Source organism: Carettochelys insculpta, chromosome 28 (genome assembly GCF_033958435.1).
Source record: "Carettochelys insculpta isolate YL-2023 chromosome 28, ASM3395843v1, whole genome shotgun sequence".
NCBI lineage: Eukaryota > Metazoa > Chordata > Testudines > Carettochelyidae > Carettochelys > Carettochelys insculpta.
Genome location: NC_134164.1, coordinates 824,919 through 944,171, shown reverse-complemented (window position 1 = coordinate 944,171; position 119,253 = coordinate 824,919). Strand labels below are relative to the sequence as shown.

Here is a 119,253-nt window from a genome sequence, read left to right as displayed (position 1 = left end):
TTGGCGACCCCCCCCCCCTAGTTCTTATGTTATGGGAACAAGTAAATAACTTTGCCTTATTCACTTTTTCTATGATTTTTCTAGACCTCTGTCACAGCCTCCCTTACTCTCCTCTTTTCTGAATGGAAAGGCCCAGTGTTTTAATCTCTCCTCACATAGAAGGTGGTCCTAATCCTGCATCAGCTGACAACATAGATGATCTAGTGGCTGGCTTGGCAAAATATCGAGAGACCTGTAGCTAAGTCCCGATTCAGCCACCGACTCCCTGTGTGACCTTGAGCAAGTCACTTAATTTACTCTGTGCCTACTACTTCCAGACCTCATAGTCATAGGGCGATTGGGAGAATTAAATAAACTCCATTACTAATGTGGTTGCACAGACGATATGGTGATGAGGCTATCTAAGCACTTACAGAGTCAGATAGAAATGTGGGCACAGGGTGGATAAAGCAGGACCCTAATCTGGACAAGTCCCACGCACTTTGGTTCTGTGAAACATTCAGCCCCAAACGTTCAAAAAAATCATGGGTGAGACCCCAAAATATCATGAGAGCCCATTAAAACTTGAGACAGTTTTACAAAAGGACACCGGTCGAAGGGTTTCTTTTTTTGCTTTTGCCTTCTGGTATCCTGTGCCTTTAAGATGCATTGGGTCCCCGCTTTCTTCCTCCAGGGGGTCTAGAAACTGCCTCTTTTCAGAGAAAGAAGACAGCAGAGATTGTCTGCAATGTAGCAGGATTCCAGGTGCTGGAGCTTTATGAGTGGCACGCCCTGTGACGAGGTGTATGAGCAAATGGTGGGAGCTGGCAAGGCAGCTGAGGGACAGCGTTTTGCAAAGGCCAGTGCACCCACACTTCCATTCCTGTCCCTGGCTCGCGCCCCAGTGCCTGTGTCAGGCCCTCCCGGCACTTCAGCTCTGACTTGTGCCCATTCAGAGGGAAGAGACAGCAGCCCTGAGGTTCTCTGCAAAGCCGTTGTCCCACCTGCGATTCACCCCTCCCCAGTGCCCAAAATGCCCCTGGCACTGCTCAGCTCCTGACGCGCAGCTGCCAGGAGGAAGTGATTTGTAATCAAAGACGAAAGGGCCTCTGTGTTGCTTCTCCCTATTGCGGCTGTTAGCCAGCTTTGCCAGAGGGAAAGGGGGCTCTGGGGTCAGAGGCTGGAGCAGAGCGGCCTGGCCTCCCTGCCGTGCCCCCGGGCACAATGTGTCTGCCAGATGTAGGGGAGAGCGGCATTCCCCGGTAATGCAAAGCCGGGCGCGCACAGTCAGCCACAGCGGCATGGCGGCAGCATGCCAAAGTCCCGTCACACTCTATCCCCAAAGGCCGGCTCAGTGGCGCAGACCCAGGGGGTGGCGGTGCGGAGGCCGACAGGGTTGATGTGGTCAAATAGCAGCACAGAGCGCGGTGGATTTCCTCCCCCGCTTGGCCTTTAACTTGTCTACATCCATCTCCGGTGCCGTTCCCACCGGGCCACTGGGTCTAGTCCAGAGACGCAGAGCGAAGTCGGGAAAGGCTGCAGCACTTGCTGTGCAGAGCTGGCACAGCCGGCCCAGGCCGAGATGTAAGTCCTTACACTTTGGGTTACAGTAGCACCCAGTCGCCCTTGTTCTAGGCACACAGTGAACACAGAGGCCTGGCGACCCTGCACTCAGAGGGCGGGACCAGTGTTCCCTGTGGGCTGAGTACTTGCGTGGCCGCCCAGGAGAGATGCTGGTTCCACCCAGCTGATTAGCAGTGTGCTCACAGCCGGCAGCCTGTGTGTCTATGGGTGGTGCACATCCACACATGCTTCAGTGCATGTAACAAAAATTACTCTGCACATGAATGGGGGAAAAAAATTAGCAGGACCCTGGGCATGACTGCAGCTCATGTACATGGCCCTGAGCTCCAGGCTGAGCAGGGCTGTGCTAACCCACAGGGCAAACCCTTTGCCTGTCCAAGGGGCTCCACCAGCAGCGCCACCAGATTGTAAATGAGCATCTCCAGATTGTGAGGAAGCCATTTCACAGCTAGGGAAACTGAGGCATGGTGCAGGGAAAAAAGCTCATCCAAAGGCCTGGAGGGAACCCAACATGCCAGAGTCCTACCCAACAGCACCCTGATCTTAACCCCTGGTAGCCCGAGGCCAGGCTAATAACCAGCCACACCAATTTCTTTGTGCTGGCGTGAAAGGCAGGAAGCAGTGGTGGGTGTGGGGCTTAGTGGCATCTCTGTCCCCTAAGTAACAGCTTCTGGGACCCAAGTCTCCCGGCCAGTGCGGCGGTCGGCGAGGTTAACCCACGAGGGAAAAGCTCCGCCATTAGGCCTGATAGGAGGGGAGACGGGGGCTAAATAGCCCCCATTGCACATCTTCCTGCGAAGTGCGGCAGCTCCCAGAATGCACTTTGCAGCTCTGTGACATACCACAGGGCTGAGTGACACTGGGACAGGCTTGGCTGCAGCTGTCTCCCTCCTCAGCGGTTCATGGTTTCCTTTCCTTTGGTGTGGAGAGGAAGGGATTATTTATGAATCCAGCAGAAAGTGGTTTCCCTCCAAGCTGTGCCAGCGCCTGTGTCCCTTGCAGCAGGCGGGACAGGAAATACTCCAGCTCAGTCCCCCTGTTCAGAGCAGGGCCGGGGGGGGCGGGTTTCCTCCCAGCAAAATTAACATATGGCTCAGAAAGGTGAACTTGCAACCAATTGCTGATCCCACCGTGAACCTCCACTTAGGTGGGATATTGTGCCTCTGTAGAGGGACATGTCCAGGCCCCCACCAGCCTTTCAGAAAGAGCCACACAGTCACAATGAGGGCCAGGTTCTCAAAAGTGCTCCAGTTCTGACGAGTCTTCCTTCCTAAGGCCAGAAATGCACCTTTAGGGGCCCTCTGCTCTGACCAGCATAATAGGCCAGAGAATTTCCCTGCAGTAATTCCTGTTTGAACAAGAGTCTACTGCAACAGCACGGAAGATGCCATACAACCCCGGGCCCATGGTGCAAAGGTTAGTCACCCTCCCTGGTCGAAATTTGCACCTTCTTTTCAGTCTTTGATATTCACCAATGTGGAACCAGAGGGTAATTAACCAAGGGAAACTCTCTCAGGGTCCTGGCAGGGTTTCTGGTCACTGATAATTTTTTTAATCAAAATCCGATGGGTTTTTGTCCCCTAAAAGCACTGCTCTTGGGATCCCCTTGGGGAGTTTTATGGCCCCATCTAAGCAGCTGGCTCTTCTGGCCCTCAGCGTCAGCACTGGAGCTGTTGGGCATTTTGGAGAACTTGGCCTTTACACTGGTGGCTGAATGGGAGCTGAGGTCTTTGGGAAATCCAGCCCCATGTGGTGGGAGAGGGACTCTTGACAATTGCACTTGATTCTCTCTTCTCCTCAGGTGCAACAATGGTAGAAGTGAGAGGACAGTCAGAGCTGTAGGGTGAGACACTCACTGGGTGGTGCTGCTGGGGCCTGGAACAGCAAAGAACGTAAGAATGGCCATACTGGCTGGGTCAGACCAAAGGTCCATCCAGCCCAGCATCCTGTCTTCCAACAATGGCCAAAGCCAGGTGCCCCAGAGGGAATGAACGGAACGGGAAATCATCAAGTGATCCCTCCCCTGTTGCCCATTCCCAGCTCCTGGCAAACAGTGGCTAAGGGACACCCTCCCTGCCCATCCTGGCTACTAGCCGTTGGTGGACCCAACCTCCAGGAACTGAGCTAGCTCTTTTTCAAACCTTGTTACAGTCTTGGACTTCACAACAACTAATTCCATTGGACACGTTTGGAAACATCACCCTTGGAGCCCAGAGCCAAATATGGGTTGGTGCATAACCTTGGGCTTGTCTTTGTGACTCAGTTTCCCCACCCACAAAATAAAGCTGTTCTTCCTACAGACCAGAGTGTATCCTATTCTCCCCCCCCCCCCCCCCCGCCCCACTGCACAGGGCTGGCTTCAAGTTCAATATGTCAGTGTCTGTTAGCTCCTAGACTAATTAATGTTGGTGTGGTGCTTCCAGGGCCCCAACTCTACCTGGTATGTACAGGTGCTTAATATTGCTATAATTTGCAGTAAGCACAGATGGTGGTAACCCACCAATGGAACGGAAAAGCATGGCATGACTGAGGTACTGAACACTCAAGAAAAAGCCACTACCGCAGGTGAACAGCAGCAGTCCGTGAGGCTGGGGAGGAAAAGCTCCGACATTGTCCGTTATCTTTAAAAAGTCATGGAGATTGGGAGAGAGCCCGGATGATTGGAAAAAGGCAAATGTAGGGCCCATCTTTAAACAAGGGAAGAAGGATGATCCAAGGATGATCAGTCTTACATCAGTCCCTGAAAAGTCATGGAGGGGCTCCTCAAGGAAGTCATTTTGAGGCCCTTGGAGGAGGGGAGAGTGATCAGGAATAGTCAGCATGGATTCATGAAAGGGAAGTCATGCCTGACCAATCTGATTAGTTTCTACAATGAGATAACTGGCTCTGTGGATGGGGGAAAATCAATGGATGTGATTTGTCTGGACTTTAGCAAAGCTTTTGATACGGTCTCCCACAATATTCTTGTCAGCAAGTTAAAGGAATGTGGATTGAATAAATGGACAGTAAGATGGCTAGAAAGCTGGCTAGAAGGTCAGGCCCAGAGCGTAGTGATCAACGGCTCAATGTCGGGATGGCGGTCGGTTTCTAGTGGAGTGCCCCAAGGTTCGGTTCTGGGTCCTGTTCTGTTCAACATATTTATCAATGGCCTGGATGAGGAGTTGGATTGCACCCTCAGCAAGTTTGAGGATGACACCAAGCTGGAGGAGAGGTAGATACGCTGTAGGGTAGGGACAGGGACCAGAGTGACAGACAACTTGGTAGACTGGGCTGCAAGAAATCTGATAAGGTTCAATAAGGACAAGCGCAGAGTCCTGCACTTGGGCTGGAAGAATCCCAAGCATTGTTACAGGCTGGGGTCCGACTGGCTCGGTAGTAGTTCTGCACAAAAGGATCTGGGACTTGTAGTGGACGAGAAGCTGGACATGAGTCAACAGTGTGCCGTTGTAGCCAAGAAGGCTAATGGCATACTAGGTTGCATCAAGAGGAGCGTTGCCAATAGATCCAGAGAAGTGATTATTCTTCTTTATTCGGCTTTGGTGAGGCCGCATCTGGAGGACTGTGTCCAGTTCTGGGCCCCCAGTTATAGGAAGGATGTGGATACACTGGAAAGGGTCCAGCAGAGGATGACCAAAATAATTAGGGGGCTGGAGCATATGACCTATGAAGAAAGGTTGAGGGAATTGTGACTGTTTAGTCTGCAGAAGAGAAGACTGAGGGGGAACTTGATAACAGCCTTCAGCTTACTGAAGGGAGGTTGCAAAGAGGCTGGAGAGAGGCTGTTCACAGTGGTCACGGATGGCAGAACACGGAACAATGGCCTGAAGTTGCAGTTGGGAAGGTCCAGGTTGAACATTAGGAAAAACTTTTTCACTAGGAGGGTGGTGAAGCATTGGAATGGTCTATCCAGGGAAGCAGTGGAGTTTCCATCCCTGGAGGTGTTTAAGTCTCCCCTCAACAAAGCCCTGGCTGGGCTGATCTGATGGGTGTGGTTCTGCCTTGGGCAGGGGGCTGGACTTGATGGCTTTTTTAGGTCTCTTCCGACTCTATTGTTCTATGATTCTATGACGCAGCTTTCCTGTGCTGGGTTGCACTTTGCCAGAAGGGAACACAGCCTTTGAGCCAGTGCTTGCAGGTTCATGCAGGTGAGGTCCAGTGGAAGGCAGCACGTTTTGTTTGCATGAAGAGTGCAAAAGTTGGCCATAGTAATGTAACAAGTTTCTGAGTGTGACTTTGTTTTGGAAGAAAAAGACACTGGGCTATTTTCATAGTGAAGGGTCAACCAAGCCATGCAAAATCCATCCCGCTGAAGTCAATGGACACGCACACAGTGCCCTGGGTCCTGTGTCTCTGGGTGATGTGGTCCCATAGCCAGCGTATCACTTGAGTGGGCAGGACAGTGCAAAGCTCCAATTTTACACCCCACAGATCAGCGAAACAGCTTTCCAAACCCTTTCCAAACCCAGCTCCTATGCCACAGCCCCACCCACAGCGCTACCTATGCCCATAACCACCCCTGGGGGGCTAAATCCAAACCCTAAAACTGCTGAGAAGTGGCGTGGGTAGCTAAGGTTTAGTCCCTGTGCCCAAAAGGAACGGAACTGTGCACAGTCCCCAGAGGCACAGGCCAGCGCATGGAAACACAAGCATGCTTCCCACACACGTGCGTTTGTTTTACTTGAGCAGCTTTACTGCTGGGGGTCTTTGTTCCATAGCTAATCATGCTGAACCTGCCTTTCCTAGGGCGTAATCAGCACAGGTTTGGCAGCACAGGCCTGGAAAAGCCCCAGAGCAAAACTACAAGGTCTAAACCAGCCATTGACTCACACAGAGACACACACACACACCTGTAAACACCCCCGAGCCCAACACATGACCCCAAGCTAGAATTAACAGGAGCCTCAGAAGCCAGCTCTTGGCCAGTCCTTGGGAAACCCCAGCTCCCTCGATACAAATTCACCGGGGACACACCTCTGCACCTCTGCAGGTGCCTAAAAGTTTTGCATCGTCATAGAAACTCCCAGCCAGAGGTGCCTGGCGAGGGATTCTAAGAGCGGCACTGGCCATGTGTCCTGCCCCCTTCCTACCCATGGCCCTACACCCTCCCACCACTGATTCGCCCATGTGCTGCCCATGACCCTGTTGGCGCTGCTCCACCCACCCACCTCTTCCCACTGTAGCACTGTGTTACTCCTGGTGCATGCCGGGTAGTCCCACCCCGGTGCCCTGGAGTGGGGCAGCCTGGGAGTAGCACAAGCTAGGAAACTTGCTCTGCTTTCAGGACGTGCCACTGCAGAGGGCATGGAGGGGAGGCTCCCCCTGCACCAGGGTTTCCTGTAACCCGAGCACTTGGGCAGCCATCCAGGAGAGATTCAGGTACTGCCCAGCTGATTCGCAGAGAGCCCACAGCCGGCAGCTTGTGTTTCTATGGGTGGGGCGCATCCGCACAGGCCTCTGTGCACAGACCAACATTTATTCTGGCCATGGGTGGGTAAAAATGAGCGGGAATGCTGCCCCAAATGCATCGGGAGCAGCGCGGTGCTGGGGGAGGTGGGGGATTCTGGGGTGCATGTGGCCGCCTCTGCACCCGCACGTCGCCTGTGCTCCCGGGGTGGCTCCTGTGAGACTCCAAAGCCGGAGGTAGCAATGGCACGAGCAGCTCGTCTGACCGTCTGCTTCGCCCTGGGACAGACGTGCCCCCCACCCTCAGCATGCCCCCAAGCAGGGAACTCTGAGCCCTGCTGTACAGAGGGGCTAAGAGATCAAGAGGAAGCGACTGGCCCAAAGCCCGCAGCAAAGCTGGCATCCAACCTAGCCCTCTGCTGTCCCGCTGGCTAGTGCCTGAACCACAAGCCCATCCTGTGGTCGCCCACACAGGGCCAAGCCCCTGTTGGAGCAGCCTTCAATCTGCAGGGAGCTCCCACGCCTGGCAGAATCATCTATTTCATCATCCCAAGGAGCTGCACTTCATTTCGCAACCCCGTGCTCCAGGGCCCAAAACCTCCGAGTGCCAGAAGCTGGCAGTGGACAACGCGGGGAGGGACTTTGTTTCGCTCATTCTCACGGAAACATCTGGCTCTGGCACTGTGGGAAGACAGGGCCCTGGGGTAGGTGGGCCATTGGTCTGACCCAGTGGAGTCATTTTTATGCCCCCATGAGCTGGCAAAGGGCACGTGACAAGTGAGGCTTGGAACGTGTGTGTCTCTTGGGGGGGGGGGGGGCGCTCTCTCAGCAGGGTGGTGGGATGATGGTGGAAAACACAGAGACAAGTGAGCACGAGAGCCAGCCATGTTCTCACTATGCTGGTTTGAGTGCTCTGTGGGATGGGTTTTCCAAGCCCTGGCACGTGCCAGACCCCACCCCTTCCTAGCTAGGCTGTTGACACCCCTGACTCCAGCGTGTCCTGCCCAGCCCAGCTCTGACATACCACCGATGGGAAAGGGAACCGTTCCACAGCCCCTGCTACTCTTTCTTAATCGTGCTTGTTAATTGCCTTCAGAGGAGGAAGGTGGGAAAGACCTGAAAAGAGCAGCCAGGCATTTGGGGCTTCTTTGGTGTCATTGAACCTGGATCATGGGAGCAATAAATGTACCTGGTACCGGTAGATTTTAGGGTTGTCAACCCTGCAGGATGTCCTGGAGCTCACCAATAATCTTGGTCTAAGGGTGAAACCTCCAGGAGTACATCCAACCATAATCGGCAACCCAGAGTGTCACCGTTACCAAGGGCTACTAAAGGACAAATGGACATGCTAAGCAACACGGAGCAGAGACCAGTGTCCATACAAACAGGGCTCTCTGTAATTTTTTCCGTTCGTGGGTGGAATTAATTTTGTCCTGTGCACCATGGCATGTGCAGAGGTGCAGAAACACACACTGCTGGCTGTGGGCACTCTGCTAACCAGCTGTGGGTATTTGAATCTCTCCTGGGTGGCTGCTCAAACACTCAGCTTACAGGGAATGCTGCCTGCAAGCTGATACTCTTCTTCGTCGGGAAGTGACTCAGGGCTTCGATCTGCCACTGGACACACACCTGGACAGGAGAGAGAACCCTGCCCCCAAGAGCTTACGAAGACAGTCAGCCAGCTGCCGCTGCTGTGCTAGGCTGCCTGCCAGCCCAGTCAGTGCAAGGTGCCTGAAACGAGCCTGATCCCTCGAATGAGCAATTACCATCGTGTGTCTCAAGCCATAAGCAGAGGGAGATGAAACTCAGGATCCTGCTGGCGGGAAGGACAGAGGTTCCCAGTGGGATCTGGGAAAAGACCTGGAGACATGACTCCTGAGAGAGGCATGGGTGGAAGCGCTGGGGTGGGCTGGGTTGCTGGGTGGGGCAGGGCGAGGTGAGAGACTGGCTTAGGAACCCCCAAGGGGAAAGAAGCTTTGGGTACGCAATGGGTCCGGGCCAGATCCAGGGGCACATTAAGAAGAGGTGGGGCCCTGGGGTGACACAGTCACAACCCCCCCAATATGTTACAATATTAATGTCACATGATTATTCACACTTTAGTATCTATTCACGCCTATTATTACTCTTGCTGCATAAGAAACGTCCACTGAAATGAATTTTAAAAGGACAAGACACATTTCTTTTGTTCCATTGAAGTGAATTGTTTAAACACAATGGGGTGCTGCAGTCTTGGGGTCCCTAGGACAATGACCCCTATGTTAATCTGCCCCTGGTGACAGAGGCAGGACTAGGTGCTGACCCTCCCAGTGCCTTCGCTGCAGGCCTTGGCTTCTCTTTGGCTGCAGCCAGCTGGCGTTACACTGCCGGATCTGCAGTGAAGGGTGAAGCATATTTGTCCAAAGGCAACACTGCAGGGGGCTGGCCCAAAGCCTCCCCTGCCCCGCAAGCCAGGGGCCAGCCTGCTCCCCCTCCATTGCTGCCTGATGTGCCTCAGTTCCCCTCTACCTTCGTGGCACAGGACCCCGCCTGCAGGCCCGGCCCAAGCTGCTCCCCAGGCCCTCCTTTCTGCACAGGGCTGGCGTTGCTGATCCCTGCACCCCGGGTCTTTGGCAGAACTGGGTACTTGCCCTGCTTGCTCCTGGGCCAGGGCAGGGCTTAAAAAAGAGACCGTCCCTGGCAAAAGGGGGCTTACAGTCACCTGTGGCAGTGCATCGCTGCTGGGCATGGCCTGTGTTTTTTTGGCTGTGGGAGCACACGCATACACTCACCTGGGACAGGCTGCTTGTCTCCTGGGGTTCAGGCCCATTACCCATGGGGGAGAACAGAGCTCGGAGGTGGCAGCAGCCTACTTCCCCCCCGCCCCGCGCCCTTGTGGGGTCATTGGCTCCGCAGCTTGGCTTTTACCGCTCTGGCAGCCGCAGCTGCGGGACATGGGCACAAAGGGTTCCCAGGCCTCAGCCAGTGCTGAAAGAGAAGGGGAGCTTGATGGATGACCTGACAGGAGAGGGAACTGCGGAGCAGAGCAGGGGAAAAGGGGGGTGGCGGTTGCAGGAAGCCTGGGGGTGAAATGAACACGCACACAGAAGGGCAGATTGCACTCTGTACGCTCCCTGACTGAGCGACGCCTTACATTACCGCCTCCACGTTAACCCTTGGGCAGGGCTAGGCCTGGTGCGGACACAACACCAAACACAATTAATCCCTGCCCCAGAGAACCAAACCTTGTCCGCAGCAGCAGCAGCAAATGCCTCCAGTGATCCCATCCCCAGAGATCATGCTCACAGCCTATGTAACATTAGAAGCTGAGACCCTCTGGCCTGGAGCAGAGGGTAAAACTTAACCCAGTACACCACTGCCCATTGGTCAGTTTCAGGTTACTTCCTAGAAGAGATGTGTCAATAACTGCTTTTTGGGGGAAGGGGGTCACAGGCAGTTCAGAAAAAAAGAAAAGAATAAAAATTAGCTTCTAGATGATCCTAAATAAATGAAGATTTTCCATTCTCAGCAAATCAGGTACCTTGAAAAAGAACCGGAGCCGGGCGAACACAAGCCTTCCGCCTCCATTGCAAACTGCTCTTTTCTAAAACACTAAATCAAACCGGAGGAAAGGCCAAAACAAAATGCCAAATGGTTTCAAAGGGTGTTTTTGCTTTTGGTGTTGTTTGTTTTACCCATTCTGCAACACTGGCATGTGGCTGCTCTCTGAACCGGCGTTTTCTGAAATAGTCCCCCCAGCTCCAGGCATGAAGCCGCTTTCGCCTGGGGCAGACGGGCCAGTCAGCGAAGAGTGTCCTCTGCTCCCTTCCTCTGCGCCTCTCACACAGAACACATGGCCGCACAGTGGAGTTAGTGCAGCAGTGCTGCACTGCCAGAGGGCAGGCCCACAGAGCAGTTGCCATTTGTGAGCCTGTATTACACTTTTACCTCATCGGGGGACCTGTTCTTAGAACTGGATTTAACTGCCACAGCTGATTGAACTTGTCAGCGATGTCTGTGCACCCCGCCAGGGCTTCATCCTGCCTTCTCAAGTGTGCTGAGCACACACAACTGCAGCAGGAGTCAGCTGCTTAGCACCACTGACAAACAGAAATGACTCTGCAGCCCTTTTCCTTGCCACATCACCAGCAATGTCCTGTCTGGCCCTGGAGGAGGATTTAAAACAGGGAACTGGCAATCAGGACTGCCTATCCTCACACATCCAGCAGCATACAGCCAGCAGCAGACTGCTAGCAGCAAAAAGCCCAGCACACAGCCCACAGCACACCGCCCAGCATACATCTAGCAGCAAAAAGCCCAGCACACAACCCACAGCACACCGCGCAGCACACAGTCCAGCACACAGCCAGCAGCACACAACCAGCAGTGCACAGACCAGCACACGGCCAGTAGCACACAATCAGCACAGGATACTGCCTCTCAGAGGCCAGTTCCACACACTGGAGCTCAGGCTATTGCACTCAGAAATCGCTGCAAGGGTACATCGGTTCAGACTGGTGCTCAGGCTTTGAAGCCTGGGCTGGGGAGGAAGGGAGGGGTCTGAATGTCTACACACCTATTTGTACATGGTTGTGTCCTTGTGTGGCTGTGGAAAGTCACAGTCTTGCAGAGGGCAAAGGCGGGTGTAAAGGAGCTAGGAATCGGCCGAGGGTGAAGGTTGGCTTGCAAACAGCCCTCTGGCTTTGGCAGTGACCAACCCTACCCCAAAGAGTGGGGAGGCTGGGAGATGTACTCATTATGCTTAAAGCCCTGGGAGTCTTAAAATTGTCAGCCCACAGTCCATAGAGCAAACCTTTCCATGGACCACCAGCCAACCACCCACAACGACAAAGTGGCTTTGCTTCTCTCTAAATGCCTTTAAACCCAAAATTATTCCTGTTACTGGACCACAACAACATAACTCTACTGTAAAGGGGCTTCTATTGAGAGCTTACGTATTGGAAGGGTAGCCGTGTTAGTCTGGATCTGTAACAGCAACGAAGGGTCCTGTGGCACCTTATAGACTAACAGAAAAGTTTTGAGCATGTGCTCAAAACTTTTCTGTTAGTCTACAAGGTGCCACAGGACCCTTTGTTGCTATTGGGAGCTTATTGCATCAATCCTATTAATTTACCAAACTTCATTTTAAATAAAGTAAAAGATGAACTTCTGTCCAAAACTAAAGGTTTCAACATTGTGCTTATTTATGGCGGGGGGCAGGAGTGGACGTTTTTGGGATGGGGGGCGTCACTGACCCACAAAGAAATCAGTTAAGGGCAACACACAGGTGAGAAGCAAAACAACTAACCCACCAGCCAAATCCAAACCAATCCCACTGCTGTGGGCCCTGCCAGAGACATCTTGCCCCTCTGGCACTTTGCTCTGTGTGTGTGTGTGTGTGTTGGAGGGGGAGCCCTGAGCCCACGGCCCGTTGCAAGGCGGTGGTGGGCTGTCTGTGGTCCGTAGACCCCCAGCTGGAGAACAGCTGTGCTAGGGCATTGCAAGGGATAGGTCAGCAGAAGGGGGAAGAACAGTACAGGTTGAACCTCTCTGTCAAGAACGCTCTCATCCAGCAAAATCCGTAATCCAGCATGATTTGAGTTAGCTGGACAGCCAAGTCTCAGGGGCGTGGCCAAGATTCCCATGGTCCCATAAGGTTTGTTTCCAGCCACCAGTCCTGGCTTTCAGTGTTCTGTGCTGTTATTTAGCTGTAATTTACCCCTAAACGCCTCCTCAGAGCCCAGTAACCAGCGGGAGTGTTGGTAACGTGCTAGGCAGGATTGACCTCCTGTGGGCTGGCACATTCTCTTGCCCAGCACCGGTCAGGTCCTGAGGGTGCCGGATTAGAGAGGTTCAACCTGTATCTGCATTAGCATCTCTCTACTGCTTTTACAGACAGACTCACTGGCTTCACTGCAGCTGCTTAACCCTGCCCCTGGATCTAATAGCCACCGGGGTATTTGGTGTTTAAATGTGCCGTCACCCTCTGATGCCATTCCCAGTCCAGGAGAAGCACTCAAAGGACTGACTGCCCTCCTCTCCCATCCTCCAGCGCATATGGGATGGTGCCCCTCCTCCAGTCAGTTCCCAGAGAGCCATGGACCCTTGCCAGTATAATCAAAATGCAGGAACTTGCTTGTGGAACAAAGTCTCGGCTCCCTTTGATCAGCCAGGCACCTGGCCTCCACGAGGCAGAGAGGGACCAAGCCAGTCTCTGTAGGCCCATCAGAACATTCCTGAAAGTAATGGGGATCAGCCTTTGCCTGTGAATGGCCTGCACTGAAACCCCTCTTCAGGCACTCCCGCTGCATGGCAGCATCTGGGCAACTCCCATTGCCAGTGTGCTAATCCTGTAGAGGACAGGCGGGTGGCGGGGGGGCCAGGACAAGAAGGCTCAGTGCTTTGGGTGTTGCCCTGGCTTTAGGAGACATCAGATCCAGTCTGTGCCTTGCCTACAAGATCTGTGAGAACTTAGCCAGGTTGCTTAGATGCTCCGTGCCTCAGTTTCCCATCTGCATCATTCTCACCAGGGTTGTGATGGGAATGATGTGGATAGGAAACTGAGGCACAGAGAGACCAAGGCCCTGGTGGGTTGTGAGGCTAAAGCTATTAAAGAGGTGAGGCACTCAGCTGCTCTGAGGGGCGTGGTACAGGCACCTCAGACAAATATGAACTCTGTATTTACAGATGGGGGTGGGTCCCCCAAGGCCAGTGTTTGCTGTAACCTGAGAGTTTGGGCAGCTGCCCAGGAGAGAGCGAAATGCCACCCAGTTGATTAGCAGGACGCCAACAGCTCCCACAGCTGACTACATGGGGTTCAGCCAGTGGCGCACATCCATATGTGCCTCAGTGCACATAAAAAAATATTCTGCCCATGGATGGAAGAAATTAGCAGGACCCCTGCCCAAGACGCCTGGGGCATTTGAACCTTGGTTCGACAAACCCAGCGATGTTCATCCTGCATCAACTTGCCATGCTCTCTCTTCTTATTGGGCACTGAGCGGGGTGACGGGCGACCACAGCGCCAGGCTCATGGGTGGCAGACATTACATGGGGCGTGCATGCATTTGGACAAGGCCAAACAAACTAGAACCCACCCAACAGCCTCATTTACACTCCAGATGCAAAGGCTGGGGCATTTAGCATTGAGCCAAGGCCGGAGTCCCTGGGAAATGCATTTCCAACCAGATGGATTTCCTTCGCGTCTTTAGCAACAAAACAAAACAACCCCCCTCTAATGGGCCAGGGAAAGCGGCTCACTGTCGGGATTCTGGTTTCAATTATCTTCAGGATTAACATTCTCCGTTTACAGACCGTTCCTGCCACCCTTCCCCCCCCAGCCCCAACACTCTGTACTGACAGACACAAGGCAGGTCAATGCAGATGGTTTGGAGCTGGTCCTGTCTAGGGAAGTGAGAGCTGGGGCTTGCGTTAGGAAGGGAAGAGGTGAGGTCACTTGAGCAAAGGCTCTGTTCTTGTACGCCTACCCTCGAGCCAGGCCCTGGTGGGCAGGGGCCCACGGGCAAGGCTGGGGAGAGAAGGAGCCAGACACTTAGGGGTGAGACAGGAGACGGAGCGAAGATGGGGAGGACAATGTGGAACGAGAAAGACTCAGCAGTGGCTGAGGCACCCACGCCGTTGTGCCTGGCACCGCACCGAGCCACAGCCCCACAGGGCTCGTGGGCAGTGGAGCCAGGAGGGGACGTGACTCGCCCGAGCTTGGCAGGCCACGAACCAAGGGGGGTCCGACTCCCGTCCCCAAGCCCAGGCCACCACCTCCTCGAGGGGTCCAGGGACGAAGGCTCAGGGCCCTAGGGAGGAGTGGAGATGAGTGGACACGTGTGCAAGATGCTGAAGGAGGGATGGAAACGAAGAGCAGGGCAGTCACAGGTGGTTTGGTTTTATTTAATTGCCCTCATTTAGTCCCGACTTGATGCCGCTATCCAGAGCGCCCCCCCCCCAGCCCCTCCTTCCCAGCAGCTTGGGTCTGGGTTTCATTAGCGACCTCCCCGCAGGCCTCAGCCCTTCCTACCCCATCACACACCATGCCTGCAAAGCTGCAGCCGCAGCCGCAACCCCTTCAAAAGCCTCCGAGTGCCTTGTGTGCCCAGGAACCACCATCCGTGTGGCGGCACGTGGTCCCCTGGGGCTGCATGAGCCCAGCACTCCCTCCCACTGCCAGCGCAGCTTGTGGGGAGCTGGTGGCTCCTACCTCCCAGGGTGTCAGCTCGCGCCTGTGTCTGCTGGGCCAGCACTGAGCTGCCCCTCTCTGGTACACCTCCTGGGCCCTCGTGCTGTCCGCTTGTCCCGGCCACCCTATGCCCAGCCCCCTCTTCTCCTCCCCCCCCCTCCAGCCGTCCCCAGAAATCCTCTCCAAATTCCCCTCAGCCGGACAAACCTGGGGCTTCCCAGCCACATCAGGCCCTCTCTGCCCAGCTGGGCCTTAAGCAATAGCTAGCCAGCACGCCATGCCTTCCGGGGGGGCCCCGTTCTCAGCCCCAAGACCTGGAGGCAGATCCTGGGCACTGTCCCAAAGGAAGTCCCTCCTGTCCTCCCAGTAAGGTTCTGGGCTGCTGCAGCCACCCTCGTCAGCTGGGCCCGGCCAGCACCCCATGATTTTGGGCTCCCGTCTCTGCAGAGCCCAGTTCCTGCAGCGCCTACAACCACTTGTGCCAGGCCAGGCCTGCTGGGACCAGCTGGGCAGAAGGAGCCAGTGGCAGCTGACAGCAGAGGTACGATCTGCCACTCTGGGGTGGTTACAGCCGCAGGGGAGCCCACAACAACGTCTGCTCTCGGACCCCGGTGGCCCAGCGCTGCAGTGGAGGGGAAGGGGGGGCCCCAGCCGGGGCTGCCCCGCTGCAGGGGAGATGGCTCGGCCTGGGGAGCAGAGTCTGTCCCCCGAGGAGGACTTGCTGCGAAAGTGGCCCAGCTGCTCCCCCGCTGCCTTATCCCCGTGACAGCTGCGAGCGGATCCTGCTGCCCGGGGCAGGGGCCGAGCACGCGGGGCTGTCCCAGTGCAGCCCCCGGAGAGGTAGCCGGGTCACGGGCCCCTGCACACGAGCGGGCAGCAATCACCGCGGCTCCCGGGAAGGGGAAGGGGAAGGAGCTTGCGTTACCCAATTACCCCCCCGCCGGCTCCGCCCGGGCCACGCCGCTGGCTCGGGTTTCGCCTCCGACAATGGAGCCCGGCTCAGGTTCCCTGGGACCTGTCAGCACCGGCTGCTCCGGGGCTGGCGAGGGGAGATAAGATCAGGGGCACTGGCGGCCGGAGGGGCTCCGGGGGGGTGTCTCCTCCCCCCCCCCCGCTGCCTGGCCCGGGCTGCGCTCGTGCGGCCAGTGCCAGGGCGGCGCAGCTCCGGCTGCCTCCCCTCTGCCCTCCCCAGGGGCCGCCGCAAGGCCAGTCCTGGGAGGGACGCCCCGCGCCCGGGCCCTGCAAGCGTCCCCACCCCCCGCGCGCCGCCAGCGGGACTGGCGCAGCCCGAGCCCCCTGCGCCGAGCAGCACCGCGCGGCCGGGCCGCGCCACCAGCAGCCGAGAGCCGCCTCCGGGGGTGCGACAGGCGCAGGTCCCGGCCCAGAGCGACTCCCCGGCGCCCTGCAGGGCGCATGAGAGGCGGGCGGACCCCGGCGCCAGCGACGCTCCTGCTGGGGCCCGAGCGGCACCGGGCCCTGCTCGGACAGGGCGGCAGCGTGGCCCGGGGGCAGGGCGCGGGCGTAGCTCGCTGGAGCGCGGGGGGCTGTTTCCGGCTCAGGCCTTCGAGCCCAAGAACCGGCAGCGGAGCATCGCGCTCGTGTCAGTCCGAGCAGGCCCTGCGTGTGCGGCGGGCTGAGCGCAGGTCAGGGCCCGGCTCCGCTCCAGCGGCCGGAGAAGGTCCGTCCCCGGACCCGCCGTGCGGATCTGCGGGGTTAGTGCCCGGCCTCGTGGCCAAAGGCCGGCGAATTGCACACGGCGCTGCGCGAGCCTGGGACGGACTCGCTGGTGACTCCCGCCGGGGTCGAGGGAGGGCAACTCTCCCTGCTGCCTGATTCCCACGCGTGTGCCGCGCCCCCGACCACGGGAGGCGGTGCCATCGCCGGGCTGCGCCCAGCCGCCCCCCGCTCGGAAAGGAGGCCCCGGGGGCAGGGCGCTGGGCAGGCCCCTCTCCGGCCGCAGTCGCTACCGATCCGCCCCGGGACGCGCGCGGCGGCGCTGCCCCCGGGGGGCTCCCACCCGCGGCCCGCACGAAGCGCCATCCCGAGCCCCGCCCCGCCCCGCCCCAGGGGGGGCTGCGCGGCCCCGCGGATGTGCTGAGCGCGGGAGGAAGGCGACCCCCCCCCCCAGCCTCGGGAGCGTAGGGCCGGGCCGGGCCCCCTCCCCGCGCTGCCCCCGGGCCCCCCCAGCCTTTGCGGGCTGTGCAGCCCGAACCGTAGCGGCGCCGCGATTGGCTGCAGAGAGAGGGCGGGGCGCGCACTACTGCCCTTGTGTCCAATCAGCGCGCGCCTGGCGTTAGCACGTGGGATAGGAAAAGGCGCGCGGGCCCCGCCCGCGGAGAGCGGTGGCCACGTGTCTCGGAGCGCGCGGGGCGGCGCCGCGTCACGGCCCGAGTCTGGCACGTGGCGGAAGTGGGGCGCGTGGGGCGGGGCCCGGCGCGCCGCGGCGTGTCCCCGCTTCTCCCGGGCGGGGCGAGCCCCGCGGGGGCGGCGATGGCGGCCGCCCTGGCTTGGGCCCGGCGGCGGCGGCTGCACCCGCACCCCAGCCCCGGGGTTACAGCCGCTGCGCCGGGCGCTCAGCGACGCCCTTGTTCGTGGCCCCGGGACGAAGCCGCTGGGCCGCCTCACTGCTGAACCGGTCAGGCCCCGGCCCGCAGGTCCCAGCGGCTTCCCCTTCCCGCGGCCCAGGCAGGACAGCGGTTCAGAGGCGCTATTCCCCGGGCGCCCCCGCGGCTGAGGGATCCCTTCTCCCCGCCGCGCCTGCTCTGCTCTGCGGGCCGGGGAGGCTGCGGCTGCAGCGCAGGGGCTGGTGCCGGTTCTCCTCGGCCTGATTGTCCGCAAGCCAAGAGCCAGCTCCCCGGCTGCGCCCCACGGGGCGCTCTGCTCCCACAGATACCAGCGCACTGACCGGAGATCTCACGGAGGGACCTTTCCAAGAGCACAGGCCTGTTTTGATCCCCCTGTGCTTACACCAGCGCCCCGGTCTCTTAGCGCCGTTTGCATCTGTGTCTGCAGCTGTGGTCGCTCTGTCAGACCTCTGACTTAGGGGGGAAAGAGGCAGCTCTTTCTACTGCCTGCACACACACGGTCTCCAGTCCTTCCTCGTTCTCCCAGCCACGAGGGTCCCACCTCATGTTCCACTCAATATCATGCCATGGGAACGTGGAAAATGTAACAGCAGTTACCCCCATAAGCACTTGTGTTGGAATTAATTGCCTAGTCTGTCACCTCTGCCCTCTGCTGACCAGAATCAGAACTGCTCAATCGTGTGTCACAGGCCCCATACTGCCCATCACTAGTGGAGAGTCACTTCTAAGTGCACTTGTAGAGAGTGTTTTGTAGCACAGGAGGATGTGGGTCCTAGCTACCTTGCCATTAGGCTGTTCGCACCGTAAAGTCTAGTGACGGAGGCGATGGATTTGTTAGAAAATGATCCCTAGCATTTGTGGGATGTGCTTTGTTTAGTTTTTCAAGCATTGTACAAACATTAACAGAGTAAGTAGGGAAGTAGCTCAGTGGTGAGAGAATTGGCCTTGTAAACTCAGAGTCGTGAGATCAACCATTGAGGGGCCTTTTCAAAGTTGTGGGACAGGTTAGATTCAAAAAGGTCTGTGAGGGATGGTGATAGGGCCTGCTGTCAGTGCAGGGAGTGATCTGTCCAGGTCCCTTTCATCTGCATGACATGTATAGCTCCAAGTTTCAAATTTACCCTTTTCCAGAAAGGGAAACTGAGGCACACAGCCACAACATGACTGGGCCATGGAAGTCATGGCAGAGCTGGGATTCCATCCTAGGAACTACTGATGTCTATCACTGGGGTCATTCCACTCAGGATTGGACAGATCTTTCCCAGTTGATGCCTTATTAGTGAGAGACTCGAAGAACTCACTTGATTTAGCTGGAGAAAAAAGGATGACCAGTGCAGTCAGTGACCACTGACAAACAGCTGATCATGGCCTCCTCATTCCAGCTGGCCAAGCTCTGACAGGCTCCAGCAGCTACAAAGTGAAGGCAGACACACTCCGATTAGAAATAAAGTGGAAATGTGGAACAGTGAGGGTGAGAAATTACCCACCTGAACAATAGACCCGGGGCTGGGCAGAGTCTGCATCACTAGCAGGTTTTAAATTGAGTGTGGACATTTCTCGGCTTCTGTTCCAATGGGGAGGGGTCTGAGGCACTTTGCTGGCCTGTCTCGCATGGAAGACGAGACTGGGTGATCACAGGGTCGCTGCTGGCCTGGGAGTTGGCGAGTGGGAAGAACCCAGCCAGGCAGGGGGTTCCAGATGTTTGATCAGGGACTGAACAATCCCACTGAGGGAAATCCAACTTGGGCTCGTTTGGTGCGCAAGGAGGCAACCTCACCGTTCAGCCTCTTACATGCAAGGCCTGGTCTGCCTACCCTGAAGCTTCCCATTCCCAGCCAAGCCTTGCTCCAGGGGGGCTGGTAAAGTGGCATGTTAAACCGATTACCTGTGTAAATTCTGCTTTGTGGGGCTTTGCCACGCTTGACTGGAACTTGGGTCTCTTCCCCAGGAAGTCACTGGAGCCTTCACAAAGAAATTGCAGAGAATATTTCCCAGTCGGCAAAGCTCCAGGAAAAGCCCTTTTCACCCCTCAGCCTCCCCCAGCTCCGTCCTCTGCAACTTAATTTAAAACAAATTAAGCCAGAGCAACACCTGGTGTTCTCCAGTGCTGGAAGCCAAGGGATGCAATGAGCTCCAGTGGGGTGGGGAGCCCTGAGTGTCCCACAGCAGATGCAGGAGATAGATGAGAGCAGGGAGCGAACACGAACACAGCATTGCTGCAAGTTCTTACTTATAGGTAGCGTAGCCCAGAAATGGAGCAGGGCCCCACTGTGCTTGCACGGAACACTCAGAACCCAAAGGGCCTCTGCCCTGAGTCATGCCCTGGCGCTCTCTAACTTCTTCCTTCCCTGGGCAGAATAAAGTTTGTTCTGTGCACCACAAGGAGAAACACACTCTACTAACCAGCTGCGGGGGGAGGGGGGGGCGGCACATGAATCTCTCCTGGGCAACCATCCCAGCACGCAGCTTCCGGGAACACTGGACAGGCTGTTTGTGGGGATACTTACATGGCTTCCCTGACCATCGTGCCTGAGAGTCTTGTGAGACAGGGCACTTCTGTGCTCCCCCTCAACTTCTGAGGGGTCCATGGTGGAGGGAGGATGGGGTTTAGAGTTATTATGAACTGCAGCAACTTTTGGGAAAGGGGGTGGCTATCCAGGAAGCATGGGCTCCACCTAAACCAGAGTGGAACCAGACTGCTGGCTCTTAACAGTAAAAAGGGTCATGGACCAGTTTTTAACCTGAGGACGGGGGGAAAGATGACAAGTGTACAGGAGTGCATAGACTGGGCAGAGATATCCCCTATGTCCTAGTCAAGAGGAGAGGATGGAAGATGATAAAATATGGGTAAGATCTGATGAGAAACAGTCAAATGAAATAGAATCCCATTCTGCCACACCATGTAAAGGCAGATTGCTAAACAATGAAAAGGTTTTCAGGTGCTTATGTACAAACACTAGTTGTCCAGATAATACGATGGGTGAACTAGAGGGCCTCATATTAAAGGAGGATATTGAAATAATAGACATCACAAAAATAATCAACAGGATACAGGCATACCAGGGTGCAAAATATAACAGGTTATACTCAACCAAGCTGTATCATAGAATCTGTATGGATAGTAATTGCCTGCTGTAATAGCATGAATATAGCAGTATGGACCCACTGCCAACTGCCTGACTGGGATGGTGACTGTGAAACCTTAAGGGAGGTTGGAGAGTCTATAAAAATGAAAACCTCAGTAATAATGGGAGATTTCAACTATCCCCATAGGGACTGGGCACAAAGATCAAGTTTCTTGACAGTAAATGATGCTCCCTGGATTGGCTGGTTCTGGAAGCCATCAAAGGAGAAACAATAGGTCATCTGCTCCTAAGCGGAGCACAGGACCTGGTCAAGGCGGTGACTAAGGCTGGACCCCTTGGATATAGTGACATTAATATAATTAAAGTTAACATCCCTGTGGTAGGTAAAGCACCGCAGCAGCCCAACACTGGCATTTAATGTCAGGGGAAATACACAAAAATGAGGTTAGTTAAACAGAAAATAGATGGTACAGTGCCAAAAATTAGATCCCTTCAGGCTCATGGAAACTTTTCAAAGACACCATAACAGAGGCCCAGTTTAAATGTATACCCCCCACATTAAAAGCCATCGTATGAGACTCAAAAAGTGCCACCATGGATCAACAACCAAGCAAAAGAAGCAACGAGAAACAAAAAGACATTGTTTAAAAAGTGGAAGTTAAATCCTAGGAAAATAGAAAGGAGCATAAACTCTGGCAAATTAAGTGTAAAAATATAATTAGGAAAGCCAAAAAAGAATTTGAAGAACAGTTTGCCAAAAACTCAGAAAGTAATAGCAAAAAGAAAAAAAAGTACATCAGAAGCAAAAAGCCGGCTAAACAGCCAGTGGGGACACGAGGCGATGGTGATGCTAATGGAGCATTCCCTAACACAAGAACTAGGGGTCACCCAGTGAAATTCATACATAGCAGGTTTAAAACAAACAAAAGGAAGTATTTCATCACACAACACGCAGTCAGCCTTGCCAGAGGATGTTGTGAAGGCCATGACTTTTAACACAGTTCAAAAAAAAGTTAGATACATTCTCAGAGGATAGGTCCATCAATGGCTATTAGCCAGGAGGGACAGGGTTCTTTGTAAGCTGAGCACTTGGCTAGTCACCCAGGAGAGAACAAGGTGCTGGCCAGCTGATAAGATGAGTGCCCACAGCCACCCACAACAGGCAGCGTGTTTCTATTCATGGTGCACATCCACATACCTTAGGGCACTTAACAAAGCTTATTCTGCCCATGGAAAAACTAGAGCGAACGTGGTGGTGTCCCTTGCCTCAGTCAGAAGCTAGGAACGGGTGACAGGGGATGGGTCACCTCATGATTACTTGTTCTGTTCATCCCTCTGGGGCACCTGGCACTGACCACTGTTGGAAGGCAGGATGCTGGGTAAGGTAGGTAAGGTAAGGTAAGGTAAGGAAGGCATGTAACCCAATGTGGCCCTTCTTGTGTCCCATTGCAAGCTTCCAACAAGAGTGTTTGAGATTTTAACTGTTTTTTGGGGGGTTTGCTCTGTGAACAGAACCCAAAGGAGGGGGTGAGAAGCCGTCCAGAAGCCGCCACTCCTGCATCCTATTCTCACCAGGGAAGCTGATAGGGATGCTGCTCACCTGGGAGCGCTTGTTTTCAGAACAGCCTTTGTTGGGATCTACTGGGTCCATAGGCAGCATGTTGGGAGGTGAAAGGTGACTACATTAGAATACACGTTGGCAACACAATCGCTGAAGCCAGCGAGCAAACGAAAGCCAGAAATCATTGCAGAATTGCCCAGGATGGTGTGCAGCAGGAGAAAGCTGCGAAGGGGAACCTAGAAAGCCTCCAGCCCAGAGTCTGTAGTGGGGGGAGGGAGCCCGAGCCTGTCTGGGGGGATGGAAGTGGGCCACATACAGCACCATGGGAGGAAGATACTGCACCGGCTGTGCACAGGTATGCATGGTACCAGGGTGCTGTACCGACAGGGCCACGTGAGGGTGGTTGCTACCTGGTTGGGTGTAAAAGCTATCGTGTTTCTCTGGCTGTGGTCCCCTTTCGGCGAGGCACAGCCCTTACACAGCAACACTAGGCAAAGTCACTGGGAGCCAATCACACCAACAGCCCCTTGCCAGGCCTGTCCTCCCTTCCAGAAAGCTCTAGAAGGCCACAGTCTGGAGCCACTGCCTTCTCCCACCTTCCCCAGCAGGGGACCTGGGGGTCTGCTGCCCCTCTCAGCCAGCCAGCTCCCAGCTGAGCTGAACTCGCCTCCTTTCGCCCCCTTCACACCCCCTCCATCCAAAACTGATACTGCAGCTGGTCTTTACCCATTCCTAGCCAGTGTGGGGTGTGTATGCCCCACTGCATTCAGGGTACATTACTGGGTCCACCCTCAGGGCCCCATGCTGGTAGGCATTGCAGAGAGACACACACCCAGCGACACGCCCTGCTTCCCAAGAGCGTGCGGCCTACTGAGATACCGTACGTATATCCCTTGCTTACAGCTGACAACACAAGGCACTGGGAGATGAAATGACTTGACCAAGGTTACAAAAGAATTCTGTGGCATAGCCAGGAATTAAACCTGGGTCCCAACCCAGTGCCTGAAGCCTTTGTCCTCCCCAGTAAACAGGGTGTCCCTGCCCATGGGTGGGTGTCTGTCTATGGACACTAGGAGGGGATTGTAAAGGGAAAAGTACCTAGAATCTAAAAGAAAAGTACTGCACAAAGGAGGCTCTGTAGAGCATATTAAATATTATTTGTATTACAATAGCACCCTTAAGCCTCTGTGCTGTTCAGGGCCCCACTCTGCCAGGTACTGCACAAAGACACAGCTAGAGACCAACCTTACCACAAAAGGGCCCATAAAACCCAAAAGAGGGGAAACCAAATCAGACATGTTGAAAGTGACTTGCCCAGGGTCACAAAGCAGGTCAGTGGCAGAGCTGGAGATAGCACCCATTTCTCCTGGTTCCCAGTCTGGTGTCATAGCCTAGCCCTCACGGCCTCTTCCATTGCATGGGTTGTGTGGGGAAAGGCACCTTCCATTCCTTATTACAGGGACCCTGGCTGGACAGCGTTGTGTGGCCTTACAGTTTTGGCATTTCCCTTCCAGAATGGACAGTTGCCTGGATTTTTCTCCACGTCCTGTTGGAAATGCGTCAGATTTCCTAGGAGGGTTGACTGGCAGATTGTCACATGACCCTAGCCTCCCCTTACCCTGTCCTCCTGTCACCATTGAAAGGGATGCCCCCCAGCCCAGAGCATCACCCAGAGTACGCTGTGTCCCCAAGCCCCACAAGCTCTGAGAGTGCACCCTGCAATGCTCCAGCGCTGATCTGAGAGGCCCAGGGCTCCAGCCACTGCCACTGCTGTGGTAGAAGTGGCGGCGGGAGCCACAAGCCCCCAGGCCCTTTTGAATGGCCAGCCCCTTTGCACCCCCCCTCCCATTGATGGGCCTGGTACTTAACATCACTAGGCCTCACTCGGCCAGTCTAGGAGGTTCCTAACTTGACCTGGTTCTGGGAAAGGCTGATTATACAGAGGTGAGAGGCACATATTGCAGCAGAACCTCAGAGGATGAGCACCGACCAGCCAGCTACAAACCACGTTTGGAACCAGCAGTACACGACAGGCAGTAGCTGTGACAAGGCAAAGCGGGGAAAAGCTAACACACAATGCAGCGCTGTGTTACGTGTAAACTCAGTGGGGATAGCAACAAATTCCTTATTGGTCTGCACAGCCCCTTACAGCCAGAGACTAACAAAATGATTCATTCGGTGATGAGCTTTCATTGGGGAAGTGGGTCTGTCCCACGAACGCTCATCATCGAATAAATCATTTTGTTAGTCTTTAAAGTGCTGCATTTGTGCTGCTTCCCTTACAGCCAGGGCTTTTTCTGTTTTGTTTTTTTGTTTGTTTTTTTAAAAAGAGGAGCCAGTACTCAACCAGCTCCTCCACCTCCCACCCCAAGACAATGCCGCAGCTGGGGTGGCCAAGGTGCCAGGACTCAGTAAAAAAGCACTGCTTACAAACCAAGACTTCTGCACTCATGGGTGTGAACCAGCACACCTGAGCCAGTAAGGACCAGTGGTGTACAGTGCCAGTATAGGGAGTGCAACAGTGCTGGGAACCCTCTGCAGGTGATTTCATTACAGCCCTGGAGCATTCTGCCATGTTGACATAGCCTCAAAGCTACTGCAATTCATTTCTTACTGCTATGCCATGCCAGCCCAGGCCAGTTTATTCTCACCTCTGTGTTAACTACTAAAATAAAATAAAAAGTTTAGAAAAAGATTTGACCAGGTAAGGAAACAGCTTCTGTACTTGTTTCATTTACATTCTGAAGGCTACAAGCAGCATACATTTTTCTTCTGCTTAGTCAAGTTTCAAAGCTGCACTAAGTCAATGTTCGTGGGGGTAAAATTTCAAAAGAACCACCATAATGTTTTGCTTAGAGTTATGCACAATCTCCATTCCTGAGCTGCACACCGCTCTGAGGTTCTACTGTATATTAATTATTATTCATTATTTAGCGCTGGACAGAAAATCTCAGTGAAAACAATCCAAAAAATGAAGGATGGGTTGTTGCATTTAAAACATCACAATTCTGCATTTTTGACCAAATAGTTTTAAAGGAAAAGTATTTTTATTTTTGTGTTTTTTGTTTTCCTTTGAGGGGGAGGACATAGGTGGAAATCCTATTCTTCTTCTTAGATAGTTTTCCCTTTTTTGCAGTGTGGAAAAAAAAAGATTTTAAAAGCTAGTAAGCAAAAAGTGAGATTTTCCTCACAATTTGAAAATAAAAAAAAAAATCAGGTTTTATTTTTGCAGGGGGGAATGTTTTAATTTGAATTTTCATTGAAAAAAATTAAAAGTATCAATAAAAACAACATTTTTCTGTGAAAAATTTTGTTGAAATCAAAATGTTGCTTTGACACCTTCTCTCCATACCAGATTGTAGCCACTCTTACTCTTATTTTTAAAGCTGGAGGATATGCCCCAAATCACAGAGCACCTGAGCAGCCGAGTTTGGAAGTGAACGCAGGACTCCAGATGCCCTGCTAGAGGCCACACTGCCTTGAAGAAAGCAGCGAGCAGCACCAGCATGGGAAGAGAGGGACAATGCAGCAGAGAAGGGAGGCAAAGTTCTCGGGAAAGCAGTGGCATTCCACTGAGAAAGCTTTAGTTAAATCAATTCGTCTTCCATATCATGTTTTCTCTTGTCCTCTCCCCCTCCTGTTTGGGACAGCTGGACCTTTGATCCTTGTATAGAGTTATTAGCTGAGTTTTCCCCATATACACACACACAGGTTGTGTGGCATCACAATTAGTTGCAGTGGAAATGGCTATGATGTCAGAAAGTGAGGATTATTACTTCAAGCAACAAACAAGCATCTGGAAGAAATGACTCCCCAAAGCAGCAGAGCTGCAAATAACCTTGTTAATTAAAACACAGGGAAATAGAGTGTCAGAGACAGGGTCACTGGCACAGGACTTTTCCCAGACTGGAAGAACTCTGCATAAGCTTAAACGCTTGTTTCTCTCCTCAGAAGAAGTCGGTTCAATAAAAAGTGTTACCTCCCCAGCCTTGTTTCTTTAACACACAGGGAGGGTCTGGACAGTAAAGCCCACCCCACCCTCGGCACAATAGGCTCTGCCCCCTGCAGAAAACAGACCTGCTCTTCTGCCAGCCCTGAACACAGGCCTGCTGCAAATCAGCGTGAGTCATTTGTGCCTTTAAACAGCTCCCCCACAGGAACTAGCCACTGGAGTGTGAGCTTCCAGGTTATTACCTGTCTAAGGCTTCCTGCACCCAGAAGTGCTGCTGTACCCCTCGGCCAGACACCCAGCTCCATCTCAAACCAGGTGTTCACTCCCACAGCACAGTGCTGAGTGTTACATCTGCAGCAGCAGCATCACAGGACCAACCCAATATCCCAGCAGGTCCCTCTACACACCATGAGATGCTGGTACTGACACCCAGCACCAAAGTCCTGGAGCCTGGCAATGTGGAGGCAATTCTGCAAAGAGAAGCAGTGTGGGACTCCTAGTTTCAACCGGCAGTTGTTGCTGAATTCGAGATGGGCAGAGGGGATGTGGGGTGGATGAGATCCAGGCCCTGCCTCCGACAGTGGCCAGCAGCAGAGGAGGGCTCAGAGCAAGGTGTAAGAACCCTGTGTGGATAATCTGCCCCTATGAAGGCCTCATCCTAACCTTTGATTAGGACTGAGAGACTGAGTTAGTCAAGACCATCATTCCCTATCAACTGGGCACTTGGGCAGCTGCTCAGGGGAGATTCCAATGCTGCCCAGCTGGTTAGCAGAGCGCCCACCGCAAGGTTTTGTTTTGGTTCTGCTGGTAGTGCACATTCGCACGTCTCAGTGAACATAACATTTTTATTCCACACTTGGATGGAAAAGAAAGGAGGGAACATTGTTATACAACCCAAAGTTTGAAGTCTTGGTTGCTTCTAACGTCTTTTTGATTGTGTTAACAGTTCTAACTCTGACTCTCCTTGTTATCTGTGTAAACAGCCAACCCCTCTTTCTTTGGCAGCTCATGATACAATCTCTGCAATGCATTCTGACTTCACATTCAATTCCCTTTATGCAGCATCACTTTTCAGTGTGGCACAAACACTCACCATTGACCATCTGCCTTAGGCCCAAAAGCACAGTCCCTTAGCTGGTTACAGAGGGTGGGGTAGCCCAGCAGCTAAGGCTGCTAACTTAGAACGAGAGAGAGTCAAAGTTGATTCCATGCTCTGCCACCGACTTTGTGGTTGCCCTTGTGCAGGTCACTTAGTGCCTCTGTTCCTGGGTTTCCCCTTCTGTAAATGGGGTTAGCTGAGCTGCCTCATAGAAGCTGTGGAAGAACAAATGCATTATCGCTTGTGAAGTGCTCAGATAAGGACTGTATTGGCACCTAAGATAGATATCTCAAATTAACACTGCCTGTGCATCCTTCTCCCCAGAGACTTCCTGTCTCTTTCCCACATCTGCTGCTCCCTCCAGACGCCTTGCCTGTGTCCTACGCCAGGACTTCACAGTAACTATAAGCCTCCCACGGCCCCTTATCTGTCCTGAGACTCAGGGTTCTGCAGACAAGAGCCGAGCCACCAGCAGGGATGTGTATTATTCTTGGCACTGCCTGCGACGTCTGCAGTGGTCGCACCAGTGAGTTTCCTGCCAGCATGGATTGAGCCCCTTGCAGGCACCAGGACTGCGTTTGGGAAACAAAGCAGCTGGAATCGGGCCATCTGGGGGCTCTCACAGGCAGCCAGAGCTTTCCACAGCTCTGCTGCAGAGTGACTGACAGCAGCCCAGCTGCAGAGGACAGGCTGGTGTCAGGAGGCTTTACCAGCTGGCTCAGTGCAGTGGCTGCTCGAGGGACATGCACCATGCCAGCGTCCACTTATGGACTGGGGACGGGGTGCCAGGGCTGAGCTAAGCCCTGAGTCTGGCTCTGCAGTGCCTCACCCTGCTGCTGCTCTTCCCTTCCATCTCCACTGCTCTCTCCTCCCTGCTAAACCTGTCTCAGCTGCTCCATCCCCAGCTCAGGTCTGCCACACCCCAGTCCACCCTGGCCTAGCACCTCTGTGCTGCAGCAGGCCTCCAGCTCCCCCACCAAGGCAGCAGCCACAGCATGGAGAGCAAACAAAGCCCTGAGGCCCGAGCCTTTCTGAATGAGCTGGGAAAGACTGGTGGTACCCTGGAGCAATTGAGCTGGGCATTAGTGGGGAAGAAGCTGGTTTCTTATTAACAATGCCCATTGTCACACTTGCAGCATCAGAACAATAGCAGGGGCCAGATCACACCCGTTCACCATTTCCTGGGCAAAAACCCAATTCCCTCAGCCCTCCTGCAGTGAGAGCCCCTCCTTTGGGAGCTTCGCTACAGCAACAGAGCTGCCACTTTCATTATCCTGCCATTAGAGGATGCTTGGCCACACTTGGAACATAAGGACAACACGCGTGATAATGAGCTGGCACTTAACAGCGTGTCTTTCATCCAGAGAGTCCCCCGAAAGCCTTCCCATGGCTGGGAACCTCAGAAGGGCACCGGTGACATGCAGCACCTCTGGGGAGAAGCCCAGCAACTGATGAGCAGCTGTGTGTGCGCAGAAAGCTGGCCAGGGGAGCCGTATGGCTTTGATGGCAATAGGCCCTTTGAAAGATTTCTCAGGGATGTCTCTTTGCTCTGCTTCCTCCGAATTTCATTCCTCATTCTCCTTCACCTGGATTAGCGGCTTTGGCCCTGGGGTCTGGATATGATTTGATCAGAGCTGGTCCTGAGCATCTCTGGTACTATGGCCCCAAAGGTAAGTCTGCCCAGGGGCTGGACCTGTAATTTCCAGCCCAGAAAGACAAACCCCCACCAGTCTTCTCTCCAAGAGCTTTGCATGGGTGGATCATGAATCAGGCTGACGGTAAGGCCTGGGAGCCCAGCTGGACAAGAGCTGGAAGACCAGCTCCAGACAGACATATTCATGCCAGCTGTGACTGCACAAGGATGCGAAAAAGAGCAACACAGTGCAAGGGCAGGAGGGTTGAGTCGCACTCAGTACAGCCCTGCCCAAGATGCTTGGCTGGGGCAGCAGCTATTTTAGCTCCCTGGCTCAAACAGGCCTAGCACGGGTCAGTCTACCTGTGCTGCCGCTGACACTTTCTAGTGCCACGGCTGACATACCTGCAGGCCTGGCTTACCACAAGGTTTAAGCTACACCAAGGCAGAGTCCTAGTGCAGAGTTTACAGCAGTGCGGGTGAATTTTCATTAGTGCAAACTGAGTCTACACTGGGGGATTGCTACATTGAGGCTTCTCTGTCCACTAAAAGGCCAGCGTAGACAAGCCCTCAGAAATCAGCACAGACCGTGGCTCACCTCCAGCGCCCGTCCACCGCTGAGCTCCCAGCTGGAGGAGGTCAGGTGGCAAATTCTGCAAATCCCAGATTATAATCTCCAAATACACTCAGGCCCCAAGTCCCAATGGGTTTTGGGAAGAAAGGGTGAAAACTCCATTTCTTCTCCTCGTTCCCAGGGTGTCTCTGTAGGATGGGGAGGAAGCAACTGCATTAGACCAGTTGTAAGAGGAGCCAAACTCCAACATTTTTGGCTCATAAAAGAGATCACAGCTGGTGACCTGTTTTCCATATTTCAGCCAACACAGACAGAGAGGCAGGGGTTCAGCCAGAGACACACAGTTTGGGGCAGTCAGAGGCGTGAGGAGAAAAGGGGCTGAACAGAAAACCAGCGCTTCCAAGGAGGCCTGTGCATGCAGGGCCACCCCCCTCCCCCCCCCCACAGAGCGGATGGAAGACAAACAAATGCAGGGGAACAGCAGCTAAGAGGTTGGGGTGGTGACAGGTTGCTGGCCAGTGGTCAAGTTTGGTGACAGAGAAAGTGCTGTGAACCTCAGAGATAACTGGATGACATTGCCTGGCATCTGGATTCAGTTTTGGCTAAGGATCTCCAGATTGTGCCGAGACAAAGAATAAAGCCATTTGCTCAAGCGAAAGCTAACTCAGTCACCCTGCTCTGCCCATCAAAGGGGGACACTAGGCCATTAATTGGCAATCCACAAGAGCTTTATTTCCCATGTATCATCATCACCATCCAGTATCGGGGGGGTGGGGGTACCTGGATCTGTAACAGCAACGAAGGGTCCTGTTAGTCTATAAGGTGCCACAGGACCCTTTGTTGCCATCACCATCCAGTTATTTCTCTCACCGTGTGGTCACCCAGCTCAGCCCAGGTCCTTGTGGGAATGACCGAGAGCCCTGGGCTACTCAGAGACTTGGAGACAGCATGCAGCCAGCAGGGCTGGTGGAGTTTGGAAGGGGGACCAGTTGTATCAGTGCAGGCTACTGAGCCTGAGCGAGTGTCCTGGAGCTTCAGTACATTGAATACAGGGAGGAGACTCATGGCTCCCCATTTTGGGTATTCCTAAAGGTGGTATATGGGAAAACTGTTTAACAGTGACACATGAGGAACTGCCGGGTCCTGCTTGCAGGTATCTGACAAAAGCCACATGAGCTGGGTCAGATGAGTCAGTTCAGAAAGGATGGGTTTAAAGCAAGGTGGCCTGAGGTGTGTCTTACGGAGCAGCCTGTTTTTTCTCTCTCTCTGTTATTGATTTCTTGCGTGTTATTCTGAATTCTAAGACAGCGTACATATGTTTTCACCTATATTTAATCATGCTGTGAACTTAACATAGCCTCATATAACAGAACTATGGCAAATTGGAAAAACAAAGGAAAGGACATCAGCTCAAACTACTGCTTCCCAGCAAATGCACACATGGAGCCTGACAAGTCAAGGATGTCAAAAAGATGGAACCAAGCCTAGATAATGATTCTAGAGCAAGCAACCCAGTGGCTGGGCCAACCTGAACCCCCAGGAAAGAACTTGGCAGTGATGGTTCAGACATCATGGGTGCCACAGCATGTCTAGAGAAGATGGATGTCCAATCAGAAGGCCAGTTCTGGAGAGCTGGACTGGTGCAGCCATCTGATGACCATCCTAAAGCCAGAGGCTCAGGTAAGGGAGAGTCGTGGTCCTGGTATGTGCCAATGGCTCTGAATCGCTGTGGAAACAGCAGGGAGAGGGCGTTTCTGGATTTCATGCTGTGCTTCACTTTCCTCTGGCACTGGCATCTAGAGGTAGACCAGGCTGCGGAGCCTCAGGAGACAATTCCCACAGCTCACAATACATACAGGTGCATGAGCAGCTGCTTATTCTTAAAAGCCTCCCACTCCCAACCCCGACTTAGTATCTCAATAGCACATCCTCAGATAGCAACTTGGTGTAGAAGAGGTGAGTAATATTCCCCAGTACACAGCTGGGGCAATGAAGGCACAGAGAAGTGAAGGAATTTGCCTGGGGTCACTCAGTGTGTCAGTGGCAAGGCTAGGACCAGTTTTCCTTGGAAGCTGCCTGCTTGGGCAGCCACTCAGGAGAGATTCAAATGTCACCCAGCTGATTAGCAGAGCGCCCACCGCTGGGTCTTTGGTGTCTACTGGTGAGGCACATTCCTCAGTGCACATAAAAAATTGTTCTGTGAATGGATGGACGAGATTCGAAGGACCATTGGCTGGGACCCAAGTATCCCAACTCCCAGCCCAGTGCTCAGCCCAGTGTAACAGCACAGCTGGAGCCGCAGGGATAAGAATGACAGCTCATCCCCCTGCTGCTCACAGCCTTGCCCTCTTTCCTTGGCAGGGGTTTTGCTCTTATAAAATTGTGAATATATGGAGATACACACCTCACAGAGCTGGAAGGGGCTTTGGGAAGTCATTGAGGCCAGTCCCCTGCCCTCTTGGCAAGACTAAACACCACCCTTTTTTCCCCCCCTCCCTTTTAAATCTATTTGCCCCAGATCCCTAACTAGCCCCCTCAAGGGCTGAGCTCACAAGCCTGGGTGTAGCAGGCCAGTGCTCCAACCACTGAGCTCTCCCTCCCTCCCCTTCTCCCTCCCTCAGAGCACACAAGGATTCCCACCTTGGGACAATGCCTGTAGCTATACTGAGATTGTAAGGCCTTGGGACAGGCACTGGTTGTGTTTGTCCAGCACCTAGCACAACAGGGGCCTAGTCCATGACTGGGACTACTAGGTATTACATTCATACAGCTAAATAATACTAATGAGTGAACACTGGAGCTAGCTACAACTCTCCCGTGCCAGGGGTTAACCTAGGAACCAGGGAGGGTGCCAGCTGCCCTTGGATGTCCATAGGGAACACCTGGCATTAACCTATCACCCTGTCCACACGCCCCTCCCCCCCAGCAGCAGTGAGCTTGTCTGAGGAACTTGGACCTGAACTTTCCTGGCAGTGTCGGCATGCCAAACCCGTCTCTCTCTGCACCACTGCCTGCGCCTCCCCACGGCTGGGGATTTATCCCTTGGCAGGACCCTGCAAGCCCAGCAGTCCTGGCCTGGTCTTTATTTTATTGATTCTTGGATGGAGTCCTAAATATTTCCAGTCTCCCTGGAGGGTTGCAGTCTGGCACCAGCCGTTCTCCTTTTGGCGGTGAATGGAAGCCCAGGGAGTCGAATTGCAGCCATCACACATTTGCAGGTCCTTGGAACACAACCTTTCCCACCAAGGAGGAGGGCTGGGACTGTAGATCTGCCAGGCCAACTTCCCCTAACCAGAAACACATGGGGGAGCATCAGCTCGCCAGGCAGGGGGAAAGAATCAACCTGTGGGAAGGCCTGGATCAGGGACCACTTAGCCAGGGCCAGAGCAGAGGAGCTAACCTGAAACATGAGTGATTGGGTGGCTCTTGGAAGGGGAAGAAAGAGTTTCAGAGCACAAAAAGAGAAAGAAGAGGAAATTAGAAACCTTTGTAGGAAGCACTCGCTGCTGTGAACTCGGCCAAACAAAGGGGGACAAATTTCCGGATCCCTGGAGCTGACTTAGGAGGAGCGGCCTGTGTTCAAAATTCAGTGCAGTCAATTCTGAACCCACCACTTCCACCCTTCTACACAGATCCCACAGCAGAGAGGAGACAGAAAGAGCATCCTATGATCAGAGAGAACTCAGCAGAGCACCGAGATGGCATCATGAACGCTACACTGGCAGCTTCACTCCACATCCCCTCTAAGCTGAGTGCTCGGGTGGCCACCCAGGAGAGATTGAAATGCCACCCCACTGGTTAGCAAAATGCTCACAGCCAGTAGTGTGTTTCTATGGGTGGTGCACATCGACACGCCTGGGTGCACATAACATTTATTCCACACATGGATGGGAAAAAATTAGAAAGAACCCTGCCCACAAGTCCAGGTGGCGTAGAGGCTACACTGAGGCAGGAAGGGAAGTCACTATAATCCTGACTGCTAAGGTGGTTCTGGTCTGCATTGCCTCCTGGAAAAGGCTGCCATAAGTTAGAGCAGCTGGGGGCGGCTCTAAGTTATGCCATGGACTATTTTGGCCACAGCAACATCCTGGTATGAAGCCTGGGCATAAAGCAACCTTGTACGGTCTGTGCATTCCCCTTCGCTCTGTGGACACAGCACAGAAGCTGGCCCACAGGAGAAAATGCAGAAAAGACATTCAAGAAACAGTAGCTTCTGTTCACGACCCTTTTAGCTAAATCCCAAGTTCTAGGGCAATATCCCAGAGAAGCACTTAGAATATTTATATTAACAACCCAATGAGTCCATCAGGGTTACAGGCATTGCAGTAAATTCCAGCAGAATTAATAACCATTAGGCCATCATGTTAAAATGCTCCTGAGCTGGTGTGCATGGGCCTCATTGTGAATCAGCAGCAGCCAATCCTCTTTCCACAGACAGAGCTGTCCATTTCTCAGCCACGTGTCACTGTGCAAATTAAAATGCCCATGTAACGTGGCACACCAGCCTGGCCAAAGCTCAGCAGGCAGTGAGAGCTCCTGCGTGGAAAAGCAGACAGTGTCCTGCTCTTCATCATCTCATAACACGCCACCGACGGGATAGCAGCCTGTGGCGGGAGAGCTGATGCACCACCCCTTGCCTCTGATGTTTCCGAAGTTCTGGGTTGAGGCCAGTACCCAGCGTCATGCGCAGATAAAGCAGCCTTGCACAAGACTATCACCCCTGGAGGAAGAAGACTGGGGTGCTGTGGTTGATTGACATGAAAACTGTTAGTGTACAAATGGATCACACATGCCTAGTGACTGGGAATGCCCCAAACTCCAAACCTAGGTCTGTCTCCTGAGTGGTTCTGCAGCCATAAGCCCATGCCAAAACCAGCCAGTGAGCCCCCTGTATTTGCATGTGTTACCCATCTCATCTTTAACCTTGACCACAAAGGTAGGGGTTCTGTGGTGTTTGCACAGGGGGTGCACGTCCTGAAAATCACTATGGGATATTCTTGAGATGCCTGGAGAGTGAGGAAGGATGACTTTGTGGTTAAGGCGTAGTCAGGAGCAGTGTTTCCTCTAATGTTCTCCATCCATGTGCAGAACAAATTTTGTTCTGTGCATCAAGGCATATCTGGATGTGCACCACAAGTAAGAAACACGCTGCTGGCTATGGATGCTCTGCGAACCAGCTGGGCTGCGTTTTTATCTCTTCTGGTTGGCTGCCCAACTTCGCAGCTTACAGGGAACATTAGTCAGGAAACCTGTGTTCAAGGCAGAGATTTGCTGCATGACCCCAGGGTAAATTCTCTCTCTCTCTCTCTCTCTCTCACACACACACACACACACACACACACACACACACACACACACACACACACACACACACACACACACACACACACACACACCAGTTTTCCCCAAGTTGCAGCAGTGCATGATGCTTAATTCATATCTGCAAAGGGCTGGAAGCTCCTTGGAAGGAGGAAAGGGTAGATGCACAGTCTACACATTGTATTGCCATCATGGGCACAGAAAATGGGAGTGAGGGATTTGCAGAAGTGAAAGATAACGTAGAGTCAGGTAGGAGACTTAATATTTCATGGGAAACTATGTGGCCCTTTCTCCTGACTGGTTTGACAATCTCAAATCCTTTGGTATTTTATCAAGTTTAGAGGAACTAGAGATGCTAATCACATAGGTTAATCATATGCAACTATTAGTTATTGTTAGCCATTCCCCATCCATTGCTGGATTGTTCCCTACCCTTGCAGTCTATTCTCCAGGGCTGTCTCACATCTCATTTAAAAGACAAGCAATGGGATCTCCCAGCCAATTCCTTCAGAGACTCACCTGCAGACATGATCAGGTGATGGGCACTTGCTTTCCTCAGCTGTTGGTGGATGGCTTTGTATTTCCTCCTCCTTTGCAAGGTGGTTACTTAGGGCGAGAGTGGCAATGGGCAGCTCCCATTCCTCGCCCACATGAAACCCATTGGGGTAAAATTTGGCAGCCATTGAAGTCAACTGGAGCTTTATTATGGTCTTCAGTGGGACCAGGTATCTGGCACCCAAGGAGAAATTCAGGGCTCAAATTCAATCTTAAGCCAAGTGCACCCAGAAATTATCCCATCAGCTCCCAGACCCCCTGTTTCAACAGCAGTTCCCCAGTGGCAGGTCAGTCCCTCACTTAGGCCTTGTCTACACTAGGTGGTGGATCAGTGCTCCAGCAATCGATCCACCGGCCATTGATTTGTCATATCTGCTTAGACGCAATAAATCAATCTCTGAGCATGCGCCTGTAAACGCCAGTACCCTCCCAAGGTCGTCTTCTCTATGCAGAAGATCGATCTCCTGTGCTTCGATTTCACACACCTAGTGGGGACATGGGAAATTGAGCTATCTGGGGGTCAAGAGCCAATCTGTGCACTCCTCAATCTCACGAGCAGTCAGGGAGGGCAACTGGAGAGTTTCACCCATCCTCTGTGAGGATGGCCAGATAAGTTCATTGTAGACACATAATTGTGGCTATGGCTAGATCGTGTTATCGACAATTGACTTTAATGTCTGGTGTAGACCTATTGCAAGGTGAGAAGAGTAGCTGGTGTCAATGGAAGAACAGCCCCTGGAGACCTGACACAGGGTGCAGGTCGGCTTCAGGTAGGCCATTTCCATAGCTGAAATAGATCGAGGGCACCACGTAGTGCGGACGAGGCTTTGCTCTAACCCTGTACCTGATGGGGATTAATCCAGCTGAAAATGGAAAACAAACCTGGATCTCCTGGGAGCTGCCAGTAATCAAGAAGCATAATTTCTTGGAGGAGCTTGTAAGCAAAGGCAGGTTCCCTGCTGGACAGATGTTCCCTATAAATAGCAAAATAAGAAGCATGAAAGCTGCAGAAACAAGGAGAGCAAATCCAATTAAGTTCAAAAACATTTGCTGGGTTGGAAACGGCCTTTTGTGAAGCAACCATCAGAGTGGTTAAACTGGTGTGGGATGCACATTTGGGTTCCTGGTCCTTGAGAGCTGCGCTTAGTGCAGGGAGACAGCTGTTTGTCTGCATCCCCTGTCACTTGGAAGAAGAAATGTTACCATCTGAGCCCAAAGGGGATTTGCAGAATGAAAACAATAGAGGTTTAGCCTGGTTTTTCTCCCATTGCTCTCTCTGATTTTGGCTGGGGAGCTCAGTTTCCTCAGGGGGCTGTGGCAAAGAGCAGGTTTCACAGAAACAAACAATTTGTTGGTTTAATTTTCTAAAACCTCAGAAGCCGCAATGTGGATCCATTGTACAAACTGTTTCTTTTCTGGCTCGGGTCAAAGGTGTTGACTGACAGAAGCCAGCGTTAGGCCATCCAAGGAGCTCAGAGTGATAAACTAGGAGAGGGAGGACTCAGAAAATAGTGGCCTACGCTTTCCAAAGCAACTTGTGATTGTTGTGGGAGGAGGGGGCAGGCCTGCTGGGGCTTGTTTTCCCAGGGTCCCACCCCCAGCCACCTGGTCTGTAGCAGGAAGGTTTAAAAGCCAATATGGGAACCAAAGAAAGAGAAGATTGAGGGGTGATTTGATAGCAGCCTTCAACTTCCTGAAGGAGGGGATGGCGGGGGGTGGGGTGGGGGCAAAGAGGATGCAGAGAGGCTGTTTTTCCTAGTGATGGATGGCAGAAGAAGGTCTGAAGTCACAGGAGGAGAGGAGTAGGTTGGATATTAAGAAAAACTGTTTCACAGGAGGGTGGTGAAGCACTGGAATGTGTTACCTGGACAGGTGGTGGAATCTCCAGCCCTAGAGGTTTTTAAGTCCCAGCTTGACAAAGTCCTGGCTGGGATGATTTAGTTGGGGTTGATCCTGCTTCAGGCAGGAGGCTGGACTAGGTGACCTCCTGAGGTCCCTTCCAGTCCTAGGATTCTATGATTCCTGGGAAGCCCCTGAACAAACTGTTCAGAAGCTGTGCCAGCTGTTGCCCACACAGCACCTCTCCCGCGGCTGGGTGAGGCTCACTCATCAATCAGAGCTGTCCTAGAGCCACATCCACCCACAGGCAGCAGATCTGGGCTGGGGTGAAAGGAGGGAAATAAGCTTTCAAGCCACCCGTCTCAACCATTCTGTGGCCTGGCTCTGGCCGGACCTCACAGCGAAAGACAGAACAAGGCATCAGGGGGAGGCATTACTGATCCTTGGGGTACTCCGCTTGAAACTGACCTCCAATCAGCCATTGATCACTACCCCGTGGGCTCGACCAGCTTTCTATTCATCTCACAGTCCATGTATCCAAGCCACACTTCTTTAACTTGGGGCAAGAATATTGTGGGAGACTGTGACAAAACCTTTGCTAAAGTCAAGGTACATCACATCCACTGACTTCCCCATGTCCACAAGCCAGTTACCTCACCACAGAAGCTAACCAGATTGGTCAGGCTGGACTTGCCCTTGGTGAATCCATGTTGGCTACTTTTGACCACTTTCCCCTCTTCCAAGTGCTTCAAAATGGATCCCTTGAGGAGCCCCTCCATGATTTTTCTGGGTACTGAGGTGAGGCTGACCAGTCTATAGTTCCCTGGATTGTCCTTCTTCCTTTTCTAAAGAGGGGCACTACATTTGCCTTTTTCCAGTCATCCGGGACCCCTCCTGATCTCCATGAGTTTTCAGAGGTAATGGCAAAAGGCTCTGTAATGACATTTGCCAATTCCCTCAGAACCCTTGGGTGCATTAAATCCAGACCCATGGATCTGTGTGCATCTAGCTTTTCTAAATAGCCTTTAACCTGTTTTTTCCTCACCGAGGGCTCCCCACCTCCTTTCCTTACTTCAGTGCTTAGTGCTGTAGTCAGGGAGCTGACCTTGTCCGTGAAGACTGAGGCAAAAAAAAGCATTGAGTACTTCAGCTTTTCCCACATCATCTGCCACCAGGTTACCTCCCTCACCCAGTAACGGCCCCATGCCCTCCCTGATCACTCTCTTATTGTTAGCATGACTGTAAAGAGCCTTCTCGTTACCCTTCACATTCGTTGCCAGCTGCAGTTCCAGTTGTGCTTTTGGCTTCCTGATTACACTGCAGCATTCTCCAGCCATATATTTATACTCCTCCTCAGTCATCTGTCCAAGTTTCCACTTCTTATACACACCCTTTTGTTGACAGGGGATTAATTTCTCAGCTCATGCGTCATTAAACAGCCTTGCTGGCTGCTTTGTGCTCTTTCTTGGTCCTGCCCTGTTATTTGCATAGCTGTAACACCTATGAGCCTTAATCCAGCTGGGTGGGGTGGCCACAGCCAGGTGCTGTACAAACATGAAGCAGGAGGCACTCCCACAGACAGGCGAGAGCCAAACAGCGGGAGGGGGAATGAGTGACGCAGTGTAGAAGTGACTTGCCAGAGGTCACCCAGCAGGCCAGTGTCAGAGTTGGGAACAGCTCCCAGGTTGTTCCATGGCCTGTGCACTAATGCCGGGTGTATGTATGTGAAATGTGCCTAAGTCCCACCTTCTGAAGTGACCTAGCTATTTAGGAGCCTAAATCTCTCCACGGACAGGGCAGCCAGGACACTGAGCAGCCCTGTCTGCTGTGTTTCCAGGTGCCTGTTTTGTCGAGAGAGCAGCTGGGCAGTCTGGACTCTGTGCACAGAGCAGAGCTCTCTCCCGACGGGCTTTGGTGTGCAGCCACACTCTGTCAACGGAAGTTTTGTCAGGAAATCTCTTCCAACAGTGACTTTGTCAACAGGTCGCTGTAAGGAACCGTAGCCCACCCAGATGATCCTTGAGCAAATGAAGTGTAAAATGCCCCAGCCACACCCCCACAGAAAGCCAAGAGGGTAAAAATCCCCAGGCCCTTCCCAGTCAATGGGGGAGGGAAGCACTTCCACTGGGAAGCCAGAGCCTGGAGCGTGCAATGCAATCCTCACCCTCCGGGTGAAAGGGCAGAGGGGCACATGCGCTGCCCTTAGCAGCCTTCTCTCCAAACCAGCTACTTGCAGGAAAGCCCCTGTGGCACTGATTGGTTTTTCACATAATTATTTTTTCTCAGTCTAGTTGCTTTCTGTGTTATTTTTATGGAATGATCCTCAGCCACAGAGGAAGGGAGGTGAAATTAGAGACATTATTCCTGCAGTATGTGGGGATGACATGTAAAGCCCTTCAGATCAGAGCTGGGATAACACCATGAATGGGCAAGAGAGAGGCAAAGGTTTTCCTGGTGCAGGAGAACTCAACTCCACAGCCAGTTTGGGGCAGAAGCAAAACCTCTTCTCTCAAGACTTTGCATGGATTTTCAAACAAGCCGGTTTGGGGAGGCACCCAAAAGGGAGAAATAATTGAAATATTTGCCAGGATAGCACATCATTCTCTTCACTAGATTAATGTCTGACATTTAGCTCCACCCCAACACACTTCATACATTATGGATCTACCAGAACCACAATGCAGCTGTCTCTGGAGTGGAACATAGGAACTGTGTAGCCGTGCATAACCACGCTACATCCAATCAGAGAAGAGTGGCTGCATGTGTGTTGGTACCTAGCCCAAACGGGGTAACAAAATTCTGCCTACCCTGATATACCCCTGCAGCATGTCAGCTGGATGCCACAAATCAGCACTGTTGCTGCAGGGGAAAGTTGAAGGAAGAGAGTGTAGTTTCCTACGTGAGACATTGGCTGTGAAACCAACATCAACGCTCTTTCTGGAGCGGTAATTGCAACAGCCACGTGACACCATGTTTTTGAAACTACCCTGCCGGGCCCAGTGCATTTTCAGGGATCCACCATAAAACTCACCAAGCTGGGTCTGCAACTAGAGCCAGGGGAAAAAGCAGGCAGTCCGCTCCAGCCTCCAGCACCACCCTGCTGCCCTCTGGAGTCCCAAATCGGGAGGGCCCATCACCTGCTGGAAGCCATGGGATCATTTCTGATGCTACTGAGCCTCTGTAAGCCACAAGTTACTCCACTGGAGCGCCAGGCGAGCCCTAGGTCAGCCTTGGCACCAACAGGAATAACACTCCAGTCACAAGTGGCACATGGGGCAATCAATCCCTACCTCTTGGAAAAGCACTTGGAAGGTGGTAAGGTAATACGAAACAGCCAGCATGGATTTGTAAAGAACAAATCTTGTCAGGCTAATCTGATAGCTTTCTTTGATAGGATAACGAGCCTTGTGAATAGGGGAGAAGCGGTAGATGTGGTATACCTAGACTTTAGTAAAGCATTTGATACAGTCTCTCATGATATTCTTATAAAAAAACTAGGCAAATACAATTTAGATGAGGCTACTATAAGGTGGGTGCATAACTGGCTGGATAACCGTACCCAGAGAGTAGTTCTCAATGGTTCTCAATCCTGCTGGAAAAGTATAACAAGTGGGGTTCCGCAGGGGTCTGTGTTAGGACCGGTTCTGTTCAATGTTTTCATCAATGATTTAGATATTGGCATAGGAAGTACGCTTATTAAGTTTGCAGATGATACCAAGCTGGGAGGGGTTGCAACTGCTTTGGAAGACAGGGTCATAATTCAAAATGATCTGGATAAATTGGAGAAATGGTCTGAGGTAAACAGGATGAAGTTTAATAAGGACAAATGCAAAGTGCTCCACTTGGGAAGGAACAATCAGTTTCACACACACAGAATGGGGAGATACTGTCTAGGAATGACTACAGCAGAAAGGGATCTAGGGGTTATAGTGGACCACAAGCTAAATATGAGTCAACAGTGTGATGCTGTTGCAAAAAAAGCAAACATGATTCTGGGACGCATTAACAGGTGTGTTGTGAACAAAACATGAGAAGTCATTCTCCAGCTCTACTCTGTGCTGGTTAGGCCTCAGCTGGAGTATTGTGTCCAGTTCTGGGCACTGCAGTTCAAAAAAGATGTGGAGAAACTAGAGAGGGTCCAGCAAAGAGCGACAAAAATGATTAAAGGTCTAGAGAATGTGACCTATGAAGAAAGGTTGAAAGAATTGGGCTTGTTTAGTTTGGAAAAGAGAAGATTGAGGGGAGACATGATAGCAGTTTTCAGGTATCTAAAAGAGAGTCACAAGGAGGAAGGAGAAAACTTGTTCTTCTTGGCCTCTGAGGATGGAACAAGAGGCAATGGGCTTAAACTGCAGCAAGGGAGGTTTAGGTTGGACGTTAGGAAAAAGTTCCTAACTGTCAGGGTGGTCAAACAGTGGAATAAATTGCCTAGGGAGGTTGTGGAATCTCCATTGCTGGAGATATGTAAGAACAGGTTAGGTAGGTGTCTATCAGGGATGGTTTAGACAGTACTTGGTCCTGCCATTGGGGCAGGGGGCTGGACTCGATGGCCTCTCGCGGTCCCTTCCAGTCCTAGTGTTCTATGATTCTATGATTCTTGTTGCATGGCCTATGGGACAGCATCTGTATATTTTGGCCCCAGAATTACAAGAGGCCTTTGCGATAGGTCACCCGTATTTTAACCAGGGACTCCCAAGTTGTGCCTGGGGCCTGCGTGTGCGCCCTGCAAACCCAAGGAAGGATGCAGCACAGAGGAATGGGTTAATTGGTTTTGTCACTTAAAATCCAAACACACTGTCAGTTTTAGCCCAGGGGGAGGCCTAACCACATGGCAAAGATATGTCTGCTAGGTGCTGTGGGCTAGAGAAGCTTAAATGTCATTCCTATCAGGTACACTCCTTGGTACGGCTGGAGAAGAGAGCCCACCGCTCTGGCTGGATAGTAGGAAATAGAGGGTGAAGACCTTGCAGAGGGATGCTGGGATGAACTTCCCAAGGACACTGGATTTTTCTGTCTCTCTGGCACCAGGGCAGACCAAGGCAACAAAACTGCTTTTCAGAGGGTTTTAGGTTTTGTTGGTGGTTGTGTTGTTTTAACGATCCACATGGATACAAACCGTACCCTGCTGGGGTGCCCAGAGAGAGCTCAATGCTGTCAGCGCCAGAGTGGGAAACCCCACATTTCTCTTCAGTCTGATGGTAGAGTTTAGACCAGGGTTTCCAGAACACTCCCTCTGGTTAGACCAGGAACTCCAAGGCCCACAGCAAGCTGAAGACCACTGGCTTGATTCTGACCCCCGGGGGGAAATCCCCAGCAGTGTGTGATTGTACACGGGAGTTAATCTGGGGACTAAAGAGACATCGGGAACAGCAATGTACAGAAACCTGTGGGGGAACACTTCAATCTCCATGGACGCTCAGTAGCAGATGTAAGGGTAAGGGTGACAGTCCTGAAACAAAGAAATTTCAAAAATCAAATGCAGAGAGAAATCTCTGAGCTGCAATTAATTTGCAAATTTGACTCCATCAACCAAGGATTAAACAGAGACTGGGAGTGGCTGGCCCCTTACAAAAGCAGCTTCTCTGCCCTGGGTTTGAATATCTCCCCCTTAGACTCTGACAATGGGCCAACATCCCCCTGTCTGATCTGACTTGGTTTTTCCTCTTTTGATACATACCACTGATACTGGGCCATTTCCACCTTGCTGAATAGACCTTGTCAGCTCTGGCCCTTCCTCTTACTGGGACCCCCCACCACCACTCATGCATCTGATGAAGCAGGTCTTTGCCCACGACAGCTCATGCTCCAAAATATCCGCTAGTCTATAAAGTGCCACAGGACTTCTTGTTGTTGCTGGCGATGTGACGCACCTCTCTACGACAGGCAGCGCAAAGCAGCACTGACCTTCTCCACTGCGCAGTGCACAGGCACTGGGGAGTTCTCCTTCAAACAGCCCCTTACATGGCCTCCCAGCCTTCCCCTGCCAGAGCCACCAGAAGCTCGCAGAGCAGTAGCACGTAGGCCACGCAGACCCGTTTGCTGCATACCAGCGTGCGGAGCCCCGCTGCGTGCACGTGGTTTCCTCACAGGAATGTGCTGAGAGAAAATGGACAATCGCTCCCAGCCTGTTTATTGCTAAGCTGCATCTAATTTGCTCTCCACAGCTGCCCGAGGAGCATCAGCACTGCTGTTTTCCAAGCCCTTCGCCCATTGCAGGCTCCCATCTCACTGGCATCTCCCACAACCAAACCAAAGTGGACGCTAATGCAAAGAGATCCACTGGAGGGCAGCATGGACCCAGAAAAGGCCACCCAGGAATGGACCATTTTGCACTGATCAATAGGGGAAAAAACAAATCCCTCACAACTGGCATCCTTCGGTCAGCCTGCCGGCACAGTCTTCCGGGCCACAGCTCTTCCTTCACCCCCACCTTGTCCTTGCCCAGAACCTGCACTGCTCCTTTGAGCCCTCACCCAAGACCCCTTCCCACTGCACTGCACACGTGTAGGTCCCAGCTGCAGACCTATTTTGAGCACAGGGTGGGAAACGCTGGAGTTTCTCAACGAGCCCCTCCGTAGCCAACTGGCTGCTCTCCTGTGGGCCAGGTGTCGGGGAGCGGTGGCCTACGCACCCGCTGAATGTCGCACTGGACAGATCCCACTGTTTGGCCATGTAAAACCAGACTGCACAAAAGGCCATCCCTGTGGTGTGCGGCGCAGCCCTGCACTGGTCCCCGGGATGTGGCCTGGAAGGTTATGATTTGCATGACAGGCACAGCTTTTACTCTGTGCTTCTACAGTGCTAGGTGGTATAGGCACACAGGAGGAGATGGGCCCTACATCAAAGCTCAAACATTTGAAAGAGACAAGACAGAGGGGGAAAGCAGTGGCACAGAGTGGGGAGGCAACGCCCCCGTGGCCACAGAGATCAGCCATAGAGTTGCAGATGAAACAGGGCTCTAAAGTCCCAGGCCAGCACCCCACCCCCTGGACAGGCCACCTCCACTTCTATAAGTGTGTCCAGGGCTGCAAGGTCTGTGTGTGTGTGTGTGTGTGTGTGTGTGTGTGTGTGTGCACGTGCATGCGTGCGCGCGCGTGCATGCGAGAGAAAGAGAGAGAGAGAGACAGCTCCTTGGTATTCACTGGATGCAGCCAGAAAAAGGAAAAAGTACCTTCCTCTGGGTGACGCAAAACTGTCCACATTAGGGGATCCCAGCAGGGCTCACTCCAGGAAGCCTCTTGCCCCCAAAACCAGATGATGCTACCAACCTGGATTGGTAAAACTGGTGTGTGGCTCCACACCACCAGCACAAACGAAAACCTAACTATGGATATTGGAACCAGTCGATGAGCGTGGAAGACAATCTATTCAAATAAGGAAAAATTGACCAGGAGCAATGCTTATGATGCTCATTTCATATGAAAGCAAATAAAAAGAAAATGAACACTGCTGTAAGAGTACCTGTATCATCATCCTTTTTGACAGCTCAAGCTCGTGCACACACCAAAATACGTATTATCCACACGGCTCAGCTTGGAGATGCTCAGCAAATCCACCAGGCAATTAGAAACACTCCACCCGTTAGGAGATGGAATGTGGGAAGCTGGGGATGTGGGGATGCAGAAGAGCTCAAGGCAGGGAGCTGCAATGTGTCAGGGTACAGAAGTTTGGAGAGGGTGCTGGGGATGTTGGGGGTTCAGGAGCAAGGGCCAGGGCCTGTGTGGGGCATAAGTGGGGCCCAGAGCAAGGCATTAAAATTTACGAGAGGCTCAGGACAGGGTGTTGCGGGAGGGCCTGCTGGAAGCAGTGCAGGGGGCTGAGAATGCGGCATAGTGCACAGTGAGGAGGGGAGCAACCCCAGGACTAAGTTATCTTACTTGGCCGCCGGAGCCCAAGACTGCTGGGCCTGGGCCCAGATTGAAGCTGGGCGCCTGCCACAGTAGGACGGTGGCCAGAACCACAGCTTCAGCAGCAGGGCCACCTCCGGTTTGGCCCCCACCCGACCCACCCAAACAGCCCATCCCCTCTTGGCCTGAACACCTCACCCCTGCTTGGCCTAAGGATCCCCCACCCCACTTGACCTGAGCCCTTTATCCCCCCACAAGGCCCCAACATTCGCCCCAGCCCAAACACACACCCCGCCCGGCCCAACGAGTTTTGCACCCCATCCCTGCTCAGCCACAGGAGCCATGGTGGTTAGGGACACGCAGCCCATGAGGACAGCCAAGCCACCCAGCTGGGACGAGGCCAGGCTCGTCCACCAGTGCTGTGTCCTGCAGGTTTTAGCAGTCACATGGCCCTTTTCCGGGCTTTGCTACAGAACTGCTGTCCAGGATCCAGCCTTCCTTGGGCCCCAGTGCGCCAGGCTCCTCCAACATGATTCCTCTCTCCCCTGGGCTCAGGGGCACAGTCAGCCATCACTGGGTGTGACCCCCACAGCTCCAGGACCGCAACGCCGGGTGTTAACAGCAATCCTCAGTGTGACCCTCTCAGCATTGACATGGCCTGGATTGGCCTGTCTTCACTGGCGGTTTAGACACCCACACGGTGATCTACCCCCAGCCCACCCTCGCAGCAGCAAAGAGAGCACCACAAAGTGCACCTGCTGCAGTGTCCGGTCACAGCTGTGCCAGTTCCTTGTCCTCAATGGGTCCCTGGCCCCCAAGGTCTGAGCCCTACCTGGACAGAGCGACTGTTTCTGCTTGTGTCCCACTGCCAGGAGGTGCCTGAACAGGGGCCCCATTGACACAGGGAGAGGCAGAGCTCTCCAGGACCCACCCTGTTCGGTGTTCACTTCCTGGACCCATAGCGTGCGACCCTCCAGGGTGTGCTGCCAGGCTCAGCTTTGCTGCCCAGCTCACGAGACACAGAGTGACCAGTGAGGACGAGAAAACTCGGGGTGGGGGGATTTGTGTGGGAGACAGTGAAGCACAGGAGTTAGTGCACTGGACTGCGACTGAGGAGATCCCAGTTCTATCCCTGGCTTGGCCGCTTACCCTGAACCTACACACGGTACCCGGCTGGGACCCTGAGCACGTCATTTCTCCCGCTGTGCCTGTTTCCTTATCGGTGACACGAGCGTAACAAGCTCCACCGAGATCTCCTGGTGAAAAACACTGCTGTGTTTTCCCCTGCAGCTGGGCCGGGCCGGGCCGGGGGTCTCTCTCCTGAGGAGTTCTGTTCATACCGCCTGTCACAGCCTAGGGGGGCAGATTGAATTTTGGGAGACTGCAAATAAAGAGGCTTTGGGGGAATTAAGTTGTTTCCTCAGTTCTTTGCCAGCTGTGAACTTCACCCAGGGCATAGGCGAAACCGGAGCTCCTATGAGCAGGCCTGGGCCATGCCCATGGCCATGTCACAGAGGAGGGCCCGGGGCGCGGGGAAGAGGTGTCTGGGGCGCGAGTCACGCACGTGGCTGGTTTCATGGGGAGTTTTTCAAGCTCGCCAGTGACCAGCGGATGTTGTCGCCAATACTAACAATAACAGCCTGCGGGCGTGGCAGGTTTCTCCCGGGGTGCGGTCAACTGCACAAACGCACCACAAAGTTAAGGCCCCTTCTGCCACCTGTGATGGAGTGGGGGGAGTGCATGTGTGAGTCAGGCTGGATGTCTGAGGCAAGCAGCAGCTCCCAGTGGCTAAGGATGACCCTGGGGCTACAACTGGCAGGTAACACCTCTGCCTGAACAAAGAGCAGGGAGGAGCTGAGAGGGGTTTTGAATCGGGGGTGGCAGTTAGAGGCTAGGAAAAGGGAGAGCTGGAAGGCAGCCAGCCTGAGGAGGGGGAAAGCTACACCCCAGCGGGGCACCCCTCGGGGTCTTCCCCCCAGGACAGGTTGGAAGGACTGTCTCTGGCTGCTGTGCTGTCGCTTCTGTGAGAAACTGGACATCTGTTGCCTAATAAACCTTCTGTTGTACCTGCTAAGTGAGAGTCACTCCTGCCAGCGGACGGGGTGCAGTGCAGGGGGACCCCTGAACCCCATCACACACCTTTGCACCGCTGCGAGCCGGGCTAAGCTCCGCTCGACGCGCGGGTAAGCTGCAGCGCCGGGTACCTCCGGGAGCGCGGAGCAGCCGCAGGAGGGGGTGAAGCGGTGCTTTGAACCCGATCCCGCAGACCCCCGCGAAGCTCTCGCTGAGTGCGCGAGTCCCAGAGCGGGGCGTCCCCGGGCAGTACCGCGCACTCCCGGGGCGCTGCTCCACCGGGCCCGAACTCCGGGTCTGGCTGCGCTCGGTGCGGGGCGCGCACAGGAGACACCCAAGGGGGGGGGAAACCCCTCAAAGTCACCCGAGTCTGCAGCCCGGCTGGGGCTGGGGATCCCGCTCCCCAGGCGGGGCCAAGGCGTGGGACTCCCAAGGCCACTCGCGGACGGGCCACCTGTGGGTCCTACCCCGGAGTTTATTCCAGGCTCATCTCTTCCGATCTCCGATCTCCGCCCTCCGCCGCTTCGGGCAGGACGCAGCAGCTTCGGACCGCTGCCTGGCCCGCGGGCACCTCCGGCGGTCGCTCACCGTCTCCGGCCTGGGGGGCTGTAAAACTGCCCAGCGCGCAGGACGCCCGTGGCTCAGCTGTCCAGGAACGGGGCAAGCGACTGCACAAGCTGCGGGCCCGGGGAGTCCGCGGGCAGGTTGCGTTCTTATTGCCTAAACCAGCGCGGCCCCTCGCTGGGCGGCCTGAAAGCAGCTCCCGGGCCGCACCCACTGGCTCCTAGATCGTGTCTCAGCCCCCTCCCCCCCCGGAGTGTTTTCCTGCCCGGCAGAGCGCCGACATTCCCCCTCCCCCCAGCGGGACAGAAAATCCAAAGGAAATCTCAGGAAACCCCTCCCCCCATCCCGAACCGCGGAGGCTCCGATCCCGAACCGCGGAGGCTCCGATCCCGAACCGCAGACGCCGCTTTTACCGCAATCGGCCTAAACTTCCAAACTAACAAAGTCGTTATGAAAATTTCAAACCTTGTGACGCCCCCCCGACCCCCCGCGTGGGTCCGCTGCCCGCCCAGCTGGCGCAATGCCGCGGAGCCCTGGGACCCCCTTGCCGGGAGGCGGCCCTGGGGCTGGGCTGGGAGCAGGGACGCGCTCCTGGCTGGAGGGAAATCTGCTGTCCCGGCTCCGCTGCCGCTGCGGTTTTCCCGCTGCCCGCCCGCGGAGCCGGCTGCCCTCCGGGTGCCCGGGCCGCGCAGCGCAGCGCAGCGCAGGGCTGGCCGGGGCGTGGCGCGGCGCGGCGCGGCGCGGCGGGGGGAGCGCTCCGGCGGCGGCAGGTGCGGGAGGAGCCGGCTCCCGCCTCTGCCCGGCAGCGGGGAGTTGCCCGACGCGTCCTGGGCAGGCGGGAGCCGCGAGCCCGGCTTATAAGAGGAGCGAGCCCGCCCCGCGCCCGGCAGCGAAGGCAGCGGCTGAGGATGCGGCTGTGGCGCGGCTGCCTGCTGCTGCTGCTGGTTCAGGGGAGCAGCGCCCTGCTGCTGGTGAGCCGGGCCGGGGAGAGACGCGTGTGGCTGCGCAGCCGGGCGAGCGGGGCGCGGGGGCTGCGGGGACTCTGGGACCCATCCAGGCCGGGATGGAGGCTTTCCCCGGCTGCCCTGCGCGGGGCCGGGGGAGCCAGCAGGTCTCCCCCCGGAGACACTGAGCTGCGGCTCAGATCACAGCGGCAGCCGGATCCTCCCGGAACAGGTGAGCCGCCCACCTGCCTCCGGCCGGAGCTTCCCCGCCCAAGACGGCGGCCTGGAGCCAGCGCCGGCCCCCGGCTGCACAAGGCGCCCTATGGACGACCGGCAGCGCTGCTTGGCTCCGGCTCTGCTGCCGCGTACAACAGCGGCTGGGGACAGACGGGGCGAGCAGCAGGGCTCCCCTCTGTCCCTCCCGCCCCCTAAGCAGGGAGGTGGGGGACGGGGAGGCTGGCGCTGGGATCGGACAAAGCGCGGGTGAAAACCCAGTCTCACCTTGGAGAAAGCGGTAGAGAGGGGGGATTCAGCGCCAGGAGCCGCTCCCGGGAAAGAATCAGTTTCACTCTACAACCGGGGGAGTAACTGTCCAGGAAGGAGCAATGAAAAAGGGAGACGCGGAGGTGGGGGGCGGTGAGCAAACATGATTCTGTAATGCATTAACAGGAGCGTTGTCAGCAGGAGAGGAAAAGTCCTTCTTCCACGCAGCGCTGATTAGGGGGCAGCTGCCGTATTGGGTCCTGGTCTGGGCACCACCGCTTAGGAAAAGACGTCAAAAAATTAGGAGAAGGAACAGAGAAGATCAATAAAAATGATGAAAGACCTACAAAACCTGACCTCGGAGAGATTAAAAGGACGGCAGTGGTTTAGAAGGAGAAAGCTGAGGTGGGGACATGAGAGCAGCTTTCAAGTAGCTAGAAGTTGTTCAAGGGGGAGAGGGAAAAACAAAACATTCTCCTTAGCCTCTGAGGATAGGACAAGCAACAGTGGACTTAAATAACAGCAAGGGAGGTTTAGATTGGGTATTAGGAAAAATTTCCTGTAGGGGGGTTAAGCACCTCATAAATTGCCTAGGTCAACTGTGGAATCTCGCCCCTTGGCGATATTTAAGAGTAGATTAAACACCAACATGCAAGCATAGAAACGATTGCAACACTAGACAACACTGCCTCAATAACTGGACTGAGTATTAACAAGGGAAGGACCTAAGAGCGTGAGGCTCAACCGTCCAACAACAAACACCCTCACAGTGGAAGGGCATGATGAAAAGCGTGGAGCAATTCACCTACTTAGGGAGTATTATGGGCAGAAACAGAGGAACAGACAAGGATATCAATGCCAAGACAGGGAAAGCAACAGCTGCGTTCAAGACTTTGTCCCATGCGGCGTTCACAAACAGTATCTGAAGACAAAACTGTGAATCTGCAACACGAATGTGAAGAGTGCTCTTGTATGGATGCAAGACTTCATGTCCTAAAAAGTCTTCAGCTCACAAGCTACAGACATTCATAAACAGACGCCTGAGGTGCATCCTTCGCCTCACATGGCAAGACTTTGTCGCAGCTGAGAAGCTTTGTAACAGAGCAGGACAAGAACCGCTTGACGTTCAAATCAAAAGAAAGTGGGGATGGCCAGGCCATGCTCAGAAAACCATCATCCAGCACAGTCCATCACGATCACATGGAATCTGCAAGGAAAATGCAAAAGAGGAAGACCTCAGACAATGAGGAGGAGATTTACTGAGACTGAAGGACAACTGGAGTATTCCTGGCATCAGCTAGAAATTTTGTCCCAAGACAGAGTGGAATGGAGGAGACCTGTAGAGGACCTATGGTCCACTCTGAGTACAAGGGTTTAAAGTCAAGTAAGTCAAGTAAACCCCTGTCAGGGATGATTTAGTTGGTGCTTGGTCCTGCCCTGACTACAGGGGACTAGACTTAATGACCTCTCAAGGTCCCTTCCAATTCTATGGTAGTAGAAAGGAGAGGGGGAAAACAATGAGAAATGGGACAAGATGTGTGATTTTTCTGGGTAGAATGGAAGAAGACAGAAGGAGAAGATACCTTTCTCTTATTCTCTCATTTTTTCTATCAGGTGATCTGTGGACAAGAACATGGGGAGGATGCAGATCAAAGTGAAAGTGAGGTTCAAGATAGATCTCCACTACGAAAGAAGAGGGAGTTCCTCTCCTCCAAGTCCCTACTAATGCAGACCCTACTGCAGAATTTGACTATCGAGGAGTTGGTCTCTAGTTCACAAGAGTTCTGGGGAGTCCTAAACAGCTTGCCCGAACTGGACCAGAACCCAAGCTCGAGAGCACGTAGGGATCCTTCAGTAAACACAGGCAAGTTTAAGAAGATTTTTGGCTGGGGTGATTTTTATTCCAACATCAAGACAGTAACTCTGAACCTCTTGGTCACTGGGAAGGTTGTTGATCATGGGAATGGCACTGTCAATGTTTTTTTCCGGCACAACTCCACCGGCCAGGGTTCCATCTCCGTCAGCCTCGTCCCTCCCACCAAGACAGTGGAATTTGACCTGGAGCAGCAGATCTTCATTGAGGCCAAAGAATCCAAGATCTTCAACTGCCGGGTGGATTATGAGAAAGTGGATCATGCCAAGAAAACCACACTGTGTACGTATGACCCCTCCAAAACCTGCTCCTATGAACACACCCAGAGTCATGTCTCTTGGGTCTGCTCCAAACCCTTCAAAGTCATTTGCATCTACATCACCTTCTACAGCATAGACTACAGGCTAGTGCAGAAGGTGTGTCCCGACTATAACTACCACAGTGACGTACCTTATTACCCCTCGGGATGATAGACATCTGCCCTCTCAGGGATAGCCCAGAGACTGGTGCCCTGGGGAAATGGCTTTGCAAGCTGAAGCAGAGCATCGGGGTCTCTAGAAACCAGAGTTCTGATGCAGGACAGAAAAGGAAGGAGTACTGATTTTCCTGGAAAGCCTAAGCATTGACGAAAGGAATTCTAGACTCAGGGTACCAGCATTTCTAAACCTGACCCAGATCTGTGGTCTGTAGAGACAGGGATATGAAGAAGGTGCCTGGACATGAAGTACAGAAATCAGCACCAGGATCTGGGTATCTCAGCCCAAGGGTATGTGTCTGGACCTAGGTCACATGGCCAAGAAATCCAGACTTGGCTATTGGGTCAAAGAGTCTACAGAGACGTGCTTTAAAAAACAATTGTGGCCTAGCTCTAGAGTTAGAGGTCAAATTGGAAATAAGGATATTAAAGGGCATCCAGTACAGGGACTCTCACTAGTGCAGTGGTTTTCAACCAGTGTGCCGTGACACACCAGTGTGTGTGCCATGAGAACTGTCCAAGTGTGCCATGAAATTTTGTCAATTTCCCCTCACCATTGCTATTTGCAGATCCATTGCGAACAGAAATGCTGACACCACAGGAGCCAGGTGAAATGCTGCTTCCTGGCCCCAATGGGCTGGCAGGGAGTCCACCCCCCTCCCTGCCTTGGCAATGAGCGGGAGGGTGGGAGCCTTTCGGAGCTGGGACATGGTTTAAATGTTCATACTTCTCCACCCCCACAATCTCCTGTGAGTAAAAAGTGGTTGTGCTGTGGAATTGTGTCTCAGACGTATGCTGTGTTACTGAAAAAGATGGGGATCACTGCACTAGTGTACCGAAGATGGCTGTTTGATATTTGTGAATAACCATGTACCTAGAGCTCTACCAAAGTAGAGTATGAGCCAGAGCTGACTATTAGGGTCTTATGTGTACAATCTGTATTTGGAAGTGCAGGGTCTCCAGAGACAGAGCTGAAAGTTCAGAAGTAGAAATATTTGAGGGGTCCTCTGTCACAACAGAGATGGCAAATAAGATTACTCGCTGACGTCCAGTTTCAAGACAAAATGTCAGGTCTCCTCTCTGTGGGGCTGTCAGACCCTGTTAGCCACTCCTGACAGCTGAAGATTTTACAGAATCTCATCGGCCCTCTGGATTTACAGAGGGAGAAATCCTGGTCAACACTGTCAAAAATGCTCACACAGTATATATGATTCATGAGTTTCCCTTCATCAAATCTGTGACTCACCTCACTTATGTGCCCTGTCATGTCAGTACCACTCGTTCTTCCTGCCTCCCTCATTTGTCTGCCTCCAGCAGGTCTCTTCCTCACATGACTCAGCTCCCCTGGCTCTCAGACCTCAACACTAGTACAGTCATTTATGATGTGTGGGTTTTTTTTGAGGGTCGGGGTGGGGGAAGAGATGTATGTGAGTGATGTCAAGTGTTGGCTGTACCATTTATTAAAAAAACAAAAACAAAAACAAAAAACAAAACCGCCTTGTACTGAAAAAGGAGAATAAAGTTTTCCCAGTGCTAAGAGAGAGGGTCAGTGATTTCATTGAGAACCATCTGGTCTTTAAAAGAGACTCTTCCCTGGCTACCCCCGCATCCCAAAAAATGATCTTCAGTTATGAATGAGACATACAAAATGCATGAGCCAATCTTTAACTTGCTCTCTCCCAAACCACTGCCAATCTACACTATTCTGCTCCACTTACCTGTTGTGTGCTCACTTGCCTATCTGAGCACTGCATACATTTTTATTAGCCTGCCCGGACTTGAACTTGTGCCCTTTAGCATTTTCGATTCAGCACTGCACATGGTTGATGTTCTGCAGTGGATATGTGACTTCTGAGTTACTAAATGGGGAGTTGTAGACCCAAACCTCTTTGCCTTTCCCGACACATTAGAGCCTCACAAACTTCACTTTCACACACTGTACACACAGCCTGGCATTCTCACAAAAGATCCAGTGAGCCTCTTTTCTGTCACTTCCCACTCCCATGCTATGCCAAGGTCTCACATTATTATGACTTTATCATATCAGCAAAATCCAATCCACATACATTTACTATGGGTTATGCACTGAAACGGAATGAGAGTTCAAGTAGGTTTTATAATCCCGGGTGGCGCTGTTTTACTTTTAAAATCATGTTTCTTTACTGATTGCTAATTCACAATGAATCTTCTGGTTATTGGTGCAAGTCAGTGAGGCTGTTATATGTATTTGAATGCTTACACACAGAGTTACACAGAGAAACCAGCCAGACTACACCACTCAAAAGGCTTTAGTTGAATAAAGAGAATTTTTACTCCTCACAAAGCAGAGCACAAAATAACTTGAAAGCTCAGTTGTAACAAAAAATACCCCAGTTGTAGTATTTGCTATTTTGAAAGGACTGCTTTTATCTCATGCAGAACAAACTAAGATACATCCCCAGAAGGTTTCATGCTTCCTTTGAAATGAAAGCAAGAAAAATCTGTTAAGCCCCTTCCCCCACCGCCAGAGGAAAAAATACACAAAAGTTGATCAATGAATTGTGAATTTTCGGAGCATCAAAAACAGAAAGCTGGGCTATACAGGATGTAGCATTTTTCCAAGCAATAGGGCTGTTGGTGGTTACTAGGAGACCAGCACCGTCCATTATTCTAAGTTAGAATCATCTCCTTCCAACTAACCAAGCAACAGAAGGTGATCAAAAGAGAATGTTTCTAAACAGCAAACAAAAGAAGGTAAAAACACAAACTAGACTAATGGTTCCAACACTGTTGGCCCCACCTCTATTCTAGTGGAGTGCAAGCAAGACCTTCTGTGCCATTTATCCAAATTTCACCTTATGCTCATGGAAGTGCCCAAGAATACACAGAGATTTCCTTAAATTTATTGAGTTCTAATCTATTTAGTAGTTCATTGGGTTTGCTCTTCCAGCTGTGCCATGGAGTGGAGATTGGCTACACGATATTGTTCCTGTGCCCAGACTAGGTGAGTCTAAGACTCATGATGGAATCCCTATCACAAATGCATACACAAAGCAAGTTTCAGTTATTTTCCCCATGTGTGTACACTTAAAATACATTACTACTACTACAGATGGCAACAAAAAAGCCAATTCCATGAACAAAGCAAACCAAAAGTCATGCATCGATGACAGGAGAGTTCATGAAAAATTCATAGGAATATTTATGGAATATTTTTGCAGTTACTCATCCACCTCTGTGTATAAACACAGATTTCCACCACACAGAGTAACTCAATGGGATTGAAAACTGATGTCTATGGCTACATCTACACAACAGCTCAGATCCTGAGACCAATTCAACAGCAGTTGATTTAATGGGTCTAAAAGGTCTACTAAATCAACTGCAGATTGCTCTCCCAATGGCCCAGTTACTGTACACCTCAGACAAAAAGAGTAAGGGAACTTGACAGAGAATTTCTTCAACCAACCTCTGCAGTGTAGACCTTCCTGTAGATCTGGTTAGGTCCTGTAATGTATCTACACCAGCAACACCATTACAGGACCTAACCAGATCAGCCACACCATCGTGGGTTCATTCAGCTGCACATCTACCAATATAATTTATGCCATCATGTGCCAGCAATGCCCCTCCGCTATATACATCGGACAAACTGGACAGTCTCTACGTAAAAGAATAAACGCACACAAATCAGATAGCAGAAATGGCAATATACAAAAACCTGTAGGAGAGCACTTCAATCTCCCAGGCCACACAGTAACAAACTTAAAAGTAGCTATCCTACAGCAAAGAAATTTCAGGACCAGACTCCAAAGAGAAATTTCTGAGCTACAATTCATCTGCAAATTTGATGCCCTCAGCTCTGGCTTAAACAAAGACTGCGAATGGCTGGCTAAATACAAAAGCAGCTTCCCCTCCCTTGGTGTTCACACCTCCACATCAACTGCTGGTAGTAAGCCTCACCCTTGCTGACTGAGCTAACCTTGTTATCCCCACCCTTGCTCTGGCTTATTTATACCTGGCCCTGCAGATTTCCAAGACCAGCATCTGATGAAGTGAGTCTGTGCTCACGAAAGCTCACGCTCAAAACTTTTCTGTTAGTCTATAAGGTGCCACAGGACCCTTCGTTGCTGTTACAGATCCAGACTAACATGGCTACCCCTCCGATACTTGTCCATATACAGAAGCTCCTTGCCTCAAAGAGCTTACTGACAAAATAAACACAGGATAGCAGGGAAAACAAAGGAGGTGCCCAAAGTCACACAGAAGGTTGGTGGCAGGACTGAGAATAAAATCCATGTCACCTGATACCTGGCCCAGGGCCCCAGCCACTAAACCACTCTCATTTTACCCTGTTCTGATACAAAACTCCCTACTTTTGGTGAAATGACAAAATGGTGCAAGTTTCTTTCAGGTAATTTAGGAGTTCTCTGATACTCACTGCCATCCTTATTTTCTTCTGCACTCTCTCTCAGGCTAGGGCTACACTGTAGCCCTCGCTCAAAATAACTTATGCAATTTGTAGTGCACAAATTGTGTAAGTTACTTCAAGGCATCTTTTTTCGAACCCCCTGCCAACTACACTCCACCGAGGTTTCGCATAAGTGCTTATTTCAAACTTCCCACTATCCCTGGTTCAAGCATGGTATTTGACCACAATGCAAATGCATCCCGAAATAGAAACCATAGTGTGGCTTTAGCTGGTATGTCTACACAGCAGTCTTCTGAAATAAGCTATTCTGAAACAGCTTATTTTGAAATAACGCTGCTACACACAAAAATGCATTTTGAAACTGCACTTAGCTATTTCAAAACATCATCTAAATATAGGGCCTATTTCAAAATAAAGTCATTGGAAACACTCTAGCTTTTTTCAAAATAGACAGGCAACAGAGCCTACACAGTCCCTATTTCGAAACAGGCACTATTCCCTGTAGAATGAGGTTTATCTATTTTGAAATAAGCTGGTCATTATTTTAAAATTATTTCCAAGAGAGCAGTTGCGTTGGGTAGGCATTACCAAAGTTATTTCAAAATAACTTTGCTTTATAGACATACCCTATGAAGGCAATATACTTCCTTTTCATATAAGGCATCTGATGCTCTAGCTAGGCATAACTAGGACAGCATTTTATTATGTCAATGCTATCTATAAATTCAAGAAGCGCAACTCCTAAACCCTATTCTCCGCTATGCTACAGGCTTGCTAGGCAACCACAGGACCAAGTCATTTTGTTTGTGTTTGCTGCCATCTCTATGAAGTTACCATTCAGCTGCTTTCCAGGGAGATGGTGAGTGTTAGAGTTTGTAAAGGAGAGAGAGGGGGAGAAGCAAGGACAAATTATTACTATTAATAAAACTCCAAGCTCTGTGGCTTGCTATTCCATGTGTCAGACCCACAACATATGTGCATTTTGAAATACAGCATCTGATCCAAAACAACAACCTGGGGTTCGTTTGTCAATTATACTGAGCCACAGTCCCCAAGCATGACTGCTGCCATCACAGAGCTTAGCACCAGCTGCTGTCTCAGGCACACAGAAGCTTTCCCTCATCTTCCCATGCTTTAAACAAAGTCCAGCAGCAGCAGCTGGCCTTGGATTGTTTTCTCTCCAATTAACGGCTGAGCACACGGCTCGCGGAGAGAGAAAACGTAACACATGACTAAAACAACTGTCCCATCCCTGGACTTCCCCCTGTGCAAAAAACATATGAATGTTGGGTAGGATCTGGGTGAAAGAACATTCCCCCTACTCCCCATGTCACTCAAAACCACCACACTCTGACCTGGGAGATGGAACCTTGCAAATCAAATCCATTTTGGTGACAAAGGAGGAAACAGCCTGTTTGCTGTTTAACGGACTGGTGGTATGATGATACTCAGCCAAGTGCTGGAAGGATGGGGCTTTCTAATCCCATGGGAAGTGTGATGTGTACATGCTGTTCTGCAAAATGAGGCTTGGAACCTCCTGCTGGGAGAAAGAAATCACTTTGTGTGATGGATTCCCACATCTCAGAGCAGCCCATCTGGTACCAGTGTCTCCTCTTCCTGAGGAGTTGTGCCCAAAGCAGTTGAGGGGAGGAGAGGCTCAGAAATGTGCCCCTGGTTCTTCCTGTAGTTCCCCAGCTGCACTACAGTTAAACAATACTAGAAACAACCACTTGAGTGCAGGTGTTATGGAGCAGGATTGCAGCCTGGGTTCCCCTTGTTTTCTTACAATGGTATTTATAGAAGTACGTTGCAAACTGAAGGTGGAAGTGGGCAATAAATCATCTCTACTGTGATTTTCAAACCAGACACATCCCTGTGTAAGCACTTTCCGAGGTGCCAGACAGCTCTTAAATTGTAACACTGTCTAAGAAAGCTTGGGTCCAATGTGGGCTAGGTAGCTCAAGGCAAAAAAAGAGCTAAAACGTGTCCATGGGACTGGAAAAGAGCTGACTCCAGTAGACTGTCAAGGCTCACAAGCAAGGCGTAAGACCATATTACCTTCAGTATTCCAGGTATTTACACACACCCTGAAACTTCCCACCAGCACTCAGGACATTTCTTCCAAGCCATTTCGTCTTTCAGAGGCTATCCTCCTTCACAGAACAGCTGATCTCTCTCTTTTTCCTAATCCTTCTTAAGGGAGGGGAGGGAAGACCACTGCTTCTTCAGCCAAGCTTTTTGACATCTGTTTCCAGGGGAACTAGCATCGAGGGTACAGCATTGTCTGAACTGCACTGTGTCTGAATTAAAGCACAATGTCCCCTGGGACAAGAACCACATCTTCTAATGTTTGTACAAAACATCAAGGATGCTGTTGTAACCCACAAGCCTACTAAGTGTGGCTCTTTGGCCCATGTACTGGCACCTAGACCATTTAGAGAGAGGCAGAACGAGTCTCCTTTACAGCCTGAGCTGAGAGCCAGCTGGCTTTTAGCTCCAACTGTAGAAGCTCACGTGCAAAGCTCCAGAGACCCCAGGTTTGAGTCTGTCCGTGGGTTCGCTGCCAGTGCTCAATAGATCACTACAATGGCTTCAGCAGGTGAAGTATCAGAAGTAAATACAAGGAGAGAGACACATTGGGGAGCACACCAGGGGAGAAGCTAGGGAAGGAGAATGCAAAAGAAAAGGTTATCAAGTACGAGTCAAGAGGGCAGCAACGGAAAACCTGTCCTGTTCTTCAAACCTCACAATGGACTAGCCTCTCCACAGAAGATTCCAACCCCCGCACTGTTTCATAGCCTGCACCTGCGCACACTAATCCCCCCACCACTTTCTAAATAATTCAGTTTTACTTGTGGGCACTTGAGCTCTGTGCTTTCCCAGCTCCCGACGCATTTGGATGCTTGTACAGTATTTTGATGAAATGAGAAGGGCTAAATGATTAACATTTTTCACTGGGGTGATGGAGGGAGGGAGAGTCAATGCATCTGGTCAATAAAATGATCAGTGCCAGCAGACTGGTTTGTTGTTACTGCTGTTGTCTGCCAAGCTATGCAACATCCACAGCAGTGTGGCAATTGCCACACATGGGGAATAGAGATGAACCATGCGTACGATAAAGGCGGACAGGGTAGGAGAACAGGTGGTTTTTCTCCACTTGCCAGGCTTCTATGATCCAAGGCAGATAGCACTCTACTTTCAACTGCCTCAGGAATCACCTACTTTTATCTATTTTCCTTGATGGGAAATATTCTCATAAATAAATAAAAAATTTCTTCAAGTTGTGTCTACTCTATGGGGAACACAGCAGTTTAGCTACACCAGCATAACCCTGTTGCTGTAGGATGCAGCTAGACTACAGAAGGGGTGTCCCCCCACAATCATCCTGGGGGCACCACATCCCTAAGCAACAGTATTACATTGCCTGAAGCATTCTGCTGTCAGCCTAGTTGTGCCTACAATAGGGATTACATCTGCATCACTATAGCACTAATGACTGTCGACTTTTCTACGCTCCCAAGTGTCATGTCAATCTAAAAGTGTAGAGCAAGTCTTAGCCTACTCAGCATCTCTTGCCTCCAAGATGTGCCTGGTACTTCTGCGTGTTCCTGTCTTATGTTAGCCTAATGGTCCTCCATTTTTTCCCTTCCTGTTGCCAATTGTTCTGGAAGAGAAAGACCCTCTCCATCCCACCACCCTTTGGAAAAGTCTACACTGGCAGCGGCACAGAACACAGCAGTAAAACTGCTGCTGCACATTCATGCTATCAGCTGCCAATGCTGGTTCCTGAAAAACACATCATTCTGCTGGCCACCTGGAAATCCTTGGGGTGATCTCAGATAATCTATATTCGTTCCTTTTTAAGACTATGTGCCAATTCAATGGTGCCAAGGGTCCCCAATGGAGCAACAACTCTCTCTACCAAGGCTGACTCCCCTCCAAAACAGATAGCATGATTGAGATATGTGCTCCACCACAGGCATGAACACGAGATCAGAAGGGCAAAGCACCTCTACCATAGCACATTGAGAACTGCATAGGGTTAAATCGCTATGAAATGTGTGTACCATGTCTATGTGAGACGCTCTTAACCAGCGCAAATACTGACATACTCTGCTGGTAAAGTATTGGTCCTACTGTGGACCAATGTTCCCACTAATTTTTCCACCCATATGCAGAATAAATGTTGTTATGTGCTCTCAGGAATGTGCAGACGCACACCAGGAGTAGGAACACACGCTGCTGGCTGTGGGCACTGTGGATGATCTGCTAATCAGCTGGGTGGCATTTGAATCTCTTCTATGTAGCCACACAAACACTCCCCTTCCCCATATGAGCAAAACAAATTATAGCATAAAAGCAGTTTTGGCATTACAACAGTATACACTAGCAGCTTCTGCAGGCATAGCAACGTTGTTCAGGGATCGTGTATCTTTACACCTCTGGCCAACACAACTATAACACAACTCCAGAATCTGGGTATGCTCATACTTAGCTACCAAATCAGAATCCTGATTAAGTCAGAAATGCAGCTTCCCTTCCCCCATGCTGTAAAAACAACTCAGAGGCTCCCTTGCATTCAGGAGCACTCTCTTTTAGGTGGATGTGTCTATCATATCTCTTGTTTATAAAGATTCTCTCCCTGAAGGGGAAAAAAAAATGAGGAGTAGGTCACCATTGTCCACACAAAATGGAGATTTCAAAGAGATCATTAAGCATAGCTGCGGTTGCAGTTTTGAGTGACCCACCAAGGACAGAGACCTAGAAATTATTTCAGGTAAGCCACCAACAACCAAGAGGAGCTAAGGTACAGAAACACTCTCAAATACCATTAATATACAACTATATAATCGTACTCCTACTATTTGCCAATTCCCTGAGCTATCCCACTCACCTACTGTTTTCTGATCTATTTCCCCACTGTCTCTTAATTTTTTTACACAACGTGCGCATGCGCACAGCCACAGATCATATAGCACATATCTCTGATGCTTGTTCGCTCACAGGATAAGGCTTCTTTTAGCTCTAAAACGTGGTGACATACCTTCTTTCTTCTGTTTGCAATGAGCTGCGATGGCTACACTGAATAGCAGTTGCCATGCCCAACACTACTGTAAACCCTCGAGTTACATGGGGGTTACGTTCCTGCAACCCCTGTGTAACTCAAATTTTTGCACAAGTTGGGAGACAGGAACCAGGCTGCAGCCAGATTCTGGGCTCCCCTAGGCTTGCCTGGTTCCCATCTCCTTGCCTTTTGTGGGACCCAGGAAATTGACCAGCCACATGCTGGTCAGTTTCTTGGTCCTTCAAGCAGCAGAGAGACAGGAACCAAGCAACAGACTGGTTCCCAGTTCCCTACTGCTAGCTGGACCCAGGAAACTGACCAGCACATGGCTGGTCAGTTTCTCGCTTCCTGCCAGGCGAGCACTTGCATGAGCTGGTCAGTTTCCCAGGTCCTGCAAGTGGCAGGAAGCTGGGAACCAGGCTGCTGGCTCCTGGAGCTTCCTGGCTCCCCTCTTCTTGCAGACCTGGGGAACTGACCAGGGCAGCAGCCTCGCTTAGTTTCCTGTCTCTAGCCAGTGGAGGGGAGCCAGGAAGCAGGGGGAAGACAGTGAGAAGGGGTTCTTAGCCTCCCACATTAGCAAGATGACAACCGCAGAATAGCTTCAAGCTGTGCGTAACTCATGTTAAAGTGAGTTACATGCAACTTGAAGCTGCACATTTCAAGAGTTTACTGTACAGGAAAAAAAAATAAAAGACATGTGCTAGCCAAAACAGCAGCAGTTTTTTAATTCACGGAACACTTCCATCTCCTTGACGTTACCAATGCCAACTCGTGGTCTGATGACGCTCTAGAATACATCATTTGACCTCAGCAGAATGGCCGTTCCAGCCTCCATGGAGAACAGACCTGGGTCTGGCTAAGCAGCATTCATTATATAGCAAAGTTTTGCAAAACTAACTTTAACCACAAAAGATCTATGGCATTTTTCAAAAGAACCATCAATAAAATAAAAATGCCACTTACCTTCACTCCAAACAGCCTGGCTCCATGCCACAGCATGGCACCAGTGATAATTAGGACATCAGCAAATAATGCATTCTAGAGAGTTATTACAAACCTGGAGTTGGATGGAATGATTTCTGAGGGTGCTGCAATGAATAAAAAGGTTGGTTTAGAAACTCACTGAATGGTATATACCCCCTTTTATCTTTATTGTTTGAGGCTTCAGCACCTAGGAATACATTTAGCTCATTAAAAGAAAATTTTGCCATTCAACTTTGTTTATAGGCCTCAGATAAGAGACTGCTGTTGCCTACTTTAGATTTTACCATCTGCCATTCCACATTAGAGATCAGATCTGCAATTAAAAAAAAAAATCAGCAGGGTACATGTAGTGAGTGGCATTACCTGAGTCAGAACAATGTAGGAGATGCAGAAAAGCCATGAAGAAAAATAAACTTCAGGATCATTAGGAATGGAAACGACTACAATCAGCTTCAGAGAGGCAGCCGGGTTAGTCTCTCTCAGGAAAAAAAGGACAAGCCCTGTGTCACCTTACAGGCTAACAAATTTATGGAGCATAAACTTTCATGGGCTGGAACTCACTTTGCCAGATACATGAAGTTTTTAGAGAATCATGGGGTTGGAAGAGACCTTGTGAGATCGAGAACAGGACCAATTCTAATTAAATCATCCCAGCCAGGGCTTCGTCAAGCCAGGACTTAAAGATGACAGAGGCAAAAATCATTGAATACTTCAGCTTTTCCCACATCATCTGTCACTAGATAACCATCCAGTAAGGGTACCACAGCCTCCCTGATCACCCTCTTATTGCTAACATGCCTTTAGAAACCTCTCTTATCCCCTTTCACAGCCCTTGCTAGCTGCAACTTCTATTGCACTTTTGCCTTCCTGATTACACCCCTGCATGCTCGAGCAATATATTTATACACTTCCTTAGTCACCTGTCCAAGTTTCTACTTCTTGTATGCTTCCTTTTTGCATCTGATGAAGTGGGTTCCAGCCCAAGAAAGCTTATGTCCAAATAAATTTGGTAGTGTTTAAGGGGCCACAATTGTTGTTATAAATCACCAATACTTAACAAAACTTTTCATCAACAGGCCTCTCAGGGCTTTAGAGAGTATTAGTCCCATTTTTTATAAAGATAGGAAGCACGTTGACTTACTTGAAATAAACGCTTGTACTCTGAGTGGAGCATAGGTCACCTATAAATCTCCTCCATGTCACTCTGTCTCAGGACAAAACTTCTAGCTGACTCCAGGAATACCCCAAATTGTTGTCCTTCAATCTCAGCAGATCTTCTCCACATTATCTAAGGTCTTGCATTTTCCTTGCGGGTTCCATTTGAGAGCTTGATGGACTATGCTTCATGATGGTTTTCTGAGAGTATGGCCTAGCCATCTCCACTTTCTTGCTTTGAACGTCAAGCAGTTCTTGTCCTGCTGTTTCAGAGCTCCTCATTTGTGACAAAGTCTTGCCATTTGATGCAAAAGATGTATCTCAGGCACCTGTTTATGAATGTCTGTAGCTTGTGATTTGAAGACTTTTTACTACACCAGGTCTTGCATCCATACAAAAGCGCACACTTCATATTTGTGTTGAAAATCTGCGGTGTCATCTTTGTACATATTATTTGTGAACCCCATATAGGGCGAAGAGTCCTGAATGCAGCTGTGTCCTTCCCTGTCCTGGCACTGATATCCTTGTCTGTTCCTCCATCTCTGTCCATGATATTCCCCCAGTAGGTGAACTGCTCCACATTTTCCAGGTCATCCCTTCCCAGTGTGATGGTGGTCATGTTGGGACTCATTGTTCCTCATTGTCTTGGTCTCTCCCTTGTTAATGCTCAGTCCAGTTATTGAGGCAGTTTTGTTTAGTGTTGCAACCTTTTCTTCCATGTTGGAGGGTGACAGTCAGCAAAATTAACGTCCTCTAGCTGTTTGAAAAGTGTCCACTGAATGCCTTGTTGACAGCAACCTGACGTCCTGCTCGTAAGTTGGTCCATTTTGATCAAGAACAGGAGGAGTGATGATAGGCATCCTTGTTGCACTCCTGAGAGTATACTGAAGGATTCTGTCCACATACTGTTGTGAACAGCTTGGTACTTAGAGGGTTTGGACACGGAACAGATCAAGTTAATAATTTTGGGTGGGATGCCCCGGTGTTGCAGCACTTTCCACAAAGTGTCTTTATCAATGCTGTTGAAGCCTTTTTCAATGTCTATGAAGGTTATGTACAGGGGTAGTCAAGTGACTGTTCTGTGATCACTCAGTTGCTATCAAAACGAAAAGCAGTCAAGTAGCACTTTAAAAGACTAGCAAAATAGTTTATTAGGTGAGCTTTCATGGGACAGACCCACTTCTTCAGACCATAGCCAGACCAGACTCAATATTTAAGACACAGAGAACCAAAAACAATAAGCAAGGAGGACAAATCAGAAAAAGATAATCAAGGTGAGCAAATCAGAGAGTGGAGGGGTGGGGGGGAAGATCAAGAATTAGATTGAGTCAAGTATGCAGACGAGCCCCCATAGTGACGCAGAAAGTTCCCATCACTATTTAAACCATGTGTTAATGTTCCGAATTTGAATATAAATGTCAGTTCATCCACTTCTCTTTCTAAAACGGAGAGATAATTTCTCTTCAGTAACACACATACCTTGAGGTCATGGACAGAATGCCCCATTCCATTAAAATGTTGACTAACTGGTTTGTGGATCTGGAGTGTTTTGATGTCTGTTTTGTGCCTGTTGACCCTTTGTCTAAGGGAGTTAGAAGTCTGTCCAATATACAAAGCATCTGGGCATTGTTGGCACATGATGGCATATATGATGTTAGTAGAGGAGCATGAGAAAGTGCTCGTGATTCTGTGAGTAACCTGGTTAGGTCCAGTGATGGTATTTCCAGAGAAGATATGTGGACAAAGCTGGCAGCAGGCTTTGTTGCAGGGAAAGGTTCCAGGACTGGTGTTCCTGGGGTATAGACTGCGGCTGTTAGTAAGGATCCTCATGAGATTGGGAGGTTGTCTGTAGGAGAGAACAGGCATGTCACTCAGGGCCTTCTGGAGCGTAGCATCCTGATTAAGAATAGGTTGTAGGTCTTTAATAATTTGTTGCAGTGGTCTGAGTTGGGGGCTGTAGGTGATGACCAGTGGTGTTCTGTTCTTGACTTTTTTGGGCCGATCTTGGAGTAGCTGGTTTCTGGGTATGCGTCTGGTCCTGTCGATTTGTTTTTTTTACTTCTCCTGGTGGGTAATTCAGGTTTATGAATATTTGGTAAAGTTCGTGTAGTTTTTGGTCTCCGTCAGTTGGATCAGAGCAAATGCGATTATACCTAAGAGCTTGACTGTAAACAGTGGATCTAGTCACGTGTGCAGGATGGAAACTAGAAGGGTATAGATAAGTGTAGCGATCAGTAGGTTTTCGGTACAGTGTGGTACTGATCAGGCCATCCTTGATTAGTACTGTAGTGTCCAGGAAATCTCTCTTGCATGTTGTAATCGAGGCATAAGTTGATGGTGGGGTGTAGATTGTTAAAGTCTCTGTGGAATTCTTCTAGAGCCTCTGTACCATGGGTCCAAATCATAAAGATGTCACCAATGTATCTTAAGTAGAGGAGTGGTAATAGGGGACGAGAGCTGAGGAATCGTTGTTCCAGGTCAGCCATAAATATATTAGCATATTGTGGGGCCATGCGGGTGCCCATAGCAGTTCCACTAATTTGGAGGTATAAATTGTCCCCAAAACGGAAATGATTGTGTGCGAGAACAAAGTTACAGAGGTCAGACACCAGACTGGCTGTGGTGGCATCAGGGATGGTGTTCCTGATTGCTTGTAATCCGTCTTTATGTGGAATATTAGTGTACAGAGCCTCTATATCCATTGTGGCAAGGATGGCGTTATCAGGAACTTTTCTGATGTTTTGTAATTTCCTCAGGAAGTCGGTGGTATCTCGGATATAGCTGGGAGCGTTGGTGGCATAGGGTTTGAGGAGGGAGTTCACGTAACTGGATAGTCCGGTGGTAAGAGTGCCAATACCTGAAATGATAGGGTGTCCAGGGTTTCCAGGTTTGTGGATTTTGGGAAGTAAATAGAATAATCCAGGCTGCGGCTCAGATGGTGTGTCTGAGTTAATGAAGTCCCGAGTAGCAGCAGGGAGTTCCTTCTGTAGTTGTTGTAATTTCCTTTGGAATTCCAAAGTGGGATCAGCGGAGAGAGGTCTGTAAAATGTGGTGTTGGAGAGTTGTCTGGCTGCCTCCTGTTCATAGTCTGACCTATTCAGGATGACAACAGCACCCCCTTTGTCAGCTGGTTTGATTATGATGTCTAGGTTATTTTTGAGACTCTGGACAGCATAGTGTTCAGCATAGTTGAGATTGTGTCTCATTTGGCATTGTTTGTGTATAATGTCAGACTGAGCACGGTTGCGGAAGCATTGTACGTAGAAGTCCAGACTTTCACTACGACCCTCAGGGAGAGTCCACATATAGTTCTTCTTCTTTTGTTGTCGGTAGTGGGGAGTCGAGAGAGTCAGACTGTTGTTCATAGGTGTGCTGGAAAAATTCCTTTAGACGGAGGCGGCAAAAGGCTTCAAGGTCCCCACAGAATTGTATTAAGTTCGTGGGGGAAGTAGGGCAGAAGGAAAGACCCCGGGATAAGAGAGACTCCTCTGCTGGGCTGAGTTGGTAGTTTGAAAGGTTAACAATGTTGTTGGTCGAGCCACTGTTATTGTGGTTGAAGTATCCTGAGGAATGAAGTAATGAAGAAAATTTATTCTCTTTCCTTTTTTGTAGAAAGAGGAAGTGTGTTTTATAAATATCTTGTCTGGCACTGGTAAAGTTTCGTACTGTGGGGTCTTGTGTGGATGCCTGTTCATTGATGATAATTTCAAGTTCAGAGAGTTCATTTTTGATCATCTTTTGTTTATTGTAAAGGATTTTGATCAAGTGGTTCCTCGGTTTCTTAGAAAGCGTGTTGCATAGATGTTCACTGTAGTCAGTGTAGTATGTTGATTGTAATGGGTTTTTCACTGCCAGTCCCTTGGGTATAATGTCCATTTTCTTGCATTTGGAGAGAAAGATGATGTCTGTCTGGATCTGGGCGAGTTTTTTCATGTAGTTGATGGATCTCCATTCCAAATGGCTAAATGTAGTGCCTTGCATGTCGAATAGTAACAGAGAGTAAGCCGTGCTAGTCTATACACTATCAAAACAAAAAGCAGTCAAGTAGTACTTTAAAGACTAGCAAAATAGTTTATTAGGTGAGCGGAACATTAACACATGGTTTAAATCGTGATGGGAACTTTCTGAGTCACTATAGGGGCTCGTCTGCATACTTGACTCAGTCTAATTCTTGATCTTCCCCCCCACCCCTCCACACTCTGATTTGCTCACCTTGATTATCTTTTTCTGATTTGTCCTCCTTGCTTACTGTTTTTGGTTCTCTGTGTCTTAAATATTGAGTCTGTTCTGGTCTGGCTGTGGTCTGAAGAAGTGGGTCTGTCCCACGAAAGCTCACCTAATAAACTATTTTGCTAGTCTTTAAAGTGCTACTTGACTGCTTTTTGTTTTGATAGTGTATAGACTAGCACGGCTTACTCTCTGTTACTATTCACAGTTGCTAATTGGTCAGGAAGCACAAGGAGCGAAATAATTGGCCCAAGGTCACACCATCAGTCCATAAGAGAAGTGGGAATACAAATCAGATCTCCCAACGTCCGGTTTCCTGGCTTCTCTACTGTTTATAATGACAAGTTGCTAACTCTAAAAGTTGTGTTACCTACTAGTTACTACAGAGAAGCACACCTCATTTCTGGGGTCATTTGGAATCTTTGTCTATTGCCCATAATCTACAGCTTTACATCATTTCCAAACACTAATGCTGATGGTCTCACTTTGAAGCGTCATGCTTAGTTTAGACTCATCTTGCAAATCAGATGAGAATGTTGGTCAAGTTCTATAAGCCTAATATATTTCATAGATGTTAGAGGCAGAAAACACCTATTTGCCTGATAATTTTCAAACCGTGGCTCCTGAAATACTGCCAGGTGCTGGCAATGTTATAGCTTTTGCAGTGTTAAAGTATCTCTCAATTTCCATGTGTGATTCATCCTGCTAGTTGTAACCCAGTGGTGAACTCTTTCAGAGAAGTTAATGAACTCAGCATCCTATTCAGCTGGTTTGTATCTGTCATGTGTTCTTTTGGCATAAGTTGAACAATGAGCTAATTTGTCAATGACAAAAAGACTAGAAGAGTAGGGGGAAAAGAGGAAGGACCAAAGTAATGTGGCTTGAATAAAATAGTTCAGCAGAGGCCTCAGGCAACGAGAGGAGGGATGGGCCTAATAAATGCTCAGTCCTGTTCTGAAGGAGAAACTACAAGTGAAAAAATGGAGGAGGGAGGAGAAGAGAGGGAAGATGAGGTGTAGGGAAGTAAATGAAATACCCTAAGCTCAAGCAGCTGCAATCATCTGGGCAGAAACAAGGAGGAGTCCTGTGGCACTTAAGACTAACCAATTTAGACTCCTCATTGTTTTTGCGGAAACAGACTAACATGACTACCTCTCTGAACCTTGTCATCTTAGTAGTGTTCATGTTCACACAGTCTCCTTACAACTATCCTATTGGTATTTTTTCAGATAACCCAACACTGCAGCCATCGCAGATAAGCTATAAAGGTAAGGGAGTTGGCTGATCCATAAAAGGGTGAGAAAGAAAAAGTCACCATTAGGTTGTTCATTATATCCATCCTCAAGTCAGCTTCTCTGTTTCCCACAGCATACTGAAGTTCTTTGTCTAGTCTACTTTTGAATTACCTAAAAGTTATAGGATACCCACTGCATCTGAGAACAACAAGAAGTCCTGTGGCACCTTATAAACTAACAGATAGTTTGGAGCATAAGCTTTTATGGGTTGCAATCCAATGAAGCTGGTCTTTACCCATGAAAGCTTATGCTCCAAACTATCTGTTAGTCTATAAGGTGCCACACGACTTCTTGTTCTTGAAGATACAGACTAACATGGCTACCTCTCTGATACTTGTCACTACATCTGAGTGACAATTCCAGAATCTTTGTAACAGGAAAATGTTTTCCAACAGTTGGGTGAGGTTTTAATTTGTTAATTTTCATCCTTTGAGTCCTAAGGGATACACTGCACTTGTCTCAACCCTTGATTTATTTCCTTGCTCTTTGTACAAATAGCTAAACAAACAGTTACTTTCCCAACACCATTGCCAAATGGCAGCAATTTCAACTAATCTTTGTTGTGTTTTCTTCACTGAAGTCCTTCCAAATGAATGCCTTTTGACAGTGCAGGTGAATATTGCATTCTCAGCTCTGGTTTAAACAGTGCTGGTGCAGTGGCAACACCATGGGCATGGCCTCTAGTGTCTGTACTGGGACCAGTCCTATTCAACTTTGTTTTGGCTCTTATGGCATTGTAACCTGCTATCCAATTTACTGTACACTCTCTCCTCTTGCTTTCTTTTGGCATCACCGTGTTTCCAATTATCTTCCTTCCAAAGACTCTGAGTTTCAGATTACTGCTGCCCAGCTGCATTCTTATATTACTCTTGATTGAATGACAATTCCCTCTGTCTCCAATACTTTTACCGTTCCTCTTCCTGTGAATTTATTGAGTCCTTCACACTGAAACAAGGTACCAGCAAACTTTTCCAAACTACTTTCTTCCAAATGAACCTCAACTCTGACATGATTGACAATTTCTATTGGGCTAAGTATAATTCACAGTTCTCATTTGGTTATTGTGAATCGATACTTTTAACTTCTCTAGGCTCCTGTGTATCATTTCTCCATGATTTTTTCCACAGTTTCTCAGATTCATGGAAGCATAGACTGGACAGACCTTGAGAAGTCCCTGCACTCATGGCAGGATCAATCACCACTTAGATTATCCCTGACAGGTATTTGTCTAACCTGCTCTTAAACATCTGCAGTGATGGAGATTCCACAACCTCCCTAAGCAGTTTATTCCAGTGCTTAACCACCCTGATAGGAAGTTTTCCTAATAGCCAGCCTAAACATCCTTTGTTGCAAGACCATTGCTTCTTGTCCTATCATCAGAGGTTAGGGAGAATAATTCTTTTCTCTCCTACTTGTAACAACCTTTCAGGTACTTGCAAACTGCTCCCTCTCAGACTTCTCTTTTCCAGACTAAACAACCCGAATTTTGTCAGTCTTTCCTCATAGGTCATCTTCTAAACATTTTTGTTGCTGTTCTTGGGATCTTCTGCCATTTGTCCACATATTGCAGAAATGTGGCACCCCAGAACTGGACACAATATTCCAGTTGAGACTCAATCAGCACGGAGTAGAGTGGAAGAATTATTCCTTGATTCTTTCTTACAATACTCCTGCTAAATACATCGCAGAGTGATGTTTGCTTTTTTTGTAAGAGCGGGACACTGTTGACACATATTTGTCTTGTGGTCCATTATGACTCCCAACTCTCTTTCTGCAATACTCCTTCTTGGGTAGTCATCCTCCATTTTGTGTGTGCACAACTGATTGTTCCTTCTTAATTGGAGTACTTTGCATTTGTCCTTATTTAGTCTATTTACCTCAGATAATTTCTAATTATAATTCAATCACCCAAAGCACTTGCAACTTCTCCCAGATAGGTATCTTTCACAAACTTCATTAAACATACTCTGTATGTCATTATATAAATCACCCATGAAGATTCTGAAAAGAACTAGACCCAAAACTGATCCCTATGGAAACCCACTCATTATGACCTTCCAGCAAGATAAGATTGTGAACCATTGATAGTTACTGTCTGTGAACAGTTGTCTAACCTTACATGCACCCACCTGATAGTAGCTCCATTTAGGTTTCTCTGATCCAGTTTGTGTGGCCAGACTTGACACTGCTTAAATCACCCATTCCTGTACACACTAAAGCAGACCTACTGGTGCTTTTAAGTTTAATTTAATGATAATTAATATAAACAAGAATTGCCAAGTCAGAATTTGCGGCTGCATGTGTGTGCAATCAAAGGCAAAACTCCAAGCAGCAGAAGGTTGGGGGAAGGAGGTGGAGGGAAGCAGAGACAGACACCTTGTATAATTAAATACCTTCATATTAAATTAACTGAAAAGTCATTAGAAATAAACAAGTTAAGTAATTCTGAATCACAAGTCTGGAGAAGTCACAAGAGAGAGAGAGAGAAAGATAGATAGATCTTCCTGGCCCAAAGTGATTAAACAGGATAATTATTCTTGCAAAGCCATTGCAGAAAACATTGGACTGAACTTGAGAACTCTTCGGAAACAAAGGAAAGTGGAAGGAGATTTTACAAAAGATAGCAATGTTGTTCTTAAAAGCAGTTTTAGAGCCAGAACAAAGCAAGAAACAGTTTCAAAGCACAGCAGTTCTCCCTGCTCAGTTGTTTGTTCGCAGACAAGCTGTTTCCTTTCATCTGGAAAAACTTACACAATAAGGAGAAAAATACCTCAGCAGACTAACTCTATAATAAAACAGAAAGCCCAAGGGGCAGTCAGTGAGATCTCTCTTTGGTGGCCAAAGGATCATTCAGTGCTTGGATGCTCAGAAAAAGCAGACACTGCTTCTGGGCTCAGGCTGATGTATATTATCCTGCTGAAGCCTGAAGAAGCTAATAAGTTTATGCAGATATTTCTCATTCTCCTGAGAAACAGCAACCCCCCAGCTCAGTGTAGAAGCAAACAGAAAAGTGTGAGAAATCAGATAACACACCCAGATGGAGACAGATGTGTGACTACACAAAAAGCTTGGGTATATCCTCATGACACTGGTGGAAGGTTGGTGGGGGTGAGGGGAGGGGAAGGGAGAGAAGAAATCAGGACCACAGACAGCGTTCCCTGTAAACTGTGAGCTTGTGAAGCCACTCAGGAGAGTCAAATGCCACCCATCTAATCAGCAGAGCATCCACAGGTATGTTCAGCTTTCTCCTGGTGGTGCATATTCACACATACCCTCAGCACACAAATTTATTCTGCACATGGATGGCAAAAATATGCACAGGGATGAACAAGATTAGAGGGAACACTGTCCATAGGACCCAGACTACACAATTTAATTCGGATCTCAGCATAGACATGCGGCAGCTGAGAAAATTCTGTAAAAACATCCCTCTGAAATACTGTTGTGATAAAAATGCCTCTCCTTGTGGAATTCAAATCCCCAACTGTTCCACTGGCACCAACATCTCTGCAGTAACAACACATGCCACAGATTGTGAGGTAACCATTTCAGATGTGGGGAGGGGAGGATATCAGTGGGAGGTTTATGAACAGTATGCTCTAGTTCTGATGTTGTTATAACCAGATGGCTTCAGCTGTATCATTTACAATTAAAACAAAACAAAAAGAAAAAAAAAAGTGAAGTTGACAAAGTGTTAAATCAACTGGAACAATCTGAACACATAGCCTCCTTCATGCAACTGAATTCAGAGAACTTTCATGACACTGAGCATACCCTGGAGACATAGCTGGCCCTACAGGAAAGGCTGGGACAGACAAGTCCCAGAACTGATTACCTTCCTGCAGGTATATCTCCATCCCTCTGGGAAAGAAGCTGCCAAATCTGAATTTGCTTTCCAGTAAGTACCTCCCCCATAGAAAGGGTGGGAAAAGTGACACCTAGACCCATTTGTCTTCTGATAGGTATGTCTGCATCCCAAGGAATGGCTGAGCCAGGGAGACTCCCAGAACAGTTGGATGTGCTATCCCAACAAGGTTGAAAGCTTTGTGGTTTTAACCTTACAGTAAACAAAGTTTCCTTAGAATAGTGAGACAGCTTTATGACTCTCAAGTAGCTAACGTCAAACTTTCAAAGGTGGAAGGTAGTTATAAAACTTGGGGTTACCAGTTTGCAGCTCTTACAAGGCTGGAATTATGGGGAGAATGAGAAGTTCATCACATGCTTCATTCCACTTAAAAGAAGTGCATATTAAATCCCACACACAGGTTAAGTCAGAGTTTAATCAACAAACTATGGGAATTTATGAGCCAAGTGAAATGTAGAAAAGACAGTGTGTATGCTAAGGACCTAGCAAAGGCAGGGGGTGGGAAGAGGGCAGGAAGGACACTCCTGCAAGTCACCATTTGATAAAAATACACACAGCATTAGGATAAAAAAAAAACACCCACAAGCATCTGAGTAAAGGTTCTCTCTTTTACACAAGACAGAGGTTGTGAAAAGGAACCATAACAGAATCATAAATTAGAAACAAAGCCATCTACTCCATTTGCCAGACAGAAGCTAAACTGTTCTCTAGAGCAGATTCCATGGCCCTCTTTGGCCTTTTTGCAGTCAGACCAGTTTCCCCCCATCCAGAAGCAGGGTGTTTTAACTTAACTCCTTTGGATATCAGGGCCTAGTGATGGCTCGAACAGATGATCGCTCTCCCCCACATTCAGCCATCCAGCCTTTTATTATGTTTATTACAACAAAATGTTCTCAGGTATTTTGGCAATATCTGCGAAGAGGAATAAAATGCAATTTGGAATTATAGTTCTGTGCAAAATCTCCCTTAGTAAATCACATTTGGATTCTGGGACAGGTGTGTTGATGTAAGTAACTGACAGCCTGAAACAGAATCCTTAGGGAACTGGTTTGCAACTGGTAGGAGTTTAAAAAAATAAAGGGAATAAGAAAGAAAAAGATACCACACAGTACAAAATAGTAATTATTTATATTTTCAAAAAGAAAAAAAATTACCAGCTATTTTGGAACTTCTTCCCTGTAAGAAGAGTGACTAATAGAAAGGAACAGGACCAGCTCCTAGACGGTCAACAAGTCAGGTACAAACAGTTGATAAGAATCATTTAGCAACTTAGGACAGGGACCTTTGACGTAGCATTCATGAACAATAAAACTTTTCCTTTTTTTAAAAAAAGGGGGAAAAATAAAGCAGGGAAAAATGCCAAAAACATTTCCCACAATATCTAAAAACAGGTAACCATTGTCCTCGTGAGACAGCACGCTTCAGATCAAGGGTTTTCCAGTCCTAGAAAGCCAATGTTGATTTGCAAAGGCCGCTTTCAGTCTATTCACATACTCCTTAGCACACAGCCTTTTGCTGTCCCCTTTCACTTCAACTTGTTATTCAGTAAAAAGACTCTTTTCCCAAATCAACACACAAGTGCTACTAAGAGAGAAACTGATCTTCTTGTTGCCAAATGGCATTAAGGAGTTACGCAAATGTCCAGTTTTTAGCACAGCTGGAAGGATGTGTATTCTTTCTCTTACACAAATACTACTGGAGCTCCCACCATGTACTTCCTCCTCTTCGGAATCTTAATGGAAATTCTCTTCGTTTCCTACTCACTCCAAAACTAAAATGTCATCTTTGCTCCAGGTGTCTGACGACCTGCTCTGTGCTGTCAGACATTTTATTTCCCCCCAGTAACACTACTGAGATAGTCTGAGCGGGCCGGTGGTTAAACCGAATGCCGTAGTTATTGACTCATTCAAGTCGAAGGGAACACACAGACGATGCAGCGACAGGGATTTGTTAGGTTGAACAGCTCCTGAGCCCCAGACCCACCCTCCCCCATTCCCCAAGTTACTTGGTGCTGTTTTGAAAAGTCTGGGTGTCACGAAGCAGTCTTTCCCCCCACAACAGAGTAAAAGCTCCTCAGATTGTGCCGTCTACCTGGTGGTCAAGGCCAGAGCAGCAATAGCTGCTGCTGCTTCCAGAGAAACATGGGATCATGTGACAGGCACGGCCTTAGGATTGCTTCAGTCGCTTACGTGGTGGTCCCAAGAAGGGACACTGTGCAGAGGCCAAAGAGCGATATGCCTCAGCCACCAAATGGGGATGTGATACCACCATAGACTTCCAGCCTGAGGTCTCCATGACATCAGAAGCATGACTAGAAAGAGAACAATATAGAATTATTGATTTTACTGAGAAAACAATCTTAAAACATTGTTTTCTCATACCTGGGACCCTGAGGAAATTCTCTCTTATTATGGAATCTCATTTAGTGCACACATTACATCACTTTTACTACATTCACAAGTTTTGGTCCTGCTTGTCTAGCTTTTGCTTTACACAGTTCCTTCAACATAGCAAGATTTAATGATCTAAACATGAATATTCTGAGGCAAGAAAGACACAATGCATTTCTGCTTCAACCTCCATTCATGACAGGACAGATGATTACTCCATATACACTATGTAGTTGAGAGACAGGGCAATCATCAGCCAGTACCACAAAAGATTTCAGACCTCAACAGAGGCAATTTTACCTAGGAAAATGTCTGCTATTTTAACACTGTAAAATATTAATGACCTCTCTTCACCTCCTGTGTTATTTTACATCTTAAAAAGTTCCCACCTCCACAGAAAAACAATGAGACAGTTAAGTCTGCAGCACTCCTCCCTACATGTCTTCAGAACTGACCCCAAAAGAACTCATTAATTAATCCTTAGAACAGGGGCAGGCAACAATTTGATGGGGGTAGGTGGTTCACTCCAAGATTCTGTTAAGTGGTCAAAGGCTGCACTTTTCAATGGAACGGGTGTGAGGTCTAGGATGAAGGTTAAGTGTAGAAGACAGCTCAGGGTAGAGGATGATGATGTAGGAGAGGACTTGGGGGTGTCAAAGGGGGAGTATGGACGTAAGAGAGGGCTGTGACCTGGTGCAGGGTATTGGGGTGCAGAGTTCAGGAGGGGGTATGGAGCAGGTATGGGTGCAAGAGAAGATTCTGGACTGGGGGAGGGGTGTAAGATATGGTGAAAGAGGCAGGGTCTGGCCAGGAGACACTCACCTAAGCAGCTCCAGGCTAGCAGCACACACAGGCTGTTTTCATGCCTTCTAGTGTCCTCACACTGCTCAAAGTGGCTGGCCTGTTACTTATGGCTCTCTGCACTGTAGGGGAAAGCTGCGCACGCTTCCCCCACCCTCAGCAAAATCTCTCAGCTCCCACTGGCCTATTTCCAGCCAAAAGGAGCAGAGACATTTTTCTGGGGGGCAAGGGCAGCATTTGAAGCTCTTCCCCCATCCACAGCAGAGAGAGCCACAGGGAGCAGCCAGATGCTTTGAATGGCAGTGCCACAGGGGTGGGCTACGGGCTGGATCTGGCCTCTGGGCCATATCTTGCCTGCCCCTCCCTTAGAACGAAGGGTGTTTTCTAGGATCACGACAAACGTAGGTTTGTATTTCACTACTGCAGATCTACAAGACGAAAGAAGATCACTTCCTCTCCTTTTGGTTTTATAAGTCACAAGAAGGCTGCAGTAAATTCAATGGTTTGTTTTCTCCCCCCTATTTATGTCATTCCTACCCCCAATCATAGGATTGGTGCAAACTTACTAGTTAATGAAGTCTACAGCTTGAGTTTTTAGCTGATCAGCACTGTGTAGATCAGCCAGAATGAGAATCTCAGCTGCGTTTTCCACAGACAGGTTACTGCACAGTGCATCCTCACACATCACCTTCAAGCGTTCCAAAGCATACTGCAAAACAGAAGTTAAATTACGGTTACAGTGAGAAAACCTTAGCATGACCTGCACTGAAGCTCTACTTGTGCTGCTTCTCGCTCAGTAACAATGCTATACTACCATGCTGCACAGACCTCTCCACTTCGTTAGCTACATTCACACACAATTTGTACTCATAAGAGGCTTCTGACCAGCTAGAGAGTCCAGTTGTTATGTGCCCACCCTGAACAAAGAAATGGACAGGCATCATAGCCACCATAACTCTTATCCCACCTTCTGATGTTATAGAGTTACTTGTATCACTGTCATGCTTAAAGGAGGACCTGGAATTCTCATTTTAAACTCCTATTATCTCAGATATTTCATACTGCATATTGCTGAAACCTAGCACTTCTTTTACTCTATTGCTACTCATATGGTTCTTGTTCTGCAGACAAACCTACGCTATTGTGACTGCTCCATAAGTATTCTTACATTCCAACTGCGCTGGCAGTTTTCACTTTATTTCTTTGCCATTAATGCGCAGCAAGTCAAGATGAACCTTTTACAAACACAAAGTACTATTTTTATACTAACGTGTTAAGCAGAGCCCATGCTACCTGTTTCCAGGGGTAATCCAGTTAGAAACTGAAAGCAACAAAGCATGCCTGAAAAGCACAGGCAAAACACACTACTCTTAACTTCCATTTCTCAGACAGTTCCTGGCCATCTTGTGTTGCAACCATATCAAATATTTTGAGCTATGGGGTTTAGGGCCCCATCAGTAGATAAGAAACTGAAACAGAACACTAAGAGTGGCTATCAAATCTCACACCCACTTTCTGCAGCACTTGAATCTATATGGGAACAATCTGCAGGCAGTATGACCCAGGTTTTCAGAAGCAACCAGTAATGTTAGGTGCTGATCTTGACAGCTTAAAAAGGAAATGATTTTTACAAAGTGCTGAGCATCCAACCTCTTAAAATAAGATTCTTTAAAATCTTTCAGTTAGGTACCAAGAAGTTGAGGTAACTAGAATCACTGGTCACTTTTGAAAATCTTGGCCCCGAAGATCTTACCCTGGAGCTCTTTTGGATGAAAAAAGCCCTGAAGTCCTGGCCCACTAGGATGCCCTTCACAGGCATAAGGCCAGCAATCCCAGTGTTCTGAATAAATTCTAATTTGAATAGTTACATTCAGACTACATAAATTCTTATACTTCAGTGAGGAAACCTTACCACATCTCTCTCAAAATTATTTGTACCATTACTGAGTGTCGTTAAAGAGCTCCTGCTTTTCACCTCGGAGGCAACTATGCTTCAGGGGTGGACAAAGTGAACCTCGTGTACAGTTTACAATACCTTCTGGAACACTTTGGGCTGAAAAGTCATATTAATGACAGATCCTCAGATGAAAGACTTGTGTGTATGAACTACTTGTGGACACAAAAGGTCTGTTTTATTTTCTTACAGTCAATGCAATGCTAGTGTCTACCTTGTTTTCTTGACTTTGTAAAGAGCATTGGGATGCTCACAGTATGAAAGGCATCATATAAAGCTAATTTTTAGATATTCTGGTGGACTTTATTCCATTACAGTTAGGTTACAATCAATTACTTCATGTTGTAAGACCTTTTCTTTTATAAAATGTAGTACTAATGGTCTTTTCAGCTTGAACCCTGGAACTCCTAGCAAGAAGAGTTTTCCCTTGCCAAAGAAACTGAGGGAGGATGGAAGGTCTGTTCAAAAGTTTGACCTCTATGGGACAGAAGAAAATATACGAGTTTACCTAGTGAATTCTAACTTAATGCGTTTCAACTGGAGGACAAAAATAAGACTTTTTGCAAGCTGCTATTACATATTACTGTCTGTGTTAGTAGAAGCTTAAACTTATTTCCTGTGTACAGTGAATAAACTGCTCTCCCAACATACAATATTCATATAGATATTCACTATGTATAACAGCTCCCAATTATGTAAATGGACAAAAGTAGATATTCTTGTCTCTCAGGTACTAAGTCCCACCCCCCCTTAATTACACTTCTGAAAAAACTGCCTAATAGCGTCCTTACCCAAGAGATTGAAATAGTGTCTCGTGGGTTTAGAAGATGTGTTTTGTTTTGTTTTTGGTCTAATTACATATTTTCCCCCAAGAGACTGGAAAAGTTCAGAAGAAGCTGTTTCAGGTCTCTTGGGCAAATATTAGATGTTTTATACGTTTTCAGAAAAGACTTCAGTTTCTGTTTTTCAAGAGACACAAGGAGTTTAAAAGGAAAAGCTATATTAAAAGCCAAGAAATTCAAACTTAAAGATGACTCTCTGCCCTTAATATACTATTGCTGCTTATTTATTCTTGCCTCTGTTAAAAATGATGCATGAGCTTTCAACCAATCTGCTTTAAATATAGAACAAAACACATTATAATGGCTACACTGTGTGAGGATCTGTTTGTATTGTTCCTCATTTTAATTCTAGTTCTGCTGTTATGAAGCCGTCATATAGAGCACGTCACCTCCACATCACCAGTTTGAACTGGGCCCTGATCAGAAGTGACAGGAAGTAGTTATATTTGTTGGCTGCATGGTGGTTTATGTGGAACCAAGTTACATGCATCCACATGTTAAAATCCACCACGTTAATTGGCACCCACAAGAGAATCCAAGGACGGAAGGAGCATGGAGACTGAACTACGCTCTCACCCCTAGAGGTGGTCCCTCCAGGTCAGAGTTGAGGCACAATGGCAGGGCAGTGTGGAGAATCTTGCACTGCTTCTACCCGTGCTGAACCTGTTTGGTGGATAAATACAGGACTTTAGTCTCCAGTGCTGTCAAACTGGCACCTTTCACCAGCACTAAGTTCACTTTTAAAAGCAAAAGAAAGGAAATAAAAATTCTGGTTATAGATTAAGAATTTCCACCAGTAAATATGACTCATAGGCCAGCAACGCATCTTCTGTCCTTGGTGCTCCAAAGGGAGGTGGACAGAGGCTGGCAGGCTAGGCCACTGCAGTGCACCTGACAGACAAGGATGACCACCAGCCAAAACACCCCCAATACCTCCTTGCAATGGACTTGTAAAGTCACAGCAGGATTAAGGCAAGTAACTTTTGTCAGTGTGCCCATTTCTCCTCAAACTGCAGGGACTGCCACTGCAAACATCACAGATCATCCCCACTCTAACATTCTCCATTATCCTTATGTTCAAAGTATCTTGGCTTAAAGTTGCTACTATCAGCCAGCCCAGAAGAAAAAGTAAAGAGGGAAAAAAAAAAAAAAGTAAGACTATGACCTCTGTCTGGCAAAAAAAGTACCACTTTTGAGATTGAATGCCCTGGCCAACTACTTCCAGGTCCATCCTGAATGTGCCTCCTGCTTCACTCCCATTTCATATAGTAGACTATAGTTCTAGCACAGTTTTTCAAATGAGCATTTGGGACAAATATTTAACATAACCATCAAGAATTTAACAGAACAGAGCTGCTTTACCTCCTCTCGCTATTTAAGCTGAGGAAAGAAAGGTTTGCATTAATTCTTTTATGAGTTACGCTGGTATTGCTATAACTTTCCCTATGCTACATAAGAGTAGGTCCAGTTAACAGGAGCTGTTCAAGAGAACTGCCCTGGTGTATAGTAACAGAGAGTAAGCCGTGCTAGTCTATACACTATCAAAACAAAAAGCAGTCAAGTAGCACTTTAAAGACTAGCAAAATAGTTTATTAGGTGAGCTTTCGTGGGACAGACCCACTTCTTCAGACCATATCCAGACCAGAACAGACTCAATATTTAAGACACAGAGAACCAAAAACAGTAAGCAAGGAGGACAAATCAGAAAAAGATAATCAAGGTGAGCAAATCAGAGAGTGGAGGGGTGGGGGGGAAGATCAAGAATTAGACTGAGTCAAGTATACATACTTTGTCTGCATACCTGACTCAGTCTAATTCTTTATCTTCCCCTCCACTCTCTGATTTGCTCACCTTGATTATCTTTTTCTGATTTGTCCTCCTTGCTTACTGTTTTTGGTTCTCTGTGTCTTAAATATTGAGTCTGTTCTGGTCTGGATACGGTCTGAAGAAGTGGGTCTGTCCCACGAAAGCTCACCTAATAAACTATTTTGCTAGTCTTTAAAGTGCTACTTGACTGCTTTTTGCCCTGGTGTACGTTTCAGCAAGAACAAACATGCATGCGTGCATATGCACACAAGTTCATTTAAGCTCACTCACTCAACACTGCCCTACTACAATTCAAGGAGCTCAGTGAAAACATCCATGCAGCCATCTTCAAGGCTCACCAGCAAAACAAGGCATGTGTCGCTGCCAATCCCCTGAACAAGCACAAATCCTAACTGTACCTTGTCAGCAGCTGCAAGCAAATCGTCAGCCATTTTGTCAAGGTTTGGTGCCTTCCCCGTGTAAATAAAGCACATCATTTCCTTAAAAACTTCAGGTTCCACATCATTGATTTCAACCCGATTCTGTTTTGGAAGAATGAAGATTATTAAAATCCTGACACAATGCTAGCCACAGAGCTTTACTAGGGTTATCTGGATTTTGAAATTAGTTATACAGAGAACTCTTGAGCAACACGTACTACTCATAAAAGTGAGAAATAACAGACTTTTTTTTAAAATGGAAATTCCATCAAGTGTTTTTTTCCCCCTTTATGCCTATAAACTCTTGTCATTCACTATGTTTTAAAAGGGACTATCGTCAATTTGGTTTCTAATAACATTTTATTCTAGTTTTCAAACCTTAATTGATTTAGCTGCACCAAAACAGAGCACGACTAAAATTTCTCCATTTTATCTTTCTTCTGTAAGATTTGAGAAGCAATCCTATTCCAGGTTCATCCTATTTTTCCGGCTCCTCTTGGTTCATTCTCTTTCAACTTTCACTCAGTTATATCAATTTTGAGGACTGTACTTGATTTAGTGATTGTCTCTTTTCTGGTTTTATGAGAAGCAATCCCACTGCAGGCACATCCAGTTTTTCCTGGAACAATCAAATCCTTATGTTGCTTTAAGTTTTGATTAAGAGGAAACTGTATACCAAATTTGAGGGCCCTGGCTCTTACCATTTAGCAGGAGTTCTTGATCAGACAAATTCTCTAAAATATATAGTAGACTTTCTAATTTTCCCTGTTGCACTGTATGCTCTCTCTCAAGGGTAAAAAAGATCAGAAATGACTTATTGATCTTTCTTTCTCCCTTCTGGGCAGCTAAAACAGAGTTCAGTAGATATGGTGAAAAAACCCACAATGTTCAAAAACAGCTTATGCTCATGATTTACACCAGCTGCCCCCAGGTATTCTCAAATCATCATCATGGATATTAAGAATCAAGCTTAGATCTATGCACCCAGATGGGAAGGCTCTGTAGACACTTACCTTTTTACTCTCTTCCATTTCATGTTCAAACATGGCACTGAAAACTGGGGAACGTGCTATGATAGTTGGGGAAAGACAACAAATACAGTTAAAATACTAGAGATCACTCTTGACCCCCAGAGGAGCTGAAGGCTGTAACACCCAATAGTTTTTCCTCACTAATCTCTTTGGTATTAAGATGGGAAATATTACAAGATAGCAGCAGTCACAAACTCAAAATACTAATACACCTATCAACTTCTTTGGTGATCCAGTACCAAGGTAACTTCAAAATGTGTAAATCAGGGCTTTTTATGGCCCTTCAAACAAGGCCAAAGAGCAATGTAGTCAAAATGTATTTCATGGCACTAAGGATGGATGCTTCAGAAAAAGCTGATAACCTCCCCTCCACAGTTGCTTTGGGGACACATTACACTACCATTCACAAATTTACCTCCCCACCATGTTTATCTACCCAGGAGGCAGGCAATTCAACTGAAGGAGAAGGGAACCCCTTCTCCTGCCCTATAAGGATCTTTTGCTACAGAACTATAGTTGGCAGGGGTCTGAGGCACTTTTGCTCCTCTTTCCTGGAGCATTTTCCTAAAAAGCAAAACTCTTAGATTTATTAGGAGAGCACTTCATCTGCCATGATGCTGCTGTCTCTGAGCCTGCTAAGGCCTGCAGAAGTCAATACTAACCTGCCAGTATGGCTTTGTGAGCCTGGAACTCCTGGCCAGCAACACACAGACAGCAGTCTGTGAAACGAGAATTCTCCCAAAGTCCTCCCAACTCATCTGCCAAGCGGCACTCAGGTACCTTCACCATGTTCATGGTGTTCTGGCCAGAGATATTGACTGAGTCCTGTACCACACTCACCTGAAAAAAAGCAGCGTATTAGATTATCCATGTGATGAATGGGAGGGCTAATACCACTCTCTGGATGTTCCAGCCATTCAGTTAACTTTTTTTTTTTTTTTTTTTTTTTTTTTTTTTATAGTTGTTAACTCTCAATGACTCTAACCGTCTCGCCTGTAAAAAGGTTAAAATTATAGACACTGTGTCTTTGAGAGTTCCCAGGAATGTTAGGGAAGCAGGAAATGATTTGGCAGGAGGTCAGGAGAGCCAATGGAAACAGTGTGAGCTTTTTAATTGGAAGCAGAGACTTTCTTGTTCCTGTCTTTGTGTGACCAGAGCAGAAATGGACAGCCATAAATTAAGCCAGGAAACAAGACATGGATAATCCAATGACATTCATGCCTAGGGAAGAACTAAGTCCTGGAACTACAGATATGTGAGCAGAACTGGGAATGTCTCGTCAGATGCAATCACGTTATTTTATTTCTGGGTTTGTTGGACTTCTCTGTGGTGAACAAATGTAGCTATCCCTATTACACTATAAATTTCCAAGCTGAACTCCAGGGAAGCAATTCTGTGTTTTAATTCTTTTTTGTTGTTGATGCTCTGTGAAACCTAGCAACCAATGATGTTTCACCAAGTATGTTCTCTTCGGTTTGTAATAAAAATCATCTTTTTAAGACCATGATCTGATTCCTGTGTCCCAGGAGGCAGGAAGTTCTGTGTGTATGTGCCTAAGGTTGCAACCCATACTACTAGGATAAATTAGTTTTTTAAAATCTTTCCAGAGGCAGAGATTCCCAAATGCATCTTCCTGGGTTCTTGCATTTGGGTGGTGGCAGCAATACCAATCCCACATCAGAGAATCTGTGACCTTGGAGTTTTTAAAACAGATACCTTTATAGTTGCAAGGTAATTTTACAGCCTCTTACAGTTGTGAAGTCTCTGCTGCACTCAGGAGTGTCAGACTACAACAGGCTTCACTTTCAGGACACATGAAGGGAGACAGAGAGTGAACCCTCATTTACCAAATGAAGCACAGTGGAACTAGATATATGCCTACATTGAAGAGCCATCTATAATGGGATGACTGCTGTCTCAAAGTCCTCCCCTACGAGATACCAAATTTAAGTCATCTCCATCCTGAATTTGGCAAAAAGTCCACCTCTTCTTGACACCATTCGTGACCAGACCTAGTTCTTTTCCTGGATCAAAATTCTGGAGTCTACCTCACAGATAAGCTTCTTCACAGACAATGCTAGAAGCAACCACCAGATAGTGATATACAGGAAAAGTCACTGGTGTACGAACATCATCTATATCAGTGGTATCCAAAAGGAATTCAAAGATGGCCACACGTGTGGCTGTCAGCATTCTAATTCACCACATTGTATTATACAAAACTTCATTACATAATATAAGATTATTAGTAGATATTTCATACTAAACAACGCAAACAACATTTCAAATGAGCCATTTATTAATATTATTAGAAATCAGCGTGAGACTTGCAATCTTTATCTTTTATTAAGGCCCTGAAATCAGGCAAATATTCCAGAGAGTTACTGAGCATCTCAACTTCGCTTCCTGGTTTTTATCCAACATCTTCTATCAATATTTTCATTTTATGAAAGTTACTGCAGAAACGGGGGATTCACAGACCCTTGTAATTCCAAACATCGATAACAGCTTTGTGATAGCTGAGTAGAGAACGACTAACTCATTTTCTTTTAAAAGGTGAGCCCATTTCATCAAAACAGACTTATCTTTCAAAGGAGAATTGATTTGGCTTTGAAGCAAAAGCGTATCCATTTCAAAACCACACCCTTCTAAAGAAAGCAGACTGGCAAACTCAAGATTACTGAGAATTATGTCAAATTGAAATGGATCCCGCATAAATTGAAAGGCAGTCCTGAATCTTTCCAAATCAGAGAAGTGCTCTTCAAATTTTTAGCAGATTCTGCAACCAACACACATAACGCTGCTGATTAAAATCAGCATTTCCTGCACTGTTCCATTTTTTGAAAGTGAGTGAAATCCTGATTACGTGACACACAGTTTCAGTTTTGATATGAACTTGCTTATATAAGTAACCAGATGGCAAATTAACTTTCCCTTTCCCTTAAGTTTCAGATCAGCTCATTCATATGAGATGTGATGTCAGTTACAGAACGCAAGTCATGCTACCACTCTATCTTCGATCACTGTGTATGTAGCTAGCATTTCTGCTGTGGCAAGAAAATCCTGGATTGGAGCTAATAAGGCAGTAAAATCATTGCAACGCTTTTCCATGATTCAACCATTGCACATTTGCAAAAAAACCCAACGTCATTAAAATCATAGTCCTCCATTTCCTTCAACAACTCCATAAACTGACGATGGCTCGTAGTACTACCACATATATAGACAGTTTTAATTACTGCCCCCATCACACTTTTCAACATCTGTTCCTGCCATTTGAGCACTAACATCTTCTTGGTGTAAGTTGCATTAGAATGAAGCCAAAATATTCATTTTTTGCTGCTGCTTCAAGAAGATCAATAAATCCAGATGTGTCCAATCATTGCAGGTGCACCATCCGTTGTTACAGAAATACGTTTTGTCAAATCTAATTCAAAACTTTTCAGAAACATCTTTCAAAGGTTCAAAAACACTGACACCACGAGTCCGAACTCTCAGCTCACGAATTGTCAGCATTTCTTCATGAATCTCCAAGTCTTTTGAAACAAAATGAATGCAGATCAGCTGCACAGTGTCCTTGATGTCATGTGCCATGTCCAATGCCACAGAAAAACACACACAGTATTTCAACTGAACAAGCAGTTGGCCTTCAATATTTTCTTCCAAATCTTGCACTCAACGAGCAATAGTTTGGTGACACAACTGAAGATGTTTTACTTTCTTCATTATGTCATTTTTTTGTTTTGGATTCATAATTTTCTAGCAGAATTTCCACCACAGTACAGATGATTTCTTTCACTAATTCCTCTGCAAATAGCTCTCTCTTTTGAGCTAGAATCCACTGTCTTGAAGCTAGCCAAAGTAACAAGCTCAGAAGTTGAAATAAATTGTTTCAAAAAAATGCTGCTGTTCATTAAATTTGAACTTCAGGCGAGTGATTTCGTCAACTCTATTTGGACTGACAAAAGGAAACATTAAATTCAGTGTATGGCTGTAAAACGCTTTTTAAAACTGTCCATCTTGTTTTCATTAAAAGTTGTTTTCACACAGTATACACATTGACTTTTCATTTACTTCCATGACAGCAAACTGCAACTGCCATTCATCGTGAAATCTCTGGCCGATCTTTTTCCCAACTCTCTTCTTCTTTGTTACTCCTGTTGAAGTGATGGCTTCCTCCTTACTAGTTGGGTTGGCAGCAGCACTTACGTGTTGCCATTTCTGAACAACAAAATTATCCATGTCTGAAACAAGGGTAACATATATGTAACATGTCAAAACAAAAAGCAGTCAAGTCGCACTTTAAAGACTAGCAAAATAGTTTATTAGGTGAGCTTTCATGGGACAGACCCACTTCTTCAGACCACAGCCAGACCAGAAAAGACTCAATATTTAAGACACAGAGAACCAAAATACAGTAAGCAAGGAGGACAAATCAGAAAAAGATAATCAAGGTGAGCAAATCAGAGAGTGGAGGGGTGGGGGGGAAGATCAAGAATTAGATTGAGTCAAGTATGCAGACGAGCCCCATAGTGACGCAGAAAGTTCCCATCACTATTTAAACCATGTGTTAATGTTCCGAATTTGAATATAAATGTCAGTTCGTCCACTTCTCTTTCTAAAACGGAGAGATAATTTCTCTTCAGTAACACACATACCTTGAGGTCATGGACAGAATGCCCCATTCCATTAAAATGTTGACTAACTGGTTTGTGGATCTGGAGTGTTTTGATGTCTGTTTTGTGCCTGTTGACCCTTTGTCTAAGGGAGTTAGAAGTCTGTCCAATATACAAAGCATCTGGGCATTGTTGGCACATGATGGCATATATGATGTTAGTAGAGGAGCATGAGAAAGTGCCCGTGATTCTGTGAGTAACCTGGTTAGGTCCAGTGATGGTATTTCCAGAGAAGATATGTGGACAAAGCTGGCAGCGGGTTTTGTTGCAGGGAAAGGTTCCAGGACTGGTGTTCCTGGGGTATAGACTGTGGCTGTTAGTAAGGATCCTCATGAGATTGGGAGGTTGTCTGTAGGAGGGAACAGGCATGTCACCCAGGGCCTTCTGGAGTGTAGCATCCTGATTAAGAATAGGTTGTAGTCTTTAATAATTTGTTGCAGTGGTCTGAGTTGGGGGCTGTAGGTGATGACCAGTGGTGTTCTGTTCTTGACTTTTTTGGGCCGATCTTGGAGTAGCTGGTTTCTGGGTATGCGTCTGGTCCTGTCGATTTGTTTTTTTTACTTCTCCTGGTGGGTAATTCAGGTTTATGAATATTTGGTAAAGAGTTCTTGTAGTCTTTGGTCTCTGTCAGTTGGATCAGAGCAAATGTGATTGTACCTAAGAGCTTGACTGTAAACAATGGATCTAGTCACGTGTGCAGGATTGAAACTAGAAGGGTGTAGATAAGTATAGCGATCAGTAGGTTTTCGGTACAGTGTGGTACTGATCAGGCCATCCTTGGTTAGTACTGTAGTGTCCAGGAAATGTCTCTCTTGCATGTTGTAATCGAGGCATAAGTTGATGGTAGATTGTTAAAGTCTCTGTGGAATTCTTCTAGAGCCTCTGTACCATGGGTCCAAATCATAAAGATGTCACTAATGTATCTTAAGTAGAGGAGTGGTAATATATATATGTAACATAGGTATATTATGTAACATTGCTAAGTAAATAATTATCCACGTATGAACTGAAGATGACAAGTACAGTAAACTTTCATATACAGAATTCTACTATCCGTAACTCTCAAATAACCAGCATTTTAACGACAAGTACATTTTAGTTATGTCTTCCACAAGTACAGAAAAGTGAAAGTAAAATACAGCAAATACATGATAAATTCACAGTGTACAATACTAGTGCTGTTGGTAAATAAAGTACTCTGTGAACATGTTTGTTTCTTAATAGCCAATCTTGTTTTTCTGTAATGTTATATATTGCTAACTATACCTCTCTATTATCCAAAATATTTGAATATCCAGCAACCTCCCAGTCCTTGGGCTGCCAGATAAGAAAGAGTTTACTGTAGTTAGAAAAATAAATTCCTTCTGGCCTTTGAATTTGCACAAAGCTCTGTGTTACGCCTGTGCTAATCATCTTGAAATGCCCTCCTCCTCCCACAGAGCCAGGCACCCCCAGACCTCCTCCGACCTGTAAATTAATACCCTTCCCCTCCCCCAGAGACAAGCACCACGAGCCCAGCCCACTCCCATATATTCCACCTGACTCACCAGAGCCACTGCTGATAGAGCAAGGGTCAAAGGCGCTGCGCTGGGCCGCCTGAGCTGCATCATACATGCCACGCCTGGCCCCAAGGCCACACCAGGTCGCGGGCCCTGAGGAAGCAAGAGCTGTGCTGGGAAGTAGCTGCTGGGGCAGCATCAGGCAACAGGAATTGCACAGCATGAAGCTCCTGGCTTAAGCTGCAGCAGCCATGCTGGGAAGCAGCTGTCAGGGCAGTGCTGGGCCACAGGAGTTGCACGGCGCACAGCTTCTAGTTAGAGCCACAGGAGAGGCACTGGGCAGACTGATGCAGGGGCCAGCCTCCTTCGCTGCAGCCATGCACTCAGGATGAGGTGCATGCACAGAGCAGACAGAAGGGTGCCCCATGTGTGCGCCCCATGCTGAGCAGCATTTTGTCACGTGGTGAATGAGGAGCATATTGGACACTACAGTTCTATAATCTAGCGCTTGATCCACAGGGCTCATAACAAGAGCAAAGAGCCTGACCATTGCAAGATATATTCTGCACAGCCTAAGGAGTTATTTACTCTACAGGTTTTTCTGCCACTGCTGTCTGTGGTTCAGCTTCAGTATTTGAACTTCTTGCAAAGTTCAGTACTCCCACTTGTTTTACATTGATAGACATCAATAAGTAATTAGTTTCTATCTTGGGTAAGAAAAATAGTTCCAACTATTATTTATCAAATGGCAAGGAGATTTGAGAACTTGGGGAATTTGGAATGGATCCTTGGATCACTAGCTCTAATATAAGCCAAGTTAAATGTCAATCAAAAGTACCTACCATAAGATGGCTGTGAGATGCCTACCTGAAATGAGGTGGTGATAGCTAAGGATGAGATTTTGTCAGAGAGTTCATACAGTCTGTGACTGTCAGAGACCTCAGTGACATTTTCTATTTCAACTCTGTCCCCTGCGTGGGTAATGGACATGTTTACCTTCCCACCCCCATTTTTTAGTAAAGGCACAGAAAGGTAACAACCTTCTGTGGATTTTTGTTTAATAAAAATAATCAGGACAAAAATCTTCACCTTAGTGATGGTCTTTCCAATTCCTAGTGGATATGAATCCATGCTGCAAAATGTTAAAAACAAATACTTTTTGGGCAGACTCAGACTAAGCAAAGACTGAATGGCCCATGGAGATTAAAAACCTCAAAAGATGATGAGCACTGATGGGGCAACATAAGTAAAACTTGGATGGTGGATGCTGTACTTGTTCTATCCTAACTAAGTTGTATTTCAGAACCCTAAGAGCACCTGACACCTGAAGATGAACCTCAAGGAAGAGAAACTTTTTGATTAAAGAAGAAAGGGCGATTAAACTTTTGGAGTAAATGTGGGAGATGCCTTTAACTTTTTCCAGTCTTTCCTTGGCAAGGTTCTGTAAAAGAAAAAGGGCCTCAGTTCTTGTAACCTCCTCACAAGCATTATACAAAGAAACCAGCTTTAAATAAATAGAGGGAGACTTTCCCCAATAACTCAAAAGTGAGGTTTAATCATTGTTTAAGGTCCAAATTAAGGACCTACTGGCTACAGGATCTGATGTCTAGACTCAGTTTCTTGATGGCTTTCAGAAAGCAGCAGACAACTAAGTACATAAACTATACTGTCTTTTTAACCAGTTAATAAGAGAATTTCAGAATTGTAACTTGAACTCAAAGAGCTGTGACTGAGGCCCTTCTCAGACTGCATTTAAGAGGAATTCCAAATCTAGGCTTAGCAATGAATTCTTGGGGTCCAGAATTCTGACTCTCAATCAGCCAAATAAGATTTTCTAGATACCTGCACAGTGAATACCTGGCAAGAATAACTAAAGGACTCATCAAGAAAAGGCTAAACCATCCACTCTCTCTAGGCTGCAAGTATCAATCCTCTGTAGTCTGTTATTTTCCTGGAATTAGGGAGCAATTTAACAGCAGAAGGTAATGCAGTTGGGAGATAAGAGAGTCAAACACCACCTGCACCGATAGTCCAGAGAATCTCCAAACTGATGAGCAAGTTGGGTGCGAACCGAAAAATGTTAGACAAGGATCATTATTCTCCTCCCACACTGCATTCTCAACACGCTGATATCAGGGTTCACAGAGGCGAATAAAGGAGTGGGGACACTTTAGAAAAGGTAATAAAAATAAGATACTGTTAACAGAGATAACTCAGCAATCTTCTGGTCTATTCAGAACTGATCCTTCTACCCTAAAATCCCCACACGTCTCACTGACAACCCCCACGCAATAGTCTCTCAACACCAAGTGTTGCTAATCCCTTAGAGAGCTTTTGCATTGGAAATCTTCTTGCTGAACGAAAGCACAGATGCAATCAGTAGCGCCAGCACCTGTGACCAGCGGAGAAGTGTTAGCAGAGCATATGGCACACCTATTTATGTGGTAAGAAACTTACAATATCAGCAAAAACCAGCAGAAGTTCCCTCTCAACAACTTAAAGCTTACAAATTACATTCTCTTCCCCTCCGACATCAGCAACGTATAAATTTAAACGCGGCCGCTACACAATTAATACAGACAGGAGAAGTCATGGAACAGAAAACGGGAAAAAAGGATGCCCTGTTATACCAGGAAAAACATTCACTTTGGGAATGCAAACATGTGGCTGGACCTACAACTGCGGGGCGGGGGGAATGTTTTGTTCTCTGGCTGCTCAGAAAAAATTCAGTTCATGTCAAACTGAAAACAAGTTATTGTCACCAATGTAAGAATGGATATAGGGAAACTGAAAATGATCCATTGGCATGTGACTAAGATGATCAAAAGGACTGAATTCAAGCCATATGATCATAGCTTGACAGAACTGGGTATGTTAAGTTTGAAAAAGAGGGTTTTAGTGAGGATATTATAGCTGTCTTCAGATATTTGAAAGGCTACCATAGAAAAATGGAGAAAAAAATTTTCTGTCAAAGAGGGCAGGACAACAGACAATGGGTTCAAAACTACAGCATAGCTGATTTTGATTAAAACTTATGAAAAACTTCCAGTAGCAGAACAATGGGATGTTCTGCATATGGAGGTTGTGGAAGCTTCTTCACTGAATGTTTTCAAAAGGAGTCTGGATAGGCATCTGTCTTGGACGGTTTAGACACAGCACTTCCTCCATCTTGTCAGGAGGTTACACTAGAAGGGCACAGCAAAGAAGGAGCTGATGGTGGTGCTGTCCTTTTAACCCCAAGCTTAAGGCACCCTTCTGGGACATGGGAAAACCGGGTTCAATTCCATTCTCTGCCTAATGGAGAAGGGTAAACTTGGGTTTTCCACATTGTGGGACAATGGCTCAGCCATCAACTATGGAATAGTCTGGTGTGGGTCTCTCTCCCCTGCCTCCTCCCCCTTGAAGTTGTCCTACCTACCAGGCTATGAAGTCACACATCCCCCCCACCCTCACCCCACTAAGTATTCAGTGTCATTCATAATAAGAATTCAAAAAAAGAGAAACAAAAATTAAGACTACACAGGCCTCATGCAAGGCATTTTACCAGCCATAAATCACTACTAGAGACATTAAAGCATGGATCCCAACCATGACATGAACAATTCAATAGTTAGCAAATAACTAATTAAAGTCTCTTGAGAGAGGTGTCTGCTGAGGCAAATAGATACAGTCTATAATGTTTGGAGAAAATATGCAGAGGCAAATAGCCACTCTATATAACTCTAAATTAAACCTTTGCTTATTTTAGTTCAGGAAGCTGCTGCAGCAAAAGCAAAGACTCTGCTCCCATGAAAAATCAAGTCTACTCCCACGAAAAATCACGTCTGTGATATCCAGCAAAAAAGGGTTTAGCTATCCCTGCCTTCTGGCAAACATCACAGGTACCATCAAAACAAAACAAAAAGCAGTCAAGTAGCACTTTAAAGACTAGTAAAATAGTTTATTAGGTGAGCTTTCGTGCGACAGACCCACTTCTTCAGACCATAGCCATACCAGTTTACTAATACTACCACAGATGTGTCCACTTCAGAGGAATATACCACCCATGTGACTTGCTCTTCTCCTGTTATATATGCCATCATGTGCCAGCAATGCTCCTCTGCTGTGTACATTGGAGAAACTGGGCAAACACTTCATCAAAGAATGAATGGACACAGAACAGACATTAGGAATCTCAGTACACATAAGCCTGTCAGTGAGCATTTCAATGGAGTGGGCCATTCTGTTAAAGACCTGAGAATATGCATCGTATGACAAAGATACTTCAAAACGTAGATTACGTAGGGAGATTTGTGAACTGGAGTTCATAATCAAATTTGGCATATTAACACTTGGGATGAACAGGGACAGCAATTATCGCATGCATTACAAGGACTGTTTCCCTTCCTTTGATGTTCATAATTATCTCAGGCAAAACACTTAACACCCCTCACTCCCCTCCTTCAGTTCCATGTATTTGATTTGTCAGTTTTTATTGCATTTTTTTGGATCCCCTGCACTACATAATTGTGTCTGGACTTCAAATACTATAGATCTGAAGAAGTGGGTTTGTCCCACGAAAGCTCATCACCTAAGTGTTACATGACTGCTGTTTTATTACTATCCAAAAGTTATGTTCTACATCCTTCAGTTTCAAGATGTGTGAGCCCTTCCTGCTCCACTACAGTCCCAAATTGTTCCACAGTTTTAAGTTTAAATGCATTCTAATTCACAAGGGAAGCATCTGGTCAGTTTAAACACTGGACAGGTCTTATAATGACATCCTTTTGGAGTATTATTTCTGTTTAGCTACATGTTGAAACATTTTCCCACAGAACTGGGCAACAGTCAGTTGCTAGCTGAAGATCTCCCTTCAACTCACAGTAAAACTGTGGGTACCTGTCTAAGACAACTTTAGTCTCCTCTATGAAGTCTTTAGGTACCCAAACAAGATATACATTTAAAAAAACCAAAAACTATGTACTGCTATTAAAAAGGCCATTTCTCCTGTGAAAGTCATGTACGCTGGGTACAATTAGGAATCTTCACATTACCTCTGCTCCATCACCAAATTTCTTCATGAACACACATTGTCAAGCATTTAGGAAAAAAAAAAGTCCACTGAGTGTCAAATCATGTGTCATCGATATAAAACCAGAACTGGAATAACAATGAGCATCTGAATGTGTTTTGTCATCTGATACCTTTGCAGGTGTCCTCAGAAACACAGCAACAAAAACCAAAAGAAGTGGCTATATTTTAGTCGCAAATGGGGAAAAAAAAAAAAATCCACACAGCACTGTAAACATAGCCAATATTCCTCCCGCATAGGAATTCCACCTGTAACTCCTTAAAAAAACAACCCTGAAAGAAAGTAGCCTTTCAAGCCCATAGAACTGCTATCATTTCAACTGAACAGGGAGACTTGCCTCACAGAAGAGAGTGAGTTTGTCATCTGGAAGAAGTCCGTTGGCCTCATCTAAGAGAAAGTCTCTTCTAATGAACTTCTTGAATCCCCAGTCCTTGCCCTGTACAAATCGATATGCTCGCTGGCTCTCTGAAAGACAAATATGTTGGTTTAAACAAATGCTAGTGCTCTTAATATCAACAAACACTAGTAACTGATCAAACTGATCAGTGCAACACATACCCATTGCTTTTGTTTCTTCTCCTTTAGCATTGAGGATGGAGAATTTGAACTTTGCACGAACTTCACTCTTTGGACAGCTAACCAATAATAGGTAGAGGGACAGGTAATCTTTACTTTCTTCATCCAAGCCTTTAGGGTTCACACGCAAACACCTGTAGAAATAAACATTTGCAGGAGATGTTAGGAAGTTTTCTGGCACAGCATTCAATGTTAGTAAAGCTTACACAATAAAATGTACAGCAAACAAGTCCTGGTACACTGACTAAGGTTAACATACTAAGAATACTGAATGATATTTCTTCTGGATACATTTCCTACATGGGCACTTAGGTAGCTCGACGTATGAATCAATCTATCTATCTATAAGACAATCAATTCAGAATATTGAAAGGGCTATGTACGTACTATATTCTGCTAATGGAGACCATTAAAGACCGCAAGCCACAAGAAAAAAATCTTCAGGCACTTCTTGTATATATCCAAACACTGTGCCAGGGCAACAATGTATTTTCCCCGAGTGTATGGGTGCTCAGGGAACAAGGACCTCTCTGCAGTTTAGATATGTTTGAAATATCCCAGTGTGCTAAGAACATTAACTTATCTCACCAGTCTGTATATGCTGTGTATCGTCTGTAATATTTCTTACCATTTCAGTTTATCATTGGCTCCAGATGAAAAGGTTGAACTTTTGATGACCTCACCCATTTCCTCCCGGCAGAAGCTAAAGTTGTTTATGGTCCACATGTATGAAAACTTTACCACCTTAATCTGAAGGTTCAAAATAATGAAGCCATTAATGGTCATGATAGAGCACAGTAAGTGGAACCCTACCAAATTCACAATCATTAAAAATGGGTCATGAACTGTGAAATCTGGTCTCCTGTGAAATCTGTTTGTGTGCTTTTACCCTACACTAGAAAGATTACATGGTGGGAGGCAAATATTTCTCCAATTGGGGGTCCTGGCCTAAAAGGAAGTCTCAAGGGTCACAAGGTTTATTTTGGCCAGTTTATTGCCACCCTTACTTCTGTGATGCTTTCAGAGCTGGGTGGACAAAAAGTGTCACCTGTTAGTCAAGCATCTAGCTCTGAAGGCAGCACCCCACCAGCAAGAGCACAGAAGTAAGGGTAGCAGTACTGCACCCTTTTGTAACTAAAATCCAATGTAATCCTAGAAGCACTGGCTTAGTCATTTGATAATTAGACTCACCTCTGAAAACATGGGTTCTAAAATTTGTTTGGATCACCCAACTTCTTATTTTGTGCAGTTATCTTATTAACCTCTGAACATCTGAGCACACTGTGAATTTACCTGAGTGTAGCACCAGCTTTCGGCCACAGGTCCACTCGACATTTCTGCCGGAGGAGGAGGACTCGGCACCCTTGACATCGCCAGTTTGAAGATTAAATAGGATTTCACAATTCAGTGAAGGAAACAGTTATGCTGTCTTCACCCTACCAGGCGCACAAAAAGGAGAAAAGAGCAATTCCATTAGAATTTGCAGGCCATTTTACTCAGAATATATATAAAACAAGAAGTCACACTCATTCTTCTTTGAACAGCTTTAGACAGAAGCAAGGTGTAACTGCAATGTGAGTAGACATCTCAGCGTAGATGCAGTGACATGAGCATCAGCTAGGGCTAGCAATGGAAGTACATACTCAGTGTTCTTTGGCTTGCTTGCATAGCCCACTGTGAAGTCCATGCCGACATACTTACATTGCTATTTTTAGCAGTGTAGATAAGCAAAAAGCTAACACAGAAAAGTCTATCCAACCTGCAATTACACTTCTCACTGCAGTGCAGATATAGGGATAAGAAAGATGAGAATCTGCAGCACACCATATTCATTCATCCTTTTAATATATGAACTCTTAATGGTAACCAACAAAAAATATAGAACCCTACTCCCAGATTAGAGTAGGGTACTCCTTACTTGACCTGCACTTACTCTTGTTGTTCTTAGAACACCGATTAAGGTCCCTTGGGGCCCTGGCTATGATGTTATTATCAAAACTGTAACCACACAAGGATAAAAATGTAAAAATAAATTAAAATAAAACTATGGTGATCTGTTATGTGCCCAAAAAAAGTGACCTTAAATACAGCAGAACCTCAGAATTACAAACACGCCGGGAATGGGGGTTGTCTGTAACTCTGCATGTTCATAATTCTAAACAAAACATCATATTTATTTTTTCAAAAGTTTACAACTGAACGTTGACTTAATACAGCTTTGAAACTTTTCTGTGCTTGTTTAAGCCATCTTAATTTAAATGAAAGCAGCATTTTTCATCTGCAAAGTAAGCAGTCTCTTTACCCTGTCAAATATTGTAAGACTCCCTCACCCTTAAATAAAAAAATAAAAAGCTTATGTTTTGCACAGTATGGCACTTGTTTACTGGGCAGGGGAGAGAGGGTAGGTGAGAGGTTTGGTCTCTGCTGCTGCCTGATTTCACACTGCCACTTCCAAACGAGGAGAGCATTTGACTGGTCATTTTGTAACTCTGGTGTCTGTAATTGAGGTTCTACTAGGCACTACTCTGGAAAGGTAGCGAGAAGGCTTTTAACTTGTGTAGCTGCTTGCCCCTGCAGGCAGCCAGGCAGGCTAAAACCCCCCTCCCCATGCTTCCCAGAGCAGCGCCACTTGATAGCCATGACTGTTCACCCCCCGTTAAATCCCTCGCCGGCTCAACTGCCACAACTCCCCCGCCCCCATGGCTCCAGCTGCACGTGGGGGGCTCCCCTCCAACCTCCACATACCCAGCTCCAACTCCCATGCCCCAAACCCCCCACACGTCCAGGCCCCAACCCCATTGTGGTCCCAGCTCACTCCCATGCCATACGGTTGGCTCAGTGCACACAGGGCTCCAAACCGCGCCCCGCTCAAGCGCCCCACCCTGGTACACCCCCGTTCAACGACTCCCCCCCACCCCTGCACGCACAGGGCTCGGGCTCGGGCTCGGGCTCGGGCTCGGGCTCCCAGCCCCAGGGGCACTGTGTGGGGTTCCCAGCCCTCCCCCACTAAACCACCCTGCCTCACTGCACCCCCGCCATTCAACCTCCCTGCCTGGCTCAACCCCTCCCTCCCATGGTCCCAGCTCACATCCCCCCCGCACACTTGGGGCTCTGGCTATCAGCCACCGGTGGCATGTGCAGTGGTTCTAACCCCCCTGACAGCTCAACCCACCCCCACCCTGGTTTACCCCGTTCAATGTCCCCCAAACTCCTATCACCCCAACTCACACCCTGCCCCCCCGGCACATGGGACTCTAGCTTCAACCTGCGCATGGGGCTCCCAACCCCCCGCATACACATGTCCAACCCGCATACCCACCACCGCCATGGCCCTGACTCCAACACCCTGGCCAGGCTCAACCGCTGCCCCAAAACCCTGCTGCATGTGTCCAAACCCCTGCACTCCTCAGTTCAACTGCACCTTCTCACCTCTACCCTCCTGCAGCTCTAACCCACCCCAGGCTTAACCCCCCTACCCCCTCCCAGGGCCCCAACGCATCCCCCCAAACCCTCCCCGACTTACGCAAAATTCAAGGTACACAAGGGCTGCATGGAACACAACAAATCGCTTGATCATTGTCTTCGGTTCACCTCCTCTGGGGCACCAGGCATTGGCTACTGTCGGCAGACAGGATACTGGGCTAGATGGACCTTTGGTCTGACCCAGTACGGCCGTTCTTATGTTATGTTCTTAACCTTCGAATACCTCAAGGGATTACTGTGTTATATTACATCCCACTTATAGAACTGCAGGCTTGTCATTGTGAGCACATTCAAATTAGAGGAATGCTTATGAAATGAATCGTGTTTTATTTCATAAAGACTTTGTGGTGTTTCCTGCTTTGGAAAAAAGCTAAAAAAACATTTTTTGAGTTAAAGTTGTAACACTGGGGGTGGGTTTCGAAGGGAAGGAGGGAAACAATAGCTCCGTGGATTGAGCATTGGTGTGCTAAACCCAGGGCTGTGAGTTCAGTCTTTGAGGGGGCCATTTAGGGAACTTGAGGAAACAGATTTAAACATCAAAAATCTCTCAGGGATGGCTATGGGTCCTGCTGTGAGGGCAGGGCACTGGATTCAATGACCTTTGGAGGTCACTTCCAGTTCTATGAGGTAGGTGTATCTGTGTATATGATAAACGAGCAGAAGAGTCATGCCATCACGTTACAAGCAGAGGAATTAGATAAATAACCTCTCCTGAGCTGATGACTCTGTCAGCAGAACCCACCCTTCTCTCCCTTTTGGCCACTTCTTCATCCATCTTGTAAAAAATTCCTATTTTCTTCACCTTAAACAATAATTACACCCATGTGATACAACATGAATGCTTTACAGAAATCAAGATAGATTAGATCTACCAAAATTTCCTTATCTATTAAGAAAACCACACAAGTATTAGAAATTCAAATTAGTCCGATGAGACCCAACTTTGGTACACCAATACTGTATTTCATCTATTTCTCCATTTACCTCCATGCCTTTACTGTTTCTTTCAAAATTTGTCCTTGAGCACTGGTGTGTAGATGGAGAGCTTTTGAAGTGAACCAAAGAGCCTTTAATTCCACTTTATCTCCTAGTATAGACCAGGCCTCAGAAGAGGCATACTGTGTAGTCTCATCTTAAAGGGGTCTGAGGGCAGAGTCTTTAATAAAGATATATTCAAACATTTAAAAATGTTGGTCACTGAAATTAAACATGATAACCACAATAATTTTTTTGAATAGTGTAGCTAACCAGCCCTACCTCATTATTCTGGTGATGGCACCACTTACCTGCAGTCACTCCACAGTTTAAGGATAGATAAAATCTTAAATTTCAATGTAACAAGAAAACACTCCTGTCCATTCTTCTCTGGAAAAAACAAAAACCTCTCATGCCTTTTTATACAGAATTAGGGGGTGGGGGAAGAGAGAATTTCAAGTTTTTCCTTCCTCTTTGTGGGTCACTTTGAAGTAAAGCCCTGTGCGAATATACCTTTCTATCCACAGATGTGGATATCCATGAATATAAACTGGTATCCAATGAACGTGCAGTTCCTCCCAGCTGTACAGCCTCCTGCCATGTCACCTGGCCGGGGTCTTACAGCCCTGCTGGGAGTGGGGCAGGGGCTGATACAACCACACAGTGAGGAGGAACTATTGGTGCAGGCCCCTGGGAGCAGTGGCAATGAACTGTTCTCTTTAGACCACTGTGGTTCCTGGGAGTAGAGTCATGCAACTCAGCAGGTACAAATTTCTGTCTGCAGATAATGATGAGTATCTCCGCAGGGCTCTACTTTTAAGCACTCTTCTAGACCATGTTTGCACCCAAGTGCTGTAGAATTGTTCTGCCATGGTGTTCAATACGTTCCCCACTTGCCACGTGCGGTGAATAGGACATTGTGGTGCGGTGATTGGTTCTGGAGCCGCATGCAGCTCTTGGAGTCTTTAAATGGAGCTCCTCTGAGCTGCACATTTAAGTGCTGTCTATCCACTCCACACATGCACCCCACCTGTTGGTGGGACAAACACGTGGCCACAGCAGCTCTGGCCCTGGCGAGGTTCCTGCCAGCATGTCCACAGCTCGAGCTGCAGTGTGGCTGCTTCTGGAGGCTCTGGTGAGCATCATATTCTGTTTGGATGGCGGGCGGGGGGAAGAGTTGGTGGTGCCTGACGCTGAGAAAGGGGAGTGGGGACCAGCTGTGGAAAATACAGAGGGACAACCACAAGTGTGGTGATCCTTCAATTACTATTGGACACCACTGTTCTAATGTATGAGAAACAGCACATGAAACTAAACAGACCAGTCTAATTTCATAATACATTCAGACGTAAAGCCAAAAGGTAAAAAGAGCAACATAAAAAGGCAAGCAGAATTAGAATTTTTAAACCTCTTCAGCCTCAAGAGTTTAATATATTAAAGAACAGTTAAGTAATCTTAAACTAACTTACAACTTTATCCCCTTGATTCTTTCACATTCAGGTCAGAAATTGATTAAACAAACATGTTTTGTTAAACTGAACAACGCCTTGCTTCCAGTGAGAAGTTGAATATAATCGCACCAAATCAAATTTCAATTGTATTGAACACCGCTGACAAAGTACTTCCATAGCAGGGTGTGCAAAATACGGTCTGTGTGACAGATCCGGCCTGCCAAACTTTTGGATCCAGCCTGCCGTGATCATCTGGGCCACCACTGTCCTGCAGTGCAGCAGGCCCTTCAGACAAGCTCCCTGCCTGCTGAGCCCTGCACAATGCTAAAAGCAGACAAGTGCACGGGCCACATGCATCTCTGCAGTGCACCCCATGGTGGGAGACTCCTCACACCTCTCATTGGCTGTGCACAGGGGCAGGCGGTACAGACAGTGAATGAAGTTCCCTCCCCCATACTCCTGTGGGGCAGGCAATGCAGAGATGAACATGGCACAACTATGGGGCTGTGACAAGCAGGGAGCGAGCCTGAGGGTTTCACTGGGCTGCTGGCCATGAGCTGTCTACTACGGTAAGTGCCTCCCAGCCAGAGTCTGCACTTGGCAGCCCACTGTCTCCTTTTCAGACAATTCCCTGCACCAGGTCTCAACCTAAATCCACTGCTCCCCATACCAGAATCCTCTCCTGCACCCATATTCCCTCCCAGACCCTGCACCCTAATCCTCTGCTCCAGGTCACTACCCCCTACTTCACCCAAACCCCACCCTGAGCTCCCTTCTGCACCCAACCTCCACCCCACACCCTGCATCTCCTCCATTAACATAGCAGAGCATGGCCCTTGACAACTTACCAAATTCTTGGAGAGGCTCCCATCAAAAGTTACTGGCCACCTCTGTTCTATAGAGGCTGGAAGTACAGGTTGCACCTCTGAAATCAGGTACTCTCTGGTCTAGCAGGACTATGGATGTTGCCAGACCACAGAGCCCAGAGGACACAGGGGAGGTCAGGGAGAGCAGTGGACTGGAGCAGGGTCCTGGCAGTAGTCAGGGCTGAGCAGCAGTGGCCCAGCATTGGCCAGGCAGCCCCACTGGGATCAGGGAGCAGTGGGGGAGCTGTGTGGCCTGGGTGCCCCAGCTGGGGAGCGATGTTCCAGCTCCCAGCCCTCCTGCAGCTGCCACAGGGCCAATGCAGCAACTGTGGGGGGTAAGGAGAGAGGGGCTATGGAAGCCTGCAGCAGGGCTGGAAGCCAGGGACAGAGCAGCCTGGCAGGGGCCAGCAGCAGGATGCCAGCAAACTCCCTTGTTCAGAACCAGTCTGGTTCTCAAGGTGCTAGACCATGGAGCTCCAACTTGTACTTAGCTCCTTAGTAACAGAGAGGAAGCCGTGCTAGTCTATACACTATCAAAACAAAAAGCAGTCAAGTAACACTTTAAAGACTAGCAAAATAGTTTATTAGATGAGCTTTCGTGGGACAGACCCACTTCTTCAGACCATAGCCAGACCAGAACAGACTCAATATTTTATCTGTTTTTTATCATTATTTTTATCAATATCAATATTTAATATTTTAATCAATATCTGGTCTGGCTGTGGTCTGAAGAAGTGGGTCTGTCCCATGAAAGCTCACCTAATAAACTATTTTGTTAGTCTTTAAAGTGCTACTTGACTGCTTTTTGTTTTGTTAGTTCCTTAGCAGTCTAAAATTGCAAGGCACGTAGAAGAGCACAAATTGTTGGGCAAAAGTCAGCATGGTTTCTGCAGAGGGAAGTCGTGTCTAACTAATCTATTAGAATTCTTTGAAAGGTTAACAAACAAGCAGACAAGGGGCACCCAGTGGACATAATATACCTAGATTTCCAGAAAGCCTTTGACATGGTCCCACACCAAAGGCTTTTATGTAAATTAGGCGGTCATGGGATAGGAGGAAAGATCCTTTAATGGATCGGGAATTGGTTAAAAGACAGAAAACAAAGGGTTGGAATAAATGGTAAATTTTCACAATGGAGGGGGGTAACTAGTGATGTTCCCCAGGGGTCAGTCCTGGGACCGATCCTGTTCAACTTGTTCATCAATGATCTAGAAAAGGAGGTAAGCAGTGAGGTGGCAAAGTTTGCAGATGACACCAAGGTGTTCAGGACAGTCAAAACCAAAAGGGATTGTGAAGAACTACAAAAAGATCTCAGCAAACTGAGTGATTGGGCAGCAAAATGGCAAATGAAATTTAATGTGGGTAAGTGTAAGGTAATGCAAATTGGAAAAAATAACCCAAATTACACGTACAACATGATGCGGTCAAATTTAGCTACGACAGATCAGGAAACGGATCTTGGAGTTATAGTGGATAGTTCTCTGAAGACATCCACGCAGTGTGCAGCGGCAGTTAGTAAAGCAAATAGGATGTTAGGAATTATTAAAAAAGGGATAGATAATAAGACAAAAGATATCATACTTCCCCTATATAAAACTATGGTACGCCCACATCTTGAGTGCTGCGTGCAGATGTGGTCTCCTCACCTCAAAAAAGATATATTGGCATTAGAAAAGGTTCAGAAAAGGATGACTAAGATGATTAGGGGTTTGGAACGGGTCCCATATGGGGAGAGGCTAGAGAGACTGGGACTTTTCAGTCTGGAAAAGAGGTGATTGAGGGGCGATATGATAGAGGTATATAAAATCATGAATGGTGTGGAGAAAGCGAATATAGAAAAATTATTTACCTTTTCCCATAATACAAGAACTAGGGGACACCAAATGAAGTTGATGGGTAGTAGGTTCAAAACTAATAAAAGGAAATTTTTCTTCACACAGAGCACAGTCAACCTGTGGAACTCCTTGCCGGAGGAGGCTATGAAGGCCAGCACTCTATTAGGGTTTAAAAAAGAGCTTGATAAATTTTTGCAGGTTAGGTCCATAAATGGCTATTAGCCAGGGGTAAAGTATGGTGCCCTAGCCTTCAGTACAAGGGCAGGAGATGGATGGCAGAAGATAAATCACTTGATCATTGTCTTATGTTCTCCTTCTCGGGGGCACCTGGCATTGGCCACTGTCGGCAGACGGGATACTGGGCTGGATGGACCTTTGGTCTGACCCAGTATGGCCATTATGTTCTCTCATCATCACCACCACCACCACCACCACCAACCATGGGCTCAGTGCCCATTGGTGTCTGATGCCACTCACTATTTCCTTCCATCTTTCGGTGTCCACTGTGGAATGCCTTAGTTTCTGTTGACTAGTTCTGCTCCAATCTGCTTAGCAGCCTCAGCCAGGAGTTATATATTGGAAAAATATTTTTAAAAGGGAAGGTTTCCTCTTACTCAGTGTCAGAAATCTTTCAAGTTAACAATCATTACAAAATATGCTCTGCAGCCTCAAGGCAACCTGAGACAAGACTAACATATTTCTGAAACATTAAAAGAAAACCAAGCTGATCTTTAAAAACAGATAAAAACTTTGTGGAATGCAGCAGATATTGATATTAAATACTGACACCAGTAACATCTGTGCATCCCTCTACAAATCAAGGTTTCACATTTCAGTACTAAGAATCAAATTTCAACACGGAATAACCTATTCATCTTTTACTTTCATTAGTTAGCTTCCCTCTCTACAAAGGGACTTGAAAAGCTGTTTATAGAATACTGTATATTCCTTCACAGCTGAAATCACAGTATAAAGTGTTAACAGAAATCACCACGCAAATCTCTCTACAGAATGTCTTTCAGTGACATCACAAGGCCATAGCGCTGCTAGCATTACATGACATTAAGAAATCATAATCTAAGATAACATGAACGTGATAAGAAACATACCAGCATAAATTCCAACTACAGTGGAGTGGACTGAAATGAGGACCCAGAGGTCAAACAATTTTTTTCAATTTTGTTACACTATATTTGGACAGTGCTTTTGACAGATCTACACTGTGCAGAAAACATTGTTTACCATAATTTTAAATCTATTTTGATTGATGTCTTAAAGATGAGACAAGTACTGGATAAAACATAAGAGTGTGAGAGAAAATAGTACAGAATACATCTAGATATGCCTAATGAATACATTAGTTATATTGGTTAGATGTAAACAAAAGTATTTTTTTTAACATAAACTTAAATGAATAGAGAAGTGGAGAGTTTGGATGATGAATAGATTTCTTTGCTTTTTTATTTTGCAAACTGTCACTTACTATAGCATTTTAGTAAGTGGTGCTCTATAATACAATTTCCAAGAAGGTATATAGCCATCTGTCACCCTTGTATCTCAAAGTGACTCCTAAAATGAATTTAAGCAGCTTCTTTTCCATTTTACTCATAGGGAAAGAATTAAATGACCTGCCCAAAAATATAAGCAATTCTGTGTCTGAGCTAGCAATCAAACTCGAGAATCTTGGCTCCCAATTCCCTTCTCAAAGTACAGATTACACCATTCTTTTAAAGAGGAGTGAACTCCATCTTGGTGGTTCTCTAAGTTATGATATTTAGCTACTACATCTATTATTTTCACAATCCTATTACATAAAGTTGTTTTATCTTTTACCAGATCAAATAGCCTAAACATCAGATGCATGAACCTAAACAGAAGTTCAAAAGCCTTACCCACCTAACTGCTAATTTTACACATATCATTTCCCCCAATAAGGCCTAGACAGACAGGGTAATAAAAGTTATAACAAGATGCTAAGAGAGTGCAGATGTGGTCACTCCATCCAACAAAAAACCGAAACAAAACAAAAACAAAAAAAACCTGGAAGTGGAAAAGGTTCAGAAAAGGGCAACAAAACTATTAGAGGCGTGGAATAGCTTCCATATGAGGAGAGATTAGTAAAATTGGCACTTTTCAGCTTGGAAAAGAGATGACTATAAAATCATGATGGGGGTGGGGAAAGAGAAAATAAATAAAGTGTCATTTGCACCTGCTCATAATGCACAAAAGTAGGAGTCACCAAATTAAATTAACAGGTGGCAGGTTTAAAACAAACAAACCAACAATTATTTCTTCAGACAATTCACAAGCAAACTATGGAACTCTCTTGCCAGAGCATGTTGTGAAGGGTTCAAAAAAGAACTAGATAAATTCATGGAGGATAGGCCCATCTATGGTTATGAGCTGAAACCACAAGGATGGTGTCCCTAGCCTCTGGTTGCCAGAAACATGGAATGGATCACTTGATGATTACCTGTTCTGTTCATTCCCTCTAGGTCACCTGGCATTGGCCACTGTCAGAAGACAGGATGCTGGATTAGATGGATCTTTGGTCTGACCCAGTATGTCCACTCTTATGCATTACAACAAATGGCCTAATAGATTGCCAGGCTTTTAAAATAGCCCAGGAGGAGAGAAAGATCTAGATTTCTCTTTAGTTTTAGTTTGGTATTTATGGATATCCTTCTAAAGATGTCCTGCATGCCAATTAAATGCATATTTTAAAAAAATGTTTAGTTGAAAGACAATCAGTTCCTTCAAGGTCAGTTCACTTCAAGTTACCATACCCATAATTTATTGTTTCTGTAGAAAACCATAAAAACAAATCAACCAACCAACCCAAACCGATACAAGCCCCACACAATTGAGTAACTGCTGTTAACAGGTAGGAAAAGCTTGCCATGGTTATTGCTTACAAGACACACATTCCAGCTCTGGGAAGGAGGTGGAGGAGCAGGGACAGAGTGGGAATCAAGTGATCCATGGCTCCTCTGAAAATGGTCGGAGAGGGGGGGAAGATTATGAAGTGTTTGGTTCTAGTATCCCAACGCACAAGAAGCATGTGGGACCTGGGGACAGTCGGAGGTCCATGGGCTGCATGTGTAGCTGCAGTGGGCCCCATTCAGCCTGTGGGCTGCAGGCTGCCCACCACTGCACTGAAGAAATAAACTTGCAAGTGTCTGAAAAAAAACCCACAAACAATCTGAAGAACCTCTGTCTTTTCTCAAATAAGCATGATCCAGAATAATCACATAAGGCAATGGGGAAAAAGAACAGTCCACAAAATTAATTTTATCTCAGTTCATGAGCCTGGAACTAGGAAGTGTGATTAGTTATGGAACAAAATAACTAGCAAAAAATGTGGTTCTTCTACCACCTTTGTTCAAAATAAAATGAATATTCATGTTAAAGATGCAACGTGGAGAGCTAGTTTATCTTGTCTGAGGTGCTTTTCAATAACTAGACTAAGGACTGGATAAGACCTAGATAAGCAAAGGCTTTTCCTTTTCCAGAGCTATTTTACGTCCAAGAGCCTCCTGTGTGCCCTGCAAAGTGGTGGAAGAACCAAGTTTTTATAAACAAGAAATCCTGTGGCACCTTATAGACTAACAGAAATTCTGAAGCATAAGTTTTCGTGGGCAAAGACCCCCTTTGTCAGAAGATTTTACAGCTTTAGTGAATGGTCACAGAATTCATTAACTGTCAGTATGGTGGAATGCACAGGATTATTAGGGGACAAAGGACAGCGTTCCCTCTATTTTTTTCCTATCCACTGGCAGAATAAATTTTGTTAGATGCACTAAATCATGGTTTCCCAAAATGAGGGGTGTGTGTGTGTGAGGAAATTTTAGGAGGGGGGCACAAGGCGACCCAGACCCCCCCAGCCATTACCCCCACTCAAAGAAAGAGCTAGCCTTTGCTTCCAGCTCTCAGCCCTTCATTTTATGTGGGTGACACGGCACAGCTGCTATAAAAAGCAGAGAGCTGGCGAAGACCCACATGGTGCTAGCTGCCTCCTGCAAAGGAATGTGGGTTGTACGGCGGAGGGAGGAGGAGAGGATGGGGTTAGATATGGGACTGGGGGATGCTAGGTAAGGAGAAAGGGAGGGTGAGAGGGTAAGAGCAGGGGGCTGGTGGTACCTGGCTTTGGGGAAGGGTAGGGGCTAAGGTGGGTGGCTTGTGGGGCTCAGGCGGCTGGCCCCAACTTGGGTTGCTTAGGCTGGTGGCTGGCCCTGGCAGTGTGGGGCTCGGGTGGCTGACCCGCAGCTTGGGCGGGCAGCTCAGGTGAGTGGGTGGCTGGCCCCAATGTCTGGTGAGCGGGTGGGTGTCTCTGGCAGCACAGAACTCGGACGAGTGGGCAGCTGGCATGGGCAGCTCTGGCTGCTGGCACAGGGCTCAGGCACCCACAAGGCGGTGACTGTGCTGTTAGCCTGGATGGTCCATAGCTGGCCACTGGGATGGGGACAGCACAGCGTTCAGCACCCCAGCCAGGGCTGCAGCTGGTCTCTGCAGGGCCCATGCTGCGCCTGCAGCTCTGGGGCCATGCCAGTAGCCAATTTGGGGTTGAGTTGGTGCCCATGGGGCCGGGGCTAGGGCCATGTCCAGCATGGGGCTGGAACCAGCCTTTGCAGCCAGTGGCTGGGCTGGTGTCAGCCCAGCAGGAGGTAAGGGGACCCCAGGGCTGGAGGAGGGAGCACTAAGGCTCCAGCGGTTGGTGCGTGGCTCAGAGTGGGGCAGCACGGCTCCACTGAGTCTGCTACCTGCTGTTTTTCAGACAACTTTTCTGGCAACTCCATTCAATAATTAGTACATAATCCATTCAATGCTGAGGTCAATACATTGCCAGAAGTATTGCAAGAACAAGCACTCGAAATAAAACATGATTCAAGTGCAAAAGAATTTCGAAAACTCAAGTTTGGAGGAATTTTGGACAAAATATTTCCCAAAGTACATGAAAGTTGATAAAAGCGCTATGTATTATTCCTTCATTTTTGTCAATGTACCTCTGGGAAGAAAGATTGTCAAGTTTAGTCATATTAAAAATGAAAGAGAAATCAACTGAATGAGAAAAAGATTTGCATTGCGCACTTTCATCTTTCAAACCTAGGATTTCCCAACTTGTGAAGAAAATGCAGTGTTATCCTTCATGTTAAATTAAGTTTGTTTCTGCTGTTTCTGAAGTTAAACTATTTGTACTTATTTTTAATTTTAAATAACATTTTATACCAAGTTTGTGTTTATTTTAAACTATGAATTGAATTTTTTGTTAAAAGTGGGTTGGATGATGATAAAGAAGGCGGGGGAGGTGTGAGGGTCTCACAAAAACCAAAAGGAGGGCATCATGTTGAAAAGTTTGGGAACCACTGCACTAAGGCATGTGCAGATGTGAACTATCATAGAAACACATGCTGGCAGCTTTGAGTGCTCTGCCGGACTATACCTGAATCTCTCCTGAGTAGCTGCTCAAGTGCTCAGCTTACAAAGAACTCTGACAAAGGGAATCCTTTTAATTTAGCTAGTAAATTTAAACAGATTTAGCTTTGCGGGTATACAGTCATGGGGTCTGGCTGCACTACCGCTATTTTTCACTCAGCCTACTAAGCTTAGTCCTTAGAGTATGTATTTAAGAAATTTTTGAAGCCCTGACTATGAACACAGACAATTTAATTCCGCGGCACTTTTTTTCTGTTTTGTTGAAAGAACTGTATGAAGCAAGTCAGAAAGTATGTGGTCCAAACTGTGGTGAACTACCTTCAAATTCAGATGAAGTGGGTAAGCTGTTGTGATCCCAACCCCCTAAAATGGACAACAGGCTAACAAAGAGTCCCAGCTTTACAGGTACAACACAGCCCAATAACTGAAGAATTACACAAATACCAACTAATTCTTGGAACAATGTGAGGTAATGCCTGTATTGTGCACAGAATATGCAAACAGTTCTAGAACAGTTTTACAAGCATAGAATGGGAATGACTCATACTGATCCAAAGTGTTACAGCATCTGATTATGTATTATTTCAATAAATAATGTGTTCACTTTATTATAGTGATCCATGTCAACTGCATTTCTTGGAAGCATTTTATGCTGCAACACAGGACAACCAAGAGTAGAAAAACATAGGGTCAATAGCTTTTAACTAAAAGTGGAAAAGCAACAGCCTTACTTTATATAGCACAGACAGAAGTTATTATCAAATGGTAGCACTATTATAAAATGAAAAGTTAAATTAAAAAACTGGAGAAACATTCTACTAAAATTAGCCATGAATGAAGCATTTGACACCTCAAAATATTTCAGTAAACCTAAATTTAAATACTGAGCCCCTGTCTTGTAAGTGTGACATATATCCTTAAGTGAAATCAAGCAGAAAGAAAACAGACATCATATTTGGGATGTATGCCACAAAACATAATCCCCCAATACAAGAGCCTTTTACCTTCAATAAAAGCGAATATACCTCAAAATTGCAATGCCGCAAAATTTTGGAAGCCAGTGAAAAATATACATAGCACATTATTAATGTAAAATTCAGGCATTCTAGATTTAAAGCAGAATGGAGGAAGTTCTGATCAGAACAATATTTTAATACAATAAACTCTTGCATATCTGGCATTCTATTATTCAAAACCCTCAAATTACTGGCATTTTAACCATAAGTACATTTTATAGTTACATTTTCCATACGTACAGTACACCAAAATAAATACAAATAAATACAGTATAAGTTTACACAGTACAATGCTACTGTTGGTGGTAAATAAAGTACTCTGCATACATTTGTCTGTTTCTTAATATCTAATCTAGTTTTTCTTTAGTGTTGTGTATTGCTAGATATACTTATTATCCAGGATATTTGAATATCTGGCAACCTCCTGGTCTGGGACTGCTGGATATGAAAGAGTTTACTGTAATCCAGGTTCCTAATAGTGAAAAAGCATATTACAGTCTGGTATGCATCACCACTAATCTTGTGAGCCTCTCTTTTACAGGCTTAAGAATAAGAAGGTAAAGTGAAGGATGGAATCTCAACTTAGAAGATATTTGCTTTGTTGGGCTAAAGGAAAGGGGTGGGGTACCTGCAGAGCGCCAGCCACTTGTAAAATGTTAGGGTTAGCCACTGGTGGGCTGCCAAATGCTTTGTTTACTGAAGCGCCCACAGCCAGCCACTAGCAGCTCCCCATGGCTGCAGTTTGTGGTTCCCAGACAATGGGAGCTGTGTTACATTATCTTCCTCTCATACGTGAATGATTCCAGATAATTTCTCTTCTCTTATTAAGCAAATGTCACTGAGCCTTTGTATGCCAACGTATCAATCCACATCTTCAAAGGGCAGTCAAATAAAAATGAGAATCCTATGTTTTTTTAAACAGGAGACTATATGTTCCAAAATTAATAGGAAGTGTTGGACTGGGCCACATTATATTCTGTTACATTTTCCTACATACTTAACAGTATCTGAAAACTGCTACTACTAAGCTTTCTAATTATTTTAAGACATTAGCTTTCAATTATCAAGCATGGATAGAGTATACAAATACTCATTACTTGATGGTTATAACAAATATATTGTTAATAAATGTATAAACCTGTAAGTTGCCTATATTTGTTTCCCACAGAGCACAATTCTACAAGCAGCAGCATCTTCATCTAGTTCCAGTATATTGTACCAAAACCCACACTTGAAAAAAGCCTTGACGATCCTTAATGACTGCTCACCACTGAACACCCCTCAATTTCAAGTTAAGAAAACCATTCAGAGCTTCTTTCACAGACTGAAAATTATGCTTGTCAGAATTCTGAAATTTGCTGTAGGCTAGCTCTTTACCGGCCTTTTTGCTTTACAGAACATATGTGATCTCTGAGAGAGGGAGAGGGGCACCCTCCCAAGTTGTATGTACCTTTTTCTGTTACCTTACCAGACACAGAGATAGGAAGGACCCAAGTTGGTCAGTGATTTCCCACTTCAAAACCTCCTAAATTTACTTCACGTAATTCATCTTTTTTTTAAAATGCAAGAAATCTTAACTATGTCTCCATTTGATATAAAAAAGCAAAATTTGTCTAACCAGAGCTTAGCCTCACAATTAAGAACTCTGACGAACAATACTCTGTAGCTCACTCTCTCACAATCTGCATATGTAATGTTTAAATAAAAGCATTTTTTGTTGTTAGAGAAAGCTGCAGTTTTGTAAAACAGGCACTGGAAATTACTTTAGGTGACACTTATCAACTACAGTCAAATTAACTCAACCATTTCTGTATCAAAAAAAGAGTCTACACCAGGTGACAGCAATGATTTTTGATGTGGTGGGGTGGTCACTCCAAGATTTTAGCAAGTGGTGAAGGGTGCACTTTGTTATTGAGGGGATGAGGGATTAAGGATGGAAGTTGGTGCAGAAGGGAGCTTGGCATAGGGAACTTGGATGCAGGAGAGATAGTTCTGGTGAAGGAAGGGGTTGTGGAGCAGGGTACTGGGGTGTAGGATCCTGTAGGGGGGGTATGGGTGCTGGAGAGGATTCTGGCCAGGAGGAGGGACGTAGGAGCAGGTACAGAGTCTGAAAGGAAACTCTGACCTAGGGCAGGTGGCAGGAGGGTGCAGAGGGTTTAGGTGACCTGGGGTAGGAGATTCACAGAATCATAGAAAAATAGGACCGGAAGGGACCTCGAGAGGCCATCGAGTGCACCCCTCTGCCCCAATGGCAGTACCAAGTACTGTCTAAACCATGGGTGTCCAACCTTTTGGCTTGCCTGGGCCGCACTGAGTGAAGAGGAATTGTCTTGGGCCACATATAAAATATATAATATAGTTAATGTATATAAATCACATAATAATGTTAAAAGTTTACGATCTTGTGGGGCCGCTTTACTAGCTGTCCAGGGCCGCATGCAGCCCGCGGGATGGACACGCCTGGTCTAAACCATCCCTGACAGACATCTATCTAACCTGTTCTTAAATATCTCCAGCGATGGAGATTCCACAACCTCCCTTGGCAATTTATTCCACTGTTTGACTACCCTGACAGTTAGGAACTTTTTCCTAATGTCCAGCCTCAACCTCCCTTGCCGCAGTTTAAGTCCATTGCCTCTTATTCTATCCTCAGAGGCCAAAAAGAACAAGTTTTCTCCCTCCTCCTCATGACACCCTTTACCTGAAAACCACTATCATGTCTCCCCTCAATCTTCTCTTTTCCAAACTAAACAAGCCCAATTCTTTCAGCCTTTCTTCCTTCATAGGTCACATTCTCTAGACCTTTAATCATTTTTGTCGCTCTTTTCTGGACCCTCTCTAATTTCTCCACATCTTTCTTGAACTGCGGTGCCCAGAACTGGACACAGTACTCCAGCTGAGGCCTAACCAGCGCAGAGTAGAGCGGAAGAATGACTTCTCGTGTCTTGTTCACAACACACCTGTTAATGCATCCTGGAATCATGTTTGCTTTTTCTGCAACAGCATCACACTGTTGACTTTGCAGGAGAGGATTCTGGCCTGGAGGAAGAGTGTGGGAGGGGGTGCATGGTCTGAGAGGAAGCTGGGGGTACTGGAGGGGGTGGGGTTCCAGAGGCAGGATGTGGCTGGGAGGTGCTTACATAAGAATCTCCCAGACACCACCACCACTCAGGCAGGCTTTCCTACCTGCCAGCAGGCCCACACAGCTCAATGCTGACAGTTCCATGTGACCCTCTGCACTGGGAAGGGAGTCGGGGGGGGGGGGGGGGGCAGCTTTGCAAGGCTGACCCCACCCCAACAAAATGTCTCAGCTGTTACTGGCTGGAAACCAGATAACGTGAGCTGAGAAATTGTGTTCCACTTCCCCCCCACCCCAAGTAGAATCACTCAGCTCCCACTGGCCAGTTTCTGGCCAATAGGAACTGAGAGATTTTGCAGTGGGTGAGGACACTGCAGGAAGCCCTTCCCTCTGTAGGGCAGAGAACCACAGGGGTCAGCAGCTGCTTTTAGTGGTGGTGTTCTGTGCTGCAAGGGAAGGCCACAGGCTGGATTAAAAGGCTTGTCAGTCTGGATAAGGGTTGTATCTTGCTCAGGCTATTCTACGCCAAAAATCCATAAACTGGGTTTCTTACTAATGCAGTTAGAAAGGACTATAACAATACTGTGTAATGGACAGAATATGACATACATTATGGGCTAAGAAGTGTGTTAACACTAATGTTTACAGGACAGTACAGAAATTTTAATATTTATTCCTACATTGGTAGGCACCACTACCACCAGACATACTTTGTTAGCCTCCTCCAAAGCAGCAATGTCCATTTAAAGGTTATTGTTTGAATGTTTAATTCCTTCTGTGCTCTTAGCTTCTTTATTAATCCAGCTCCCCTTCAAAGCTGAAAAACCAGCTCTGCCACACACAAAGCAGAAATGCAACTCCTGTAATCAGGAACAGAATTTACCCACAGTGCAAAAATGAACTCCCAAGTCTCCTGAGCATTTGCTACACAGTCAGGAGTTCTGCATCTTTTTTGGCCTAGGTAATAAACAAACAGCTCATTAACTGTTTGCTGTGTATTTTCTTGAATATTAGTCATATGACTAACACAGAAAAAGAGGTTTATCAACACTCTCCCACCCCATTGCCAGCAGTAAGAATGTGAAACCAAGAACAGGAGAGAACTTCTGCTAAATCCCTGGATATGAGTTTCTGAAAGTGAAGATTAAAATTGCCTCACCAACAAAAGACATTTAAACCCCGGACTTGAATATTTTAAATCTTACATTAAACTTCTGTACTCTGTGTTTTTATAACTTGGGATACATAATGAATTAAAAAGTCTCTTGAATACACTGTTAATACTAGAACCCAGCAGCATCCTGAAAGATTCTGAATTGCAAGTGAAGCAGCAAGTAATGAATCAGAAACCGAGTATATAAAGTACTTCTTGTTATAAATAATAAAATGTCTGTTTGAGTATTTTTTCCATGATGGATAGAAAGCAGCAATAATCAGAGACTGCAACAGTACAACAGGATCTTACCTAACACTTCAATTGTGCAGATAACTAAGCCGAAAGGCAGGAAGGGAAGAGGGAGGAGGAAAACCCTATGCAGATCATAATCAGCACACATTTCCAAACACACCATTTTGAACCAAGCCATTGGGGCCTTTTATTGTTCTTTCAAGAAAAGAGTAACTCTGCTTGTTATTCCAATAAAAATACCTTTTGCCATCTCTGAGTCAAACTTCTACAGAAATAAAAGACAAAAGAAGAACTGAGTCAGATAGAAGTCTAAAGTTTGAGAACGTGTGTGAGGCAGTGGAATGGCAAGTGACACAAGCCAAATACTGAACAGAAAGATGTATTATCAAGATTAAAGCTGCTAACTTCTTCTAACCGTATTTGAATCTAGAAATTTCACAGAGGACAGATAGAAAGCCCACAACAAATCTAACATTGAAAATAAAGCCTGGGCTATGCTACAGATGTATAAAGTTCCAGGCCCTGCCCCCCATTTCCACTAGCCCTAACACTGATGCAGTTGACTTGATTGAACACTAATCTAGGGATAGTTCTGGTAGCTGGAACTGCTTTTACTTTTCAGCAGGTCTAACTTATGACTTAATAAAAAAGTTCTGACTATCAGACCTTTATATACTTTAGATCCTAGACCAGTTCTAACACCAGTTCCAATGAACTAGTGGGAATTTTTGTAAGTGTTCCCATTGTTGACACCCCTTAATCATAACATGTAGGATCAGCAATGGTACTACTTGTGGAAACTCTTTCAGAGCACTCCAAGGACTAAACTTACTGGGCTGGGTGAAAAATGTCTGTAGTGCAACCAAACCCTATGACAACACACCCCAAAAACTATGTCTGTTTAAATTAGGGATGTAAAATCCTGTTTAATTAGATAACTGGTTAAACATTAGGTTTACCCAGTTTATCAATTAAATGGGGATTGGGAGTGGGGCTGTGACTATGTCCAAGGTGGAGTAGCCCCCCAGTCCTCAGCAGGCCTCAGGTGGGGTGCTTCAGCCCTGCCCAGACGCACTGCCCCCTCTCCAACCACCCTCCCTCCCAAACTGCTGTGGATGGGGGTTGCTCCCACCTGGCTGAAGCAACTCTGCTTGTGGTGCTCTTGGGTTGGGCCACTGTGGCTGGGGGCTACTCTGGCCACAGTGGAATGCTCCCCTCAATCCCCCCTACGGTGGCTCCATGGAACTGGAGTAACCCTTGCCTAAGGCATGCAGGGGGTTTCTCCAGCCCCTACCATCAATCATAATGTACTGCAACTTACCCATTAACCAGCTGAAAGTTAACACCCCCAGTTTACATATGGTCACATCTTACTAAGTAAATTTAAAAAAAGGAGTCTCTTTGTCCCCTAATAATCCTGTGCACTCCACTCACTGTTGGGACCATTCACTGAGCTATAAATATGTGGCTCCCCCACCTTGTGTAAGGCAAACAGGAAGCTCCTGGCCTTATATAAACAGCTCTGATCATAACCCTTAAAAGAAAAATGGTACCTTTGGTTTCCCTGCTCCTTTCTGGTCCCTTTGCAAAAGAGGACAAATCCTTCTACCCTGATTTCTGCCTTCTTTCTGAAAAACAAGTGGCTCAAGTGCCATTCTGCAACTTTCTTCTTTTCACCTACCAAAGACTGTGGTGTCTTCCCCAGTCCAACTCTGCGCACACCCCTAGCTTTTCCAGACTTTTAGTTACCCAGGTCTTATCCAGACCTCAGTCTAGTTACTGAAAAACACATTACGCAAGATAACCCAATTGTCCACATTGCTTCTTTAAAATGGATATTCATTTTATTTTGAATAAATGTGATCAAGGAACCACATTTTTTTTAGTTATTTTGTTCCACAACTGACCACACTTACTAGTTCCAGACTTACAAGCTGAGATAAAACCAGTTTTGTGGACTGTACTGTTTGTTCACTGCCTTATGTGGTTATCCTGGATGATGCCTGGTTGAAAGGTGAAGACTGCGTTCCCACAGATTGTGTTTTTTCAGACACTTGCAAGTTAGTTTGTCCCAACTACAGTTCCCACCACGATCTGAAGAAGAAACATTATATAGGTACAATCACACCCTACATAAAGTTCCAGCTAGAGAACAGAGCTCCTGCTGATTGTGCTGACACTTACAAAACTTAAGAAATTCATTACAATCTTAATATTAAAAAAGGCACTAGAACTATATTGTACCTTTCTATTACAGCTCTAAAAAGTGTAACATCACATGAATAATAGAAATACCAATGAGTAAAATACATGGTTTTCATTCCATTGATCTGTGGAAGTGGATTTTACCTATGAAAACTCTTGACCTAATAAGTTTCTTAGTCTTTCAGGCCACGATGTCCAACACGTTTGCTACTCACCACGTGTGGCAAACAGGACACTGCATTGCGGCAAATGCATGCATACCTAACTCATAAGAAACAATAATTATTCGAATTTGTCACACATGTGCAAGATGACTAGCATGGGCTGCCAGACAGCAGAGAACACCAGTGGGCACTGACAATGCCCATGCTGAAAGGGAGCACTGCAAGGCATGGCAAGGACAGTGGTTTGGTATTATGCTCTCCAACACCTGAAAGCAGCGCTGCTGTCTGCGTGCTACCCGCAGGGAATAGCTGGAGCCGTGTCACTCCCAGCTGCGATGGGGTGGTTGTCATTGTTACAGGCTATTTGGGGTTCAAAGCCTTTCCGTAGTTAGCTTTTCTTTGCTGCAACAAGTTGTGTTGCTGTACTTGTGTCTGTGATTATTACATCATCTCACAGTTCTGTGAGAATTCAAAGGCCAGAAAGTATTTATTTTTCTAATATTATTTAATAACATTTTTATAATATAACGTACTGAATATGGAAAGACAACAACCACAAGTATGGCGAACTTTGAATTCCTATTGGACATCGCGGCTCTAAGGTGCCAAAGGACTGCTTGTTATTTGTGAAGCTACAGACTAACATGGCTATTCATTTGAAAAGGTTTACAAAAGTTCATTTATCAATATCAGTTTTACTGGAATAAGTCCATATACCAGATTTTACAATAGTTACTGAGGCTTGTACTGTGTACTTGTTTTCTATTACTGATTGTTTCTGATTTAATAAGAGGCTCTCAGTGATGCACTGACTGCGTCAAAGTTCAAGGCCTCTAGATACACCACCGAAAAATGAAATCCTGCCCCCACAGCCATATATCTTTATTCCATAGATCACAATGATGCAAGTGACATCATCAAATCAAGCAATTTCAGGGCTAGCACTCTGGTTTAAAACAAAGAGAGACTCAAGTCTCTTATACAGTGTTTTGACTTTTCCGGAGGAAACTATTCTTCTTCATAAAGCGTATGATTTGAGTATGGATAACTTGGGCTGCAGGACTATCACAGATACTTTGCTGTTTTCATTTGTTGGTGACTTTTCTGTGTGAATGTTTGATTAACCCTGTGACTTGGCCTGACCACAATGTCTTGCCATAACTTGGAGCAAGTGATTATATGGCACCAGAAAGGGGGAGGACAATATGTTATGGAGGGAGGGGCCCCACCTGTATAATGTGGCACTAGCCAAAGAGGTGGATCAGTGATGCAGGACAAGAGCCACTGCTGGGGGCAAGGCAGGCCTGCTCTGAAAGCCATCTCTCTTCCCTCCCTCACCTCCAGGGAGAAGTGTCTCCCACCCCAAGGACAAGACCTGATTCTCCCCACACTGTAACTTTATACACTGTTTCTTTCTAAACCCCTAACATGTACTAGATTTACTATAATGGCAGTGTGATTTTTAATAAAAAATGCTATAACAAACCTACAGCTCTAATGTTAATTTGTCACTCTTCTTATAGCAAGCTATCCCAGACCTACAACACATAAAACCCAGAAAACATTAGTTTAGCACACACACAAGTCACTTCATAAGTCATGACAATGTTCTGACATTGTAAAAAATCACATCTAACACACTCTAGTAACAGAAATGTCAAGACACAATCAAGTGACACATTTTAGAAAGTACATTTTCCTTCTTCAAAAAAAGAACTTCCTTTTTGTGGACTACAGCCATGCATATAATTATTTACACTTGCAACTGCATGTTACCAAAGTATTCTAGAAACAAAAGCCAAATCTAGTAATCAGTTCTTATTATAAATATATTTAACATGTATAAAAAGAACCCTGTTGCCTCTTCATCAATTATGATGATGCACTAATACAGTCACAGGCTTGAGACATTCCAATAAGAGAAATATCAATACTCATATGATGCAATACTATGCCAAGATAAAAACTGAGTTTCCATGCTGGTTTAGCTGTTTTCCTCACAATCCTCATTAGCTAGCTAACATTGGTCACTCTCACTTCTCCCTCCCAACTACACACTGTTCGTTTGTTTAGTTGCTAGTAATCTCATTTCCCTTACTCCAATCCTTACTGCACTACCAGCTCTTATTTGTTGACTCATTTATTCATCACCCAACCCTTATTTTTTATATTTTTCCAGTGGTTACCTCTCCCTCTTCTTATTTCACTCCTTACTGATTCAATACCTTATTCCCCCTTCACCATCATCCTTACGGTTTAACAACAGGCCCTCGTCCCCAGGACTCTTACCTCCTAGCGTCACCGGGTTCTCCCTAATGCTCTAGGCAGCTTTGTTCTGTAGCTAGGTGGGGAGTCAAAGGTCCCTGGTCCAGAAAGGTGCAATGGGTGAGGATAAAGCCCCTCTCCCAGGACTCCTACCCCCACTTTCCGCAGACAGCCCACTATGAGAACACGAGCAGCGAGAGCTCACTATTTGGCAGCATGTCTCCCTTCGCCAATTCTCCCTGCGCAGGTGCATGGGATCCTTATTCCGCAGGTCCCTGCAGCGACGCTGTACGCAGGCGCTCAGGACACGAAGCAGCAGGATGTTGCTGCTCCCGGTGCTTCCCTTCAAGCTGCGCGTGCGTGACAGCCCGATTGTCCCTCCTCCCGCACCGTAACCAGGGTTGCGCGCGCGCGCGCGCACGCTGCCGGCTGTTTGACACGCACGCGCGCTCACCCCCCAACAACGCGTCCGCCCCTTCCCGTTTCGACTCCCCGCGGCTCACATTTTGGCAGGGCCTCGGCGCATGCGCGGTTCGGCTCCCATTTCCCCGACACAAGTCTCACTATTTGGCAGCAGGGCTGCCGTTGTCGCAGTGCCATTTGAACGACCAGCGGGAAAGAGGGGGCAGTCCCGAGCGGTTCTCTCTCTCTCTCTCTCCCGGCCACCTGCCGAGTTCGTGCTTGAGGCTGCCCTATCAGCAACTCTCGGTGGGGGTGTGGTGCCACTCCTCCCACCTAGGGAGATCCCCGAGTCTTGCCCCGCTCCGCCATCCGTGTTCCCCTCCCACCTCACCTGAGAGCGGTGCGGCTGATTGCTGTCCCCTTGTGGTCTCCTCATACTGCCCCAAACCGATGTACATCCGGGCCTCGCCGCGACGCCGTCCCCCAGCGCCGCGACGCCACGCTCTGGGCGGGGGGGGCTGTGTGTGTGGAGCACAGCGCGCCGCACTGAGCATGCGCAGTGCGCAGGGAGGCGGGAAGGGCGTCGAGTGAGGGGGAGTGCGTGGGCCCGAGCCTCAAGCGCGGAGGCGGAGGAGGAGGAGGAGGAGGAGGATGCCGGTGCCCCCGCCCCCGGCGCGTGCCCGAAGCGGGGAAGATGTTGGGTGAGGTAGGGCCAGGAGCGGGGTTCTGTACGTGGGAGGAGCGGTGGTGAGGGGCTGTAGGGGGCCTCGCGTGAGGCGCGCGGGGGCTGCTGGGGTGGGCCTGAGGAGAATGGAGTCTGCTGGGCTGGCCTGGGGATCTGGTTCGGTTGCAGGGCTGGTGGCACCTGCGCCCCTCTCCCAGTGCACCTGTCAGGCAGGGCCAGCTGGAGCATGGGGCACCCCGTTCAGCAGCTAACACGTTGGCGCGGAGGGCGGGAGGCAGAGCACTTCCCCAGTGCTCCCCG

The 119,253-nt window shown here is 47.6% G+C and overlaps 2 protein-coding genes across 4 annotated transcripts; one reads left to right on the top strand and one right to left on the bottom strand.

Annotated features, from left to right (window-relative positions):
* The first annotated feature begins 48,731 nt into the window (after positions 1–48,731).
* On the top strand, positions 48,732–51,593 carry NXPH3 (neurexophilin 3). Its single transcript, XM_074979137.1, has 2 exons — positions 48,732–48,794; positions 50,865–51,593. The coding sequence occupies exons 1-2, from the start codon at positions 48,732–48,734 to the stop codon at positions 51,591–51,593; spliced, it is 792 nt and encodes a 263-aa protein (XP_074835238.1).
* Positions 51,594–74,578: 22,985 nt separating this feature from the next.
* SPOP (speckle type BTB/POZ protein) lies at positions 74,579–118,789 on the bottom strand. Of its 3 annotated transcripts, none has more exons than XM_074979222.1 (10): positions 118,660–118,789; positions 94,980–95,122; positions 94,315–94,436; positions 93,669–93,820; positions 93,448–93,575; positions 82,527–82,704; positions 81,847–81,902; positions 80,813–80,935; positions 76,358–76,500; positions 74,579–74,911 (listed from the first exon to the last, which is right to left on the bottom strand). In XM_074979222.1, the coding sequence occupies exons 2-10, from the start codon at positions 95,055–95,057 to the stop codon at positions 74,767–74,769; spliced, it is 1,125 nt and encodes a 374-aa protein (XP_074835323.1). In that variant the 5' UTR covers positions 95,058–95,122; positions 118,660–118,789; the 3' UTR covers positions 74,579–74,766. The 3 variants fall into 3 exon arrangements, with proteins under 3 accessions (XP_074835323.1, XP_074835324.1, XP_074835325.1); XM_074979223.1 differs by lacking the exon at positions 118,660–118,789 and adding an exon at positions 118,072–118,089; XM_074979224.1 differs by lacking the exon at positions 118,660–118,789 and adding an exon at positions 117,891–118,018.
* Positions 118,790–119,253: the final 464 nt, after the last annotated feature.

Coding starts and splice junctions, on each gene's coding strand:
- SPOP (XM_074979222.1), bottom strand. CDS start 95,057: ATGTCAAGGGTGCCGAGTCCTCCTCCTCCGGCAGAAATGTCGAGTGGA. Junction 81,903..82,526: donor TCACAAAGCCATACTGGCAG/GTTAGTATTGAC, acceptor CAACTATCATAG/CACGTTCCCCAGTTTTCAGT. Junction 80,936..81,846: donor AAATGGAAGAGAGTAAAAAG/GTAAGTGTCTAC, acceptor CTTCCAAAACAG/AATCGGGTTGAAATCAATGA.
- NXPH3 (XM_074979137.1), top strand. CDS start 48,732: ATGCGGCTGTGGCGCGGCTGCCTGCTGCTGCTGCTGGTTCAGGGGAGC. Junction 48,795..50,864: donor GGAGCAGCGCCCTGCTGCTG/GTGAGCCGGGCC, acceptor TTTTTCTATCAG/GTGATCTGTGGACAAGAACA.